This window comes from Saccostrea echinata, unplaced genomic scaffold (genome assembly GCF_033153115.1).
Source record: "Saccostrea echinata isolate AGI-Se365-2 ecotype Australia unplaced genomic scaffold, CSIRO_AGI_Sech_v1 ptg000063l, whole genome shotgun sequence".
Classification (NCBI taxonomy): Eukaryota; Metazoa; Mollusca; class Bivalvia; order Ostreida; family Ostreidae; genus Saccostrea; species Saccostrea echinata.
In genome coordinates this window covers 271,418-415,596 of record NW_026889812.1, presented here as the reverse complement: position 1 = coordinate 415,596, position 144,179 = coordinate 271,418, and the positions used below count along the sequence as shown (strand labels likewise).

Here is a 144,179-nt window from a genome sequence, read left to right as displayed (position 1 = left end):
AATAACTCTTTAACGATCAATATTTTGTAATGCATTACTGAAGCAAAAATGTTTATCTCAACAATTTACAACTATATATTATGATATTCATATCATATGTTACATAATTAGTGGCCAGAAGGGGCCAGAATGCTAAATCTTTGACGCTTTATATCTCAAAAGTAGGAAATATTTTGATAAGCAATATTGAACAAAAGATGTCCAAATTAATGTTCTAAACAGGATGCAACCTTTCATTTTTTGCTTAACGTCCCCATTAAGGAGTTGAAGGGCCGGCCCTTAAATACTTCTTTTGCGAATATCTCAGAAACGAAAAAGAATTTCTGAATAGTTGTTGAACAAAAAGTGTAAAAAATCATGAGAGCTTTAAGGTAATATCAAAGAAAAGGGTCTGACCCCTTAAATAAGGGACCGAGAGGGGTCAAAAGTACACAATCAATAACTCTTTAATGATCAATATTTTGTAATATATTGCTTAAGCGAAAAAGTTCTTCTTCACACACTTTATCTTAATAACATGATATTGATATCATCTGTTGCGCAACAAGGGGTCTTTAGGGGGCCAGATTGCATAATCTTTGGTGCAATATGTCTCGAAAAGGAAACATATTTTGATAAACAGTATTGAACAAAAGACGTTCAAAATAATATTGTGAACAATATGCAATCTTTGAATTTTTGCTAGACGTCCCCATTTAGGACTTGAAAGGCCGGCCCTTAATATTTCTTTTGCATACATCCCGAAAACAAAAAAGAATTTCTGACTAGTTGTTGAACAAAAAGTGTTCAAAATCATGAGAGCTTTAAGATGATATCAAGAAAAAGGGGCTGACCTCTCACATTAGGGGTCAAGAAGGGCCGAAAATCTTTAATCTATAACCATTTAATGACCAATATTTTGTTAAACATTATTAAAGCAAAATTGTTCGTCTTAACAATTTATTTATATCATTATATTTAAACGAAAATCTCAGTCAAACTCTTATCTCATCTTATCAGAAATTGGACGGAAGACCCACTCGTTGCTCGCAACGAGATCTCATCTAGTTAGGGTCTTCCGTCTCCAACGGAAGACCCTTCTATTATTCTATTGTTTCTTTTTCACTTTTATTATTATTATTAGGGTCTTCCGTCTTCAGCGGAAGACCCTTCTATTATTCTTCGGTTTCTTTTTTACCTTTAACGCATTCCAAAATCAAAACAGAAAATCTTTTTTTCTGTTTTAGGCATTTTGCCCTCAGGTGTTGACAAAATCTAACAAAAAACACAGTTTTATAAGATATTTATTCATAAGATTGTGAAAAATCAGCATTTTTCTAATGGATACACGATCTAGTGTCACAAATAAACTGAAATTTAAATATTTGGAGGACCTATTGACAATTTAGCATGACTTTACGGGGTAAATTTCCCCCGAAAGAAAATCACTGATTCACATCTTAAAGATAGCAAAAACATACAGGGTAAATTTCCTCTCAAGAATGACATTGAAACAGTACTTAAAGTAATTCAAAACAAAAGCAACAATCTTTTATATAGCAAGACTTTACGGGGTAAATTTCCCCCGAAAGAAAATCACTGATTCACATCTTAAAGATAGCAAAAACATACAGGGTAAATTTCCTCTCAAAAATGACATTGAAACAGTACTTAAAGTAATTCAAAACAAAAGCAACAATCTTTTAGATAGCAAGACTTTACGGGGTAAATTTCCCCCCAAAGAATATCACTGAATATCACTGATGCAGTTTTCACTACTCTTATAAAAAGCTAACATTACACTTTGAAAATGGCAGAACTCTACAGGGTAAATTTCCTCTCAAAAATATGACATTGATTCAGTTTATGTACAGTGTTTGAAAGCAAAAGCAACCATCTTGATGATAGCAAGACTTTACGGGGTAAATTTCCCCCCAAAGAAAATCGCTAATACAGTATTAATGATTCGCAAACATCGTGAAGATGGCAACAATCAATAGAGTAATTTTTCTCTCAAAAATGATATTGATACAGCTTATACACGGTATTTCAAAGCAAAAACAACCATATTTTAGATAGCAAAACTTTACGGGGTAAATTTCCCCCGAAAGAATATCACTGATACAGAAGTTAGGCTTCACAATATCTTGGCGGTAGCAAAAATCTACAGGGTAAATTTCCTCTTAAAATAATTATTGATACAGTTTATTTTATACGTAGAAAAAGCGAACATTACACTTTGAAAAATCGCAGAACTCTACAGGGTAAATTTCCTCTCAGAGATGATATTGATACAGTTTATATACAGTATTAAAAGCAAAAACATCCATCGTTTAGATAGCAAGACTTTACGGGGTAAATTTCCCCCCAAAGAAAATAACTGATATAGTTTTTATGATTCACAACATCTTAAAGATAGCAAAAATCTTCAGGGTAAACTGCCTCCCAAAAATAACATCGATACATCTTCCATATATTAATTCAAAGCAAAAGCACCAATGTTTTAGATAGTAAGACTTTACAGGGTAAATTTCCCCCCAAAGAAGGTATCACTGATACAGTATTCACTACTCTTGTAAAAAGTGAACATTACACTTTGAAAATCGCAGAACTCTACAGGGTAAATTTCCTCTCAACAATGACATTGATTCAGTTTATATACAGTGTTGAAAGCAAAGGCAACCATCTTGATGATAGCAAGACTTTACGAGGTAAATTTCCACCCAAAGAAAATCACTGAAACAGTATTTTTGATTCGCAAACATTTTCAAGATGGCAACAATCTATAAGGTAATTTTCCTCTTAAAAATGACATTGATAAGTTTATATACAGTATTTCAAAGCAAAAACACTCCTCTTTAAGATAGCAAGACTTTACGGGGTAAATTCCTCCCAAAGAAAATCACTGATACAGAATTTATGCTTTGCAATATATTGGAGGTAGTAAAAATTTACGGGTAAATTTCCTCTAAGAATATTACTGATACAGTTTAGATGTACATCATACTTAGAAAAAACAAACATTAAACTTTGAAAATAGCAAGTATGTACGGGTTAAATCCTTCCCTCCCAAAGAGTATCAATAATACAGTTTATATTATTCAAAGCATGACCAAACACTGCGACTCGATGATAGCAAGACTTTACGGGATAACCCCCCCCCCCCCCAAAGAATGTCAATTATGCAGTTTATATAATTCACAGAATAAATCAAATATTACTTTTTGAAAAAAGCAGAACTTTTCAAGGTAAATTTCCTCTCATAAAATAAACTAATTCTGTATATATTGTTTACAGAAAAGTATACATCTTGATGACAAAAAATTTCATATTAAAGAATATCAAAAATATATTATTTTTATATCACAAACGATACTTTTATCTTAATATCATGCAAGCTGGAAAAGCTAAATATTAAAGTTAACATAATATTAAACCTTCTAAACATAGAAAAACATACAAAAACATAAAAAAAAACCTCTGACATCTTTCTTTCTCTGTTAAAGGTATAAGATTTCTTTGTGTCCCGTTACACTTTCTTTATTTAAACATCGTCCTCCTTTAGTATCTTTGACCGAAGTTCCAATACTATGCTTTTCTCTTGGCTGATACACTAGACAGATTGTAGAGTGTTTCCAAAGGAAATCTGGCAACCATATTCTGAACCAATCCATAGTCGACCTATGGATGAAAATTTTAAGTCTCATAAACTTCAATTTTCCAAAGCCTTAGGCATTTATATATGATTTCATGACAGATATGACTGGTTTAATATTGCGCACTAGAGTAGATCAGCAGGTGCCTGCTCCCGAATTTTTGTAAAACTGTCTTTCTGTTTATATTGCATGGAAATTGCATTCTTCTAAAGATCCCTCCCCCCAAAACACACTCATATACACACATACATTTATACATGTTTCTGAGAATAATGCTCATTCGTGTTATGGATCTACATAAGATAATCAAAAAAGTTACTTACTATAGTATTGTATTTGTATTGTACATGTATTACTGATGCCCTCTAGGTCCATCATGGACATTTTTTAAGGGGAAGTGAGAGAGGTAACTAATAGCATATGCAGATAGTTTTACTGCAACCTAAATGTTGGTTAAAGTTTAACATTTCAGCTTCAGTTATCAAACCTAAAAAATATATATATCGTTACATATATAAAATTGTATATTTACCTTGTTTGTTCAAGATTTGGACTTGAATTTGTAGTTCAGTTCCAGCACTAAGCAGTCTCTTTTGTATCGAATCGTCCATAAAAGTACACTTTTGAAACATTCTTAAAGTACTTGCGTCCACAAAACTGAGAGGTCATCTAGCTTGGTTTCCTTTCCCTAATTTGCTTAGTGTTCTGTGTGACCTTTGGAGTGGATGAGCCAGGGAACAAGGCAATGAACGCCGGCCATATCAATACGGCCAATAATATTTAAATTCCCAACTCACTATTCATCATGTAGTGTATATTACAGGGAAACGGACACATTGCTTTCAAGGAAAATGAGTGAATTTATCAATGGGTGGTTGCGAGAAAAAAAATTGAGGTGATCAGTTTCTCATCACTTTACTGTTTACTCTTCCGCTGCGTGAATTCCAGATGTTAATCAACCCTTTTATTGGATAGCATTGCGGTCATGTCATAAATCTGACCCAAGCTAAAATAATTTCTACATTTTCTCAGCATCCATGTCTTGATCTATAAAAAGCACAGGTTGACCTTCTTAAAACTTGGTGACATTTTACATTTTGCTTTCTATATTCTGGTGTCTACCTTTCCTAGCTGTATTCTTTGCGGAGTATCGGATGTTAAGTGCAAAAATTAATGAAAGAAAGATAGACAAAAAATTTAAACATAAGATTTTTTCATGTACATGTACCATAATTACAGTAACGAAATCTATTTACTTTTGTTGTTTATATTTTTATCTTTTACGTCTTTTTTCCGAAATTATAACACGTTATATTTTGTATACACGTACATGTGTATATGTACAGATTAAGAGAAATGTACATGTATAAAAAAATAAAACTACTGGTATACATGGTAGAGGCCGTGAACCATTATTTTAAACAGGCTCATATCGGCAATCGTATATTTGATAAGTAGAAAGAAGAAAAAAGGAATTCCTCGAGTGTTTTTCGAATATTAATCTCAGCTAACTTCTTATGATACCATTTTTGTGATTAATTTTAATAATTGAATATTTACACTGCACATATAGGCAGAATTATTTATGAAAATTTTCAAAGAACAGAATTGTTACTTAGCAAACATTTTCGACAATCGATTATGCCGGAAATGTCCGAGATGATTGCGATTGTCATAGTCAAGGTCATTCTATTTTAATTCAAAAACGTATCCTTTACAATTACTTTCTCTATTCCACGTTACACAATTAAAACAATTCCGCGCAGCCAAGTAGATGACTATCAGATTTTCAACCCATTAGTTCACGATTAGTAGCAATGTGTGCTCAGCATTTAGCTTAAGGTACTCAAAGGCAATGATATCTCATTGCCCATCCTGCAGAAGTCACCATGCAATTCAGTCAATTAATTAGAAGAAAACAATTCTTTTACACTCTATTGCTTAACATGGTATTAAAAGATATAAAGAAATACACAAAGAATGCATAGTTTTTTTTAATGTCAAAAATGATGTACTCATAAATTTATTTTTTTTTAAGTTCGGAATAAAGTTCTATTAATATTGCTTTTTTAATAGCTTTTTTTTTTTTTTATCAATTTTTCTTTTTATAACTTAAAGGAGTAGCCGTATAGATAGATGAACTTTCTTAGGAAAGAATAACTGTTCATGATTTTTGTTACATCTTGAAAAAAAAAATTCAACAGTGCAATAAAATACTGCCACATTAATGAATTATGCATATGCGATTGCAGTAGAGTACATGTAAAACAAGTAACTTAGTATAATGGAATGAAATTCAATGACCTTAAAAAATCAACAAATTCAAAGAGGGCAGCTTGTACATTGCAAGAAATCCCGTCCGATTTAGCTGTGAGCTGAACTCAATACAAGTGCTATTAACGCTAATCACTGATATTCCCCTAAGAGTGTTTCGAGACAATTGATGGCAGAATCTTGGAGAGGTGGATCTAAGGGGAAATATACTTTTACAATTCTTTTCTTCGGATGTCATTGATAAATTTAGCATTGATTTCCTTTGATATGATTAATTATTTTGCTACCACGCATTCTTCTACATTTTAACATGTGGAATTTATTTCAATTTTATTTAGAATTAATTAAATTTTTCTTGGAATTTAGCGGGTTTTTTTTTAATTATAGCCTTTAGATATTTCTGAATCTAAGGAGAATCTATAGTGTGCAAGTCCCTCTAGGACACAGCGAGTTACATGTACCCCATACGATGCATATTTCACTTACCCCTTGAGAAGAAGGTAAACATGAACTATTTACACCATTCCTACTAAGCATTCAAAGGCAACATTTCTCAGTATTTTAAATTTCAATATTAATTCTTTTCCCAACACACTCTCCTTTCAATGCCCTAAAATCAGCCCAATCCACCCCGTATACATCATTAGACATATTTAAGGGAGAAAACTGTGTTTTTAATTGGTACTACTTGCGTGGTCAATGAAATGGGGTAAAATTAGTAACCTATGACATACTTATACCTTCTACCATCAAATTAAGGGTTACAGATTCGAACATTTATTTTAATTTCCTTTTTGTTTTACTTTGTTTATTGTTAACTCGGTTATTTCCTATAATTATATGTTTCATTTTAAATTCATTATTATTATTGAGCGCGTAGGATATTGAAATCATGCCCTCCCCCCCCCCCCCCCAAATAGGGCCTCAAATTGTTCTCTGAAAATGTTTTAAAGCTTTAATTTTTAAAATCTGTAAAAGTTTTGGATCCTTCCCTCAACACTGCTGACATCATTTGTCTCGCAACACTCTCATAGGTAATATAAAGATTAGCGTTAATTCCACTTTGATTAAATTCAGTCTAAAACTACAAAGGAGAAAATCCACAGAATTTCTTCCAAAATCTCTTAGATTTGATAGATAACAGATTTAGTTGCTGAGAAAATTTAGAAATAATAGCCTAAGGTCAGATTTATGACACGGCCGCAATGCTATCCAATACAAGCCCGGGTTGAATAAACAGGACTTCACGCAGCGGGAAAGTAAACGGTAAAATGATGAGGGACAGATCACCTCAATTCAATATGTTCAATAATTTTCTTTAAAGCAATAAGTTTATTTTAATTTTTGTGTTAAAACAGTTGATTACGTATTTAAGGAGTGTTTCAAAAGTGTATTTTTATGACGAGTCGATACAAAAGTGACTGTTTTGTGCTTAATGGAACAATTACAAATTCAAGACCAAATCTTAAACAATACTAAAGTTCTTGAAGCTTTCTTTGTGTATTTCTTTATATCTTGTAATACCATGCTAAGCAATAGAGTGTAAAAGAATTATTTTCTTCTAATTAATTGACTGAATTGCATGGCGACTTCTGCAGGATTGGCAATGCGATATCATTGCCTTTGAGTACCTAAAGCATACATGCTGAGCACACATTGCTACTAATCGTGAACTAATGGGTTCAAATTCTGATAGCCATCTATACTTGGCTGCGCGGGGTTGTTTTGTGTAACGTGGAATAGGGAAAATCATTGTAAATAATACGTTTTTGAACTAAAATAAAATGACCTTGACTATGACAATCGCAATCCTCTCGGACATTTCCGGCATAATCGATTGTCGAAAATGTCTACTAAGTAACAATTCTGTTCTTTGAAAACTTTCATAAATAATTCTGCCTATATGTGCAGTGTTTAAATATTCAATTATTAAAATTAATCACAAAAAATGGTATCATAAGAAGTTAGCTGAGATTAATACTCGAAGAACACTCGGGGAATTCCTTTTTTCTTCTTTCTACTTATCAAATATACGATTGCCGATATGAGCCTGCTTAAAATAATGGTACACGGCATCTACCATGTATACCTGTAGTTTTTTTTATTCATGTACATTTCTCTTAATCTGTACATATACACATGTATATGTATACAAAATATAACGTGTTATAAATTCGGGAAAAAGACATGTAAAGAGAAAAATATAAACAACAGTAATAGATTTCGTCACTGTAATTATGGTACATGAAAAATCTTATGTTTAAATTTTTGTCTATCATTCTTTCATTAATTTTTGCACTTGACATCCGATACTCCGCAAAGAATACAGCTAGGAAAGGTAGACACCAGTATATGGAAAGCAATACGAAGGTGGAATTTTTTTCTTTAATTTTTAAATTGATGTACAATATATTCGAGTTCTAAAGTCAATAATACGTTCTATCAATATTGCTTTTCATTAGCTATATTTTTTTTTTCTCTTTTTCAACCTAAAGTTGTGTCAGAGTAGAAAGATCAACTGAAAAAGAATAACTGTTCATATTTTTTTTCACATCTTACATATTTAGTAAAGTAATAATAACTGCCACATGAATAGATGATGCGTAAGCAACTGCAGTAGAGTATATATGTAAAATGTCACCAAGTTTGAAGAAGGTCAACCTGTGTTTTTTATAGATCAAGACATGGATGCTGAGAAAATGTAGAAATTATTTTAGCTCAGGTCAGATTTATGACATGACCGCAATGCTATCCAATAAAAGGGTTGATTAACATCTGGAATTCACGCAGCGGAAGAGTAAGCAGTAAAGTGATGAGGAACTGATCACCTCAATTTTTTTTCTCGTAACCACCCATTGATAAATTCACTCATTTTCCTTGAACGCAATGTGTCCGTTTCCCTACATACACTATATGATGAATAGTGAGTTGGGAATTTAAATATTATTGGCCGTATTGATATGGCCGGCATTCTTTTGCCTTGTTCCCTGGCTCATCCACGCCAAAGGTCACACAGAACACTAAGCAAATTAGGGAAAGGATACCAAGCTAGATGACCTCTCAGTTTTGTGGACGCAAGTACTTTAAGAATGTTTCAAAAGTGTACTTTTATGGACGATTCGATACAAAAGAGACTGCTTTGTACTGGAACTGAACTACAAATTCAAGTCCAAATCTTGAAAAAACAAGGTAAATATACAATTTTATATATGTCACGATATATGTATTTTTAGGCAGTATCTGCATTTAAATTTGTTCCTGATCTACAATTCCATTGCGCAGCATAAGGATTTCAGAACTTGGTTGCTTTCTTTATTCCGTGAAATAATTGAAGCTGAAATGTTAAACTTTAACCAACATTTAGGTTGCAGTAAAAACTATCTGCATATGCTCTCAGTTACCTCTCTCACTTCCCCTTAAAAAATGTCCATGATGGACCTAGAGGGCATCAGTAATACATGTACAATACAAATATAATACTATAGTAAGCGCATTTAACTTTTTTTGATTATCTTATGTAGACCCATATCACGAATGAGCATTATTCTCAGAAACATGTATAAATGTATGTGTGTATATGAGTGTGCTTTGGGGGGAGGGATCTTTAGAAGAATGCAATTTCCATGCAATATAAACAGAAAGACAGTTTTACAAAAATTCGGGAGCAGGCACCTGCTGATCTACTCTAGTGCGCAATATTAAACCAGTCATATCTGTCATGAAATCATATATAAATGCCTAAGGCTTTGGAAAATTGAAGTTTATGAGACTTAAAGTTTTCATCCATAGGTCGACTATGGATTGGTTCAGAATATGGTTGCCAGATTTCCTTTGGAAAATGCACTCTACAATCTGTCTAGTGTATCAGCCAAGAGAAAAGCATAGTATTGGAACTTCGGTCAAAGATATTAAAGGAGGACGATGTTTAAATAAAGAAAGTGTAACGGGACACAAAGAAATCTTATACCTTTAACGGAGAAAGAAAGATGTCAGAGGTTTTTTTTTATGTTTTTGTATGTTTTTCTATGTTCAGAAGGTTTAATATTATGTTAACTTTAATATTCAGCTTTACCAGCTTGCATGATATTAAGATAAAAGTATCGTTTGTAATATAAAAATAATATATTATTGATATTCTTTGATATAAAATTTATCCCGAGTCTTTTTGTCATCAAGATGTAATGTATGCTTTTTCTGTAAACAATATATACAGAATTAGTTTATTTTATGAGAGGAAATTTACCTTGAAAAGTTCTGCTTTTTTCAAAAAGTAATATTTGTTTTATTCTGTGAATTATATAAAATGCAGCAGTGATATTCTTTGGGGGGGGGGGGGGGGGGGTTTATCCCATAAAGTCTTGCTATCATCGAGTTGCAGTGTTTGTTCATGCTTTGAATAACATAAACTGTATTATTGATAGTCTTTGGGAGGGAGGTATTTACCCCGTACATACTTGCTATTCTCAAAGTTTAATGTTTCTTTTTTTTAAGTATGATGTAAACTGTATTAGTAATATTTTTTAGAGGAAACTTTCTCCGTAAATTTTTATTACCTCCAAGATATTGCAAAGCATAAATTCTGTATCAGTGATATTCTTGCGGGGGGGCGGGGGGGATTTACCCCGTAAAGTCTTGCCATCTTAAAGATGGGTGTTTTTGCTTTGAAATACTGTATATAAACTGTATCAATGTAATTTTTAATAGGAAAATTACCTTATAGATTGTAACCATCTTATAGATGTTTGCGAATCAAAGATAATGTTTCAATGATTTTCTTTGGGGGGGGGGGGATTTACCCCGTAAAGTCTTGCTATCATCAAGATGGTTGCCTTTGCTTTCAACACTGTATATAAACTGAATCAATGTCATTTTTGAGAGGAAATTTACCCTGTAGAGTACTGCGATTTTCAAAGTGTACTATTCGCTTTTTATAAGAATAATGAATACTGTATCAGTGATACCTTCTTTGGGGGGAAATTTACCCCGTAAAGTCTTACTATCTAAAACATTGGTGCTTTTGCTTTGAATTAATATATGGAAACTGTATCGATGTTATTTTTGAGAAGCAGTTTACCCTGAAGATTTTTGCTATCTTTAAGATGTTGTGAATCATAAAAACTATATCAGTTATTTTCTTTGGGGGGAAATTTACCCCGTAAAGTCTTGCTATCTAAACGATGGATGTTTTTGCTTTTAATACTGTATATAAACTGTATCAATATCATCTCTGAGAGGAAATTTACCCTGTAGAGTTCTGCGATTTTTCAAAGTGTAATGTTCGCTTTTTCTACGTATAAGATAAACTGTATCAATAATTATTTTAAGAGGAAATTTACCCTGTAGATTTTTGCTACCGCCAAGATATTGTGAAGCCTAACTTCTGTATCAGTGATATTCTTTCGGGGGAAATTTACCCCGTAAAGTTTTGCTATCTAAAATATGGTTGTTTTTGCTTTGAAATACCGTGTATAAACTGCATCAATGTCATTTTTGAGAGAAAAATTACCCCGTAGATTGTTGCCTTCTTCACGATGTTTGCGAATCATAAATACTGTATTAGTGACTTTATTTGGGGGGAAATTTACCCCGTAAAGTCTTGCTATCATCAAGATGGTTGCATTTGCTTTCAAACACTGTATATAAACTAAATCAATGTGTTTTTTTTAGAGGAAATTTACCCTGTAGAGTTCTGCAATTTTTAAAGTGTAATGTTCGCTTTTATAAGAGTAGTGAATACTGTATCAGCTAGAGATATTCTTTGGGGGGAAATTTACCCCGTAAAATCTTGCTTTCTACATGATTGGTGTTTTGCTTAGAAATACTGCACTAGTGTATAAAATGTATCCATATGAATTTTGAGAGAAAAATTACTATGTAGATTGTTGCCATCTTCACGATGTTTGCGAATCATAAATACTGTATTAGTGCTTTTCTTTGGGGGGAAATTTACCCCGTTAATCTTGCTATCATCAAGATGGTTGCTTTTGCTTTCAAACACTGTACATAAACTGAATCAATGTCATTTTTGAGAGGAAATTTACCCTGTAGAGTTCTGCGATTTTCAAAGTGTAATGTTCGCTTTTTATAAGAGTAGGGAATACTGTAGCAATGATATTCTTTGGGGGGAAATTTAACCCGTAAAGTCTTGCTATCTAAAAGATGGTTGCTTTTGTTTTGAATTACTGTAGGTACACTGTTTCAATGTCATTTTTGAGAGGAAATTTTCCCTGTAGTTTTTTGCTATCTTTAAGATGTGAATCAATGATTTTCGTTCGGGGGAAATTTACCCCGTAAAGTCTTGCTAAATTGTCAATAGTTCCTCCAAATATTTACATTTTAGTTTATTTGTGACACTAGATCGTGTTTCTATTAGAAAAACGCTGATATTTCACAATCTTATGAATAAATATCTTATAAAACTGTGTTCTTTTGTTAGATTTTGTCAATACCTGAGGGCAAAATGCCTAAAACAGAAAAAAAAGATTTTCTTTTTTGATTCTGGAATGCGTTCTTTATTATTATTTTTATTCTTTTTTCTTCTTACAAAATTTGTGCAGACGATTTCTCGGAGATGGCTGGTTCGATTTTATTCAAATTTTCGTGGTAGATGCGTTGATATCTGAAGTTAATTCCGGCAATTCCGTTAAGTGATATTTACTTCCGGTCGGAAGTTATCGCCCTTTTATCAAAATTTAGAGGACCTCCTTGTCTGCCATGGAACTCAAAAACGACTTAAGCTAGAGCGCTGAAATTTTCAGTGATGATAGAGGACATGTTGCCATTTTGCACCTGGGTTTAGATATTTTCCGGAAGTGCCTAGTATGGAAGCTCGGTGGGGGTCGAAATTTAGGACACGAATCATGAGTGAATTTTTGAGACTTTTTGTATCATATCTTTTAAAGTATAATTATTTTGTTAAAACATATTGAACAATATTTTTGCAGAATGACAAGATCTTTGACATGATATCAAGAAAAAAGGGCTGACTCATCATATGAGGGGCCGAGAGGGGCCAAAAGTCTTTAATCAATAACTCTAAAACAAGCAATATTTTTGTATACATTATTAAAGCAAAAATGTTTATAGTCACAATCTGCAACCTTATATTTTAAAATTTTCATCAAATATTACGTAATTAAGGGCCATAAGGGGCCAGAATGCTTAATCTTTGACGATTTATATCTCCAAAAGGGGAAACATTTTGAAAAGCATTATTGAACAAAAGTTGTTCAGAATGATGTTCTCAGCAATGTGCATCCTTTTGATTTTTCCTAAACAGCCCCTATAAGGACTTAAAGGGGCGGCCCCTAAATATTTCAAGTCTACATATTTCGAAAACGAAACGAAACTTCTGAATAGTTGTTGAACAAAAAGTCTTCAGATTTACAAGACCTTTCATGTGATATCAAGAAAAAGGGGCTGGCCCCTCAAATTAGGGGCTCAGAGGGGCCAAAAGTCTTTCACCTATAACTCTTTAACGTTAAATATTTTGATATTAATTATTGAAGCAAAAATGTTTATCTTAACAATCTGCAACTATATATCTTAAACCTTTCATCAAATATTACGTAATAAGGGGCCAGAAGGGGCCAGAATGTTAAATCTTTGACGCATTATATCTCGAAAAGGGGAAACATTTTGAAAAGCAATATTGAACAAAAGTTGTTTAGAATGATGTTTTAAATAATGTGCATCCTTTGAATTTTTTCCTAAACAGCCCCTATAAGGACTTAAAGGGACGGCCCCTAAATATTTCAAGTCTACATATCTCGAAAACGAAACAAAACTTCTAAATAGTTGTTGAACAAAAAGTCTTCAGAATTACAAGACCTTTCATGTGATATCAAGAAAAAGGGGCTGACCCCTCAAATTAGGGGCTCAGAGGGGCCAAAAGTCTTTCACCTATAACTCTTTAACGCTAAATATTTTGATATTAATTATTGAAGCAAAAATGTTCATCTTCACAATCTGCAACCATATATTTTGAAATTTTCTTCAAATATTACGTAATTAGGGGCCATAATGGGGCAGAATGCTAAATCTTTGACGCTTTATATCTCAAAAGTGGGAAATATTTTGATAAGCAATATTGAATAAAAGATGTTCAAAATAATGTTCTAAACAATATGCAACCTTTCAATATTTGCTAAACGTCCCCATTAAGGAGTTGAAGGGCCGGCCCCTAAATATTTCTTTTGCATATATCTCAGAAACGAAAAAGAATTTCTGAATAGTTGTTGAACAAAATGTGTTCAAAATCATAAGAGCTTTAAGGTGAAATCAAGAAAAAGGGGCTGGCCCCTCAAAATCGGGGCCAAAAGGGGCAAAAAGTCTTTCATCAATAACTCTTTAACGATCAATATTTTGTTATACATTACTGAAGCAGAAATGTTTATCTGAACAATCTACAACTATATACAGTGGCGCCTCGTTTATCCGGACGCCTCTGTCCCCAACGAAATCGTCCGGATAAATGAATCGTCCGGATAATTGAATCACATCTCAAAAAGCACTCTCTAAGCATGTACATTGTATACATGCACATTCTTGTTTCAAATGTGACAGCAAAGAAAAAAACTTTTAAATTATATTTTGGTTTATTGTTTTAAAAGCAGTAACTGATTAAAGAAAAAAATATATTAAGATGTAATTTACACAATAAAAAAAATGGATGGGCAATTTTATGCAGACCTCCTATTTTAATTCTTTGGCCTGTGACTTCATGGGCTGAGCAAATTTTGATCTACAGTTGTTTTATTTAGCCATATATTATAATTATTGAAGCTCATATGATATGACAGAACTGTTCAGCATCATCATTAAAAATGTTCAAATATAAACTAACCCCGTATATTCATTACACAGAGTTACTATAAAATTAACTGCAAGCTTACTCAAACAAAGTATTAAAAACATTCGTAAACACAAGTCATCTTCATGATTATCAATATTTTTTTCTACAGACGCTAAGTTTGAATTTCGATCATTAAAAATACCTTGATAAACGTAATTAACTTCTGTACGTAACGCCAGTTTTATATATCTTTTCTAAAGCAATGGACGTTTGTAAACGGTAGTACATTAAATAGAGATATTTCTTCAGTTATGTACCTTTCTAAACTGTTTTGTGGGGAAAAAAGCGTTTCAAATACATTTACGTTTTTAGAAATGGAAAACAGTATTTAAAACTAACGCAATCAACATGATAAAGAGCATTAAGAAATCGCTCGTTATTTATTGTTCATTTTATTTACAACTCTCCAAAATTCTCATGAATTTACTGATGTACATACGGTTAGCAATATGATTTTGAACAGATTATTATTTAATTAATGCACAGTGTAAGCTAAATATTAAAGATAAACGTGTGATTGAATTAGGGTAAACACACGCTAATTATAGACGCTATTGTTTGTAGGTCACATGTAACCGTCTTCAAACTGACTGCATGGCCAATGTTTTTACAACAATTAACACGAATGCAAGCGAAGTGTGAAAAAGTCGTTTCTTGAAAAATTACCGTCCGGATAAACGAGTCATTTTTCAATGAACTATTACGTTTTGTAGTAGAAATTGACCGTCCGGATACGGAACGCGAATTTCCGGATTAATGAGACAAAATAACGTGGAAAAAATCGGTTCCCAAAAAATATCGTCCGGATGGTGAAGCGTCCGGATAAATGGCGTCCGGATAAACGCGGCGCCACTGTATTATAATAAAAATCTCATATGTTACATAATTAGGGGCCATAAGGGGCCAGAATGCTAAATCTTTCACGCTTTATATCTCGAAAGTTGGAAATATTTTGATAAGCAATATTGAACAAAAGATGTTTAAAATAATGTTCTAAACAATATGCAACCTTTCAATATTTGCTAAACATCCCCATTAAGGAGTTGAGGGGCCGGCCCCTAAATATTTCTTTTGTATATATCTCAGTAATGAAAAAGAATTTCTGAATAGTTGTTGAACAAAATGTGTTCAAAATCATAAGAGCTTTAAGGTGAAATCAAGAAAAAGGGGCTGGCCCCTCAAAATCGGGGCCGAGAGGGGCCGAAAGTCTTTCATCAATAACTCTTTAACGATCAATATTTTGTAAAATATTACTGCAGCAAAAATGTTTATCTGAGCAAACTACAACTATACATTATGTTATTCAAATCACATGTTACATAATTAGGGGTGATGAGGGGCAGAAATACTAAATCTTTGACGCTTTATATCTAGAAAGTGGGAAATATTTTGCTAAGCAATATTGAATAAAAGATGTTCACAATAATGTTCTGAACAATATGTAACCTTTCAATTTTTGCTAAACGTCTCCATTAAGGAGTTGAAGGGCCGGCCCATAAATATTTCTTTTGCACATATATCGGAAACGAAAAAGAATTTTTGAATAATTCTAGAGCAAAAAGTGTTTAAAATCATGAGATCTTTAAGGTGATATCAAGGAAAAGGGTCTGACCCATTAAATAAGGGGCTGAGAGGGGCCGAAAGTATACACTCAATAACTCTTTAATGATCAATATTTTGTAATATATTACTGAAGCGAAATAGTTCATCTTCACACACTTTATCTAAATAACATGATGTTGATATCATATATTACGCAGTTAGGGGTCTTTAGGAGGCCAGATTGCATAATCTTTTGCGCAATGTATCTCGAAAAGGAAGAATATTTTGATAAACAGTATTGAACAAAAGACGATCAAAATAATATTCTGAACAATATGCACTCTTTGAATTTTTGCTAGACGTCTCCATTTAGGACTTGAAGGGCCGGCCTTTAATATTTCTTTTGCATATATCCCGAAAACAAAAAAGAATTTATGACTAGTTGTTGAACAAAAAGTGTTCAAAATCATGAGAGCTTTAAAATGATATCAAGAAAAAGGGGCTGACCTCTCACATTAGGGGACAAGAAGGACCGAAAGTCTTTAATCTATATTCCTTAATGATAAATATTTTGTAAAACATTATTAAAGCAAAATTGTTCGTCTTAACAATTTATTTATATCATTATATTTGAACGAAAATCTCAGTCAAATTCCTATCTCATCTTATCAAAAATCGGACGGAAGACCCACTCGTTGCTCGCAACGAGATCTCATCTAGTTGTTATTCTTTTTTCTTCTTACAAAATTTGTGCAGAAGATTTCTCGGAGATGGCTCGTTCGATTTTATTCAAATTTTCATGGTAGATACGTTGACATCTGAAGTTAATTCCGGCAACTTCGTTAAGGGATATTTACTTCCGGTCGGAAGTTATCGCCCTTTTATCAAAATTTAGAGGACCTCCTTGTCTGCGATGGAACTCAAAAACGGCTTGAGCTAGAGCGCTGAAATTTTTAGTGATGATAGAGAACATAATGCCATTTTGCACCTGGGTTTAGATATTTTCCGGAAGTGCCTAGTATGGAAGCTCGGTAGGGGTCGAAATTTAGGACACGAATCCTGAGTGAATTTTTGAGACATTTTGTATCATATCTTTTAAAGTATAATTTTTTTTGTAATAACATATTGAACAATAATTGAGCAGAATGACAAGATCTTTAGTATGATATCAAGAAAAAAGGGCTGACTTATCATATTAGGGGCCGAAAGGGGCCAAAAGTATTAAATCAATAACTCTTTAACGATCAATATTTTGGTATACATTACTGAAGCAAAAATGTTTATCTTAACAATTTACAACTATATATTATAATATTTATGTCATATGTTACATAATAAGGGGCCATAAGGGGCCAGAATGCCAAATCTTTGGCACTCTATATCTCGAAAGTGGGAAATATTTTGAAAAGCAATATTGAATAAAAGATGTTCAAAATAATGTTCTAAACAATATTTAACCTTTCGATTTTTGCTAAACATCTCCATTAAGGAGTTGAAGGGCTGGCCCCTAAATATATCTTTTGCATATATCTCAGAATCGAAAAAGAATTTCTGAATAGTTGTTGAACAAAAAGTGTTCAAAATCATAAGACCTTTAAAGGGGTATGAAGAAAAAGGGGTTGGCCTCTAAAAATAGAGGCTGAGAGGGGCCAACAGTCTTTAATCAATAACTCTCTAACGATCAATATTTTGCAATTCATTACTGGAGCAAAAATGTGTATCTTAACAATTTCCAATTATATATTATGATATTCACATCACATGTTACATAATTAGGGGCCATAAGGGGCCAGAACGCCAAATCTTTGCCACTCTATATCTCGAAAGAGGGAAATGATTCGATAAGCAATATTGAATAAAAGATGTTCAAAATAATGATCTGATCAATATGTAACCTTTCGATTTTTGCTAAACGTCCCCATTAAGGAGTTGAAGGGCTGGCCCCTAAATATATATTTTGCATATAGCTCGGAAACGAAAAAGAATTTCTGAATAGTTGTTGAACAAAAAGTGTTCAAAATCGTAAGAGCTTTAAAGTGGTATGAAGAAAAAAGGGCTGGCCCCTCAAAGTAGGGGCAGAGAGGGGCCAAAAGTACTTAATCATTAACTCTTTAACGATTAATATTTTGGAATTCATTACTGAAGGAAAAATGTTTATCTAAACAATTTACAACTATATATTATAATATATATGTCATGTGTTACATAATTAGGGGCCATAAGGGGCCAGAATGCCAAATCTTTGGCACTATATATCTCGAAAGTGGGAAACATTTTGAAAAGCAATATTGAATAAAAGATGTTCAAAGTAAAGTTCTAAACAATATTTAACCTTTCGATTTTTGCTAAACGTCCCCATTAAGGAGTTGAAGGGCTGGCCCCTAAATATATCTTTTGCATATATCTCAGAAACGAAAAAGAATTTCTGAACAGTTGTTGAACAAAAAGTGTTCAAAATCATAAGAGCTTTAAGGTGGTATGAAGAAAAAAGGGGCTGGCCCCTCAAAATAGGGGCAGAGAGGGGCCGAAAGTCTTTAATCATTAACTCTTTAATGATCAATATTTTGTAATTCATTACTGAAGCAAAAATGTTTATCTCAACAATTTCCAACTATATATTATGATATTCACATCACAAGTTACATAATTAGGGGCCATAAGGGGCCAGAACGCCAAATCCTTGGCACTCTATATCTCGAAAGTGGGAAATGTTTTGATAAGCAATATTGAATAAAAGATGTTCAAAATAATGATCTAATCAATATGTAACCTTTCGATTTTTGCTAAATGTCCCCATTAAGGAGTTGAAGGGCTGGCCCCTAAATATATGTTTTGCATATATCTCGGAAACGAAAAAGAATTTCTGAACAGTTGTTGAACAAAAAGTGTTCAAAATCGTAAGAGCTTTAAAGTGGCATGAAGAAAAAGGGGCTGGCCCCTCAAAATAGAGGCTGAGATGGGCCAAAAGTCTTTAATCAATAACTTTTTAATGATCAATATTTTGTAATATATTACTGAAGCGAAATAGTTTATCTTCACATTTTTTAACTATATAACATGGTGTTTACATCATATCTTATGCAATAAGGGGTCATAAGGGGTCAGATTGTATAATCTTTGTCGCAATAAATCTTGAAAAAGAAGAATATTTTGATAACCAATATTTTATTCAAAGACGTTCAAAATAATATTGTTAATAATATGCAATCATTCAATTTTTGCTAGACGTCCCCATTTAGGGCCGGCCCTTAATATTTCTTTTGCATATATCTCGGAAACGAAAAAGAATTTCTGAATAGTTGTTGAACAAAAAGTGTTCAAAATCATGAGAGCTTTAAGATGACATCAAGAAGAAGGAGCTGACCACTCATATAAGGGGCCAAACCGGGCCGGAAGTGTTTAATCTATATCTTTTTAATTTTCTATATTTTGTTACACATTACTGAAGGAAAATTGTTTGTCTTAACAATTTATTCATATAACTATTTTTTAACGAAAATCTCAGTCAAATTCTTATCTCATCTTATCGAAAATCGGACGGAAGACCCACTCGTTGCTCGCAACGAGATCTCATCTAGTTATTAGGGTCTTCCGTCTTCAGCGGAAGACCCTTCTATTATTCTTAGGTTTCTTTTTTACCTTTATTATTATTATTATTAAGGTCTTCCGTCTTCAGCGGAAGACCTTTTTGTTATTCTTAGGTTTCTTTTTCACTTTTATTAAGGTCTTCCGTCTTCACGGAAGACCTTATAGTGATTCTACTGTTTCTTATTATTATTCTTATTTTTTAGACAGATTTTGTGCACGCAATATTTCGAGAACTATTCAGTGGTTTTTCTTCAATCTTTCAGGGATAATGCTCTTTAAAATGCCATTGTTACATTTGAAATAATTTCGGAGAAATTCGCTTCCGGTTCCAAGTTATGGACATTTTTCTGATTTTGAAATGACATTTTATCCGCGCGAGATCTAAAGAACGGCTAAAGATATGAACTGGAGACTTGTTGGAGAGCATAGAACATGACTTCTAGATATGCGGGTTTGCCTTTTCGTGCGTCGTGAGTACTTCCGGTCGCTACCGGAAGCGAATTTAAAAAGTCAATTTTTTCAACTTTTACGTTTTTCAATATTTTTCTTTGATTTTAATAGGGTTAATAGAGACTCTATTGTAATGCTTAACATATAATTTGTTTTTAAAATTGTCTACCAGAATACATTTAGAAAATAGATTTTTTAGACAAATCTTGTGCACGCAATATCTCGAGAACTATTCAGTGATTTTCCATCAATCTTTTAGGGATAATGCGCTATAAAATGCCATTGTTACGTTTGAAAGAATTTTGGAAAAATTCGTTTCCGGTTCCAAGTTATGGACATTTTCTGATTTTGAAATGAAATTTTATCCGCACGAGATCTAAAGAACGGCCAAAGATATGAATTGGAGAATTGTTGGAGAGCATTGAACATGACTTCTAAATATGCGGGTTTGCCTTTTCGTGCGTCGTGAGTACTTCCGGTCGCTACCGGAAGCGAATTAAAAAAGTCAATTTTTTCAACTTGTACGTTTTTCAATATTTTTCTTTGATTTTAGTAGGGTTATATTCCTTTTTAGATGTAAGTTACCGAACATAATAGGTATCAGATTCCTGGAGCGTCATATGGTGTTTTGTTGCAAAACATTCAGGACTTTTCATTAATGTGTTACTAATTGGAATAGTCCACTTTGGGGGTTAAGAGGAATATAAAATGTGTAAGAAAACTTAGCGCTGCCTTTATGTTACTTGCCCGTATACGATATGTTATATGTACAGTGTGATAAATAAACATTCTTGGGCTCGAAAATCAGGCTATATCAACATATTTTTTTTTTAAATTTCCTTGAAGTTATCACGTACATTTATTCAATTGAAGACACATTTCAAAGAAAAGGTGCGAAGATTTACTCGTAACGTTTGGCGCGAAATAATGTATCTTGACCCGCCTTTCACAAGTGGTCTGATGCAGTAGTGTAGAAGTACAGAAAAAGATTACACGGACATGTCTGTATTTGGAATTGCATAGAATAGAAAGCTGAATGCATAAACAATAAAGGAAGTAAACACAATAGTTTTTTTTAGTTTTTATCAGTAAGAGATTGTTTTCTCTGCTATCAGTTATTGTTAAAACTCAAGTAACAAATCCGATGTAAATCTACTAGCACTTGCACAAAATTTAGCTGGCTAGTTTTCATCCTATAATTCCGCACTATAAGAAAAAAAATAATAATCTGCCTGACACTCGTTACTTCAGGGAATGAGTGCAAGGTAAACATCGATGATGGCTGGTACATTGCGCTAGTGTAGTGGTTTCAATATTAAAGAACAAGGTTCACTTAGGGCCTTTTTTGGCCCTCTGAATTTCAGAAAAACTGAAACTGCTTGGTTTTAGTTGACGATGCATTAAATATCATTTAGACCTTTGATGACTGCGTATCTATCAAAAATGACGTAATTTTCTGGCTAGCCTATGCATTAAGACGTCATGAATTGCGTCATTTTCCTCGTATCCTGAAAATTTCTACAAAACAGCCAATTTTTAAAGCTATTTTTCGATATTTAATATAGGACGTAGCCTCTGATCTTAAATATGCAACTATTAAATGATAGAAGTATTTCTGAGGATTACAAAACCTGTTTTATTTTTTTAGATCAGAGGATGCGCTCATATTATTTCTCTTCTTTTTTTTAAACTAAAACTTGCATCACTTTATTGCATCTCTTTCGCTGTTTTAAAATATGTTAGATTCCACCGGAATTAATCGTCAACTTCCGGTCTATTGCTCGGCAACAGTAAACGACTGAAGTCTAAAACTTTCAGGACTGATAGTCAGTCATCAGTTTATTTGAATCGTGTCAAAATCTTGTATCGCCGTTACTTCCGATCGTGAAAGAAAGTGATGCAAAAAAGTGAATAGTTAATGGTTAGCACGTTGGATTTTCAGGCTGACGACCAGGGTTAAATCTCCAGAGTGTCTGAATTTCTCTTATCACTTTTCAGCTTGAGTTTTTTTTTCAGAATCGGACGGAAGACCTCTCATTGCTCGCAATGAGTTTCTAGTTATTAAGGTCTTCCGTCTCCAGCGGAAGACCTTATTGTTTTCGTTCGGTTTCTTTTTCCTTATTATTATTAAGGTCTTCCGTCTCCAACGGAAGACCTTATTGTTTTCGTTCGGTTTCTTTTTCCCTTTTGTTATTAAGGTCTTCCGTTTCCAACGGAAGACCTTATTGTTTTCGTTCGGTTTCTTTTTCCCTATTATTAAGGTCTTCCGTCTCCAACGGAAGACCTTATTGTTTTCGTTCGGTTTCTTTTTCCCTATTATTATTATTATTATTATTCTTACCGATTTTGTGCACGCAAGTTCTCGGTAACGTATCGGCCGATTTTCATGAAACTTTCAGATCTGAACCTTATTGGAAATTTTTTTCGTTGATGACGTCACTTTCCATCTCGAGATATTAAGGATTTTCTGATTTTCAGAGGGTCGGCTTGTCCTGGAAACTCCTCCGAAACGACTTCAGATATTGAGTCAAGATTTTCAGTGAAGGTAGGGGAAGGTTTGTAGATTTGCAGGCAGGTGTCCAAATCTCTCTAGCGCAAAAGGCTCCGAAGCTCGGTAGGGCTCAAAAAATGTCTCAGAAACATCTCACAAAATTTTACACCTTTTCTTTCATATCTTCATACATGTTAAGAATTTGTTAAAACATATAGAAGAAAAGATGTGCAGAATGATACGGCCTTTCATTTGATATCAAGAAAAAAGGGGCTGACCCCTCAAATTAGGGTCTCAGAGGCGCCAAAAGTCTTTCATCTTTAACTCCTTAACGATCAATAATTTGTAATACACTATTGAAGCAAAGATGCTTATCTAAACGATTTACATCAATATATGATAAGATTCTGATCATATGTTACATAATAAGGGGTCACAAGGGGCCAGAATGCTAAATCTTTGACGCTTTTTATCTCGAAAAGGGGGAATATTTTGAAAAGCAATACTGAACAAAATATGGTCAGAATAATGTTCTAAACAATATGCACCCTTTCAATTTTTGTCAAACGGCCCCATTAAGGACTTGGAGGGCTGGCCCCTAAATATTTCCATTCAGCATATCTCCACAACGAAAAGAAATGTCTGAATAGTTGTTGAACAAAAAGTCTTCAAAATCACAAGACCTTTCATTTGATAACAAGAATAAGGGGCTGGGCCCTCAAATTAGGGGCTCAGAGGGGCCAAAAGTCTTCAACCTATAACTTTAACGATCAATAATTTGTAATACATTACTGAAGCAAAGATGCTTATCTTAACGATTTACAACAATATATGATAATATTCTGATCACATGTTACGTAATAAGGGGTCACAAGGGGCCAGAATACTAAATCTTTGATGTTTTATATCTCGAAAAGGGGGAATATTTTGAAAAGCAATACTGAACAAAAGATGGTCAGAATAATGTTCGAAACAATATGCACCCTTTCAATTTTTGTCAACCGGCCCCATTAAGGACTTGGAGGGGTGGCCCCTAAATATTTCCATTCAGCATATCTCCACAACCAAAGGAAATCTCTGAATAGTTGTTGAACAAAAAGTCTTCAAAATCACAAGATCTTTCATTTGATATCAAGAAAAAGGGGCTGACCCCTCAAATTAGGGGCCCAGAGGGGCCAAAAGTCTTCAACCTATAAGTCTTTAACGATCAATATTTGTAATACATTACTGAAGCAAAGATGCTTATCTTAACGATTTCCAACAATATATGATAAGATTCTGATCATATGTTACGTAATAAGGGGTCACAAGGGGCCAGAATACTAAATCTTTGATGTTTTATATCTCGAAAAGGGGGAATATTTTGAAAAGCAATACTGAACAAAATATGGTCAGAATAATGTTCTAAACAATATGCACCCTTTCAATTTCTGTCAACCGGCCCCATTAAGGACTTGGAGGGGTGGCCCCTAAATATTTCCATTCAGCATATTTCCAAACGAAAAGAAATCTCTGAATAGTTGTTGAACAAAACGTTTTCAAAATCACAAGACCTTTCAATTGATATCAAGAAAAAGGGGCTGCCCCTCAAACTAGGGATTCAGAGGGGCCAAAAGCAATTCACCGATAGCTCTTTGATAATGTATATAAATGAAAGGATTGAAATCTAATTAGGGAAGTCTATACATATTATTATCTTTTAACAAAGATCCTAGTCAAAATCATATCTCATCTTATCGAAAAATCGGACGGAAGACCTACTCGTTGCTCGCAACGAGATCTCATCTGGTTATTAAGGTCTTCCGTCTCCAACGGAAGACCTTATTGTTTTCGTTTGGTTTCTTTTTCCCTATTATTATTATTATTATTAAGGTCTTCCGACTTCCTTCGGAAAAACTTATTGTTTTCCGTCTGTTTTCTATTATTATTATTATTATTATTCTTTTTTTCATAGTTATGGCGATATCTCAGCTGTGAGTGAGCAGATTTCAGAGATTTTTTCGCGGAAGATGCATCATGTAAATATCTCCAGACGTGTTTTTCATTTTTTCAAAAATCACTTCCGTTCGCGATTTTTGGGGAAATTTGTATTTTTTAAATGGCATTTTGTCCAGAATTTTTCTCGACAACGGCTAAAGATATGAAATTGAAACTCAATGAATAAATAGAACATCAAATTCCAATATGGGGAACGACCTTTATTTTTCGTCGTCGGCACTTCCGGTCGCAAACGGAAGTGAATTCAAAAAATCCAATTTTTCAACTTTTTTGTTTTTCAATATTTTTCTTTAGGATTTACAGGGTTTATAGAGTGTTTTACAAGAATTCTAAATATGTATTCAATATTTTGATGCGTGCATTTATTGCAAAGATATGACTGATCCAAACTTTGTCCCACTGTCTGGGGTTCGAATCCTGCTGGAGGTAGTTAATTTTTTTTCTTTGTTTTTCTCTTTTTTTTTCAGTTGCTAATGACTTCTCTCTCTTTAAAAACATGTATGGTAGTTTTTGCTGATTTTTAAAAGCTTTTTTGTCAGAGATTCTGTAGAAAACCTTTCGACATATACTGAATATCTTTGCATCTATGATATGTCCTTCTAAAACTATTTAAAGATTTCATTCTTGTCCCCAAAGCTTGACCCATTCAAAAGTTGTCACCCCTTTTGCAATAAAACCTTGTTATCGCTACTCCTCCGAAACCGTAAAACGTAGAGATTCCAAGCCTTCAGCAGTGTCTTCGACTCATTTAACACTCTCTTCATTCTATCATTGCAAAAGCATTCTTTGGTCCCTTGTATGAGTTACTGCCCCTGAAAGTTTATGCTGCTTACATTTAATGAACCCTTTTTAAAACGGTGTATCCTACAGACATGGGACCAACTGCATCGGCATGTTTGACTTTGACCTTGAAATATAGGTCAAGGTCAAAGGCATTTAAAAACATAAGAAATTCCTTATATATGTGTGAAATATAGCAATTCACCAAATGACCTTGAACTTTGACCTTGACCTTTGGCCTTGACATTGGGTCAAATGAAAAGTAAGGACATGCATCCAGCTCCAGTATCAGGTAAAATCATAGAAAGTAAAGATTTCCTTTTTTTTTTTTTTTTTTTTTTTTGAAATGGCCTTGACCTTTGACCTTGACCTTTGATCTTGACCCAAAGGTCACAATCAGGCTTAAAGATGTGAAAGTAGTTACAATTCTTAGTTTAAAAGAGGCATAAAATAAATAATTCATTCCCCCCCCCTTCTTAAAAAAAAATCACATCAACAACAACGTAGAATTTTCTGTAAAATTCAAACCAGACCTCGGATCGACAACATATTTGGTACATTTGTAGTATAGACCTCAGAGAAACTTTCTTGAGAGTTTTACAATGAGTCTTATAAGTTTATAGAAGTCATGAAGTTTCACGGCAAAAACTACAAGTTCTGTTGTGTTTGAAATTAAAGTGCAGGTTAACGAAGAAATGATCTAAACCTTTTATCGGCTATTTCTTCAGATGTCGTTAGTAGCATTCGATTTTCCTGATATGATACGACATTTTAATACCAAGCATTCTCTCTTTCTTTTACATTTGGAATTTATTTGATTTTTATTTAGAATTAATCAGTTTCCAGAAATAGCGATTTTCGGTATATTAAAAACAATTCTCGCTTTCATTGTCGTGTTTCCCTTCTAAAAATGCATGTTTGGAGTTTAATTTGTGCTACACATATTTAATTTAACCCAAAGAAATGCTTATTTAAATGTTTCATATTTATTTCAGGATATTCAGTCAGAAATGTTAAAATCCGAACCCGATCTTTTAAGCTTACAACAAAGCTATTTTCAAAAAATTCAGCATACTCACAATATCGATGAATCGGGCTACAGTCCATTAATACATTTTCATTAGGGAACAGTGTTAACGTTTTCTCACGCACACCCGTCCCTTGTTATTTTATATACTGCTTGCAAGTTCAGGAACTATTTCCTTTTACGGAACTTCTTTCTTCCCCTACCGATTCTAAGAATACGCTTGCATTTATTCTATAGTCCTAAACAATTTAACTTCTTAATGTTATCTGAATGCGTAGCCTAATGGTTAGCGCACCTGCCTTTCAAACCAAGGGTTTTGAGTTCGAGTCTTGCTGGAGGATCAATTTTTTTTTTTTTTTTTTTTTTTAACAACCTTTTACAAAAACACCCAAAAAGATAAAAACTTGTTATCTGTCCAGGAGCAACGAGTTCCTTTTTGTTTTATTAAGGTCTTTCGTCTTCAGCGGAAGACCTTCTTGTTATTCTTAGGTTTCTTTTTCACTTTTATTATTAGGGTCTTCCGACCTTCCTTCGGAAGACCCTTCTTTTATTCTACTGTTTCTTATTATTATTTTTTTTTCCCCGCCGATTTTCAGCAGGCGATTTCTCGGAGACCTTTTGTCCGATTGCTATGAAACTTTCAGGGTAGATACAATGTATTATTGCCTAAAACATGATATTTGCATGAAAATTGGAGAACTTGTAACTAATACATTGCAGATGAGCAGAACATTAAAATTGTAGGAATTGTCGGAAGCTATGTGACGGCAAGTTTTAAGAATTATTTTTCCATGAAATTTTGCTGCTTTTTGTTTAATAACTTTTAAACTGATAAAAATTTGGTAAGACATATAGAATAAAAGTTCTGTGTAATTACGAGAGCTTTCAGATAACATCAAGAAAAAGGGGCTGGCCCCTACATTCAGGGGACAGCAGGTCATAAAAGTATTTTTTGGATAGCTAAAAATATTAAAATATTATGAAAAAGTTTGAATGACATAATTTCTGACATATTAAATCTTGTCATCTGGTATAAAGAGAAACAAGCTCCGTGCTATATTTTATTTTATTTTATATAATAATTATTCGAGAAGCGTACAGGAACAAGTTGTCTACAAACCAGCCACGCCTTTTAGGGCATCGTAACACATGCTTGTACGGTTTTAGATAGTTGTTGTGTTTTAAAATAAATTGTTTTGATTCGATTTCTCTGTTTTCTTTTATCTAAATTATTTATAAATGCAAGTTATTTACACATGTTACACAAGTAAAGGTAAATCAACATTTACTAATGCATCCGTATAGAAAAAGTCTTAATCGGGGCCTCTTGTTTGTAACCTGGATGTAAACAATCACGAGCGGCATTGTGGGAAGAAGACACTAAAGACCCGATATATGAAAAACGTGATTTGATCTGATGCTTTGTTGGCAAATATTTCAAAAAAAGTGTAGTTTAGTATAGCATAATGCTTCATAATTTATAATTTTTGAAAATAAATCACGTATAACACTCAATCTGATTATTTTATTTTTTGAAAAATCATCAGGTCGAATATCAGGTCTTTAGTATATCAAGTCTTTAGTACGTCCCCGGAAGTAGCCATGAAAGTCGGAATTACAGACAGATATGTGAAGTTGACAATTGTACATTTTCTTAACGTACGAGCCGTATGTAGACATGCACATTTAATCCACATCTATGAAGCACATAAAATCCTTGGTTGCGTACAGGGAGCATTAGTTTTAAAGGGATATATATATATTCTTGCGCAAATTGTTTACGAGGAAATTCTGACGATCCCATTAACAGCGATGAACAGTCTTGTGTCGGAGTTTTCTGTGATAAATGTAGCGAGTGATGAAAGAGTTCACGGTGACATTTTAATATATGATTGGCGTGGACCTTGGAAATGAAGGTTAGAAGTTTTCTTATCTAAAATTTAACAGCTGCTTACAGCACTGATGCTTACATGTATATGCCAGCAAATGTAATATGTTGACGGTGCAACCGTTAGGGCGAGCGCAGATACATTTCAGTTTTAATTTAGATCGGGCTCGTCAAACAGCACGTGACATTTGCTACGTCTAGACTCTGACGTCATATGACGTCGTATGTATGTTGCATTACCAAAACGAAGTCTGAACAGTGCTAATTTTAATCAAGAACGTTTGATCTACTATTTGTCTGCTTTATATCCATTATGTCAAGGTGATTTTAATTTTTGTCGAGTTTTTGTTGCTACCGCGAGAACGTTGTTTGCGGCGATATGCAATTCGCTAAGCATTATGGAACCACAGGTAACTGCGGAAAAAAATTCATTTGGATCAATGTGTAAAGTCCGAATTTTCTCATCGCCCAGGCGTTGCTTTAAGAGCTCGCAGTGACGAGCGGCGCTTTGCGCCGCTCGCTGCGCTCGCTATAAATGTACGCACAAACACTGATGTATGTTATCTGTTTCATGGTTCAGTCTCTGCCTGTTAGCCCTGACATGACATTGTCAAATCCCCATTGCTTTACCTTTTATTTGAATGAACGAGAGCATGTAATTTCACCAATACTTATTTTTTTGATTGAAACAAAAAAATGCAAAAATTCAACAATACACTATCTAACATACTACATGTATAAACATGATAATTATTGTTATATATTCTTCAACAAGTATGAATAGCTGTTATAACTAGGGCCTTAATTAATATTATAATTTGTTATACCTTTAAAAATTTGTTCCTATATAAATCTATACCAGTGTACACTTAAAATGTCTAACATTTCCAATGTTTTATGAGCAGTCATAAAAAAATCTATGTTGAACCGCAAAGTGAGATATTGAACCTGTCGATGAGGTAATTGGACCGCTTACATATTACAGTTTGCGCGGGATTAGCTAAATCTCATTTGCATTCGTTGGTGTTCGACAGTTATGGAATTGACAGAGTTTTACCTCAGTGCTGGTAAAGTAAATTTACATCACGGAAGCCAGTACAAAATACATGTATGTCAAACAAAAAAAGAAAATAAAAGATATAACAAAACATTTATTGACCGTGTTCTCGGGGTAAAATGCAATTTGCTGACCCCATGAACCAAACTGTTTCCCTTCAGCCTAATGGCCTCAGGCAAACAGTTTGGTTCTTGGGTCCGACAAAACACATGTTGCCCTCGAACCCAGTTAGTAAATGTGTATTATTGGAAAATCTCAAAAAAGTCACTCAGTTAAATTGCAAAAGAAATTTGGAAATATATTTATACAAAAAGTTTGAATTATTTCTGTGATAAGACTGCTGGATTGGTTTGTGTTTTGTTTATTGCCCCTTGAAATGTTTTTTAGTCATATTATTATGCTACCACTTGCTGGTGGAGGCCTGCAAATATAGACCTGTACTTGACACTTATGGCCTTTGGGAAGTGAGGGATCTTTTTCGTGCCAGCACCTTCTGTGACACAGAACCTCGGTTTATACGGTTTCATCCGAGGAACCTATCTCCACATCCAGTTGTTGGATTCTAACCTGCGACGTAAGGATCAGTTTCTTACTGACACTTTGATTGATTGTATGTTGTTTTACATCTTACTTGAGAATTTGAGACATTACCACATACTGGTGAAGGGCTTCAAACATAGACCTTAATACTTGGCACTAAGGCCCATTCAGCAGTGAGGGTTCTTTATTGTCCCAATATCAACTGTGAGGTTTTTACGGTCTCATCTGAAAAACCTTTGACCTTCATTTTAATGCTGGGCGCTTGGTGAAGGAACCTTCACAACCTATATGTTTATGTTTTAGGTTTGACACAGCAATTGAGAATCAAGCCCAGGCCTCCTGATTACAAAATGAATGCCCTACAACTAGGCTACCATTACAGATAATGAACTAGATTAATTACATTTATAACATTGTTTAGTAAAAAATTAGTTCTTGAAATTAGAAAATAGAATTTTTTCATGATTGGGGTATGTAAACTTAGAGTGGTATTTGGGTTATACAGTAAAACACGCTTACTGCGAACAGACTTAAATAAGGAATTGAAGCGTATAGTGAAGTGATTTTCATTCCCTGAGGTTTTAAAACATACTGAAAACTAAACTGAAAAATGAATACATTTATAATGAATCAAAATTATTTGTCCCTGGCACTTATAAGCATGTTTTACTGTAAAGACAAAATAATGGGGATTTGTTTTCACAGTGACTGTATATTGTGATTAATTTAATTAGTTGATTGCAATTTTTCAGCTTTAAACTAATCTCATTCAAGCAGGAGTTTATGGAGACAGTCGAGCATCTGCTTGAATGAGACTAGTTTTACACATGCTATCTACATGATGTAAGTGGTAATTTTTTTTAAAAAAATGTGTATACTGGTACATGTATATTATTTAAAAAGTACATATTATACAAAAAATACCGACTAACCAGTTATGAAAATCATAACCCGTCATCCCATACTTAACCGGTTACTATATTTCTGACTGATTAGATGGTTACCCAGTTGACCATTGCCATCCCTAATAAATTTTTTACATGTACAAGTTATGTGCATTTCCTTTGTGAAATCATGAAAAAAAAAACTCCTAATTAATCCCTATATTTATTATATTTTTTTATTACATCCTCAAAATTGACTGCATGTAAACATCTATTTAATAGAGTACTTTTTACAAATAATACATGGAAAATGTGACAGTATCTTTGAACTCCGTTTGATGGTTTCATTAGGGATGTCAATGAATATTCAAGTACTCGACTATCATTCAATCATATTGACTATCGACTAAAATTTGTTAAGTCGGTTGTTCGTTTAAAATTTGCTACTCTTAAATTCAATGTAAAAAAAAATTGGATCTGCTCAGTTCATTTATTAACGCATCAGTGTTCAAATTCAGGGAAAGGCTTAACCAGTCTTTGTTAATTGTTCAAAGGAACTTTGTTGTTCGACAAACATGCATTGGTATACTTCAAAAGATGTCGGATCCAAATTGTAAAGTTTCAACCTGCAATTTCATAAGATCTCATATAATGCGCAACTACCAATTAATGAAGAATAATAAAACTTTATAAATACATGTAAATTGGGGAATGGTTATGAGCATAATTCAAAGGTGTTTCTTTCTGATATTAATATCAATCATTTTTAAATTGTGTTGATTGATTGTAAAAATCTCATAATTAAAATTTTGTTTTAATAAGAGTTACACTTTAATTGTTTAACAATCACGGGTCACTGACAAGACGCATTCAAATGGCTTCAGGTAAGAAATCAATAACGGGTACATGTACTAGCAGCAGGAAAAGAAAGGATAAATGCGAGCATTTGATGTTCTGTATATAGATAAAATGTGCAGTCAGTGATTTTTTTAGGGCCGATTTGGGGCCGAAATTCGGCCCCAGTCCCAATTGAAAATATGCCTGTATTTTTCCAAAATGTAATGGAAGTTTTCCCAAAGAAAAACTTACAAAATATGTGATCAAATTCAGTTTGCTTATTGCATGTTTTTCAGTGAAGTTCAAGCAGTTTTGTTGTTCAGCCATGTTGGGTGGCAGGGGATAGTTTCGTACTAAAGACCCAGTCAAATTTCTTAAAAAACTGAGATATCCCCTGTTTGATGTGATATTTTATGTAGAAAATTATGATTAGAATAATTATGGGACACATTTGCAGTGTAGCAGAGTGCTTGCTGAAAAAAGTGATGTGCAACATGTAGGTGTCACTATGACGCTTATCATATACAGAGTTGTAAATGCGAAACTAAGACACGTGGTCAGTTGAGGAGGAAATTCAGCTGAAAAGCAGTAGGCCTTAGAAGAAGGTGTGTATTTCAGAGGGAAGGTGAATGGTCCCATATCAATTGGTGAATTTTCATTAGGACATGCATTGATTTACAGACTACTGGGTGTTTTATCCTGCTCGCTCGGGCCTGGGGGTGGGTTGTATGGGTGCGACTGAGGCCCAAATCTTGGAAAAACAAGCCAAACTTTGGGGAGTCCCCAGGTGCATTTTTGGTACATGTGCACTCTAATGGGCAGATTACATGTAATTTGTTGACATAATTTGTGAGCCATGGTAATTAATTAGCCCCTGGAAAACTGTCCCCATGTACATGTTTTTATGGATTGCATGTATATGTGTACCCCCTCGGCACATGTTTGGCATTAAAAAAAAACTATCCTCTTCCACCTTGGATTTCTTCATAATTAGATAATTCATACCACTATTGTTCTTGATGCAAGTAATTAGATAATTTATACCAAGAATAGTCTTGATTAGTTGTAACAATTGTTTGTTAAAGTAGTACAAAGACAAAAACAAAGCTTTTTGACAATGCTTTTTAAGTGATTGGGCTTTCTGGGAGATTCCCAATTTAGCCTAATTGATGCTGAAATTCCCAATTCTGAGGGCCCCAGCCCCCAGTTCCAAAGTACTGAAAAAACACTGGCAGTAAATACATGTATTATATTTGAAATCAAATACATTTGATACATATATTTATTACTACGTAAATGTTAATGATTCAATAATTTGTTGTATAATGGTTATAACGTAGTTTAAATATTGTACAGGCTAGCAGTCTCTTAAAGACAAAAAGGAAAATGACATGAAAAATTAATCCAAATTTCAACGAGTACTCGACTTTCATTTGACTAAAGCCTCTGACTGTTCGACTTAGCTGTCCGAGTAAAATTAACATCGCTATTTATCATTTATAAGTTGTACAGTTTTTTTTTTAATTTTAAATGAGAAATTTCAATTTCTTTTGGATAGGTGTGACTGTCATCTGATAACTGAAATTTGATACCAAGCATGACCATATTTGCCAGAAGAGCATCTGTTTGGAGATGACAAAGAATAAGCAGCATAGTGAAATTTGAACAGTCACACAAGGATAAAAGTCCTTCCATCTAGGATTATGGACACATCAGGCCTTAATACATTAAGAACTTGTAATATATGTATTTTTACAAAATAATTTAGAGAGAACTACTATTTTGGCATATACAACAACAAGTATTAACATATGTGCATATTTCAAATGACTTCAGTGTTAAGGGCATATACATGAACGAGGATTGTTATAAAAGTTTGTGGACACATTGATTTACGGAAAATTTTCTGTGCACTTTGAAAAATGACATATATCTGATTAAATTCTTATATTTTGTTTATCTGTTTATTAGTATGTGAAAAATCAGGTCCATTTACTAAAATTTTGAAAATATACGACTTTTACTGTGCAGTCAAAGAATTCACGGAGCAAGCATTTAATGTTTTTTGATGTTAGGTGATGTGACAACCTGATTCCAAACCTGCTGAGCTTTTCACAGCTATAAATACCTTTCAGTTCTATCATTTACATGTCTTTTCCCTACTTTAAAATTGAATAACTCTAGCAAGTCATGTTACTTTTTTCTATTGTTGGGTATCAAATATTACTGAGATCTTAAAATCTATGTCTACACAGTAAAGCAACAGGTATGGAAACAATGCAAAATCCATAGGTGCAACAACCATGCGACAAGTGGTGTACTGGGATATCGCATGGACTGGGTCATCATAAATGTTAATCCTTCCATTAACAAAGTAAAGAAATATTTTTTTTAATAGCTCGGTGCTCTCCAAGCCTTTCAATGACATTGCAATTCTCAACTTTGTGTTTTTGCATTGATCATCTATAATTAGCGATGAAACAGTCATAACCCCTCTAATTTAATTCAAAATTTTGCAACATCCCTTCTCTTGAATATTGTAGCGACATGTAAAATATCATTAATTTTTTTGCACTACAACAGTGCAATTTTTTATCTCAAGAAATTGGTCTGACTTCAATATAACTTTGATTACAAATAGACAACTCTAAGATACATAATTCTTTTTATCTTTTTAGCTCTTGTGAGCCAAAGGCTCAAAGAGCTAATGCTATGGCTATTTGTGCAATGTACGTAAACTTTTTAGCTCACCTGAGCTGAAAGCTTAAGTGAGCTTTTCTGATCACCAGTTGTCCGCCGTCTGTCTGTCTGTCTGTCCGTCTGTCTGTCCGTCCGTCTGTAAACTTTTCATATTTTCATCTTCTTCTCAAGAACCACTGAGCCAAATTTAACCAAAGTTGGTACACAGCATCTTTGGGTGAAGGGGAGTTAAAATTGTTAAAATGAAGGACCAACCCCCTTTACAAGGGGAGATAATCAAGAGAAGACAAAAATAGGGTTGAGTCATTAAAAAATCTTCTTCTCAAGAACCACAGGGCCAGAAAAGCTGAAACTTATATGGAAGCATCCTGGGGTAGTGCAGATTCTAAATTGTTCAAATTATGGCCCCCGTGGATAGGGCGGGGCCACAACAGGGAATAAAAGTTTTACATTGAAATATATAGGCAAAATCTTTAAAAATCTTCTTCTCAAGAACCACTGAGCCAGAAAAGCTGAAATTTATGTGGAAGCATTCTGGGGTAGTGTAGATTCTAAATTGTTCAAATCATGACCCCCGGGGGTAGGGCGGGGCCACAATAGGGAATCAAATTTTTACATTGAAGTATGTAGGCAAAATCTTTAAAAATCTTCTTCTCAAGAACCACTGGGCCAGAAAAGCTGAAACTTATGTGGAAGCATCCTGGGGTAGTGTAGATTCTAACTTGTTCAAAGCATGGCCCCAGGGGTAGGGCGGGGCCACAATAGGGAATCAAAGTTTAAAATATTTAGGCAAAATCTTCAAAAATCTTCTTCTCAAGAACCACTGGGCAGATTATCACCAAACTTTCACAAAAGGATAAGGATATATTGTAGATTAAAATTTGCACGTGGAATCGCCCTGGCACAAAGGGCTTGGTCTCAAGGTCACTTCAAAGTTGACCAAAAATTACATTTATTAAAATGTTGATATTTTGCTTACTATAAGGACTAGGATCATCAAATCTTGTCAGTTGATGCATCTAAGGACCTCATATCATGTTGACTCAAAAGTAGTTCATGGTTACTTACTTTTTATGCCCCGCCATGAATATGGTTGGGGCATATAGTGTTTGTCATGTCCGTCTTCCGTCCTTCCGTCCTTCTGTTTTTCCGTCCTTCCGTTTGTCCTTCCGTCACACTTTGCGTTTAGCTCTGTTCAAAGCTCAGTTTCAAAGAAACTATCCAAGATATTTTTATCAAACTTCATATGCTGATAGATATTGATGAGAGCTATGCAACTGCATCAACATTTTTTGAACTTGACCTTTCCTTTGACCTTGACCTCACTTTTCTTAAATTAGTGTTTAGCTCTGTTTTAAAGATACCATTCAAGATAGTGTAATCAAACTTCATATGTTGATACATACTGATGTAAGTTATTCAACTGCATCAACATTTTTTGACCTTGACCTTTCTTTTGACCTTGACTTCACTTTTCTTAAATTAGTGTTAAGCTCAGTTTTAATGAAACCATTCAAGATATTTTTAACAAACTTCATATGCTGATACATACTGATTAGAGCTATTCAACTGCATCAACATTTTTTACCTTGACCTTTCCTTTGACCTTGACCTCACTTTTCTTAAATAAGTTTTTAGCTCAGTTTTAAAGATACCATTCAAGATAGTGTTATCAAACTTCATATGCTGATACATACTGATAAGAGCTATTCAACTGCATCAACATTTTTTGACCTTGACCTTTCCTTTGACCTTTGACCTCACTTTTCTTAAATTAGTGTCAAACTTTATATGCTGATACATACTGATGAGAGCTATTCAACTGCATCAATATTTTTTGACTTTGACCTTTCCTTTGACCTTGACCTCACTTTTCTTTAATTACTGTTTAGCTTAGTTTTAAAACCATTCATAATATTTTTATCAAACTTCATATGCTAATACATACCGATGTAACCTTTCAACTGCATAAACAATTTTTTTTTTACCATGACCTTTCATTTGACCTTGACCTCACTTTTCTTAAATTTGTGTCAAACTTCATATGCTGATACATACTTATGTAAGCTATTCAACAGCATCAATATTTTTTCCCCTTGACCTTTCCTTTGACCTTGACCTCACTTTTCTCAATTTGTGTTAAAAATGTTGCATTACTAATATACCCTCGGCGGGGCATTCATGTCCTATGGACATATTTCTAGTTTAAAATTTTGCTGCCATTCTTATTCAAAATGATTTAGAGGCATATTTTGAACAGTTTCAGGCCTATTATCATCAAACTTTTTCAGTTGATAAATGACAGAATGAGACCACTATTCTTTAAATTTGCTTGTGGTGTCTTAGGCTCATAATTCACATTATATCTACTGCAATCAACTTCAATGGATTCAAATATTTTTAATGAATTCTTATTAAAAAAAATACTTGAATGTACGTGTAATATACATGTACATGTAAAAGATTATTTTAACATGTTACAAAAATTTAAATATATGTGTCTTTTTCCCCCCTTGTAAAACATTTAAATAAATAATTTAATGAACCCAAGAAGTACAGTAAAACCATTTTTTCTTAATTTCAACTGGACCAAGATTAAACATCAAGATTTCCAATGACTCCAGATAACCATGCAGGGTAAAAAACTTAAAGAATAAGGGGTTGGGAGTATCAACTTACTTCAACATATAAATGGTACATATATTTAGATATTGGTTTTTGAGATAATGAAGTTTAACTTTTAAGTTAAAGGCTAAAAAAGAGGTTATGTTAAAATTTTCCACAAGTGACACAGTGTCTTACTAAAATCATCCCTGTGCATTTCTTGTAAGAGTATTTTTCTACTTACTGATTGTCAAACAATGGATATCCTCAATCCCTAACACATTTGGATTACTTACTATGTAGTTATGCTGTGTAAATGTTTTGTCAAGCAATTATTATGACAGTGATGTAGCAAAACACTGATGATTCTGTAGTATGGCACGTGCTACTAACATGATTGCATCAAAGATGTTAGATGAATAGAAAAGTCTAGAAATTAAAAATCAAAAGTCAAAGTTCAAGAAATGAGGGTCTGGGAGTATTAGTGTTTTGGATACAATTTCAAGAGTACTGTTGGAGAGAGTACAGTTGAATTATATATCCTCATGCTCACTCCAGATTCAGAGTTCCGGAGATGAGGTCTCTTGATATTTGGGTCAAAGAAGAAAGAGAATGTTAGCAAAGTTAACAATCTAAACAGAAACATGTAACCTTTAGGTGGAAATTAAACAAATATTTATCCATTTATTACGACGTCAACTTACAAGCTAATCGCTAAGAAGGGAGGCCCACTCGTTGCTTTGCAACGAGCCTTGCTCTAGTTATTATTGGTTTTTTTTTCTTACCGATTTTGTGCATGCGATTTCTCGAAAACGGCTCAATGGATTTCCATGAAACTTTCAGGACATATGTAACATCAGTTGAAACTTATGCGTTTTTTTCTGTTTTGATGACGTCACTTCCGGTCCGGAGATATTGCCGATTTAATGGTTTTCGAAGGGTCGGGTTGTCCGCAGATTTTCTCATATACGGCTTTGGTTAGAAACACGAAACTTTCAGGTATGGTAGACCTATCTCTGTAGATATGCGGAAGGCGTTTCATTTTTATCGGAAGAGCCGCGCGTTGGCGCTCGCTATGGCCCGAAAAAAGTCCGATCGGGAATTTTAATTTTTCTAACACTTTTTCTATAGTATCTTTTTACCTGTAAATATTTTGTTAAAACATATAGAACAAAAGTTGTGTAGAATGTTACGATCCTTCAAATGATACCAACAATAAGGGCCTGGCCCCTAAAATTGGGGAGCTAGAGGGGTTTTCCTGATATCTTAAAAAGTATTGAGAATTTGTATAGCTTCATAGAAGCAAAGATGTTCAAAATGATAAGTAGCAGCTAAGGAGACCATTAAAAGTCGTCAAAATGACGTCACTTCCGGTCACACCGAGAGTAATGGTAAATGGCTCATTTTTGCACATATGACCGTAGAAGTCTCTCGATCTCAATCTCATCTCCTTCAAATTTAGACGGAAGACTTATTTGTTGCTTTGCAACAAACTCGTCTAGTTATTATTATTATTTTTTTCCTTTTTTAGGAATACGTAATGCAAGCATTCGTAGATCGTCCCAGAATATAACTCTGCTACATGTTTATACATGTGCAATCGGCAGACGGGGGCTGATCAAAATTATTTGTCAGAATTATAGCGTAAGTGCAATAGTATACACGTATACATGTAATTTTGATGTTGGTCTCTTACAATTTCACAAGTCACCAAATAATACATTTTTATTCATTAATTTTTAAAAATGTCATTCATTAAAATTAATTTAATTTTATGGAATAGAAAATAAGAAATGGGACCTACTAAATGTAAATAATGGATGATTAAGTTGATCGATTTTGATATTTTAAGGTCACAGATCTGAATGGAATACACGTTTAAATTGATTTGTATTGATCAGAAATCGAAGATCAACCCATGATTTGGCTTTCTTGTGTAGGCACTGGGGCAGAACGGGGTACAACATGTATATTCCATGTAAGTTGTAGTGGTCAGCGTAACAATGGGCACTAATTACCTATTGTTCTGCGTCTGCGGCCACCGGTGTTAATAATAAACAAATGAACCTGCACTGTACATGTACTTGCTACTTGGAGCAGGAATAATCTTTATGGACGCACAAAAAAAATTAATTTTTGTTATCGATTTTGTTGACAAATTAAATTGATAGAAAAATGTTTAGCACAATAGGACACAGTACAAAATAAAAAAAGGAAAAGAAATGAAGTTATAGACATTGAACAAACTTATTAATTAAATAAAGTAACATGTTAAAATAAAATAAATTTATTTTAATTCACGTAGATCTTTGCTCAGTATTTAATTTCATTTGCTAGTTTTACGTACATTTCTTGAGATAAAGTTTAAAGAATATCCGGGGGGAGCGTGCTACATGTAAATTCATTTGAATCTCTGTTAACAGTGTTTAAGGGCCTGTAAAACGGAGACGAGGATTTCGACTTTATCTAATAAATAATTATGCAAAATTTGTACGAGATTTTTTTTTATATATAAGATGGTTTAGTGATTTGGCAATTTGTGTAATGATATTAGCATCAACTGTTTACAATTCAGAAACGCAGAAACTCCGCATTGCTGAATCCGAGGAAAAAAAAATCTGTTTTGTAATTTTGAATGTCAGTAACATGCTGATCGCACTCATAAATAAATGGTATAGCTGAATTTTGTATTGTTCCTTGATTCTCTAAAATAATTTATTCACGTATATTATAGATATTAAGTAATTATTACATGTATAACTTATGGAACTTAAAACTAAAGAATCAACCTTGCGCCTATTAGCTTAGTTAACAGTCTTTCACCCCCCTTTTTTTCTGCTACAGTCTGAATAACTACGACATTGTGATTGAATTATGTCGCGTGTACTTTGAGTACACTGGTCTCGCACAACGAGAGATGGAATGGACAACAAATGTTATACTCTCTGTACAAGGTTATTTCTAATTTTACTAATTTTATTAAATGCATGTCGTAAGAAATACAAAATGTACTAATATTTGACCCGATTCTGAAAACGAAAGTAGAAACTTCTACACATGGTGGACATGTATATTTTACACGGTGTTTTAGAACAACCGAGTAATTTCAAGTTTTGTTTTATTTTGTTTTTTAACTGATTGACCGCGTATAAGCGGGTTATTAATTTTTTTTAGATTGATCTAGCTGTTACCAGTACATCGTACTAACGAAGAAAGAAAGATGCGTATTTCATTGAATGAAAATCACACTGCATAAGATTTCTAGTTCCTGATGGCTTAAAAAATAAAATGAAAATAAAAAAACCCGGAAGATAGATACATGTAGCTTGATACCACAAAATGATATTTAAAAAATTGCGAGGAGGACATAAATTATAGAACTAGAGGGCACTAGCTAAAAGAGATAACTCAACAAATTTAAGATCATGATTAAATCTTTTTATTTGAACCTGTCACATTCTTCATTAAAGGGCATATAGTATATGTTATATGAATAGATTTCTGTGAGAAATATTTAATACTGCCTTGTTTAAAGGAGGATGGTTTGTAAAGGGGGGGGGGGGGTGGGGGTTCTCAACTAACAGAGCAGGCGGAACTCATGTTACTTGTCAAATATTCAAGTTCACTACATGAAAATATAAATTTCATTGCAGCCATTGACTGTATTAAAGATGCTTCCTAAAATTTTTAACGACAGTACAAATATACAGGGAAAAAAAAATATGAGATGGGATATTTTTTAAAAACCTTTCTGATTAAAAAAAAAATTGTTTTAAAAAGTACCTGCATAGGTAGATTAACCACTGCATGTACACCCCCTTTCAGATATTGACAACAAAGGAGAAATATTAAGGAAAACATAAACATTTTTGATCTAATTTTAACATTAAGATGTAAAAAAAAATTAATAAGAAGAAAATAAAAATAATTGAATGAATAATGAAATGTGAAAACAAATAATTCATGTGAATTTTTCATTTAGAATTTAACTAGTAAGTAGATTGTAATGAATTTTGTTGATAAAATACTTTCTTTAAAATAATTGATCATCACTCAAGCTTTTTTAGCACCTTCTCAGCCAAAGAACAATGACCACAGTAATTATCAGTAAATCTCAGCATCGACAGCACATCAACAGTATTTATCAGACTCAACAGTAAAGACGACAGTAATTATCAGTATTTATCAGAAACAACTAAAATTATCATTAACAACAGTAAGAATAACAGTAAATATCAGTATTTATCAGCAAGAACAGCACAGTATCAGTAATTATCAAACATTATCAGTAAAATTTGGGATTCTCAGCACTTTTTTCGTCCAGTAGTGCATACACAAGACTTGAACAAAATAATATTTTCATGAGACAAAGAAGGTATAAAGGAACAACTTTTTATCGACAGCCATATCGAAATATTTTCTCGTTTTTGAGTTATAAAGCAAAAACTTTCAAGGGCCCTGGATCCCTAATTTTAGGGGCCAGCTCCTTTTTAGTGGTGTCAAATAAAAGGTAATTAAATTGTACACAACTTTTATTCTACATGTTTTAATAAAATATTTCTTATTTAAAAAAATACAAAGGAAAACATGTGTCAAAGTTTGCTCTTTCATGCGTCCTAATTTTTTACCCCTATCTAGCGACAGTTTGAACGCAGAAATCAAAAAACAAAAAGCAATGTTCACAACTTCATTGCTTCTGTTTCTTATATTCAGTAGTATTTATGTGCCAACTTTTGTAGTCTCGGAATATTTGTCTGGAAATTAAAGACCCTAAATTTTCACTTAAAGGGAGATATCTCGAAAGCGAAAGTGGGGTTTGGAAAAATATTATTATTCTGAAAGAGTTATGTAACGTCTATAAACTCTGAAATTTTGGTAAAAATCCGTTGAGAAATAAGCAAGATATGAGGCATCAAAGTTAACAAGTAGGAAAAAGAAGTTAAAAATTTGGGCTGTAGCGGACGTTGATGTTTGGTATTTCGGGTACAAATGAACATATAAGTACAAATCTACATACATTGCTCTATCATCACTGAAATTCTCACGTTCCTGTGTTAAGTGCTTTTCTTGAAAATACCCGGACAAACTAACCCTCGAAAATCAGCAAATCTCGAAAATCTCCGGACTGGAAGTGACGTCATCAAAATCAAAAAATATATATCTAGATTTTTTAATTCTCTATCAGACCTAAAAGTTTCATGAAAATCGGGCGAGCCGTTTTCGAGAACTCGCGTGCACAAAATCGGTAGGAAAAAAAAACAATAATAACTAGATGGTTCTCGTTGCGAGCAACGAGTGGGTCTTCCGTCTGATTTTGGATAAGATTCGTCAAGATCTTGACTGAGATATTCGTCTATAAAAAAAAATAAAGGATGCATATTGTTAAAAACATTATTCTGATCATCTTTTGTTCAATATTGCTTATCAAAATATTTCCCCTTTTCGAGAAATAAAGTGTCAAAGATTTAGCATCCTGGCCCATTAAGGTCCCTTATTACGCAACATATGATCAAAACTTTACAATATAAAGCTGCAAAATATTAATATGAACATTTTTGCTTCAGTAATTTATAGCAAAATATTGATCATTAAAAAGTTATAGATAAAAGACATTTGGAACTTCTGAGCCCCTAATTTGAGGGGTCAGCCCCTTTTTCTTCATATCAAATAAAAGGCCTTGTGATTTTGAAGACTTTTTGTTCAACAACTATTCAGAAATTTCCTTTCGTTTAAGAGATATATAGAATAACAATATTTAGGGGCCAGCCCTCCAAGTCCTTAATGGGGATGTCTTGCAAAAATTAAAAGGGTGTATATTGTTTAGAACATTATTCTGAACATCTTTTGTTCAATATTGCTTATCAAAATATTTCTCCTTTTTGAGATACAAAGTGTCAAAGATTTAGCATTCTGGCCCCTTATTACCTAACATATGATCAAAATTTTATAATATATAGCTACAGAATGTTAAGATAAACATTTTTGCTTCAGTAATTTATAACAATATATTGATCATTAAAAAGTTATAGATGAAAGACTTTTGGCCCTTCCGAGCCCCTAATTTAAGGGGTCAGCCCCTTTTTCTTGATATCAAATGAAAGGTCTTGTGATTTTGAGGACTTTTTGTTCAACAACTATTCAGAAATTTCCTTTCGTTTAAGAGATATATAGAATAACACTATTTAGGGGCCAGTCCTCCAAGTCCTTAATTGGGATGTCTTGCAAAAATTAAAAGGGTGTATATTGTTTAGAACATTATTCTGAACATCTTTTGTTCAATATTGCTTATGAAAATATTTCTCCTTTTCGAGATACAAAGTGTCAAAGATTTAGCATTCTGGCCCCTTATGGCCCCTTATTACTTAACATATGATCAAAATTTCATAATATATAGTTGCAGAATGTTAAGATGAACAATTTTGCTTCAGTAATTTATAACAATATATTGATCATTAAAGAGTTATAGATAAAAGACTTTTGGCCCTTCTGAGCCCCTAATTTGAGGGGTCAGCCCCTTTTTCTTCATATCAAATAAAAGGCCTTGTGATTTTGAAGACTTTTTGTTCAACAACTATTCAGAAATTTCCATTCGTTTAAGAGATATATAGAATAACAATATTTAGGGGCCAGCCCTCCAAGTCCTTAATGGGGATGTCTTGCAAAAATTAAAAGGGTGTATATTGTTTAAAACATTATTCTGAACATCTTTTGTTCAATATTGCTTATCAAAATATTTCTCCTTTTTGAGATACAAAGTGTCAAAGATTTAGCATTCTGGCCCCTTATGGCCCCTTATTACGTAACATATGATCAAAATTTTATAATATATAGCTACAGAATGTTAAGATAAACATTTTTGCTTCAGTAATTTATAACAATATATTGATCATTAAAAAGTTATAGATTAAAGACTTTTGGCCCTTCTGAGCCCCTAATTTGAGGGGTCAGCCCCTTTTTCTTGATATCAAATGAAAGGTCTTGTGATTTTAAAGACTTTTTCTTCAATATGTTTTCACAAAATACTTCTATTTGAAATGTTATTATCAGAAATGTCTCTAAAATTCACTCAGAAATCACGTCCTAAATTTTGACCCCTACCGAGCTTCCATACTTTGCACTTCCGGAAAATATGAAAACCAAGGTGCACATCTAGAACATGTCCTCTATCACCACTGAAAGTTTCAACACTCTAGCATTTGTCGTTCCTGAGTTTTTGTGCAGACACAAAGTCTATCTAAAAATCGATCAAAGAGCGATAACTTCTGACCGGAAGTGATTTTTCAAAAACTGACAAGGCGTTATAAACTTCAGATACCAGCGCATTAACCCTGAAAATTTGAAGCAAATCGATCGAGCGATATCCGAGAAATCTTCTGCACAAAATCGGTAAGGAAAAAAAAAAGAATAATAACTAGATGGTTCTCGTTGCGAGCAACGAGTGGGTCTTCCGTCTTATTTTGGATAGGATAAGTCAATGTCTTGACTGAGATATTCGTCTGTAAAAAGTGAAAGGATGCATATTGTTTAAAACATTATTCTGAGCTTCTTTTGTTCATTATTGCTTATCAAAATATTTCCCCTTTTTTCAAGGTGTCAAAGATTTAGCATTCTGGCCCCTTATGGCCCCTTATTACTTAGCATATGATCAAAGTATTATAATATATAGTTGCAGAATGTTAAGATGAACATTTTTGCTTCAATAACTTATAACAAAATATTCATCATTAAAGAGTTACAGATGAAAGACTTTTGGCCCTTCTGAGCCCCTAATTTGAGGGGTCAGCCCCTTTTTTCTTGATATCAAATGAAAGGTCTTGTGATTTTGAAGACTTTTTGTTCAACAACTATTCAGAAATTTCCTTTCGTTTAAGAGATATATAGAATAACAATATTTAGGGGCCAGCCCTCCAACTCCTTAATGGGGATGTCTTGCAAAAATTATAAGGGTGTATATTGTTTACAATATAATTCTGAACATCTTTTGTTCAATATTGCTTATCAAAATATTTCCCCTTTTCGAGATATAATGTGTCAAAGATTTAGCATTCTGGCCCCTTATGGCCCCTTATTACTTAGCATATGATCAAAGTATTATAATATATAGTTGCAGAATGTTAAGATGAACATTTTTGCTTCAATAACTTATAACAAAATATTCATCATTAAAGAGTTACAGATGAAAGACTTTTGCCCTTCTGAGCCCCTAATTTGAGGGGTCAGCCCCTTTTTTCTTGATATCAAACGAAAGGTCTTGTGATTTTGAAGACTTTTTGTTCAACAACTATTCAGAAATTTCCTTTCGTTTAAGAGATATATAGAATAACAATATTTAGGGGCCAGCCCTCCAACTCCTTAATGGGGATGTCTTGCAAAAATTATAAAAGTGTATATTGTTTAGAACATAATTCTGAACATCTTTTGTTCAATATTGCTTATCAAAATATTTCCCCTTTTCGAGATATAATGTGTCAAAGATTTAGCATTCTGGCCCCTTATGGCCCCTTATTACGTAACATATGATCAAAATCTTATAATATATTGTTGCAGAATGTTAAGATGAACATTTTTGCTTCAGTAATTCAAAACAAAATATTGATCATTAAAGAGTTATAGATGAAAGACTTTTGGCCCTTCTGAGCCCCTAATTTGAGGGGTCAGCCCCTTTTTCTTGATATCAAATGAAAGGTCTTGTGATTTTGAAGACTTTTTGTTCAACAACCATTCAGAAATTTCCTTTCGTTTTAGAGATATATAGAATAACAATATTTAAGGGCCAGCCCTCCAAATCCTTAATGGGGATGTCTTGCAAAAATTATAAGGGTGTATATTGTTACAAACATTACTCTGAACATCTTTTGTTCAGTATTGCTTATCAAAATATTTCCCCTTTTCGAGATATAATGTGTCAAAGATTTAGCATTCTGGCCCCTTATGGCCCCTTATTACGTAACATATGATCAAAATTTTATAATATATAGTTGCAGAATGTTAAGATAAACATTTTTGCTTCAGTAATTTATAACAAAATATTGATCATTAAAGAGTTATAGATGAAAGACTTTTGGCCCTTTTGAGCCCCTAATTTGAGGGATCAGCCCCTTTTTCTTGATATCAAATGAAAGGTCTTGTGATTTTGAAGACTTTTTGTTTAACAACTATTCAGAAATTTCCTTTCGTTTTAGAGATATATAGAATAACAATATTTAGGGGCCAGCCCTCCAAGTCCTTAATGGGGATGTCTTGCAAAAATTAAAAGGGTGTATATTGTTTAGAACATTATTCTAAACATCTTTTGTTCAATATTGCTTATCAAAATATTTCCCCTTTTCGAGATATAATGTGTCAAAGATTTAGCATTCTGGCCCCTTATGGCCCCTTATTACGTAACATATGATCAAAATTTTATAATATATAGTTGCAGAATGTTAAGATGAACATTTTTGCTTCAATAATTTATAACAAAATATTTATCATTAAAGAGTTATAGATGAAAGACTTTTGGCCCTTCTGAGTCCCTAATTTGAGGGGTCAGCCCCTTTTTCTTGATATCAAATGAAAGGTCATGTGATTTTAAAGACTTTTTGTTCAATGTGTTATAACAAAATACTTCTATTTAAAATGTTATTATAAGAAATGTCTCTAAAATTCACTCATAAATCACGTCCTAAATTTCGACCCCTACCGAGCTTCCATACTTCGCGCTTCCGGAAAATTTGAAAACCAAGGTGCACATCTAGAATATGTCCTCTATCACCACTGAAAGTTTCAACACTCTAGCATTTGTCGTTCCTGAGTTTTTGTGCAGACACAAAGTCTATGTAAAAATCGATCAAAGGGCGATAACTTCTGACCGGAAGTGATTTTTCAAAAAACGAAGTGGCGTTATAAACTTCAGATAGCAACGCATTAACCCTGAAAATTTGAAGCAAATCGATCAAGAGATCTCCGAGAAATCTTCTGCACAAAATCGGTAAGGAAAAAAAAAAAGAATAATAATAATAACTAGATGGTTCTCGTTGCGAGCAACGAGTGGGTCTTCCGTCTGATTTTGGATGAGATAAGTCAAGATCTTGACTGAGATATTCGTCTATAAAAAGTGAAAGGATGCATATTGTTTATAACATTATTCTGAGCATCTTTTGTTCAATATTACTGATCAAAATATTTCCCCTTGTTCGAGGTGTCAAAGATTTGGCATTCTGGCCCTTTATGGCCCATTATTTTGAACACACGATCAAAGTTTTATAATATATAGTTAACGAATGTTAAGATGAACATTTTTCCTTCAGGAATTTATAACAAAATATTGATTATTTAAAAGTTATAAATGAAAGACTTTTGGCCCTTCTGGGCCTTAATTTGAGGGATCAACCCCTTTTTCTTGATATCAAATGAAAGTTCTTGTGATTTTCAGAAATTTCCTTTCGTTTAAGAGATATATAGAATAACAATATTTAGGGGCCAGCCCTCCGAGTCCTTAATGGGGATGTCTTGCAAAAATTAAAAGGGTGTATATTGTTTAGAACATTATTCTGAACATCTTTTGTTCAATATTGCTTATCAAAATATTTCCCCTTTTCGAGATATAAAGTGTCAAAGATTTAGCATTCTGGTCCCTTATGGCCCTTTATTACGTAACATACAATCAAAATTTTATAATATATAGTTGCAGAGTGTTAAGATGAACATTTCTGCTTCAGTAATTTATAACAAAATATTGATCATTAAAGAGTTATAGATGAAAGACTTTTGGCCCTTCTGAGCCCCTAATTTGAGGGGTCAGCCCCTTTTTCTTGATATCAAATGAAAGGTCTTGTGATTTTGAAGTTTTTTTGTTCAACAACTATTCAGAATATTCCTTTCGTTTAAGAGATATATAGAATAACAATATTTAGGGGCCAGCCCTCCAAGTCCTTAATGGGGATGTTTTGCAAAAATTAAAAGGATGTATATTGTTTAGAACATTATTCTGAACATCTTTTGTTCAATATTGCTTATCAAAATATTTCCCCTTTTCGAGATATAAAGTGTCAAAGATTTAGCATTCTGGTCCCTTATGGCCCTTTATTACGTAACATACAATCAAAATTTTATAATATATAGTTGCAGAATGTTAAGATGAACATTTTTGCTTCAGTAATATATAACAAAATATTGATCATTAAAAAGTTATAGATGAAAGACTTTTGGCCCTTCTGAGCCCCTAATTTGAGGGGTCAGCCCCTTTTTCTTGATATCAAATGAAAGGTCTTGTGATTTTGAAGTTTTTTTGTTCAACAATTATTCAGAATATTCCTTTCGTTTAAGAGATATATAGAATAACAATATTTAGGGGCCAGCCCTCCAAGTCCTTAATGGGGATGTTTTGCAAAAATTAAAAGGGTGTATATTGTTTAGAATATTATTCTGAACATCTTTTGTTTAATATTGTTTATCAAAACATTTTCCATTTTCGAAATTTAAAGTGTCAAAAATTTAGCATTCTGGCCCTTATGGCCCCTTATTACGTAACATACGATCACAATTTTATAATATATAGTTGCAGAATGTTAAGATGAACATTTCTGCTTCAGTAATTTATAACAAAATATTGATCATTAAAGAGTTATAGATGAAAGACTTTTGGCCCTTCTGAGCCCCTAATTTGAGGGGTTAGCCCCTTTTTCTTGATATCAAATGAAAGGTCTTGTGATTTTGAAGACTTTTTGTTCAACAACTATTCAGAAATTTCCTTTAGTTTAAGAGATATATAGAATAACAATATTTAGGGGCCAGCCCTCCAAGTCCTTAATGGGGATGTCTTGCAAAAAATAAAAGGGTGTATATTGTTTAGAACATTATTCTGAACATCTTTTGTTCAATATTGCTTATCAAAATATTTCCCCTTTTTGAGATATAATGTGTCAAAGATTTAGCATTCTGGCCCCTTCTGGCCCCTTATTACGTAACATATGATCAAAATTTTATAATATATAGTTGCAGAGTGTTAAGATGAACATTTCTGCTTCAGTAATTTATAACAAAATATTGATCGTTAAAGAGTTATAGATGAAAGACTTTTGGCCCTTCTGAGCCCCTAATTTGAGGAGTCGGCCCCTTTTTCTTGATATCAAATAAAAGGTCTTGTGATTTTAAAGACTTTTTGTTCAATATGTTTTAACAAAATACTTTTATTTAAAATGTTATTATAAGAAATGTCTCTAAAATTCACTCATAAATCATGTCCTAAATTTTGACCCCTACCGAGCTTCCATACTTCGCACTTCCGGAAAATTTGAAAACCAAGGTGCACAACTAGAACATGTCCTCTATCACCACTGAAAGTTTCAGCACTCTAGCTTTTGTCGTTCTTGAGTTTTTGTGCAGACACAAGGTCTATCAAAAAATCGATCAAAGGGCGATAACTTCCGACCGGAAGTGATTTCTCAAAAACTGAAGCGGCGTTATAAACTTCAGATAGCAACGCATTAACCCTGAAAATTTGAAGCAAATCGATCGAGCGATCTCCGAGAAATCTTCTGCACAAAATCGGTAAGGAAAAAAAAAAGAATAATAATAATAATAATAATAAGAAAAGTGAAAAATCAACAATAGAATAATAGAAGGGTCTTCCGCAGAAGACGGAAGACCCTAACTAGATGAGATCTCGTTGCGAGCAACGAGTAGGTCTTCCGTCCGATTTTTCGATAAGATGAGATATGATTTTGACTATGATCTTTGTTAAAAGATAATAATATATATAGACTTCCCTAATTAGATTTCAATCCTTTGATTTATATAGTTACATTATCAAAGAACTATCGATGAATTGCTTTTGGCCCCTCTGAACCCCTAGTTTGAGGGGTCAGCCCCTTTTTCTTGATATCAAATAAAAGATCTTGTGATTTTGAAGACTTTTTGTTCAACAACGATTCAGAGATTTCTTTTTGTTATGGAGATATGCTGAATGGAAATATTTAGGGGCCACCCCTCCAGGTCCTTAATGGGGCCGTTTGACAAAAATTGAAAGGGTGCATATTGTTTAGAACATTATTCTGACCATCTTTTGTTCAGTATTGCTTATCAAAATATCCCCCCTTTTCGAGATATAAAACATCACAAATTTAGTATTCTGGCCCTTTGTAACCCCTTATTACGTAAAATATGATCAGAATCTTATCATATATTGTTGTAAATCGTTAAGATAAGCATCTTTGCTTCAGTAATGTATTACAAATTATTGATCGTTAAAGAGTTATAGGTGAGAGACTTTCGGCCCTTCTGAGCCCCTAATTTGAGGGGTCAGCCCCTTTTTCTTGATATCAAATGAAAGGTCTTGTGATTTTGAAGACTTTTTGTTCAACAACTATTCAGAGATTTCCTTTGGTTGTGGAGATATGCTGAATGGAAATATTTAGGGGCCAGCCCTCCAAGTCCTTAATGGGGCTGTTTGACAAAAATTGAAAGGGTGCATATTGTTTAGAACATTATTCTGACCATCTTTTGTTCAGTATTGCTTATCAAAATATTCCCCCTTTTCGAGATATAAAGCGTCAAAGATTTAGCATTCTGGCCCCTTGTGACCCCTTATTACGTAACATATGATCAGAATCTTATCATATGTTGTTGTAAATTGTTAAGATAAGCATCTCTGCTTCAGTAATGTATCACAAATTATTGATCGTTAAAGAGTTATAGGTGAAAGACTTTTGGCCCCTCTGAGCCCCTAATTTGAGGGGTCAGCCCCTTTTTCTTGATATCAAATAAAAGATCGTATCATTCTGCACAACTTTTCTTCTATATGTTTTAACAAATTCTAAACATGTATGAGGATATGAAAGAAAAGGTGTAAAATTTTGTGAGATGTTTCTGAGATATTTTTTGAGCCCTACCGAGCTTCGACGCCTTTTGCGTTAGAGAGATTTGGATACCTGCCTGCAAATCTACAAACCTTCCCCTACCTTCACTGAAAATCTTGACTCAATATCTTAAGTCGTTTCGGAGGAGTTTCCAGGACAAGCCGACCCTCTGAAAATCAGAAAATCCCAAATATCTCGAGATGGAAAGTGACGTCATCAACGAAAAAAATTTCCAATAAGGTTCAGATCAATACCTATCAGATCTGAAAGTTTCATGAAAATCGGCCAAGACGTTATCGAGAACTCGCGTGCACAAAATCGGTAAGAATAATAATGATAATAACTAGATGAGATCTCGTTGCGAGCAACGAGTAGGTCTTCCGTCCGATTTTTCGATGAGATGAGATGTGATTTTGATTAAGTTTTTGTTAAAAGATAATGATATAAAGATTTCCCTCCTTAGATTTCATTCTTTTTATTTATATAACATAAACTTGAACATCTTTCGTTCAATATTGCTTTTCAAATTGTTTCCCCATTTCGAGATATGAAGAGTAAGAGATTTAATATTCTGGCCACTTATGGCCCCTAATTACGCAATAGAGAATCAAAATTTTACAACATATTGTTGCATATTGTTACGTTAAGCATTTTAGCTTCAGTAATTTATAACAAATTCTTGATCATTGAAGAATTACATTTTGTCGTTTGGCACATCTAAGCCCCTAATTTGAAGGATCAGCTCCTTTTTCTTGATATCAAATGAAAAGACTTGTGATTTTAAACATTTTTTGTTCAACAACTATCCAAAAGTTTCTTCTCGTTTTCGAGATATGTCAAATAGAAATATTTAGGGGCCAGCCCCTCAAGTCCTTAATGGGGCAGTTTTGCAAAAATTGAAAGGTTGCATATAGTTTAAACCAATATTCTGACCATCTTTTGTTCAGTATTGCTTATCAAAATATTCTCTCTTTTCGAGATAGAAAGCGTCAAAGATTTAGCATTCTGGCCCCTTCTGGCCCCTTATTACGTAATATATGATACAAATTTTAAAACATATAGTTGCAAATCGTTAAGATGAACACTTTTGCTCCAGTGATTTATAACAAAATTTTGATCGATCAAAAGTTATATATGAAAGACTTTTGGCCCCTCTGAGCCCCTAATTTGAGGGGTCAGCCCCTTTTTCTTGATATCAAATGAAAGGTCTTGTCATTTTGTGCATCTTTTGTTATATATGTTTTTACAAAATATTTACAGGTAAAAAGATATAAAAGAAAACTTGTCAAATTTTGCGAGATGCTTGTGAGCCTATTTTTCGAGCCCAGGCGCGCTTCAGCGCCTTTTGAGCTGGAAACATATAGATGCAAAATGGCACATCTACAATCTTTCCTCTATCTTCACTGAAAATCTTATCCCTTTATCTCTATTCCTTTAGGAGAACATCCCAGGACAAGCCGACCCTCTGAAAATCAGAAAATCGTCAATATCTCACGACCGGAAGTGACGTCATCAAAAAACAAAAAAAGCTATCAAGATCAGTTGATTATCTTTCACATCTGAAAGTTTGATGTAAATCGGCCCAGCCGTTTCTGAGAAATCGCGTGCACAAAATCGGTTGAAAGAAAAATAATAATAACTAGACGAGCTTGTTGCAAAGCAACAAATAAGTCTTCCGTCTAAATTTTAAGGAGATGAGATCGAGTTCGGGAGACATCTACGGTCATATGAGCAAGAATGAGCCATTTACCATTACTTCCGGTGTGACCGGAAGTGACGTCATTTTGACGACTTTTGATGATCTCCTTAGCTGCTACTTGTCGTTTTGAACAACTTTGCTTCTATGATGCTATACAAATTCTCAATACTTTTTGAGATATCAGGAAAACACTTTTGGCACCTCTAGCTCCCTGATTTTAGGGGCCAGCCCCTTATTGTTGATATCTTTTGAAAGATCGTATCATTCTACACAACTTTTGCTCTATATGTTTTAACAAAATATTTACAGGTAAAAAGATATTGTAGAAAAAGTGTTAGAAATTTTAAAAATCCCGATAGGACTTTTTTCGGGCCATAGCGAACGACGAAGTACGGCACTTCCGGGGAAAAAGAAATGCGTATGTCACATCTACACATAATGCTCTATCATCGCTGAAAAATTTCATGCTTCTACCATGAAGCCCTTTTGGGGAAACTGCCGGACAAAGTGACCCTCCGAAAATCACTAAATCGCGGAAAGCTCGGAACCGGAAGTGACGTCATCAAAACAAAAAAATATACATCTAGATTTTTTAATGTTCTATCAGACCTGTAAGTTTCATGAAAATCGAGCGAGGCGTTTCCGAGAACTCGGTAAGAAAAAAAACAACAATAATAATAACAAACTAGATGAGATCTCGTTGCGAGCAACGAGTAGGTCTTCCGTCCGATTTTTCGATAAGATGAGTTATGATTTTAACTATGATCTTTGTTAAAAGATAATAATATATAGACTTTCCTAATTAGATTTCATTCTTTTGATTTATATAACATTATCAAAGAGCTATAGATGATATGCTTTTGACCCCTTTTGAGCCCCTAGTTTGAGGGGTCAGCCCCTTTATCTTGATATCAATTGAAAGGTCTTGTGATTTTGAAAACGTTTTGTTCAAGAAATATTCAGAAATTTCCTTTCGTTGTGGAGATATGCTGAATGGAAATATTTAGGGGCCACCCATCCAAGTCCTTAATGGGGCCGTTTGACAAAAACTGAAAGGGTGCATATTGTTTAGAACATTATTCTGACCATCTTTTGTTCAGCATTGCATATCGAAATATTCTCTCTTTTCGAGATATAAAGCGTCAAAGATTTAGCATTCTGGCCCCTTGTGACCCCTTATTACGTAACGTATGATCAGAATCTTATCATATATTGTTGTAAATCGTTAAGATAAACATCTTTGCTTCAGTAATGTGTTACAGATTATTGATCGTTAAAGAGCTATAGATGAAAGAGTATTGGCCCCTCTGAGCCCCTAATTTGAATGGTCAGCCCCCTCTTCTTGATATCAAATAAAAGGTCTTGTGATTTTGAAGACTTTTTGTTCAACAACTATTCAGAGATTTCTTTTCGTTGTGGAGATATGCTGAATGGAAATATTTAGGGGCCACCACTCCAAGTCCTTAATGGGGCCGTTTGACAAAAATTGAAAGGGTGCATATTGTTTAGAGCATTATTCTGACCATCTTTTGTTCAGTATTGCTTATCAAAATATTCGCCCTTTTCGAGATAAAAAGCGTCAAAGATTTAGCATTCTGGCCCCTTGTGACCCCTTATTACGTAACGTATGATCAGAATCTTATCATATATTGTTGTAAATTGTTAAGATAAACATTTTTGCTTCAGTAATGTATAACAAAATATTGATCGTTAAAGAGTTATAGATGAAAGACTTAGGCCCCTCTGAGCCCCTAACTTGAGAAGTCAGCCCCTTTTTCTTGATATCATATGAAAGCACTTATCATTTTGCACAACTTTTGTTATATATGTTTTAACAAAATATTTACAGGTATAAAGATATGATAGAAAACTTGTCAAAATTTGCGAGATGCTTGTGAGCCTATTTTTCGAGCCCAGGCGAGCTTTGGCGCCTTTTGCGCTGGAAAGATATGGACGCAAAAAAGCACATCTACAATCCCTCCTCTACCTTCACTGAGAATCTCAACTCAATATCTTTATTCGTTTTGGAGTGATTACCAGGACAAGCCGACCCTCTGAAAATCAGATAATTGTCTATATCTCACGACCGGAAGTGACGTCATCAATATAAAAAATTTCCAATAAGGTTCAGATCAATATCTATCAGATCTGAAAGTTTCATGAAAATCGACCGAGTCCTTTCCGAGAACTCGCGTGCACAAAATCGGTAAGAAAAAAAAAGAATAATAATAATAATAATAGGGAAAAAGAAACCGAACGAAAACAATAAGGTCTTCCGTTGGAGACGGAAGACCTTAATAATAGGGAAAAAGAAACCGAACGAAATCAATAAGGTCTTCCGTTGGAGACGGAAGACCTTAATAATAAGAAAAGTGAAAAATCAACAATAGAATAATAGAAGGGTCTTCCGCAGAAGACGGAAGACCCTAATAATAATAAGAAAAGTGAAAAATCAACAATAGAATAATAGAAGGGTCTTCCGCAGAAGACGGAAGACCCTAAAAATAGTGGAAAAGAAACCTAAGAATAACAGTAAGGTCTTCCGCTGAAGTCGGAAGACCTTAAAAAGAAAAGTGAAAAATCAACAAAAAATAATAGAAGAATCTTCCGCAGAAGACGGAAGACCCTAATAATAAGAAAAGTGAAAAATCAACAATAGAATAATAGAAGGGTCTTCCGCAGAAGACGGAAGACCCTTACTAGAGCAAAGCTCGTTGCAAAGCAACGAGTAGGTCTTCCGTCCGATTTACGATGTTGACTGTGATAGATTTTCTCAAAAAAGAAAGAAGGAAGAACAAGTAAAATTGAATAAAATAGGCGATTGAATTATTCAAAATATGTTTAGAAACATATGAAAGAGTGATATCTTTTAATTTTAATCCATTTCCAGTTCTTTTAAATTCACTTCCGGTATGACAAGAAGTGCTCAAAACGACTTCAAACTCCACAGTGAGTGTGTATAAATCTTTCCAGAAAGTTTTGATGAAAAATATTCATTTTTTGGACAACTTCCGGTTTAAAACTACAACTTCCGGTGGAAATGAAATGACTTGAAACACTATATATGTCAATGTATAAACATTTAAAAACTAAGAAAAATCAAAAATTGCATATTTTTAAGCTACTTCCGGTGGAAAACGGAAGTGACGCCGGAAAAAACGAAACACAGGAGACAAATGTACAGATCATGATCTATTATCCCAGAAAGTTTCATGACTCCATCTTCAACCATTTTTGAGAAGAGGCACAGACAAAATATCAATTTAAAAAGAGAAAATCAAGTATAACTCGCGACCGGAAGTGACATCATCTAAATTAAAAAAGTGCCTTAAGTTCATGTAATTTGCCATCATTGCTGAAAGTTTCAAGAAAATCCATCGATGCATTTACGAGAAATCGTGTGCACAAATTCGGTAAGAATAATAATAATAAAACTAAACGAGCTTGTTGCAAAGCAACAAATAAGTCTTCCGTCTAAATTTCAAGGAGATGGGATCGAGATCGAGAGACATCTACGGTCATATGAGCAAGAATGAGCCATTTACCATTAGCTGCTTCTTGTCATTTTGAACAACTTTGCTCCTATGATGCTTTACAAATTCTCAATACTTTTTGAGATATCTGGAAAACACTTTTGGCCCCTCTAGCTCCCTAATTTTATTGACCAGCCCCTTATTGTTGATATCCTTTGAAAGATCGTAACATTCTACACAACTTTTGTTCTATATGTTTTAACAAAATATTTACAGGTAAAAAGATATTGTAGAAAAGGTGTAAGAAATTTTGAAGCTTTCAATAATACTATTCTCGAGCAATAGCGAGCGTCGGCGCTTCGTACTTCCGGTGGTTATGATATACACAATTCAATTCTCCATAGTTCACTGAAAATCTCATACGTCTATGTTTAGTTGTTTTTGAGAACATTGCCGGACAAGGTGACCCTCTAAAAATCGCAAAATCGCAGATATCTCCGAACTGGAAGTGACGTCATTAAAATAAAAAATATATGTCTAGATTTTTTTATGTTCTATCAGACCTGAAAGTTTCATGAAAATCCATCGAGCCGTGTCCGAGAACTCGCGTGCACAAAATCGGTAAGAAAAAAATAATAATAATAAAAATAGTGGAAAATAAAAGAATAACAAGAAGGTCTTCCTCTGAAGACGGAAGACCTTAAAAAGTTGAAAAGAAACAACAGAATAATAAGAAGGTCTTTCGTTGAGACGAAAGACCTTAATAAGAAACAGTAGAATAACAGAAGGGTCTTCCGAAGCGGAAGCTCGGAAGACCCTAAAAAGAAGAAACAGTAGAATCACTATAAGGTCTTCCGTCTGAAACGGAAGACCTTAAAAACAGTAGAATCACTATAAGGTCTTCCGTCTGAAACGGAAGACCTAAACTAGAAACTCATTGCGAGCAATGAGAGGTCTTCCGTCCGATTCTGAAAATAAAAACGAAAATTCAAATTGAAAAAGTGATAAAAGAAATTCAGACACTCTGGAATTTTAACCCTGGTCGTCAGCGTGAAAATCCAACGTGCTATCTCCTTAAACCGGAACTTGACATTTTCAAGGTTACTCTAGACATTGCACTCTGAATAACATATTTAAAATTCATTTCAAATACTTTATCTATAAAGAATATTGATGGGAAAGTAAAATACTCAAATTATTTAGTTTTTCTCTTTTAACCGGAAGTTGTCGTTTTTGTTTCCGGTTGGACCAACATCTTTCGAATCTGCGAAAAAGATGCAATAAAGTGATGCAATTTTTGATTAAAAAAAGAAAAGTTGAAATTTTTGATTTCTTTTACCACTTCCTGTGACGACTGGAAGTGATGGCTGACGCTCTGAACCCAAATGGTTTTGCCTACATCTCAAGGACTGCTGCTCATATAAGTTTGGTGTCTTAATCTCTTACCGTTTTCGAGCTCTTGCTCAGAAAACTTCTCATATAGAATTTTTCAAGAACTCTTGAGTAGTTTTAATTGTAATAAAAACGCTATATTCTGGATTGTTTAACCTACCAAGTCAACCTTCTTTTTCTTAGATTTTGTCAAATCAGTGTTTTTTTTAATTCTCAATGCATTTCCTATGTAAAATGTTGATAAAAGGGACCTACATATTTTTTCACCAAAATATTTCTCCAAAACTCACTTATTTCATATGGTTTTTGTTTTATATATATTATTGTATTTTCATTTCCTATGACTTCTAGATATTTTAGCTGAAAATGTAAATATAGAAACAAGACAAGGACATACCGGCACCGATCGCTATTTTTGAGTTACTTCCCTTAACATCTATAATTACATATTATTCATAAGGGTCAAGAGAGTCAAACTGGTTGATTGATTCTATCATGTAATTGACTGAATTGATTGAAACACATTGTCATAAAAAATATTGGCATGGATTAATTTTAATTTTTATTCGTAGTTACTAAATGCTGCTTCCTTCATACAATCTAGAAACTGATCTCAGTCGGTCTACCTTTCAGCATATGTCACATCTTTGCCTTTCCCAGCATACTGAGCATAACTATGGTAAATGATGACCTGTTGGCTCTTTGTCTCCTGAATACAATGTACAACAAAGCCATTACTACTTTTCTTCTTGCTGTATAGATGATTCTACCCATTGAAGGAAGTACACGTGCTTTTTGTTTACCTCTGTAAACATATGCTTTATTGGTTTTCATCGCTTAGAGAATTCTACACGGGAGATCACTCTCAATCACTATTTAATATGTGAAAAAACCCATGTATTCAACCTCTTTTTTTCCTCAGGAAAACTTTGACTTACCAATGTCCTTAAAATATAACATGGGTCCTTCAAAAATGCAAGGATTTTTAAGGATTTATTCAAAACAAATGAAAATAGCGCAGGAATCACACAGAAAAAACATCATTTATAAAGATGAAAACGTAAATTAAAGGTAAAAATGAGAAAGAAAATTCAGACATAATTGGGATTAAACCCGAAATAATAGAACACCGCTGACTTTGGAGGTTAGTGTGCGAGGTACCAGCCACCCGAGGAGCTCCAAGTGCCGACCTGCTCGTCGGAGTTTACGGAGACAGTCGCCATTTTGGACCCGCTTCAAATTTTAAAATGCAAATATCTAGAGTTTGGATTTATCAATTTTTTTAAAAAAATTATATATTTAGCCTTTTTGGAAATGCCTCTGTTAACCCTACTAATATCAAAGAAAAATATTGAAAAACAAAAAAGTTAGAAAATTCACCTTTTTAAATTCGCATCCTTTAACGACCGCAAGTGCCGACGACGAACGAAAGGTATGTCCAGGCTAGGATTTATCACGATCTATAATCCCTGAGAGTTTCACATTGATATCTTTTACTGTTCTTGAGATTATCTGCAGACAAAATGTCTTTTTAAATTCAGAAAATGGTCGGTAACTTGGCACCGGAAGTGATTTTCCAAAAATCTCTCGGATAAAATAACTTCAGATTACAACACATTGTTTCTGCAAATTTCATTAAATTTCATCATGTGGTCTTTTAGAAATCGCGTGCACAAAATTAGATGGGCGGAAAAATAAGAAGAAGAAGAAGAAGAAACATTAGAACACTATAAGGTCTTCCGTGAGGACGAAAGACCTTAACTAGATACGTGCTTGTTGCTAAGGCAACAAGTGGTCTTCCGACCGACTTTTTGCTGAAAAAAATATGTTGCAATACCTCATTAGAAACATACCTAAATGTCACTTTTCTTTGTATTCAAGCACTACAGGTTTTCAAAAATAGATCATAATTATTACGTTTCTAAAAAATATATTCTTTTGAAAATAAACCTTTAAATCATCAATGAAAAGTACGAAACAGAAGTGTCATTTTCAGATGAAAAAGGGAGAGGAAACAAAAAAAATATTACCTCCAATTTGAATCGGTCATATCTTGTCATCAGAGAATATGATTCCTTACTTATAAGGTAACAGTATTTACTTCATGTATTCCCGGTTACTGTAGCTGTATTCTTACATGAAATGTAACAAAACGCTATGTTGAACAAAAATCACAAAATTCGAAAGGAAGAAATACTAGACATCATTTTGAAGATAAATTGTTATATTTAAGCTGAAAAAAGTTAATTTAAAAAATACGGACATTCTGGAGATTAAAATTGGGTCGCCCGCGTGAAAATCCAACAAGCTTACCATTGCGCTGGCGAGGACCAACGCTTCGAAGTGAAAAATGACAAATACCTAAAGTATGGGTGAATCAATTTTAACACAAATTATATATTTAGTCTTTTTATGAGACTCTTTATAAACCTTGTAAATTTCGAAGGAAGTCGAAAGACCTTAATAATAATAAGAAACAATAGAATCACTATAAGGTCTTCCGTGGAGACGAAAGACCTTAATAATAAGAAACAGTAGAATCACTATAAGGTCTTCCGTGAAGACGAAAGACCTTAATAATAAGAAACAGTAGAACCACTATAAGGTCTTCCGTGAAGACGAAAGACCTTAATGAAATTTCCACGAGAAGACCGCCTCACTAGTTATGCGGAAAATAAGTTCTTGCGAATAAAGAATGATTTACAGTATCAGTTTTTTATTTGAACAGTTATCATATATTTAAATAGATTTTTTATTTTTTTTTATTTTTTTTTTTCAAACTGCTACTCCTCCTACAGTTTTGTTCCAGTTTTAGCTATGCTTGGTACTCAATTAGACTACACTCAAAAAATTATATAATTAAGGTCTTTCGACCTTATAGTGATTCCACTTTGGTTTTTTTTTTTTTCCTTCTTATTTTTTTTCCTTTCTTGTCGGCACGATTTCTCAGAGATGGTTGGACGGATTTTCTTGAAATTTTCAGGGATGATAGAGAATGAAAATATCCTTAGACGTTCTTTTCATTTTTTTTTCAACATTCACTTCTGGTCGTCAGATATGTCCGATTTCCGTTTTTTCCAAAAATACTTTGTCCGAGTCATATCTCAGAAACGGTAAGAGATTTAGACACCAAACTTATATGAGTTATAGATCTTGAGGAGTAGGCAAATCCATATGGGTTAAGAGCGTCAACCGTCACTTCTGGTCGTCACAGGAAGTGAACATAGAAATCAAAATTTTCAACTTTTCTTTTTTGAATTTTTTTTTGCATCACACTGTTGCATCTTATTTGTAGTTTCGAAATATGTTGATCCCACCGTAAACAAAAAGGACAACTTCCGGCTATAAGCGAAAAACTGCACAATTTGACTATTTTACTTTCCCATAAATATTTGTTATAGATAACGTATTTGAACTGATTTTTAAATGTTATCAAGACTGCAAATGTCTAGAGTAACGTCAAATATCTTTGTAAAATTCAATTCCGGTCGCGCGTTTAAATGTCCGGAAAATGAGAACTTGTCCGAGTGAGATCTCAAAAACGGTAAGAGATTTAAACACCAAACTTATAGGAGTATTAGACCTTGAGGAGTAGACAAAACCATTTGGGTTAAAAGCGTCAGCCGTCACTTCCGGTCGTCACAGGAAGTGATCAAAGAAATAAAAAAAATAGCTTTTCTCTTTTGGAATAAGACTTGCATCATATAATTGTATCTTTTTCACCGTTACGATATGTGTTGGTCCTACCCGAAACAAAAAAACGACAACTTCCGGTAATAAGAGAAAAACTACATAATAGGGTTTTTTAAATTTTCCATATATATCGCTTAAAGATAAAGTTCTTTAAATGAATTTTATATATGTTATTGAGACTGCAGATTTCTAGAGTGACCTGAAATATCTTAGTAAAATTCATTTCCGGTCGCGTGTTTTCTTGTCCTCCAAATGAAAAGTTATTTCAGCGAGATCTCGGAAATGGCATGCGATTAAGACACCAAACTTATAGGAGTAATAAACCTTGGAGAGTAGGCAAGCCACATAGGGTTAAAGGAGTCAGCCGTCACTACCGGTCGTCACAGGAAGTGATCAAAGAAATCGAAAATTCTAACTTATCTTTTTAAAATTAAAACTTGCATCACTTTATTGCAACTCTTTTGCTGTTTTGAAATATGTTAGATTCCACCGTAAACAAAAAACTTTAAACTTCCGGTTTTAAGAGATAAACTACGTTATTTCGTGGTTTAAGTTTCTCATAAATATCACTTATAGGTAAGTATTTGAAATGTTTTTACATATACTGTAGATACTGCAAAAGTCAAGAGAAATTCAGAGATTTTTATTCAGTTCCCTTCCAGTCGTGTGTTTTCCTGTCCTCAAAATTAGAATTTGTTCTCACAGTTGTTCGGCAACAGTAAAAGACTGAAGTCTAAAACTTTCAGGACTTATAGTCACTCATCAGTTCATTTGCATCGTGTAAAAATTGTGTGTCGTCATTACTTCCATTCGTGACAGGAAACGAAGCAAAAAAGTAATTTTTTAAGTTATTTTGTTTCTACATAAGTTTAAGGCTAATACCGACGTTGGAAAAGACATGTTCACGAAAACTGGAAGTAGTATAACGGAAGACCTTCTCATTACTAGTAATGAGGTTCTAGTTTTTTTTATTGTTTTATTTAATTATGTTGTAAGGTTTTGCCATGGTTTAATGCTAAAAAATATATTCTTTGAATTCTTTTTTAATTGCTACTCTTCCTACAGTTTTGGCTTGATTCGACTTTTAACAAAAATGTATCTATCTTAAGTACACAGCAGTAGAACTTGGAGACTTCTCATGAATTATAATTGATGATTGGAAAAGCTCTACCAACAAAGGATTGAAATATTGATTGTAACAGAATGAAGTCAACATTTTTCTTATTCCCAGTATTTAGAGCCATGGCATACTGTCTCATTATAAACTATCCTTGTACAAACCAATCTTTCTTTTGTTTTCATGCATTTATTTTCATCTGATTCAGTAAGATGTTTTACATTCACTATTCAAAAATGAAAAATTATGAAGTAAAGAGAGTATTTTTTGATAATATAAACAGAATAACATTATATTTTAAAACGTATTTACCCACAATTCATACACTGTTGTTTGCAAAACCTTTTACATGTTTACATATTATTATTTTCATCTTGTATCTCAGTCACAGAAACTTTTGACTACATTGAAGTATTTACATATATTTGATTTTCTTCACTTTTCCACTGTGATACTCAGCCACAAAGAGGTTGTCTCTGGTGTCCACACATAAAGCATATGGATAGGATAGATCGCAGTCACCAATTTTACGGAGGAACTTTCCGTCCTGATCTATGATGTGGATACAGTGGCTGTTGTGGTCTGCTGTAAGGATCTGACTTAGGCTGTCTGTTGTGATGTTGCATGGATAGAATTGTCCATCTTTAGTAGAGGGATCACCAGTGTATAAAAATCGGAGTTTTCCTTCCCGATTAACCACCACTACAGCTCTGGCTGCCCAGTCAGCCACACAGATATCCAGGTTTCTGTTTTCAGTGATGCATTTATGGTAATTAGATGAATAGAGAGGTTTGCCTTCACAATCAAACTGAATGGTTTGTTTCTCTGTAGAGCCAGAGTATCGGACAACCTTTGATTGTTTATCATCACTGTCCATGGTAACCAAGAGGTCACCAGGACAGGTACTACAGACAGAGGAAGGTTTCCAGCCCTGTAGTCTGACCATCTCTTGTATCTGTTCATTCTTCACTATATTTACAGTTCTTGTACCTTTATCAGTATAAACTAGATCCCCATTCCTTGTCACTGCTATGTCAGATGGTACATTCCCTGACTTTGTTTTGATTGACATCAGTACTTTACCCTGGAGGTTAAAGAGTTTCATGATTTTGTCATTTCCACGTGTCCAGATTTCTTCATCACTGAGACAGGTGACACTGTATAAAGAATTATACCCAGTGTTTATGGTGGCGATGGGCTTTGGTTTATCAAGCAGTGGTTTCACTGGAGAACAGGATACAGCTTCTGGTGTCTTTATTGCGTAGCTGTGTTCTTCTCTTGTAATGGAGTTTCTTTTGTCAGAGTTTAAATCTAGTGTAATTTCTTCATATGCAGGATGGATTTGTTTCTGTTGTTCTTCCAAGTCTTTTTCTAACCCCTTTGTTTTAGAACTTGGTTCATCAAGCAGTGGTTTCACTGGAGAACAGGATACAGTTTCTGGTGTCTTTATTGCGTAGCTGTGTTCTTCTCTTGTAATGGAGTTTCTTTTGTCAGAGTTTAAATCTAGTGTAATTTCTTCATATGCAGGATGGATTTGTTTCTGTTGTTCTTCCAAGTCTTTTTCTAATCCCTTTGTTTTAGAACTTGGTTCATCAAGCAGTGGTTTCACAGGAGAACAGGATACAGCTTCTGGTGTCTTTATTGCGTAGCTGTGTTCTTCTCTTGTAATGGAGTTTCTTTTGTCAGAGTTTAAATCTAGTGTAATTTCTTCATATGCAGGATGGATTTGTTTCTGTTGTTCTTCCAAGTCTTTTTCTAATCCCTTTGTTTTGGAACTTGATTCATCAAGCAGTGGTTGCTCTGGATGACATGATACAGCTTCTGGTGTCTTTATTTTGTAGCTGTGTTCTTCTGTTGTAATGGAGACTAATTTGTCAGAGTTTAAATCTAGTGTAATTTCTTCATATGCAAGATGGATTTGTTTCTGTTGTTCTTCCAAGTCTTTTTCTAATCTCTTTGTTTTAGAACTTGGTTCATCAAGCAGTGGTTGCTCTGGATGACATGATACAGCTTCTGGTGTCTTTATTGCGTAGCCATGTTCTTCTGTTGTAATGGATATTGCTGACAGAGATCCAAACATTTGATGGAGTTGTTCTCTGTTTATCTGATGAGGAGAGAAATTTGGTAATGAAACATTGACTTTAGGAGGTAAACTTTTGAATTCCGCGTTCCTGGATTTGTATGCAGAGATTAGGGAGTAATCACTTGAGTCCACTATTTTCTTCAAATCAAGAATACTCTGTTTTACATCAGAAGTAATCTTTTTAATTTCTTTTTCATTTTTATTTAAAACAGGCTGGTGTTTATTTTTTATCTCATCAATTTCATCACTCTGATTTTTGACAATGACGTTAATTTCTTCGTGCAATTTTTCTCCTTGTTTTCTGACAGCTATTGTCAGTTTCTCAAAATGTTTATCAAAGTTTTCTTTTTCAGAGTTTAAATCCAATGTTATTTTTTCATATGCAGGATATATTTGTTTCTCTAGTTCTTCCAAGTCTTTTTCTAAATCTTTTTTCCTAAAACTAGAAATTTTCACAACATCTGTAAGTTTATGCCCATGATGTTTATCAGAGGAGACGCAGGTAGAACAGACAGGAATGTCACATTTCTCACAGTATAGTTCACAGTGTTTCTGGGTGTGATTTTGACATTTTGGGTAGTTAGGAGTAGAAGTTCTGTGTTTGTATGGTACTACATTGTGTCTTTGGGATGAATCAGAGAGATGCTCCCCTACACAGGCCTTACACAGGTTAATCTGACAAAGTTCACAGTGACTCTGTAATGCAGCACTTTCACACAGGTCACAAAGGAGGAGAACTTGAGCTCTGTCTAGGGGTTTCATAATAGTCTTCTTCTCACACGATTAAGTCTAGTTGATACTATGAAAAAATAAAAATTGTTAAGTATATATCCTTTGTTGAGGTTTGTTTATTCGTTATGTCTTGTGCAAACTAAAATAAAAATATTAATAAGTAGGTAAAATAGAAATATTTTGTAGCATGGAAATATATATAACCGTGGGAATAAGTGCTTGACATGTCAAAAATGTTATCAATGATGAAAATCATTGAAAGAAAGTACATGATATTGTGAAGAAAATTACACAAGGAGAATAGTTCGTAATTTCTGAAATAGCTGGCCAGTTTTAAATAAAGGTAAATTCTATCTTGGGTTTGTGTTTACAGACTAAAACTGTTGTAGTCATCTTGGAAATTATAATTCTCTCAAAGAATATGTTTAGTAAGATCAGAGTTTTAAATTTGGAAATTTACAAGATGATTATACCTGTGATTCATCTATATTTAACCATGATAAGGGTGAAGTACTTACCAGGTATCATCTTGTACCTGGTCGCTACAAAACTATATAACAAATTTACCCCACAAATGACATAATTATATTTCAGGTGTCTATGGTTTGTAATTTTTTTTCTCCCTGCTATGTTTCATAACTCATACACAGTGCTTATTATGACGTCATGTTGTGTTATATGTAGTATTGTTTTGTTTGTGTTTTGTGCAGTAATAACTTACAGACAATTTTTAAAGTATTTTAGTATGGGGAGAAAAGGGTTTTCTAATTTGTGCTCATTACTGGCGTTGCTTAACTTTGTATTTATCAACAGACACCCACCAAGCATCTTGTCTAATAACATGTAAAAAAAAAAAACTAAGGAACTTGAGTTGTTCTAAGTGTAACAAAAGATTAGATAACTGAATTGACAGCAAGCGTTTATTGATTTTTTAGTGACCATATATAAGTATTACATCACTTCACGTGACAAACTTCAACAAGTCTTAAGCCAGAATTTCATCAAAAAATCATCGGAGGTGGGGTAATTAATACAAATGTGATATCAAAACCCCATGCTGAAATCAACACTGTCTGTTATATACATGTGCAGTATAATAATGCATAATTATATTGCTCCTTATTTTAGAAGGATTTCCACCTTTATAAAAAATGTATTTAATTCAGGTAGAAAAAAATGAGTTGCTTAAAAAGTGTGATATATCAAAATTAGAAAATATATATATCTTGCCTGTAAAATCACTATCGTCTCCTGAATGCTGTCTGACAATCTACTTCTTGGCGTTGGCCTGTTGCCAGGTCATATGATTTTAATCCAGGTCATATGATTTGAATACCTGTCAATATGTAGGCCTTTCAGATAATTTTTTTTTCAATTTACTCTTTTGTTATTTAAAAAAAAAAGACATATAAATTTATACGTCCATGGAAGTCTCAAAATAGAGGATATTATAGATGTATTGATCTAATTATTAAAAAATCATGAATTAATTTTTTGCAATGTGTTTAAAAGATAACTCAAGTATAATATATGTATATATATATATATATATATATATATATATATATATATATATATATATATATATATATATATATATATATATATATATATATATATATATATATATATATCTTTTTATCTTGAATTTTATCATCATATCCAGAAATCTGATTAAAAATTGCAATTGCTTAAATAAATACATGTTGATGTTTTCAGCTCTATTGGCCAAGGACCAGAGTAATAGAATATAGTATAATAAAAAACAAACCATAAATTATCTTAATCAAAAGAGTTGCTGGTTGTCTAAAATAAATTTGAGTGATTTTCTTGCTTCACTAACACTTAGGATTGTTATACGTCTGTCTTAAGACGGGACATATTTTGTCCGTCCGTCCGTCTGTTAGCTTTTCTCGTGTCCGGCTCATAACTTTAATGTTGTTAGGACTAGAGTTTTCAAACTTTGTCAGCTGATACTTCTTGGGTAGAAGGTGTGTCGCATATTAAAAACAGGTCGCCTTGGCCTTTATATAAGATGTTATGGCCAAATATGGAAAAAAAACCTGTCTGACTCATAACTAGAAAACTATTACACCTAAAATCATTTTGGAATCAACTTGGCCAATCAATGCGTCTTTGGTAGAAGGTGTGTTGCACCCTGCTCGAAGGTCACTGCGACCTTTAATTGAAGTGAAATATGAAAAAAAAAACTATGTCTTTTAATTTTTAAATTACACAATCCCAAAAAATGTAAGGGTATTACAGTATCCTTGTTTATAAAATGTTAAATCAAGAAAATGCTTATTTTTTCATTATATACTTTCTATAATCTATAACAAATGTAATGTTATAAGAGAAATTTCACCTCTCCCATGGGTGTAATTATCAAGAACTGGTCAAGGAGAAAATTGATAACAGAAATTTGCATGTCAAATTAGAGATAAATTAGTGAGTTTAGTGTGAGGAGCTAACTGCTAAAGCATCTCTGATCAAGCAGATTTTATCTCTACCTCTTGGGAATTGGGCAAACGAATCAGCCTCTTTATTGCATGTGTTAGATTAAAAAATTCTTGTTGGCTAGCCTAACTTTCAAAATAAATTTTGGCGTAAAGTAACTAAAACTTATTTAAATATTTTATAATATAATTAAAAATAATTATATCCCAATGGGGGAAGCTGTATAGGGGAATCTGCATATCCATCTGTCCATATGAATTGCAGCTTAAAACCAGTCATTAAATCTGAAAAAAATGAAATTCTTAAGTATTTATGTTTTATGATAGATAGTCCCTACAAATCTAAGAGTCACGCAGTAACCTTATTAAAATGTTGCATCAAGATCATACAATTTTTGTTCATTTTATAAATCTTTGTAACAAATTAAAAAAAATTGTTTTCAACAGAATGACATAAATATGCATTTAATATTGTAACACAAACTACAAAGCAGATAGCGCAGATCCATTCATCCCTTGGGAGTAATGAGTGGACATGCGTCCAGTTCAATGTAGGAAGGCTAACTGTCTTAGTCATTTTCTGATCAAGCAGCTCTTATCTGTATCCTTTTGTAATTAGGCAAAAGAATTAATCAAAGATTAATTAATGAGTTCAATGTAGGAAAGCTAGCTGTCGCAATCATTTCTGTTAGAGCGTCTCTGATCAAGCAGCTTTTATCTGTATCCTTTTGGAATTAGGCAAAATAATTTGCTGGTCTCTCTCTTAATTGTAATTTATAGCAAATTATTTCACTTGATGGCCATTTGCAAAATTAATTTTGTATAGATTAAGTTGTTAAGACTAATTTGATATTTTATTAAATGATGTTTTTATTCAATTTATTTTTGGTGAAAATATCAACAAACTAATTCAGAGCATCATGTCTCATAAATATGTAAGATGGTTGCATTCCACCAAGTTTTACAATCAAATAAAAAACAATATAATGATTAATATTATGATGTTTTATTAGGCTGTACTAGCTTAGCTAAATTGCAATTAAATTTCAAATAAATTTTGAACACCTCTAGATCTATAAAAATACCTTGAGTAACTTAATACCTTTTCTGAAAAACCCAGCGGGGGGTTATAGTCCCATTAGAACAGTTTTAGTTTGATAACTTTTCCTGCTCTGATAACGCGTAAAGTTTTGAGTGTATGATAATGATGATTAAGTAATAAATTTTGTAATTCTATTCTAAAATATTTCGCAAAAAAGGAATCTTTTTCCCCCCATTTTAATATGTCCGAGTCGTATGATTTATTTGACGAAACTTCGGGGCGAGTCAAGTCAAGTCTTTCTATTGACGTTAAATAAGCGCACCACTGCATGGAACCACTGGCTTGGTGATGTGGAAGTCCTCCAGTTTTGTGTGAGGTTTGGCCCTCCATTCACAATTTACCAATTTCCTCAAATGAAAAGTTTCTTGCTTCTTAATTTTTTTTTTTTATTTATTCTAACTGTTACTGTTTGATGGAAAGCATGAACAGACAATGACAGAAGGAACCGATACAATCTAATTCAGAGAATTTGTGTCTCCCGCTTAGGGAAAAAAGAAGAGGATACACAAATCAGGAGGGGGGTCACACTCCTCCTGGATTTGTAGAATTATTAATTGAAGCAAATGAAAAATGCCAATATGGATAAAAAGATTTGATTGCTTATTCTTTAAAATGTGTATAGAAGATTCTTTTTAATGTAAAGAATATCTATCACACTGTAATAATGACATTATGAGTTTGTACACGCCAGACGTCATAACTTTTTCATTTAACATGTCGAAGAGTATCATTTGGTAAATCAATAAAAAAAAAAAAAACAACAACAACAACAAACAAAAAAAGGCATAAAAAATAGGATCGTCCAGGACTTGAACCCGGGCCTATGGCTTGCTAAGCAAGCATCATACCCCTTGACCACGGAGGCACTTGCTTTTTCTGCAATTTAAATGCAAACATTAGGTCACATATAATGTTTATATTCACGTTCGATACTGTCAAAATTTTACACAATACATGATGTCTAATTGAGCCTTTACTAAACAGTTCTAATAGATGTAATTAGAATATAAAGTCCGCCGAAAACCTGTACTATACATAATAACTCTCCACATGCCCCTGTGCTAAAAATAGTGCCAAGCGACTTTTAATACAATAAATTAAAAAAAAAACGGGGCGGGACACTTTGAGAGGGTTGAGAGAGGCCCTTGGGAGTTATGGTATAAAATTTCATTGCAAAAGCTCAAAAGCTTCTTGAGATATAGCCCGGAAACGAAAGTGTTACACACAGGCGAAATTTATGAATTTACGACTTTGAAATTCGACCTTTTGACCTCAAAATCAATAGGGGTCTTTCTTGGGCCACAGGAAGTTGTTATGTAAAATTGTATTGCCATTTCATTGCGAAAGCTCAAAGGGTTCTCGAGACATCGCGCGGAAACGAAAGTGTTAAAGACAGACAGAAATACAGACGGTCTTTCAGTGAAAGCGGGAGACAAAATTTCAACAGAAGTTCATATACTCGTACAGCTGCAGAGAAAAGGAGTTTTAATCATAGAATAATTCCTCGTTTTTATTTATTCTAATTTCTTGCTCGATTCAAATTCAATTTCGTAAAAACGCAACCTGTTTTTCCGCCTTATACAGTAAATGACAAGGAATACACATACACAAAATAGAAAAAAAAAAGAAACGACGAAAATCATGCTGAAAGAGAAAGTAAAATGTTCATGTAGATCAATTTAAACTTAGATTATTTCATTATCAAGTCAGCGTTCTAAACATTCATACAAAAAAAAAAAGAAAAAGGGTCGCACTTATGTCTGTGAATTGACAATTTGATTTTCAAAAATGTATAGAAAAACAAGGTATTCAGGAAAATTTGATTGCAAGTACATGTATACTGGATGCCGATGTGATAATTTTCAAAATAGGGCTTAACGAAATAACTGCAAATGGATACAAAATAATAGACGTCTTAGGACTGGTCAATGTTGGCGTTTTCACTAGATTGAACTGGTATATTGAAAGTTTTAATCTGTCAACAGTTTAAAAATCATATTGATATGTTTATAATTATACTTGTTTGTTTGTTTATCATACGGATAAAACAAAAAAAACCCATCTTAATCAATCTACGTTAGTTTTTTAATACACCTTTCCCCCTTCTCTCAATGTCCAAGTGCACGTTTGAAATCATTGTAGCTTTGATGCTTTCATTAGTCCTTCACTTAGAATCTCTCTAATCATTAGCAATATTATAGATAACATGGAAAAGTATACAAACCGATGATTGTTTACGAGGGTCGACATAAGGTTTCGTTATTTTTCTTTTTTTTTTTTTTTTTTTTTTTTTTTTTTGTCAATATAATCACACTCTTTTTTTTTTATAAGCAAATACTTTTGCACCAAAAAATGGTGATAATGATTCGAATTAATACTTAAATGTACAAGAGTTGAAAATGAAAACACAAAACACACCATGTGCAAATATAGAGGAGGGGAGGGTTCAGGGAGTTTGACCCTCTTTTTGTCCCCCGCTTTCACCGAATTGTTGTTTCCCGCTTTCACTGAAAGTGGGGGATATTAATTTGGGTCTGTCCGTGCGTCTGTCTGTATTTCTGTCTGTCTGTAACACTTTCGTTTCCGCGCGATATCTCAAGAACCCATTGAGCTTTGGCAATGAAATGTTGCATGGCAACTTCCTATGGACTAAAGAAGAACCCTATTTATTTCAAGGTCAAAGGTCAAGGTCAAGGTCATAAATTCACAAATTCTGTCTGTTTTAACACTTATGTTTCCACGCGATATCTCGAGAACCCTTTGTGCTTTCGCAATGAAATTTTACCTAACAACTCCCTGTGGCCTACGGAAGACCCCTATTGATGTTGAGGTCAAAAGGTCAAAGTTCAAGGTCGTAAATTCATACATTCCGTCTGTGTGTAACACTTTCGTTTCCGGGCGATATCTCGAGAAGCTTTTGAGCTTTTGCAATGAAATTTTATACCATAACTCCCTAGGGCCTCTCACGCCCCCCCCCCCTTTTTTTATTATTTATTGTATTAAAAGTCGCTTGGCACTATTTTTAGCACAGGGGCATGTGGAGAGTTATTACGTATAATACAGGTTGTTAGCGGACTTTGTATTCTTATAACATCTTTTAGAACTGTTTAGTTAAGGTTTAATTAGACACCATGTATTGTGTAAAATTTTCACAATATCGAACGTGAATATAACATTATATGTGACCTAATGTTTGCATTTCATTTGCTGTATAATCAAGTGCCTCCGTGGTCTTGGGGTATGACTCTCGCTTAGCATGTGGTAGGTGCCTGGTTCAAATCCCGGTCCATCCTTTTTTTTTTTTTTTTTTTTTTTTTTTTGATTTACTAAATGATAGTATTCAGCATGTGAAACTGAAATGTTATGACGTCTGGTGTGTACAAACTCATAACATCATTATTACAGTGTGATAAATGTTCTATACAAAAAGAATCTTCTATACACATATTAAAGGATAAGCAATCAAATCGTTTTATCCATATTGGCATTTTTTATTTGCTTCAATATACATATGTATACATTAAATAATTCTATAAATCCGGAGGTTGGTGTTTGACTCCCCCAACTGCGCATGCTCTTCTTTTTTCTCTAGGTGGGGGTCGCAATGAAATTTTGCATAGCAACTCCCTATGGCCTAAAGAAGAACCCTATTGATTTTAAGGTCAAAGGTAAAGGTCATAAATTCATAAAATTTATTTTAACACTTTCGTTTCATCGCGATATCTCGAGAATCCTCTGAGCTTTTGCAATGAAATTTTATATAACAACTTTCTGTGGCCTAAGAAAGACCCCTATTGATTTTGAGGTCAAAAATTCAAAATTCAAGGTTGTAAATTCATATATTCCGTCTGTGTGTAACTCTTTCGTTTCCGGGCGATATCTCAAGAAGCTTTTGAGTTTTTGCAATGAAATTTTATACCATAACTCCCTAGGCCACTCTCAATATGTTCCGTCCCTTTTTTTTTATTATTATTTATTGTATTAAAAGTCGCTTGACACTATCTTTAGCACATGGGCATGTCGAGAGTTATTACGTATAATACAGGTTGTCGACGGACTTTATATCCTTATTACATCTATTAGAACTTGTGTAAAATTTTGACAATATCGAACGTGAACATTAACATTATATGTGACCTAATGTAAGCATTTAATTTGCTGTATAATCAAGTGCCTCCGTGGTCTAAGGGGTATGACTCTCGCTTAGCATGTGGTAGGTGCCGGGTTCAAATCCTGTACGATCCTTTTTTATTTATTTATTAATTTTTTTTTCTGATTTACTTAATGATAGAATTCAACATGTGAAATGAAAAAGTTATGACGTCTGGCTTGTACACACTCCTAAAATCATTACTACAGTGTTTGCTTCAATATACATGTATACCTTTAATAATTCTACAAATCCGGGGGGGGGGGGGGGGTCCGACTCCCCTCCCTCCGAACTGCGCATGTTATTCTTTTTTCCCTATAAGCGTGGGACACAAATTCTCTGAATTAGCTTGTTTTTGAAAAAAAAAATCCCCCTTTTCATTTCCTACATTTTGTAGTTTTCTTTTCCGACATTAATAAAATAGCATTTTTCAGACAATAGAACTGGGGTTGAAGACTTTCCCTATTAAAAATCAAAATCTTTAAACAGTAAGTCATTAATATCCAAATAAGGTCATGTTTTGTTTTGCTTTTAAGGTCGTATTATGCTGTGGCGGGGCACTTTATTAAATAAGAGAATCACTGTTTGTACTTGTAGATGCAGCACAATAAGAATATCACTCTCTGTACTTGTATATGCAACACATTGTCCAGGATGAGGTCTGTATGAAGATCACGGCGCTGTTGCAGGAGGAACGCAATAACAATGCCACAGGGGGACGGATATCCACTGTCCAACAGCGGTCAGACAAGGAGAGCGCCTACCAGAAAAAAGCTGAACAATGTCTCATCGAGGAAAACTGATTCAAAGTTGTCATTGTAAGTAAGAGGGAAGGATTGATTGATTGATTGTTTGTTGTTTAACGTCCCTCTCGAGAATTTTTCACTCATATGGAGACGCCACCTTTACCGGTGGAGAGCTACAAATTTTGCCCTATGCTCGGCACTTTCGGACAGTGAGCAGTGAGGGATCTTTTTCGTGCCAGCACCTACTGCGACACGGGACCTCGGTTTATACGGTCTCATCCGAAGGACCGGTCTCCACGTCCCACAGTGGGATTCGAATCTGCGACGTAAGGATCAACTCCTTACTTCGCGACTCTAGAGCAGACGCTCTAACCACTGCGCCACGCGGGCGACTAAGAGGGAAGGAGAAAACGAACATTTCAACATAGGTCTAAATACTGTTGGTTTTGAAATTCTGCAAGAGCATGGAATGGACTTGTATTTCAGGGATGTCTACTTGTTTGATTTAGGATTGCAACGTTTAAGCAAAAGGTTTCTACTAATAAGAAAGACAAATAACCTATACTTATAATCTGTATATTTATAGTATTTTAAAATCTTTATTATTTTCAACAGTTCAAGAAAGAGTGTAAGTTGACCTTGGAACTCCTGGACACTGACCACGAGCAGTCTGATGATCCAATAGAAGTGGAGCATTTGTCTGAATATGTAAAGAAATATGTTTCCAAGGACGACACTGTTTCAGAGGACCTGAAAGAACACCTTACAAGCAAACCTATCTTTCTACCCAGGTAATTTGTCTTCTTATCTCAAGCTTAGGTTACTGAGTAAGAAATTTTTTAAAATTGTGTCTGCAACATTGAAACTGTGGATTCAGACAAGGTTGTTGGTGATGATGACTTCAAAGTTGGATTCAGATGTGAATATAATGTTCATAATGACTGGAAGGTGTAATGTGATCTAGTTTGTCTTGTCCAGGCAATTTGTCTTGTTGCCAAGTTAGTATATATATGTATCACTGATATTTTCATTCATTGAAGAGGCAAGTGGGGGTTAAGGTTGATGAAACCTGCTCAGTTATTTCCATGTCAAAATTATCAGCTCTGCCAAATGGCACATTTGTTGGAGTCTAGCTTTTATGTAACCTGAGAACTGTGTATTGGACACATAGGATCTTTAATATCTTAAATTTTGTGCTATAGGAATGTGAGACAGTGGAGACTTTACCAGAAGAATCAGAAATCTCGGTCAGACACGGAGATGGAGGAAATCACGGGGTCCCCAAAGCAATCCACGGAGGACATGGATATTCTGGACAACACAGAATGTAAATTTAATGTCAACTTATTCAAAATAGTGTAACGTTTTCGGGTATAGCTGTTGTTTTTGAATATTCTTTTACCCGCTTGATGGGCTACGTTACAAATATTGTTTGTGGGTCTCTTATTTCTGAAATTTACCCAATAAAGAAAGATTGCAAGTTTTCTATAAATTTATTAGAATTAAATTAAAATAATTAAACAATCATAAATTTATTATAATATGGGCAAATATAAACCCAATAATACTTAAGAACTTTGTTATGGGTATTTTACCCAATGAAACTTTTACCCAATGAAACTATACTCTGGGAAATTGATGGGGACCCAAAAGTACTGGGTATGAAATGGCATCAGACTTACCCAACCTTAAATGGGTAGCACAAAATGTAATAATGGGATGATTACCATTCTGATGGGCTCTTGTGGCTCCATACTAGGTGAGCAACTAAACACTACTGCCGTTTGGCCGTTTGTTCGTCTGTTTTATACCTTTCAGTTGGTAGGTGCGAATTATACCACGCGCAAAACGTACGGTACCGCACGGATTGGCGCCATGTTTGAGTTGCAGTACACAAAGTTTATGCTCGAACAAAAAGTAGTGATTAGGAGTAATTATAAGGTTGTGCATACATCATATGTTGAAATAAAGTCAAAGAATGATGCCTTGGTAACATTAAGGTGAGTCTGTTTCAGGATCTTCTCCGTTTATAGTACGGATGATTGTACACGGGTTCGTTTCATCGAGGAAATTCGGGATTGTATTATAAACGTATAGTAAATGATAAATATAAGTTAACATATAGACACTACAATATCATGGTATCATTCCCATGACATCTAAGACATATGAATAAAATAATTCATTTATATATTATTAAAGAACAGAAATAAGAGGCCACATGTGTAACACAGCCCTCCTTCTTTTGTAACATTCGTCCCGAATGTTGTGCAGGTAAGAACTCGCATAAAGTAATATGACTTGTTTCTATGGGATAATCTCCATTTAAAGAAAACACAGTCTTTTTTTTTTTTGAGTTCAACTACAACATTTTATGGGATAGCATACAATTAAAAACATTTTACAACAATAGAATAACTTTTAAACAATAACATTCAAGCAATAATAGTTATACATACAAAGAAAACATGGTAATATAGCATCTATAGATTCTAATATAAAAGCTTATACATTAAATCACATCATTCACTGAGTTTTTAGAATGTCCACATATTTGTAGGTCAATCACTGAAGTGGGGCAAACTTCAACAGTGGTTCCAAGTATTTTGCAAGGTTGTCTAGTTCATAGAAGGTACACTCTTGGTAAAGTTCCTTTATGGACTGTAAACTAGTGGGAAGGACAATGTCAGACACACGACATCCATTCCTAAGGAAATCCAGGATAATGAGAAAGTGTTTAGGATTCCGGTCAATGAAGAATGGTCCTGAAATCTTTGATGAGAGGGCGGCCAGTAGCGAAGAAGGATCCTCTTGTAGAGTAGATTTTGTGGTGGTGAATATAGTGCCTCCGACATTCAAAGTGATAATTTCATTCTGTCTAGCAATTATATCCTTGATTTTGAGTTCCTGTTTACTGGTAGGTTGGTATGGCACAGCCGTGGTTTCCGGAATTGTGTACTCCTGTGGTGGGTCGATAACGCCATCAGTGAGGATTGAAATTTGGTCTTGTTTTTTTGAAACAATAGTGTCTTTGTCATATGCTGAGTTATGGTTGGAGCTTGTGGACGAGGAGTCTGAATCTGAAGACAGTGAAAGGTCTTTGTCAAGGCTGGTTGAATATGGACTGACTTTAGTGGAAGTTGCTGAAGTTGTGATTAATGAAGTTGAAACTTTAGTTAGAGTTGAGCTGGTGAACGATGTGGAAGTGGAGGAACTTGAAGTAGTACTGGTTGGTTCTGTAACTGGGGGGCATGCATCACCAGCAGTGGAACAGAGGGAAATATCCATGAGGGACGGTAATTTAGGTAACGGTCTGTTGGGGGGTTGGCCATAATGCTTCCTCTTCTTGGGAACTAAAGGCTCTGTGAATTTCGCCTTTCTTTTAGAGGGGGCCAGGTTTGTGTTCCCAAGGTTGGATCTGGCAGGCCTCTGTACAGGTTGGCAGAACTTGGACCTGTTCCTTTGAAATGTTTGAAATTCCAGCGCCTCATCACCTGTGAACGTTCCAGTGGCTCTCTTTGTGATTTGGAAGGTATACCCAGAACAACCATGCTTCTGATCCGTTCTGGAAAAGATGAAGCCGCAAGAGGAACATTTGTGTCCAAATCCTGAATGAGTGGCGGTAATGTGTCTCTCACAGTGATTTGGTAGTGCAAATTCCTTATCGCAAATGGTGCATGCATATCTCTGGATCTGTAATTTAAAAGAAGGACTCAAACTAAGTAGATGTAAAAATGAATTGAGGAGGGGGTCAAAGATAATATGGGATCCAATCATCACTTAGGCAGTAAAAGGTGGGTTATCTCCCTTATATGGTTTTAATAAGTTGTGATGGACAATTTTGGGCTTATGTTTTAGAGTCTTTCTGATCTTATAAATAACATCATTCACTCTTTCCATGATAAGGTAAGGCCCTGTCCATGGTCTACATAACTTTTTACCATGTCTTTCATATTTTGGGGAGTAAAACCAAATGGCATCACCTTCTTGGTATAAGTGTTGGTGAACCTTTTTACTATATTCCCTAATCATATGTTTTGTTGATAATTGGATTTGGTTGCGGGCATGGTCATGAATAACTTCTAGTTTGTTTGCCAATTGATTTGCAAATTCAGATCCATATTTATGCTTATGTATTTCAGGGTCTGGAATGCCAAGCACTAGATCAACAGGTAGATGGATTGGTCTACCAAAGATCATTTCGTTTGGGCTAACTCCTGTAGATTCATGGATGGATGACCTGTATGCCATCATAAGTAAGGGTATGTATTCATCCCAATCTTGTTGGGTATTGTTAACAAAAGCAGAGAGCATATTCTCTATAGTGCGATTTGCTCTCTCAATCATGCCATCTGACTGTGGCCTATATGGGGTAGTACGGGTTTTTACTATACCGAGTATATCACAGATTTCTTGGAATAACCCTGACTCAAAGGATCTACCTTGGTCAGAATGAATTTCCATGGGTACACCAAATACTGAGATAACTCTTTCGATAAGTATTTTAGCTATAGTGTGGGCTTTTTGATTTTTGATGGGGAAAGCATCCACCCATTTAGTAAAATAGTCGCCCACTACAAGAAGGTAGGAATTCTTTTTCTTAGTAAGAGGAAGTGGACCCATAATATCTATGGCCAATCTTTCCATGGGTGCTCCCACTACATATTTTTGTAGGGGTGCTTTGGGTAATTTATAGGGGGGCTTTCTTGATTCACAAATATCACATTTTCTACAGAGGGTTTTAATATCTTCAGACATATGATGCCAGAAATATCGGTCTCTGATTTTAGACAGAGTTTTACGGACACCCAGATGGCCACCAGTAACACTATCATGTAACTGTTGGAAGACTAAGTTTTTCAGGGATTGGGGTAGGATTATTTGATATTTTGGTTGGACATCTTCCCAGATATGATAGAGTATACCATGTAAGAATTTTAGGGAATCATATCTAACCCAATAATATTTATGGGTTTCACTAAGATTTGATATTTCTTCCCACTTGGGTCTTTCATTGGATTTTACCCATTCTATAATGGTTTTGAGGATGGGGTCTTGACTTTGTGACTCTTTTATATTAATGATTTCTTGGGGATTGGGATTATGTTCAAGATGGATACTTTGGGTGGCATTTTGGGATCTGGTTGTCACAGTAGAACAAGAAAGAGAGTTGAATTCGGGCTCATATTTTTCTTCTGCTTTGTTACAGTGTTTGCAGTTATCAAGACAAGGTCTTCGGGAGAGGGCATCAGCATTGCTGTGAGATCTACCAGCTCTATGTTCTATTTTGAATTCATACTGGGACAGAAATTCAAACCAGCGGGCAATTTGGCCTTCAGGGTTTTTAAAGTTTAGGAGCCAGGTAAGTGAACCGTGGTCAGTCCTAACTTTGAAAGGTCTGCCATACAAATAATGGTGAAAATTTTTAATGGATTTTACTATAGCTAAAAGTTCTCTGCGAGTGACACAGTATCTTCTTTCAGTAGCACTGAATGCCTTACTGTAATAGCAGATAACTTTTTCTATACCATTTTGTTCTTGAGAAAGTACTGCGCCTAATCCACTATTGGAAGCGTCAGTATCAAGGATAAATAATCCTTCATTGTTAGGGTAGGACAGGATTGGGGAACTTGTTAGGGCTCTTTTGAGCTTGTCAAAAGCTTCCTGACAGTTTTCGTCCCAACGGAACTCTTGTTTTGATTCTGTAAGTTTATGGAGGGGCCTGGCAATATCTGCAAACTTGTAAACAAATTTCCTATAATAGGAACATAACCCAAGAAAACTTCTAATATCTTTAACTGATGATGGGGTTGGCCAATTTTGAACAGATCCAATTTTGGATGGGTCTGTGGAAATTCCTTCTTTATTCACAATGTGTCCCAGAAATGAAACTTGTTCCTGTAGTAGGCAGCACTTTTTGGGGTTCATTTTAAGATTTGCTGACCTTAACCTACCGAAAACTTGTTTCAAATTTGTGATATGTTCATCAAAGGTTTTAGAGAGTATGATAATATCATCTAAATAAACCATACATATTTTCCAGGACAAGTTGGAGAGGACTTTTTCCATCAGTCTTTCAAAAGTGGCGCCTGCATTACACAGACCAAAGGGCATATTTAGAAATTGCCAGTGACCCCCACCAGGTATGGAAAATGCTGTTTTGGGTTTGTCTTCAGGAGACATCTTAACTTGCCAATACCCGCTCTTCAGGTCAATGGTGGAAAACCATTTGGATCCTGCTAGGGCATCTAGGGTATTATCTATTCTGGGGATTGGGTAACTATCTTTGATTGTTACATCATTTAATTTTCTGTAATCTATACAGAATCTTATGGACCCGTCCTTTTTCTTAACTAGGACAATTGGGGAACTCCAAGGGCTATCAGAGGTTTCTATTACTCTCTTATTTAACATATCTTCAATTTCTTTTTCTACTTCACCCATTTTTGCTAAGGGTATTCTTCTTGGGGGTTGTTTAATGGGAGGAACATTTCCAGTATTAATTTTATGTTCAACCAGATCAGTTAGACCCATGTCAGAGGAGGAAAAAGAAAAACTATTTTGGTATTCAACAAGGAGATTTTCCAATTTTTGTTTTTGTTCATAAGTAATTTCTTTGGGGAGTTTCTCAACAATACATTGCAAGTGATCTGGAAATTGGGGGTTGAGCTCTGGGTTAAGAGTATTAAGGGTATGGGTGTTATCTGGGTCTTCCCATTTATCTAGTACTTTGTCAACACAGTTGACTGTGGCAATTTGGGTATTTTTGTAAAGTTTGATACTTTCATCTTTTAAATTCATGTAACGAACTGTGACCTCTCTGTCTACAGTTACAAGGGCTTGGGGAATCAACAATTCATATTTTTCAACAAAATTCTGGATGGGTTCTATTACTCCAACCTCATCCATCAATAAAGGGTTATCTACCTTTGCGGGAGCAACATATTCACAATGGGGAGGAATTTCAATATCCTCAGCAAGACTTATCTTGCTATAAGAAACATCTTCTATACAAGATTTACTAAAGCAGGGAATGTCTATACCCTGTACCTTTAGTTTCATCTTTTTCACATAAAGGTCACATGAATTTTGGGTCATAAAATCTAATCCCAATATGCATGGGTTTTGTATATCAGCCACAAGTACTTTATGGGTAACTTGAAAATTTCCAAGGGAAATTTTGATTGGGCATTCTCCCTTAACTGGGATTGCATTACCACTTGCGGATGTAAGTTTGATAGAAACTGGGGTAATTTGGAGCTTTTCAATAGAATCTAAATTTTCAAAGAATTGGGTACTGACAATAGTCACACTAGCTCCCGTATCTACTAGTATACTTGTTTGTATATTTCCAATTTTCCCAATAATATAAATTCCATCATTTCCCCCTTTTATATCTCCCACTAAAATTTCTTTGGGGGTAGGTGTATTACAAGAGATTTCTTTCTCAGGTTTTACTTCATTAAAATTCTCATTTTCAACATTGGATTTGGACTTTAGTGGGAGAGGTTGAGCCATATTTAATGGCGAGTGTTGGGGCCTGCCCCTTGAACCTGTCGACTTCCGACCCCCGAATTCGACGCTGGGTAGTTTCCCTGTCTTTGAGGTCGGAAAGGACTTTGTTTGGGGTTCTTGGGGTAATGGTTCCCACTGTTAGAATTTCTGTGGTTGGGTGAATCCTGGGGTCTGGGTCCATAATTTGTTGGTCTCTTGTTTGGATAGTTGGGTCTAGCTGGCTTATGGTAAGAGCCATTGTTTGATTGATGCACGTAGGGAGTTTGTGCGAAATTATGGGTAGGCATTGGACCATTTCTTATAAGGGCTTTGATTTCTCTGGTAAGGGATTGTAAGTCATCCCGTAAGTTTTGATTATCTTGCTTTAATGAAGAAATGGGGTCAGTTTCATTAATAGTATTGACAGTTTTATTTCTTTGGGCATCTGCCAATCTATAGGTTTCTAATCTAATGGCCAGTATCTCTGCTTCATTTAAATCTTTGGGTTTGGCTTCCCTTAACCTCAATCGCATTTCTGGGTCCGGTAGGGCATCAATAAATTGATCAAGTGCCAGAATGCTTATGATGGTTGGGTCAGCTGTTGGGTAGGCCTGGCGGGTTAGTTTCTTAATAGATTGGGCCAGTTCGGGTAAGGACTCATTTGGACCCCTAGTTTTGGTTTTGAGTTGTGCACGGAACATTTCCGATCTCTCAATAGAACCATACCTTCTGTTTAGGATTTTTACAAGGGAGTTAAAATCTCGCCTCTGATTTTCATTTAATTCACTCAGTAGGGCCCGGGCTCCACCCGTAAGGCTACTGGCAAGGTACAGAGATTTTGTTTTATAATCCCACCCATGTAAGTCAACTAAAATTTCAAATTGGGCGAGGTACTCGTCAAAGTCCTCGGAGCCATCAAATGTTTGGGGTTTTATTGTTACATGGGTTTTGGGTATAAATGGGGATGGCATTCTGTTTTCATTCCTGTTTATTTCAGGTAAGTGGGAATAATGGGTACCCGACATTGTGCTTGGGTTATATTCCCTTTGTCCATTCACTGAGTCTGAATGAATGCGGGGATGGAAATCATCATAAGAATTGACTGGGTGAATGGGTCTGGGTATAAAATTTGGAAAGTGATGATTGTCTCCCCTATCTTGTGTAGGACTCTTAATTTCTTTTTCCAAATTATCAACATGCTGTCTCAATTTTTGGTACTCATTTGTCATTCCCAACAATTGTTGGTTTACATTTTGCATAATAGACATGATATCATCTAATTGATTTTCATTCACAGGTTGGGCAATATCTGATGCCTTTGATGAGGATTGAGGATTGGGAATGGGTGTAGCAACCCTATCATCCTCCAAGTTGTTGGGTGAAGATGATCGAGATTTAAAAGTTACTTCAAAACTTTCTTCAGTTTCCATAGTGATTATTGGGTACAAAAATATATTGGGTCAATAAAAATGTATAAAAATATAAAAATCCTTTTGTTTTTATAATGGAAAAAATTTGGTAAACAGAAATAAGAAAATGGAAATCCCACTTCTGACACCAGTTGTAACGTTTTCGGGTATAGCTGTTGTTTTTGAATATTCTTTTACCCGCTTGATGGGCTACGTTACAAATATTGTTTGTGGGTCTCTTATTTCTGAAATTTACCCAATAAAGAAAGATTGCAAGTTTTCTATAAATTTATTAGAATTAAATTAAAATAATTAAACAATCATAAATTTATTATAATATGGGCAAATATAAACCCAATAATACTTAAGAACTTTGTTATGGGTATTTTACCCAATGAAACTTTTACCCAATGAAACTATACTCTGGGAAATTGATGGGGACCCAAAAGTACTGGGTATGAAATGGCATCAGACTTACCCAACCTTAAATGGGTAGCACAAAATGTAATAATGGGATGATTACCATTCTGATGGGCTCTTGTGGCTCCATACTAGGTGAGCAGCTAAACACTACTGCCGTTTGGCCGTTTGTTCGTCTGTTTTATACCTTTCAGTTGGTAGGTGCGAATTATACCACGCGCAAAACGTACGGTACCGCACGGATTGGCGCCATGTTTGAGTTGCAGTACACAAAGTTTATGCTCGAACAAAAAGTAGTGATTAGGAGTAATTATAAGGTTGTGCATACATCATATGTTGAAATAAAGTCAAAGAATGATGCCTTGGTAACATTAAGGTGAGTCTGTTTCAGGATCTTCTCCGTTTATAGTACGGATGATTGTACACGGGTTCGTTTCATCGAGGAAATTCGGGATTGTATTATAAACGTATAGTAAATGATAAATATAAGTTAACATATAGACACTACAATATCATGGTATCATTCCCATGACATCTAAGACATATGAATAAAATAATTCATTTATATATTATTAAAGAACAGAAATAAGAGGCCACATGTGTAACAATAGTGTACGTCGTCAACAGTGAGTACTATATGTACAAACGTACAGCACTCACCAAGGTAAGGGAGGTAAGTGTACAAAAGTAAAGAATAGTTTTAAATTCTGTATTGCTTGTCACCCTTAGAGTTAGTGAGCTACTGTAAAGCAGATATGTTTGTTGGGGATTTTCGTTTCGTTTATTTTTCGTTTATTTCGTAGTTAACAATTATCAACGGAATTAAATCCCACAGGAAATGTTTATATGGCTTTATGTTGAATAGGGTTACTTTCGAAACAACGAAATTTAATGCCAACGAAACCTTTTTAGATGACAAATTAACAAAATTTTATCCCCACAAAAATTAGTGCTTCTACAGTATTCTGATCTGTCTGCATTTTTCACCACTAAAATCTTAGTTGCAATTGACCTCTAATGATAGTTGACATCATTTTGTAATAACCATGATGTACAAAATATTTTGATAACTTTATTTCACACATTTTCAATCACTATATGTTTTTCAAAGATTTTATATTTGGTCATTACAGTCACACAACGGAGTGTCCCTAAAGCTCCATAACAAATTCACCACATGGATAAATCGCTGGCGGGAGGAAAATCTGACGGAGAATCAAAAGACGGCGTGCGAGGATTGGCTGATGGGACGCACCGAAGATCTGGTGGCATGTACCACCACGAAGGAATCTTGCAGTGCTGAGGATGCCACACCATACTTCACCTTTAACAAATACAAGGTGGAGTATGAATACGAGACCAAAAATGAGGCAGGGGAACCAGTTGAGCCAGTCAAAGAGGCCACTAGTTAAGGAGGTTACCAATGAATCTATTGATAACAACTTAACTTTCAGAAAGTACTTGCTTAATATTATCTAAAGATAATTATAAGAAGAAACTAGACTAATGCATTTAAAGAAAGTAGATTGGATGCATTTAAACAAATCTCTTTCTACACACGTTGTATGATGTATTTAAAGGGGTAATGCATTCAACTAATTGTCATTATTTATATAGGTTGACACTTTCAAACAATAATGAATTTCATTTCTTAAAGATTGCATGTCATTTGGTCATGGGAATTTTTAGAATTCATTTACACCTGCCTGTTTATTTTATGCCAACATGCAGGTAATTGCCCTGGTAAAAAAAATCTGATTGATTACGTGTAAATGTACCTGAAACAATGCAAGACATTTAATATATGATCTTACAAATGAAGTTGTAAATAAGATTTTCAGTGTATATATTTCTGTGTTAAATGAAAGAATCCTGCAGGTATATGTATTTTTTTTTAAATTCAGGAATGTAAATTGATTACCTAGAGAAATACCCAATACTTTAATAAAGTTTGTTTGTAATTGTGATCATAAGAGTACTGAGTTATACTTCAAGTTTGTTGTATATGTTTATTACGATACATCTATGAGGCCATCATGTATCATACGCTCCATGTTTTGGAGTTTAAGTTAAAAATATCTAAATCTCCTAAAGTGCATGCAGTCTGATTATACTGTCATCATCTGTTACAGTGACACAGTGTTACAAATTTGATTACATTTAATAATGTAACATTTTATATTTCGAAGTCAGCATTTCCTCTGACTTTGCATATTGCATAGACACATTGTATATTTATTCATGTTACATGTGTGTGATCATATTTTGATAAGATTTTCTATATGCAAAATCAAAGTTTTATTTCTGCCCACATATTTAAGAGATATGTATGAAGCATTAAATCGGAGTTCTATTCACGACTGCAAAAAATGTATAATTCATCTTTTAAAATTCAAAACAGGTAAAATTTGTCTCCATAAAGGTGTGCTTATATGATACGCAAATTTTTATTTTCACTGTTAACTATTTTTAATCTTTTTTTCACATGGTTTCTGTAAAGTTAAATCTTCAATTTGTGAATATAGACATCATGACAGTTACGTTATTACATGTAAAGCTTGGGACTTTAATTATATGACTGGGATATGCAAATACCTCTTATTATTGTAAAAGTATTGCTTATAAATAGTCATAAACCTCAGAATTACAATGTAGAATGTAAGAAATGCAACTTGTTAGACTGTAGCATTACATTTTTGTAACATATTGCAATGTAATATGTGTGTCATTGAATTAATTTTCCATACTAGTCAAAACAGATTGTAAAAGTTAATGTTATTATATGCACGTATTACATTTTATTATAAATTACATTGTAATACTTTTGTACATGAATTTCTCTTTTGGTCAAACTGATGCTGCCTTCTCATCTATTTTAACAAGATCATCTACTTTCACTTTGTGTATGTTTAATGTAGAAAAAAGTGTTTTAAAAGTAATAAGTCCAAAATTGTTGTCTTCTTATGTACTTTTACTTTCAGCCATTGTTTGAAAATAGCTGTTATTTCATATATGTTCCCCAAATAAAGATTGAGAACATATTTTTGTTAATTTTCTTTAGGGTTAACAGGCATGTTACATAAATCTGCAGAACAAAGGTCATTTTACGCACACATGATGATTGGTATGACTGAAACAGCATTTACTTTCATTTTTTGGATGATATGCTTTGAACATAAATATATTGACTTAATTATTGGTGTAACTTAGGTGATGTGAGTGAATTAGGAAAAAACAGCACTAGGATGCACGTGCGCTTCACTCTGATTGACTGACAGAAAAATCTCTATAACTTCCTTGTTTTTTATTTATACTAAATGCAACGAAATTTAAAGTATGGTATATATTATGAAATTTTACAAATGTTATGTCGGAGAATTCTTGAAATTTTGCGCATGTTCATGTGCTGCAATTTGATTGATTGAAACTTATAATGTCTTTGACTTTTTAAATTTAAAAAAAGGGACAAAATTTAGAACGTAGATCTATAAGTGTAGTGTGTCCTTATCAAACCTGAATACAAAGACATGCAGGCATGTGTGCTGAATTTTGATATCTCGCTTGTTTTCAATGAAAGCCTTTCATATCTTCAAAGTGTAGCTAAATATTATGGGATACTAAAAGAATATATATGTAAAAAAAACTATAAAACATGTGCAAGCACATGCACTGAAGTTTATTTGGCTAATGCCTGTACGGCTATATTTGATTAATTATCCACTAAAAAAAAGTCTAGAAAATAAAGTGTGCATCTATAATACAAAATATTTCCTAATTTAATGAAGCTTGGTTATATGGCACCATAATGGAGTGGGGGAGCCGTTTGGAAAACATCTTGTCTAAAGAGGGACGTTCATACATACCTGGTCTATATACTGCCAGACCATACCAGATTAAGAATGGAATCTTTGCGGTAGTAGACTTGTAACATAGACAATGTAAACCGATACGTCTCCGAGATGTTATGTGACATTAAAATCGTCTCCCTTGGTTGTTAGCCAATACCAGAGGCAAAATGCTCTCAGGTGGTCAAGCTGTTCCAGAACCAGGAAGAACTATTGGCCAAGTTCGGACAATTCCTACCAGATGCCAATGGTTCATTTTTGGGGGATATATAAGTACTGGGGAAATATGATATCTTAATAATGACTATGTGTACCGTCACACGCCTTCGTATTTGATTTCCTGCTGTGGTCTTGCTTTGCCAGTACAGAAGATTGTAGATCTGTATGTTCGACAAATGCACTGAGTCTACCTAATATAGTAGATAATAAATCGTTTGAAGTATAGGTATTATGGCTGTAGAAACCCGGGGCACGTTGGGGGCGACGCCAATAATTTTGCCGATATATAGAATACTGTAGAATACTTCGCTACTATATGCTTTTGCCCCCTCAATAATAAAGTCTTATGACCTTTTTTTCTCTTTGTATTGAGACCCCCCAACTGAAATTGCTTCCTACGGGCCTGGGTATTTAAATTATGTATTCAAGGCATAATCTGAGATAGAGAGCTTCAGAATGGTAGGACATTAAGATCTATGTCTGTCATTTAATATGTGAACCTTGCGTCGGACTTCAAGAGCAGAAGATTATAATTATCAGATATAATGACAGCTAACTGATTGAGTACTGCCAAAGATGTTTTGTTAAGGACTGAAACCAAAGTCCATCAGATTAGTAAATTACTGCACTCAATCTGTTGATTGAGAAACATGATGCCACAGTGTTATATAATTTTCTCGAAAGCTTCCACTATAGTGTCATCTTTCGAAGCTCCCTCAATATGCCTAACCAGTTAACCCTCCACAACAGCTGGATCCAATGGGGGTCAAGAGGACTGAACATCCAGCCCACGAATGAAGAGGGAGAGTGAAAATGATTTAATTTTCATTACCAGGGCAATTGTTATAATAAAATCATTTATTTACAACCTAGTTTTACTTTCATACAGAATCCAACGCGGTCAATAATTCAACTTTCCTTGACATGTGAACTTGTAAATGCGCAAAGTACGTGCTGTATAGTATCGTATGACTTAAAAAAAGAAACAAATGTGAAATCAAATCAAATAATAAATTTTCTTGTGCTAATGTTTTATATTATATTTATTCAATTCTAATTATTTGACAAGGTCTATATATATTCATTTACTCATGTACAACACTAACCACCCCCACCCAATCTCTTTGTACTTTTTCTTCTCTCTCCCTCCAACCCTTGTATGTGGTTTTCTTTATGTAATGAAAATCTTGAAATATTCGCTGAATTTTTAAAAACACTCGCAGATGGTTTAATAAAACTCTAACGAGAAATATAGTATATACATATGAAGTCTAAACATTTACTTGTATTAAATTTCTTTTTTTTAAAGTTTAATAAGTTGAAGTATTCATATAAGATGTCTAGAGAATAAGGATACCCCCGATTCCCTTATGAACCTAACTTTTTTGTGAATTTGCAGGATGACATCTATTCCCTGTTCTTTGTCAACAATAACTGGTATCTGTTTTTCAGCCTCCATCAAATTCTGTGTGTGAACGCCTGTATAAGATATACATATATTCTGTAAAAATCACAGGTGAGGAGGTGCAGTGTAGAAAAGACAGAAAGGTATCTACTGCAGTGGCCCTCAGACTCAAAGCTCCAAGTAAGAAACCTAGAGGACACTAGTATAGTACACTTACAGTTCAAATCTTAACAACATGGGATGTTTGTCGGGTTCAAGGTATTAAGCGTGAAATTCAAATTCAGTATATTGTTATAGGATTCACTTTGCATAGCCATATCAATGTTCCAGATATACAGTGAAACTTGCCTATTCCAGAGACCACTAATTCCATAAAAATTGGCTGGATTAGACAACATTCTGGATAAGACAATATTTTAATCAATTGAATTAACTAAAAGGGACCTAAAATTCATATCGTAATAAAAAAAATTGTGGAAAACACAACATACGGATTAGACAATTTTTACTGTAACTCTTACCAGTTATTGCAAAAGAATATCATGTTTTATAAAGCATTCAGTCCTTCTCTGATTGCATTGAATATAATAACGTTTTGGTTGGCAAGATAACTGTTTTGATTTTTTGGTTACAGGTGAGATTGAGCCAGAAGAATACTATCCATACTTCCTGGAGATGGTGAAGAGTTTGCTGGACGGGAACTTAAAATCCAAACAGTACGAGGACAAGCTGAGAGAGACGTATGGTATTCATGCCTACATCGCATTCACATTAGAGAAGTTTGTATAGAACCTTGTCAGACAGGTAAGAAGGAAATGATGACTTTGATTTGGAAACCTGTGTCGTTACACTTGTAAAATATGTTTTTTTCTTGTAAGTCATTTCCATGAAAAACTAGGCCCAATAAATTTTTCTCTTACAAGAATGAAGTTTGAACATTTACATGTAGTCATTTAACATCAAAATGCTACTCCTCCTACACTTTTAATCTAATTAAAGTAAAACATGGAAAAGTTGACTACATTCATTCCATTTATCAGTTTTTGATTTCGACAAACAGTATTACAAGGTTTCTACAAATAGAAATTTCTATGAAATTCTTTAAAAACACTTTCTCTCTTACAGTTTATGTACAATTTTAATAAAATTGGAAAAAAAGTAGACTATATTAAGAAAAATAATTATGTAAATTGGTTTTGATTGAAACAATGGGTGTTGTCTGGATACTAAAAATAATACTTGTAACTTAGTTGATCTGATTATGTTTTATAACAAATGTAGACTACTACATTACGTCTTTCTTAATTATAAGAAAGCAACTATCAACAAAGGCTTGAAATATTGACAGTAACTGAATTTACATAGCTCTAATTTCCATTGTTTATGTCCATGGCATGCTTCCTCATCATAATGAAATATGTGGAGATAACGAACAGTATTCGAGCTAAAAGGTCTATGAAACATTACAAAATGGGAGCAGAGCAAACACGGACCTCCAAACATTAGAGGTGGGATCAGGTGCCATGGAGTGAGCATCCTTACCGACCGGTCACACCCGCCATGTGCTCCATGTCATGATCGGGAAATAACGGGAAAATCCGTCGACAATTCAGTGTGTAAATAATGGCCTAACAATTAGTATGAAAAACGTCAGTCAGCATTTGACTTCATGATATAGATTGTGTTTGCTGACAAGGTCATTGTATCGACCATAGAACTTTCGAAATAATGACTTTAAACAAGACTGTTGATATTCTTGTTTCATCAACTTGTTTGTCTATAACTTACCTTTAGAAATTGTTCATACGTAGAGCTATTCTATGTAATTTATTCTTGTAAACCAATATTTGTTTTGAGTTTATGCATTTATTTTCTTCTGATTCAGTAAGATGTTTTACATTCACTGCACAATGATGTTTAATCAGAAATCAATATTTATAATGTAAGAAGAGTATTTCTTGAAATATAAACAGAATAACATTATGTTTTGAAATGCATTTTCCCACTGTTCATACACTGTTGTTTGCGCATGTGAGTTAAGGCTAGGTATAGGCGTTTCTATGCAAATGAGCTAATAAAAACGCATAAGAGGTATATTTATTATTCAGAGAAAGATTTAATTTATTTTCTTATGCATATTTAGTACCCACGATATGTCATAGCCAGTAATCATTATGACGTCATATTATGACATCATTGTTCTTACCTACTGGAGGAAATAAAACACACAACAAAACAGCTTCGGCGCAAGGGATTACCCTATTTAATTTTACATAAAAATTGTATAATGCTGAGAAGAATATTCTGTAGAGTAATAAAACTGCTGCACAAATCCTACTTATTCTCTCATTTGATCAGAATTTGAGGAAACGTATACAGGACTGTGCATTTTTACCCTGATTCAACTTTAAACTTTACAAATAGAAATTATACAAGTGAGCTGTTGATATTTGTGCAGCAATACCAGCAATCTTTGAAATATTTTACTTCTAAATATACCTTGTTTCATTTGAATAAAATAGAGCATGCCCTTGCACCGAAGCATTTTTGTTAATGTCCATCATAATCTTGTGTAGTAAAGAACAATGACGTCATAATATGACGTCATAATGTGTACTGGCTATCTCATGTCGTGGGTACCAAGTAAGTATTAGACAATAAGTTTTAACTTTTTCTGTATAACAGATATAGTCTTTAGGCATTTTGAATCAGTTTATTTGCATAGAAATGCCTATGTCTAGCCTTAACTCACCTGCGTGCACATATGCTTACATGTTTACGTAATCAATGTAATGGTGTTTTTTTCATCTTGTATATCAGTCAAATAGACTCTCAATTACAATGAAGTATTTATACGTATTTGATTTTCTTCACTTAACCACTGTAACACTCGGCCACAAAGAGGTTGTTTCTGGTGTCTACACATAAACTCCATGGTCTGTATTCATCACAGTTATAAATGTAACGGAGGAACTGTCCATCCTGATCTAGGATGTGGATACAGTGGTTGTCACAGTCTGCTATCAGGATCTGACTTTGGCTGTCTGTTGTGATGCCGTATGGATAGAATGATCCCTTGGTAGTAGAGGGATGACCAGTGTGTCTAAATCGGAGTGTTTCTGCCTGATTAACCACCACTACTGCACTCGCTACATTGTCAGCTACACAGATATCCAGGTTGTTCTCACTGATATATTTACAGTAACCTGATAAATACAAAGGTTTACTATTACCATTAAACTGAATTGATTGTTTTTCTGTGGAGCCAGAGTAACGGACAACTTTTGATTGTTTTTCATCATCACTGAGCATGGTTACCAGAAGGTCACCAGAGGAAGTACTACAGACATGCAAAGGTACCCACCCCTGTAGTCTGATCACTTCCTGTATCTGTTTATTCTTCACTATGTTTACAGTTCTTGTATCAGGGTCAGTATAAACTAGATCTCCAATCCATGGCACTGCTATGTCACATGGATTTCTCCCTGACTTGGTTTGGATTGACTGCAGTAGCTTTTCCTAAAGGTTGTAGAGTTTCATGATCTTGTCAGTTCCACAAGTCCAGATTGCTTCCTCACTGAGACAGTTAACACATCATAACCAGTGTATATGGTGGTGATAAGCACTGGTTCATCAAGCAGTGGTTTGACTGGAGGACAGGATGCAGCTTCTGGTGCCTTTATCGTGTAGCCATGTTTTTCTGTTGTGATGGATATTGCTGACAGAGAACCAAACATTTGATGGAGTTGATCTGTGTTGATCTGATGAGGAGGGAAACTTGGAAATAAAACATTGACTTTAGGAGGTAAACTTCTGAATTCAGCATTTCTGGATTTGTAAGCAGTGATTAGGGAGACATCTTTGGAGTCCAGTATTTTCTTCAGATCAAAAATACTCTGTTTAACATCAGAAGTAATCGGTTAAATTTCTTTTTCCTGTTTATTTAGAGCAGTCAGGTGTTTATTTTTCATCTGATCAATTTCAGATTTCTGTTTGTTAACAATGATGTTAATTTCTCTGTGCCAGTCAGTGTTTAAATCTAACGTAATTTTTTTGTATGCAGGATAGATTCTTTTCATATGTTCTTCCAAGTCTTTTTCTAAATCCATTGTTTTAGAACTTAGTTTTGTCTGAACATCTGTAAATTTATGCCCATGATGTTTTTCAGAAGAGATACAGGTAGAACAAACAGGAATGTCACATTTCTCACAGTTAAGTTCACACTGGTTCTGGGTATGGATTGGACATTTCGGATAGTTATAAGGAGCAGATGTTCTGTGTTTGTACGGTACAACCCTGTGTCTTTGGGATGAATCAGAGAGATGCTCCCCTACACAGGCCTTACACAGGTTAATGTGACAAAGTTCACAGTGACTCTGTAATGCAACTCTTTGACACAGGTCACAAAGGAGGAGTACTTGAGCTCTGTCCAGGGGATCCATGATAGTCTTTTTCTCATGTAATCAAGTCTGGATGATGCTGTAAATAATAGAAAATTTTCAAGTATAAATTCTATGTTGAAGATTTCATTTTTTATGCTTCGTGCAAACTAAAATGATAATATTAATTAATAGGTAAATAATATGAAAATATGAGTAATCATGGTAATAAACGCTTGATGTGTTTTTATTTCATCAGGGATGAAAATCATTGAAAGAAAGCATTTGATAATGTAAAACAAAATTAAACAAGGAGAATAGTTAAAATTTTTGAGAGCTGGCCTGTAAATAAAGGTCAATTCTATCTTGGGTTTGTGTTTACAGACAAAAACTTATCATCATCATGGAAATGATAATGCTCTCAAAGAATACGTTTAGTAAGATCAGAGTTTCAAATTTGTAATTTTACAAGATGGTTATACCTGTGATTGAACTAAATTTCACTATTGCAAGGGAGAAGTATTATTTGCCTAGCAGGTAGGAAATTTACTAACCAGTTAACATCCTGTACCATCCTGTACAAAACTATGCAACGAATCTACCCCATTGATGACATGAATATATATTCAGGTGTCTATTGTTTGTCAAGTGTTTCTCCCTGCTATATATCATTTATGTTTTAGCACTCCCACAAAGTGCTTAATATGACGTCACATTGCGCTACTTAATTTTGTTTTGTGTGTGTTTTGTGCAGTAATAAATTACAATTTTGAAGAAATTTAGTATGGGAAGAAAAAAGGTTTCATAATTAGTGCTTGCTACTGACGGTTAAGTTTTAAATTGTCAACAGACACTCAGCAGGCCTCTTGTCTATTGACGATTAAAAAGATTATTATAAAAACTGGAGTTGTTCTTAGTGTTACAAAAGAAAAGATTACTCCGTATTAACGGTGTACTGATTTTCAAGTGTCCATGTGTAAGTATTACACTCCTTTCACATGACAGACTTCAACCAATCTAAGCCGGGATTACGTCGAAAAATCCCCAGACGTGGGAGTAATAGATACAAATGTGATCTCAAAAGTCCATGCTTAGACCATCACCGTCTTGTCATGTACCCGTACAATATAATTATGTATTATTATATTGCTCCTAATTTTTGAAGGATTTTCACTTTTAACAAAAACGTTTTTTATTCAGACACAGGATAAATTGCACAAAAAATGTGATATGAAAATTGAAATAATGTCTAACCTGTAAACTCTATATGGCTCCCTACGTACTGTCGGACATTCTTCTTCTTGGTGATGACCTGTTGCTAAGTCATGTGATTTGAATACTTGTCGATATATTGACCTTTTAAATGATTTGTCAATTTGCTGCTCTGGTAAAAACAAAGACAGATAGATTTAAAGGTACATGAAATTCTAAAATTAGAGTTATCTAGATATATTGATTATATACTTCAAAAAGAAAATCATAAATTGATTTTTGCAATGTGTGTTAAATAAAGGTAACTCAAGAGTTAAAAAATATCAACAAATTACATGTACTGATTTGAGTTATCTTCTATACAAAAGCCATATAGATTGATATCTTTTTAATCTTGAATTCAGTCAAACTCAGAAATCTTATTAAACTTTTGGATTGCTGTATTTAGCTCTACTGGTCAGAGACCAGAAGAGCTAAAAACAGCAATCCAAAAATTTGCATTGGTAAGATGTCCATTGTAATTCTAAAGTAAACTTTATTAAGATACATAATTCTTTATACCAGTGTTGCCATGGTTACTACTTAAAATAGAAATGTCTATGAATTTTTCAAAACACTACTCCCCTTACATTTTTCATCCAGTTTCAATAAAACTTGATACACAAGCAGACTATACTAAGATACATAATTCTTTGTATAGATATTTGATTTTGAGAAATGTTGTTTCCATGGTTACTTAAAATAGAATTTTCTTTGAAACTCAGTCAAATTGCTATTCCTCCTACAGCTTTGGTCCAATTTCAACAAGACTTGTTACCCAAGTAGACTATACTATATCAAGATACATAATTCTTTTTTCGATTTTTGTTTACAACAAATAGTATTGCCATGGTTACTAGAAATTTCTGTGAAATTCTTTTAAAATACTACTATGCAGTTTTGGTCTGAAAAGAGTTTTCACACAAGTAAATTATACTAAGATACATCTTTCTTTATTCATGTGAAATCATTAAATTTCTTGGGGTTTTTATTTTTCATTGTTTTCATGGTATGAAGAGACACACAAATTTATGTCATCCACAAAATGTAAAATTTAATATATACTACAATAAAACACCTCTTGAAACATAAATTAAAATCCCCTTTAATCAAGATTTTCCCTAAAAACCATAAAAATTTTACCCCACAAAAGTATGTGATTTTACAGTGCAAGTACTCACCAGTAGAGCGACAGTCACATCAGAGACTTCTGGTTCATATTAAAAAAAAAAAAAAAGAAAGTGTGTAAAATTCACTTGCTTTACTAACAAAGAATTGTTAAATAACAGTATGCTGTCTGTGTTTGTAGATGCAGCACATTAATATTGTTCCAAGAATAGGTCTTCGGGAAGATTACTGCGCTGTTCCAGGAAGAACGCAAGAACAAAGCCACAGGGGGACGTGTAGCCACTGTCCATCAGCAGTCAGCCAAGGAGAGCGCTTACCAGAAAAAAAAGCCCAACAGTGTCTGAGCGAAGAAAACTGCTTCAAAGTTGTGATTGTAACTAGTAGAGAAAAGAGGGGGTAGACAGAAAAGGAGGAAAATACAGTAATTTGTATGAAATCTTTTAAGAATCTATTCCTAAAAGTTGGGTGAATTTACTTGTAAAATTTGAAAAAAGAATTTAGTTCCAATTTCAATCTTAGTCTTATTATTTTTAATTATTTGAAGTGAAGGGCTTCAAATTTTGACCTTTACTCGGCACTCAGGGCCATTGAGCAGTGAGGGATCTTTATTGTGCCAACGCCTGCCGTGGCACGGGACCTCGGTTTTTAAGGTATCATCCGAAGGACCCGCAACTTTCAGTTCAAACTGCCGACCGCATGGCGAAGGAACAGTTGCTACCCATTTTTTTTTTATCGACACCTGCTTGTTTATCACGGAGAGAGCTACCTTGAACGGTCATATAATGATAAACTCCTTGAGATACTTAAATGTTCAGTTTCATGTACAATGTACTTTACAAATATGAATGCTTTGAATATATTTAAGCTGTTGGAAATGTAAGTTCCCTATTTGCTACTTTGTCAACCATAAGCAATTCAAGAAATGTAATTAGAGTGAGGTATTAATTTTTCTTCAACAGTTCAAGAAAGAGTGCAAGTTGACCTTTGAACTCCTGGACACTAACTATGAAAAGTCTGATGATCCAATACAAGTGGAGCAAAGGCCTGAGTATGTAGAGAAGTACGTCTACAAGGACGACTCAGTATCATAGGACCTGAGGGAACACCTGTCTTCTTACGCAGGTAACTTCTTCACACCCAATTAGTTCTTCTTGCTCAGGTAATCTATCTTCTTAATCAAAAGTCATATTTGAAAGGTCACCTAACAATGAAATTTTGAAATAGTAGCTGCAAAATACACAGTATAACGTTTCAATCCTGGATTAGAATGGATTCAAACTTAACTATGTTGTTTGTGAAGTCTAACATTTGTATTCCTATGCATTGTTGTTGATTAATTGAAATTGTATCTTTGTCTTAAAGACTAGTTTATCTTATCTAGACACTATTTTGTTACCCATATGTGTATTTTTACAAAAGTCAGGAACAGTTTTAAAATTCTGTCATAATATTCACAGGTAAGTGAGATTCAGTCAATATATCAGGCTAAGGTGAGTGAGAGTCAGTCAATATATCAGGCCCGGGTGAAAGAATCAGTCGATATATCAAGCACAGGTGAGAGAGAGTCAGTCAATATATAAGGCTTGGGTGAGTGAGAATCAGTCAATATATCAGGCACAGGTGAGTGAGAGTCGGTCAGTATACCAGGCTACTGGGCCATTAAACTGTATTCTGTATTTTTACATCACAGTTAAGTGAGATTCAGTCATTATATCAGGCTCAGGTGAGAGAGAGTCAGTCAATATATCAGGCAGATGTGAGTGAGAGTCAGTCAATATATCAGGCTCGGGTGAGAAAAAGTCAGTCCATATATCTGGCACAGGTGAGTGAGATTCGGTCAATATATCAGGCTGCGGGGTTAGAAAACTGTATTCTGTATTTTTGTGTCACAGGGTTCACAGTTAAGTGAGAGTCAGCCAATATATCAGGCACAGGTGAGTGAGAGTTAGTCAATATATCAGGCTTGGCTGAGTGAAAGTCAGTCAGTATATCAGGCTAAGGGAAAGAGAGGCAGTCAATATACCAGACACAGGTGAGTGAGAGTCAGTCTATATATCAGGCTCGGGTGAGAGAGAGTAAGTCAATATATCAGGCACAGAGTCAGTCAATATATCAGGCACAGGTGAGTGAGAGTAAGTACATATATCAGGCACAGGTGAGAGAGAGAGAGTCAGTCAATATATCAGGCTCAGGTGAATGATGCAAAATATTTTGATAACTTTATTTAATTTTCACGCCTTTTCAATTCATTAATTTTTTCAAAGATTTTATATTTGACCATTACAGTCACACAAATGAGTGTCCCTGAAGCTCCATGACAAATTCACCACATGGATAAATCGCTGGCGGGAGGAAAATCTGACGGAGAATCAAAAGACGGCGTGCGAGGATTGGCTAATGGGACGCACCGAGGATCTGGTGGCATGCACCACCACGAAAGAATCTTGCGGTGCTGAGGATGCCACACCATACTTCACTTTCAACAAATACAAGGTGGAGTATGAATACGAGACCAAAAGTGAGGCAGGGGAACCAGTTGAGCCAGTCAAAGAGGCCACTAGTTAAGGAGGTTACCAATGAGTCTAATGATAACAACTTAAGTTTCAGAAAGTACTTGCTTAATATTATCTTAAGTTAACTATAAGAAGAAACTACACTGATGCATTTAAAAACAGTAGAATGAATGCATTTAAACAACTCTCTTTTTACAAACATTGTATGATGTATTTTAAGGGGTATTCAACATTCAACTAATTGTCATTATTTATACAGGTTAATACTTTCAAACAATGATGAATTTCATTTCTTCAAGTTGCATGTCATTTAATCATAGGAATTTTTAGAATTTATTTACACCTGCTTATTTATTTCATGCCAACATGCAGGTAATTGCCCTGGTAAAAAAATCTGATTGATTACATGTAAATGTACCTGAAACAAGAGATTTAATATATGATCTTAAAAATGAAGTTGTAAATAAGATTTTCAGTGTATATATTTATGTGTAAAATGAAAGAATCATGTAGGTATATGTATTTTTTTAAATTCAGGAATGTAAATTGATTACTTAGAGAAATACCTAATCCCTTAGTAAAGTTTGTTTGTAATTGTGATCATAAGAGGGCTGAGTTATACTTCACGTTTGTTGTATATATTTATTACGTTACATCTACGAGGCCATCATCTATCATATACTCCATGTTTTGGGGTTTAAGTTAAAAATATCTAAATCTCTTAAAGTGCATGCAGTCTGTGTATTGTTACATCATCTGTTGCAGTGACACAGTGTTACAAATTTCATTACATTTCAGTGATTTTACTACACTCAAATTAGGTCCGAATATCGACCCTTTCCCCTATCAAAATTTACAGATTTTGTCCCAATTTCAGTTGCATTTTTCTCAAAATAAAACCGATGTTGTTTTTGTTATATTGAATTTTTTACGTACGACTTATCTAAAATGGAACGCTATTGTTCTCGGTCATTCAGACTCTTAAAATAATAGTGAGGAAGAGCAGATTATTTTGTGCGTTAACGAGACATAGAAAAACACATGGATCACTTGTGTGTAAATACATAGTAAGAAAGTGTAAGATGCATGTGAACCGGCTATCCATTATGACAAAAAAAAATAAATAAATAAATAAATAAAAATTAAAAAATTAAAAAAAAATTTTAAAAAAAAATTGAACTGTTGGACGGTCACAATGACAACTTACAAAGATTAAAAAAAGTTAAAAATGTAGAACTGTGGCTATAACTTTTTTTAGTTTTGAAAAAAGGGACGAACGTTTGAAAGTAAATCTATAGGTGTAGTACATCCTTACATTATGCTACATGTATTATCAAACCTGAATGCAAAGACATGCATGTATGTGTGCTAAATTCTGATTGGCTAATACTTACTTGGTATATCTTGCTTATTTTTTGATATTTTTAACATGTAGGTAAATATTGTGAGATACTAAAAGAAAACATATGTGGAAAATCTAGAAAATATGTGCAAGCACACGCAGTGATATTTGATTGGTTAATACCTGTGCGGCTATATCAGAGTAGTTTTCCGATAAAATAGTCTGGAAAATAGAGTGTGAATCTATAATACAAAAGTATTGCTGAATTTAATGAAGCTTGTTGGGAATGTGACGCCGAAAGGGAGTGGGGAGCAATGTTCGGGAACATCCTTTCCCGTTACAATTAGCACTTGTTTTGCTTGGTCTATACAGGGACGTTTGTAGCTGTTATTCTGTATGTCTACATACTGCAAGACCATACCAAACTAAGAATGAAAACTTTTGTGGCAGTAGACTTGTAATACAGGCATTGTAAAACTGATACGTCACTGAGATGTTTTGTGTTGTTAAAATTGTCTCCCTTGGTTGTGAGCCCCTGACAGAAGCTGTTCCAGAACCAGGAGGATCTTCTGACCGAGTTTGGTCAATTCCTGCAGGACGTCATCTTATGGAGGATATGTAAGTACTGGTTAAATATGATATCTTAAAGGGGAAATCAAGTTGATGGGGGGGGGGGGGTCATTTTGTGATGGAAAGGTTATTATTGGAGAGATATGATATATTGGAAGAGGGTAGCTTGAGGTTTGGATGCGTATGTAAGTAAAGGGAAGTTTTTAGGTGGAAAATGTTTGTAGAGTGGTACATCTGTACCTTTCAGCTTGTTTTAGTCTTTGTATTATTGTAGAATACTAATGATCAATCTTTCTACTGTAATTCCAGACACAAAGATTCATCTGACTGTACCCAATTTTAGCTTTGACACGTCTTTATTCTGGAACTATGATGATTAAAATACTTCTGAAAAATTTTTGTTTTGTATAATATTCTTCAGAATGTTTTCTGTCTAATACCACCACCATTTGCTTTGGTTTACAGCTGAACATGTTGCAAACTGACAGCTCATCCCTTCTGGTCAGAAATGACCACTTCTCCACTGTGAAGAAACCATCCCTCGGCAACAAAAAGTCAGATGGGGAAGAGTGGAAATCAACACAGAAGACCCTCCGTTGGGCCACAACCTCAACAGAAGGCTTTTAGTGTTAAATAGTGTAATGGATGAGGTCTGAAATCACCTCTGAAGAAAATCTGTTATATACTGTAGTGGAATATATGGAGATAACGAACAGTATTCAAGCTCAAAAGTCCATTAAACAATACAAAATAGGGGCAGAGCAAACACGGACCTTCAAACATCAGAGGTTGGATCAGGTGCCATGGAGGAGTGAGCATCCCCTGCCGAGCGGTTACACCCGCCATGTGCTCCTTGTCATGATCGGGAAATAACGGAAAAATCAGTCGACAATTCAGTGTGTAAATAATGGCCTAACAATTAGTATGAAAAACGTCAGTCAGCATTTGACTCAATGATAAATTGTATTTGCTGACAAGGTCATTGTATCGACCATAGAACTTACGAAATGATGACTTTAAACGAGACAGCTGATATTCTTGTTTCGTCAACTTGTTTGTCAATAATTTACCTCATTTTAGAAAATGTACATACGTAGAGCATGCTCTTGCGTATCGAATCAACTGAGAGATATATATACCCCGTATGCAGGTGATGAAGGTATATTGCTGCATAAGTAAGGGAAGTTGACGATTGAAAAGTTAAAATCATCACGTTTATCATAAAGCTTGGTTGTTAGATTACCAATAACGTTTTTTTCAAGTTCAAGTAAAATATCCAAATATGAAACAGATGTGTCAGACTTTGTGGTATCTTTTATCTCAAGCTCACCGGGATATATCGTATCGACATAAGAATGGAAATAGCCATTGTTAATTCACAGTACGTCGTCGATATGTCTAAATGTCGAGCTGAAGGCCACAGCAAGTGTTTTCTTCTGATCACGTATAAGATTTTGGACAAATTCTGCTTAATATGAATACGAAAAAGGTCTGATAATAACGGAGCGCAATTGGTACCCAAGGGAATTCCAATAGATTTTTGGAAGACCTGGTCTCCAAAAACCACATGGATATTGTCAATCAGAAACTCAAGCATATTTTTAATGTCGACTTTAGAGTACTTGTGTGTACAATCAGAATGTTTTTAACAAAATAATTTTGCAAATGACCAATGACAAGATAGGTAAATTTACAAGTTCCACTTTTATTGAATAAGCAGCTGTCAATGATATCAAAAAAGTCTGGACTTTAATTTATCGTCGGGAATGGTTGTGTATCAAGTTGAAAAGTCGTAGGTTTTTAAGCTGTTGATTTTGGTTAAATCTTGTGATTTCAAATTTTCCAAAAGTTCCTTGGAATTTTTAAGTATCCACATCTGATTTACACCACTTCTCGAATATATTGTTGCACAGTACTCTTGAAGTTTCTCCTTCACTAAATAAATGAATAATTTTTGCGGCACTTTATTTTCCCAAGATGATTAGTATATATCTATTAGAAGCTTTCCCACAAATGAAAAAAATGTCAATGCACGAACTATTGGATCATGTATAGTTATTTAATTAAAGCATCCACTACTGTCCACACCCTGCCAATTTTATATTATTTTGAAGGACTTCGGCAGAAAGACAATCTTAAACTGTGCATTGCATGTAAAATACCACTATTTTTAAAAACTAATTTACATTGTAATTTTCGATGAGGAAGTCCCTTAAGCACACTGAGGTTTATGAGAATTTTCAATGATGTCTAGATCTCTTTAACCAGGAAGTGATTTTACGAATGGAACTGGTTCAGCTTGTCCAGACCTTCCTACAGAGAGTTCCTGGTTCCAATTTTATATTGTTTTGTCAACATTCATTCTTGTATACAGTATATTTATAAATGAAATCAAGACTATCCTATAAACAATTCTCAATTCAGTTTATTTTCCATGTTTTTACCAAAATTAAAACTAAAAATCTTTCCATTTGTTTTTTCTTCAACCGAACTTTTAAAGCTAAAATTCATTTTTCCAAGTTCAGGAAAACGATTTGTTAAAGGAAAGTTAATAATAATTTCAACTGGGGGGGGGGGGGGGGGGGCATTTTGATGCCTCATTTTGATGCCTTATATTTGTCCAGCAGGAGATCCCCTGAGTTTTACTGGTGGTTCAAGGATTCCCTAGTAATACAAGGAGTTGGGTGGCACCACAGAGACAGTTCCTTAAGGTGTCCTTGAGAAGGAGAGCTAGGGTCAGTGGGGAGCTCGCAATGGAAATAGGTCAGTGTTTATGACATTTTATCCTTGATTTCAAATGAGCTGTTACATATTTCTGTAATTATCACCCTGTAGGTCAGTGTTTCTGTTGATAGTTTCCTCAGAATTAAAACAGCTACTGTTGATGCTTATAGATATAAAAAACAAAATTGTTCAACATATTACAGATAAATTTCCTAATGTATATTATACCCAATGGATATGAATATTATGAATTTAACCTAACGTTGGCTTTCATATTTTTAAGAAAAAAGATAAAGAGGGAAACCAATTTATGACAACTTTAATAAAGTAAATCATGCTTATAACAAAGTGCCAGGGAAGGACGATTTTCTTCGTTATAAACGTACATGTAATTCGTTATATCCATTTAGTTTACAATTTATTTTTAAAGTCACTGAAAATGAAATCATTCATCAGTCATATATCAGTCTATTCAGTATAAGCGTCTTTGCTCTGAGCGAGTTTTACTGTACAGGGTTATGCCCCCGTTCTTTTATGATGGGGAAATAACAACTCCACAATATTATTATTTGTTAGCAAGCCCCTTTGGTTGTGCACAGATAAATTAGGTTTTGATGACAAACATTCAGTAGAGTATTCAAAATTCATAATAAATGTACTACTGCTTAAAAGAGATATGGTAGATTTTTATAGTAACTTTCTGGGGATAAACATTCCATGCAATTTGACTCAATTTTATCTAGTAAATTGTTGTGATCTTTTCAATCTGTTAACAGGAATATAATTTTTTTTTTTAATTTTGTTTTACCATCCAAATTTCTTGAAATACTGCAAACTTTTGAAAATTATATGTAACTATTATCTGTAATATATCTGTTTTAGTAACTTGCCCCATATGAATGACACCCGTGTCTCTTTCCCCTCATGGTCGGGTGATTCTACATTTGTCTCATATCGCAAAACACAGTACAAGGTTGCTTAAGTATGCTGTAGGGATGAGAGGCTTGATGTAGGATTTGAACCTTTTTAATGTTAACCTAATCCATTTCTTCGGGTGAGTCAGTATAGTGATGTCCCATTCACAATAAGGGCTGGCACAAAATGATCTCTCACTGCTTCATGGCAAAAAGTGCTGAGTACAGGTTTTAATCATGTGACATATGAGAGATCTCGAAGAGATGATGTATCGTTAGACGCATTGTGACTTTCACGAAAGGATGCGAAGGGCTGAAAATTTGCACCCTTCCAACGGCAATTGGTGGCATCCTAATATTAGTGAAATATTCTCTAATAGAAGTAAAAAAAATGGCTGTAGTGCTGGCTTTTTTTACTCAAAACTTTCAGAATTGCTTTTTAAAAACTCACCATTAAAAGTGAAATGAAATGTATGATTATTTTAAGTGAATATTGACTCTGAAATAATGTCTCTTTCAGCTTGATGTTGTCATGGAGACAAACTTGTCCACTATTCGTTGCCTGGAAAGTACATGTATGATATTTTCCATTTCTTATCTATATAAAAGAAAAAAATCCTTTAGTATTAGAAACAATCATTAACATTTCAAAACTTGATGAACATATTCATGTACTTTATTATTCTTAACTTTTATTTGTGTGAAAGAATTTTTTGTGAGTTTCGCGACCTTCTCTTATTCAAGAATATTTCTAGGCGCAAGGTAATTTTTCCATTGTGTATTTATGTAAAACAATTCCTCAGTTGCCGAAAGTAATTGTGGCAAATACATTTCAAATTGAAAAAAATGCAAATAAAAGACACGATTATAATAGTTGGTTTACAGTATTTAAAAGTGAACATTTTCAGAGGAATTTCAGAGACAAAATCTTTCTTTAATGGATGGGGGATCACATTTGTGCATTTCTGTTAGCTACAATAATGTAGCCCTCTTGATTTTTTTTTTTTTTGGGGGGGGGGGGGGGGGCGGAGAAAATATCAGTCTGAGATTAAAAATCGGAGAGGGCTAGTTTAGAACGGATATTTCATTTGAACATTTTAAACTTGAATTATACTCATATTATAACCATTTTAGTTATTTATAGGGAACTTATTAGTGATAGTGAAATAAGATAAAAGTTTATTTAACAAGGATGGACATTATAATAGCGTACCACATGCAGTTACTTTATAATTGGAAAAGAGACTTTAACACCATGAACTATAATTATCTTTTTAGAACAAATTGGTGTTAGTACAATGAACTATAATTTTATCAATTCTTTTGTAATGGAATTGATCGGAATAGACCAATCAAGCCCATCGATACTTAGTAATAAAATTTGAATGGAAATGCAAAGTTACTATTAAGATTCTTGACTAAGAGCAAAAATATTGGGAACTTTGAAGTAGATAAGAAAATAGCCTAGGGCTAGAACTCCTGTGGTGCAGAGATGGGGACTGAGCTCATGAATAATACTAATGAAGGTACTAGTATACCTTGATCGGAGGGTGGTGCCATGTTGGGGTTCATTGGTAAACGGACAGACCTACAAATCGAGCGTAGGTGGCAAGGCAATGGTAAGACAGCCAATAAAGATTACTTTTATATCCGGGATCATGAATACCCTCTGCGCATAAAATACTCTGTTTGCCGGAAAACGGCGTTATCTTTTGTTCTTTTCATTCTTTTGTTCTTTTTGTTCTTTTATTCTTTTTACTATTCTTTGGGAATCATTTTTGGACTCTTATTTTTCAGACTTTTCTTACCTTTGGGTTCTAGTTCTCAGCTCCTCTTGAATATTTTTTGACTAAACTTAAAAACTTTTGTTATAACAAGTGCGTTGGTCTATTCTGATGATATTCCAGGAATTGTAGTCAAAAAACTGTCTGTCCATTTGTCATTCTTCCGTCCACAAAATTTCTCTTTTTTTCTAATGACTTTTTTTTTGGTTGTCTGAAAAGGTTTAAATTTTATATGTTGGTTCAATGGGCAGTAAGACATATTCTGATACTGATTAAGTTTGGTTCTCTATGTCATCCGGTTTGGAGCTGGGGTGGTGGGGTAGATTCCTTAACTTTATACAAGAATGAATGGGAAAAGAGAGATAACTGCTGAGAATGTTCCTATTGTATGCCAGTATTTTTGATATGCCAAAAACCCTTAATTATAGGTTATTTAAATTAGAACATTGTTTTGAAAAATATTTGATTAAACTTCCAAAGGATTTGAGAAAAGCTTTATGTAAATTATATAGATGTATGAATCACAGATTTCCAATTGAGAAAGGTCGCTTTTGGTGTGTTGACAGAGATGATCGAATTTGTGATCTTTGTTCCTCTAACAATTTAGGAGACGAATGCCAATATCCTTTAGAATGTGCTTTTTTTCAAAAGAGAACGAAAAAAACTTGTTCCAAATATTTTTTTTTATTCTAACCCTAATGTTATCAAATTTCATGACCTGTTAAATTGTAAGGCCGCTAAAGTCATTTTTGGACTTTCCAAATTTTGCAAAATTTTATTGTCAGTAATAAATTAATATTAACAAAACTACTTGTGTAAAATATGTTGTAATACATATAGATTTATTTAATACTAGCAGAGGCCTTCTATACTTTGATGTTTTGATCTGTACATATACATAGTAGTTAACATTAGTGCCACTCATTCATGCATTCATGCTTGTATATTATTTTGTTGTATCATTTGTATTCATATACCCCAGTTGGGTTCTTTATCTTAATTAAAAACTTGAAACTTGTACACTGTGAAAGCTGCAATGAGTTCTTTGGGATTAATTAACTTGAATCCTGAAGAAAGCCCATAGCTCTTCCTCTGGCACATTGAGATTAACTAACACCTTTGTCTGCAATTGATGTTTGTTTTAATTAAGGTCAAGCCTGGGTGTTGTTTGCATTCACTGAAGGTTAGCATTTCAGAAAATGCATGCTTCATTCTTATTTAAGAATACATTCAATTGAGTTATACCAAGATATGGTGCAGGTTGTTTGATATATAGGGTATATATTGAAATTTTCTATATTTTATACAGTTGCTGCTTCGTTATCTTTTTCATATATTTTTAAATTTTGTATTCAAGTAAATTTTCTTTCCGTAAGCTTCGCCCTCACATTTCAACCCTTCTGCAGGGCCCTTGCTAAACTGGCCAGTTTTCTAGTTGCATTGAATATATTAACTTTAATGGTTGTCAAGACAATTGTTTTGAATGTTGCCATGGATACAGATGAGATTGAGCCCGAGGAACACAATCCTTACTTTATGGAGATGGTGAAAAGTTTGTTGGATCGGAATCTTGAATCCACACAATATGAGGATCAGCTAAGAGAGATGTATGGTATCCATGCCTACATCGCCTTCACCATGGAGAAGTTGGTACAGAACCGTGTCTGACAGGTGAGGAAATAATGGTTATAATTTGGGGACTTTAGCCAGTATTCTTGTATAGTTTACCTTTTTTGTTGTTAGTCATTACCATGAATAACAAGGTCCAACAATTTTTTCTCCTACAAGAATTAAAGATTGAGCACTTAATTTCTAGCACTACTGGTCAGTGACCAGAAGAGCTTATGCATTGGCAAGGTTTCCCTTGTCCATCTGTCTGTGAGCAATTTCTTTTTCAAAACGCTATCATATCCGTCCTACAGTTACAGTCCAATTTCAATAAGACTTGGTACACAAATAGACTGCATTATGATACGTAATTGATTATTCCATCAGTTTTTGATTTTGACAAATGTTATTGCCATGATTACTAACAATGGAAATTTCATTTAAAATCCTTTCAAAATGCTACTCTTCTTACAGTTTTGACCTAATTTCAGTCAGACTTGTTACACAAATGGACTACATTAAGAATCATAATTCTGTATATCTTTTTTATTTTCAATAAATAGTGATATGGAAACTTAAAATATCAACGAAGATTTGAAATATTGACTGTAAGAGAATCTATATTGTTCTAATTTCCATTGTTTAGGGCCATGACATACTTTTTAATCATAAACTACCTTTGTGAAATTAATTTTTGTATTGTTTTTATGCATTTATTCACATCTGATTCAGAATGATGTTTTACATTCACTACATAATGATGCTTATTCAGAAATATATGATTATAATGTGAGAAGAGTACTTTTGTAATATAAAGAATAACATCACGTTTAAAAATTTAACCCACTGTTCATTATAGGATTAAACGTTCTTTTTTCAGAATTTATCGATGTGTAAACTCATGCCTTTGTGCTCACAAACTGAATAAAAGTGCGAAGCACTTTTATGTAAAGTTTGTGAGTACAAAGGCATGAGTTTACACATCGATAAATTCTGAAAAAAGAACGTTTAATTCTTATAATTCCAATTACGAAGTTTAAAAATTATTTCTCTTTGAAGCCTCCATACAATCTGTTATTTCTGTACAGCGTAGGAATACTTGATGTCGCGATGTGGAAATGAATCACAATCGAGATGAACGTCGATAAAGTTCAACTTTAATTGTCAAAACATTTAATAAAATAAGCTTATAAAAACTCTTCGAATATTGCTTAAGTCAACAAATATCGTAAATACAAGTAGACTTCAAAAGAATTCGTCGTTGACCATGTTGACATAACGACAGACGCTCTAAAACGAAAGTAGCAGACCGACGACAACCTTGATTTGCTCTGGTTTGTTCAAAGACGGGACAGAATATAGGATGTAGAAAAATGAATTTGATGCTAAGGCAAGAGTCTAAGGTACGTTTCTCTTTCTATCACAGTGCTACCGAGAACTGAGCTGATTTGTTTTTGTAGGCCTGTTAGGAACGTCGAGAATAGATAGTTTTCAGTAGGCCCAAATTAGCAAGAGTTATTTCCCGTTGGCCGCCATATTGGAGGTCAACAGTTTTACGATATGACGTCACATTGACAAGTGCATTGCAATCAGTGAATTGTTTATATATATATAACTGACAACATCGACAACCTAAATCAGAACAATTCAAAAGATTTTTGGAAGGTCCTAAATAAAAATAAAATTAAGCAAAACTCAAATTCTTCCACTCCAGGACTTCAAGCATTTATGAATCACTATCAAAACTTACTGTGCTCTAAGGGCGATAACTCCTGTGAACATGTAGTTGAATCTGAAATACAGAAACTTACTCCCCTTGACTATCCTTTCACATACAGTGAAGTCAAGCTTGGCATTAAAAATCTAAAAACTGGTAAATCACCTGGACAAGACCTAATACTCAATGAATTTATTAAAAGTGGTTCAAGTACACTTCTAAATATATTAACAAAACTTTTTAATAAAATTATTTTTTCTGGGGAAATACCCGAAGCCTGGAATTTGGTACAAATAACTTCTATTTATAAATCTGGTGACCCATGTAACCCATCAAACTATAGAGGATTAAGTGTTACAAGCTGTATGGGTAAACTTTTTAATGGACTTTTACAATGCCGCCTAAATTCGTACTTGGAAACAAATGACCTTCTGAGTAATTATCAATTTGGATTCAGAAGAAACCACCGTACCACAGATAACATATTTATCTTAAAAACTCTTATAAATAAGTACTTAAAATATAAGAAACAAAACATTTATGCATGTTTAGTGGATTTTACCAAAGCCTTTGATACAGTTGATCGAACTTTAATGTTACACAAACTATACCAAAAGGGCATAGGTGGGAAATTTTACAATGTTATAAATAATATGTACTCAAACACTAAATATTGCTGTAAAGATGAATCTTGCTATAGTGAACATTTTAAAGCTACACGCGGGGTTAAACAAGGAGATAATCTTTCCCCAACACTTTTTAATATATTTATTGATGACTTCTACTCGCAGTTAGTTAATTATAACACAAACCCTCCTGAATTACAGAATATTGATGTCGGACATTTATTCTTTGCAGATGACTTAATTCTCCTCTCTACTACTAAAGAAGGTCTCCAAAACTCAATAGACTGTCTCTCAGAATATTGCATAAAATCAAAATTGACTTTAACCTTGATAAAACTAAAGCAATGATTTTCTCAAATAAGAAACCTGACACAGCTCAACATTGTTTTTATTATAATCATTCAATAGTTCATCTTGAACATGAATATAAATATCTGGGAATTATTTTTACTTATAATGGTAAACTTAAGTATGCAGCTGAACACCTAGCTGACCGTGCAAGAAAAGCTTTTTATGCAATGAAACACTCTTTACCATTTCATAACAGCTTATCTGTAAAAACTCTTTTAAAACTATATTCTTCACTTATTGAACCTATCATTTTGTATGGTTCTGAGATATGGATTTCAGACTTTAATATTAATATAAACAATTGTGATCAACTACCTTTTGAAAAGATACAGCATTTAATATTTAAAGACATCTTGGGTGTACAGAGAAAAGCTTCAAATTTAGCCATTAAATATGAGCTAGGAACACTTCCTATTTGTTGCAAAGCTTTCATCTCTATGTTTAAATATTATAAGAGACTAAAAAACCATAATAATAAAAATGGAATTAGAAATCAAATTCTTATTGCTGCTTTCTTAGAAGATGACATTCTGTATAATAATGATGTAAAGGATAATTGGCAGAGTCAGATTGATAAATCAAAAAAGAAACTTAAACTTCCATCATTAGATATCACTGATAGCACATTTAGCAGCTACTTGAAGAATTTCTACATAAAAAATGTTAATTTGCAACTTCAGAACATTGAATTCACCAAATGTGGTAAATTATTATTTTACAGTCAAATTAGAAAGAACTATGAATTACAAGACTACTTGAAATTTCCAATTAATAAATCTGTACGTTCTAAATTAACAAAACTGAGAATTTCTGCACACCCTTTAGAAATTGAAATTGGCAGATATTCAAAGCCTTGTATCCCAAAAGAATCTCGTTTTTGTCACTATTGTAAAAATGTTGTAGAAAATGAAATACATTTCATATATGACTGTCCTATATATAAAGATTTGCGAAAAAAGTATTACCCTTTGAACATCTATAATTTAAATGATAACCTGTTGAAGGAAAATCATTGTAAAGTATTTTGTAATCCTGACAATGCAGTTCATTCTAGAAGGCTATGCGAATTTTTACATGAATGTTTTGAATTGCGTTCTAAAAATAGAGCACAATAATATATATTTAATGCATTAATTAGTTTATCTCTGTCCATATTATACTGTTTATACTATTTGCATAATGATTATGTATAACTTCAAGTTGTAAAAGTAGTTGACTTCACTGATTTGTACACGTATGTATGTACTTTAGTATATGTTTTAGTAATCTGAAAACACACTGTATTTTTCATTTTGTTTGTAACATGGTTGTATGCCAACATGCTTGGTGAATCAATAAATTGAATTGAAATTGAAAATATATTGCTGTGTGGGATTTAACCAACGACAATAATGCATGCACTAGTTAGTATTGATGTAGTTTAAAGCTATTCAACAAATATCGTAAATACAAGTAGACTTCAAAAGAATTCGTCGTTGACCATGTTGACATAACGACAGACGCTCTAAAACGAAAGTAGCAGACCGACGACAACCTTGATTTGCTCTGGTTTGTTCAAAGACGGGACAGAATATAGGATGTAGAAAAATGAATTTGATGCTAAGGCAAGAGTCTAAGGTACGTTTCTCTTTCTATCACAGTGCTACCGAGAACTGAGCTGATTTGTTTTTGTAGGCCTGTTAGGAACGTCGAGAATAGATAGTTTTCAGTAGGCCCAAATTAGCAAGAGTTATTTCCCGTTGGCCGCCATATTGGAGGTCAACATGATCATATTCCTTCATTATTCAACCAACTTTAACTTTTCATACTCGCCATTGTAGGGTAAGAAGCATTGTTTTTCTGAAAAATATACATTTGTTAAAGCCTACTTTATTTCATAATTTTTACTCTATAAAGATTTTTCCCCAAATATTTCTGCTACACCCTCTTAGATTTGGTAAGACAAAGAGGAAAAATTATCAGGTTGACCACCAAGATGGCGGCCAAGGGAAATAACTCGGAAAAAAATTATTCATATGAAAACTATCTATATGACTTCAGAGATTTAAAATTCACACTCGTGATCTGATAGTGACATAACGTTAGACATAATATTCCCGTCTGTGAGTCCTGTATGTCGTCAGTTTTGTTTTTATTTAATTTCAAGTTTCTGTTTAGCTAAAACACAGAATAGAAGTAACGTTAACGATTTGTTTCATTTTTTTTTTTTTTTTTTTTTTTTTTTACAATAAAAGCTAGGTCAAGAAAGTAGTTCTGATTGAGAATTTATCGATGTGTAAACTTTTTCTTGAATTTATTCTCGTCCAATCAAAACACAGGAAATCAATAAAAAAAATTAAGATTGGAATTATACATTGTTGTTTGCATAAATTTTTACATGTTCTCATAGTGTCATGTTGGTTTTTTTTTATCTTGTATCTCAGTCACAGAAACTTTCAATGACAATGACGTGTTTACATGTATTTGATTTTCTTCACTTTACCACTGTCATACTCAGCCACAAAGAGGATGTCTCTGGTGTCCACACATAAACCCCATGGACGGTGTAGATCACAGTTATCAATATAACGGAGGAACTGTCCATCCCGATCTAGGATGTGGATACAGTGGTTGTCACGGTCTGCTGTCAGGATCTGACCCTGGCTGTCTGTTGCGATGCCGTAAGGATAAAATGATCCCTTGGTAGTAGAGGGACGACCAGTGTATCTAAATCTGAGCTTTCCTGCCTGATTAACCACCACTACTTCATTTGCTTCATTGTCAGCCACACAGATATCCAGGTTCCTGTTCTCACTGATGTATTTAAAAGAACCAGATGAATACAGAGGTTTACCTTCATTATCAAACTGAATGGTTTGTTTTTCTGTGGAGCCAGAGTAACGGACAACCTTTGATTGTTTATAATCACCACTGTCCATGGTAACAAGGAAGTCACAAGAGAGAGTACTACAGATATTGATAGGTTTCCACTCCTGTAGTATGATCACTTCTTGTATCTGGTTATTCTTCACTATGTTAACAGTTCCTGTACCTTCATCAGAATAAACTAGATCTCCACTCCTTGTCAATGCCATGTCAGATGGTTCACTCCTTGACTTGGTTTGGATTGACTTCAGTAGTTTGCTCTGGAGGTTGTAGAGTTTCATGATTTTGCCACCTCCACATGTCCAGATTTCTTCATCACTGAGACAGGTAACACTGCATAGATTATACCACGTGTCTATGGTGGTGATGAGCTCTGGTTCATCAAGCAGTGGTTTGACTGGAGGACAGGATACAGCTTCTGGTGTCTTTATTGTGTAGGAATGTTCTTCTATTGTAATGGTTATTGTTGACAGAGAACCAATCATTTGATGAAGCTGTTCTGTGTTGATCTGATGAGCAGAGAAGCTTGGTAATGAAACATTGACTTTAGGAGGTAAACTTCTGAATTCAACATTCCTGGATTTGTACACAGAGGTTAGGGAGACATCTTTCGAGTCCAGTATTTTCTTCAGATCAAGAATACTCTGTTTTACATCAGAAGTAATCTGTTTTATTTCTTTTTCCTGTTTATTTAGAGCAGTCAAGTGTTTAGTTTTCATCTCATCAATTTCAGATATTTCTGTTTGTTGACAATGATGTTAATTTCTCTGTGCCAGTCTTCTCCTTGTTTGGTGACAGCTGTTTTCAATTTCTCATAATGTTTTTCAGAGTTTACTTTCTCAGAGTTTAAATCTAATGTAATTTCTTCGTATGCAGGATAGATTAGTTTCTCTAGTTCTTCCAAGTCTTTTTTTAAATCCCTTTTTTTAGAAGTGAGTTTTTTCAGAATATCTGTAAATTTATGTCCATGGTGTTTATCAGAGGAGATGCAGGTAGAACAGACAGGAATGTCACATCCCTCACAGTGAAGTTCACAGTGTTTCTCTGTGTGGTTTGGACATTCTGGGTAGTTAGAAGTAGATGTTCTGTGTTTGTATGGTACAACATTGTGTCTTGTAGATGAATCAGAGAGATGCTCCCCTACACAGGCCTTACATAGGTTAATCTGACAAAGTTCACAATGACTCTGTAATGCAGCTGTTTGAAACAGGTCACAGAGGAGGATGTCTTGGGCACTGTAACGGGGGTCCATTATAGTCTTCTCACATGACCAAGTCAAGATTATACTGTAAAAATAAAATAAAAATGTAATGTTTAAGTTCTTTGTTGAGAATTTTATTTGTTATGCTCAAACTAAAATGACAATATCAATAGGTAAAATTGAAACATTTTGGAGTAAGAAAATTGACATGTAAAAATACTTATCAAGGATGAAAATCATTCAAAGGGAGTAGTTAACAATGAAAAGAAAATTATCTCCTAGGTTTGTGTTTACAGACCAAAATTGTTTTCGTCATCATAAAAATTATAATGCTCACAAAGAATATGTTTCATAAGACCAGAGTTTCAAATTAGTAAATTTACAAGATGATTATACTGTATCTGTGATTTCAACTAAATTTTACCACATAAGGGTGAAGTATTATATGCTTTCCAGGTATGAGACTTACTAACCAGGTATCAACTCGTACCCGGTCACTACAAAATTATGTGATAATTTTTCCCACCAACGACATATATATATGTTATATATTCAGGTGTTTATGACTCCCCACTATAAGTTTCATTACTCCCTTTCAGTGCATATTGTGACGTCATGTGCTACGTAAGTGTGTGTGTGTGTGTGTGTGTGTGTGTGTGTGTGTGTGTGTGTTTAGTGCATTAATAACTTTCAGCTTTGAAGAAATGTAGTATGGGGAAAAAAGGTTTCATAATTTGTGTCTATTAATAACGTTGATTAACTTCTAAATTGTCACGACACTCATAAAACCTTTTTTTTCTATTGACAATTCAGAAGACTGGAGTTGTTTTAAGTGTTACAAAAGGAAACATAACAATTTGTATTGAACGTGTATTGATTTTCTAGTGACCATACATGCATAAGTATTGAACATCTTTCTCGTGACAGACTTCAACCAATCGTTAGCCAGGATTTCAAAGAAATGAGAAATGGGTTAATTGATAAAAATGTGGTCTCAAAACCAGATGCTTAGACTTTCACTGTCTGTCATGTGCACGTACAGTAAACTTATGCATAATTATATTGCTCCTTATTTATTTAATTTAAGGATTTCCACTTTTAAAAAAATGGTTTTTTTTAATTTCAGGTAGAAGATAAGTTGCACAAAGAAGGGTCATTTTAAACTTGATATAATGTCTTACCTGTAAAATCAAAATGGCTCTCAAAGTACTGCCTGACAATCTATTTCCTGGTGATGTCCTGTTGCTAGGTCATGTGATTTAAATACCTGTCAATATATAGACCTTTTAAATATTTTTTTTTCAATTCGCTTCTTTGGTATAAAAAAAATGACATAAATTTAAAGGTACACAGAATTTTCAAAATAGATTATATTATAGATGTATTGATCAATTATAAAAAAAAAATAATAAATTGATTTTTGAAATGTGTTCAAAAGAAAGGTAACTCAAGTGAAATATATATATATATATCTTTTTATCTTAAATTATAATATATCATATTCAGCATGTTCTGAAATCTGATTAAAAAAAATTGCTAAATTAGATAAAAGTTGCTGTTTTTAGCTCGACTTGTCAAAGACCTGAATAATATAATATAATCAAATCAAATCATAAATTATCTTGCTGGTTGTCAAAATAAATTGTGAATAAATATACTTGCTTCACTAACATACATTAGAAGTGTTAAATAAAAGTATAACTGTCTGTATTTGTAGATGCAGCACATTGTCCAGGATGAGGTTTGCTTGAATATCACTGCACTGTTGCAGGAGGAACGTACTAAGAATAATGCAACAAGGGAACGAGTGGTCAAGGAGAGCGCTTACCAGAAGAAGGTCGAACAGTGTCTCAGCGAGGAAAACTGCTTCAAAGTGGTCATTGAAAGGGGAAAGGGGGGGGGGGTAACAGGGTCTCAGCGTGGAAACCAGCTTGTTCTTGTAAGTAAAAAAAGAGGTGGGAAACATTTTAAATACTGTAGACGTATGCATATGAGGGTTGTTAGAAAAGTTCGCGGACACATTGATTTACGGAAAATATATTGTGTACTTTGAAGAATGACGCATGTCTAATTAAATTCTTATATTCTGTTCATTAGTATGTAAAAAGTCAGGTCTATTTACTAAAATTTTGAAAATATACTACAATTTTTACTGTGCGATCACTTGTTAGGTGACGTGACAACCTTATTCAAAACTTGTTAAGCTTTTCCACAGTTCTAAATTTTTTCGTTTCTATAGACTTTTCATGTCTTTTTCTTACTTAAAAATTGAATAACTATATCAAGACATGTCAATTGTTTTTTAAATGTCTTTTGTAGGATATTAGTGAGATATTAAAAACAATGTCTACGCAGTTCAGCGATCAGGTATGAGAAACGATGCTAAACCCATTCAACGTCCATGCGATAAACAGGAAATTGGGGTACCGCAGGAGTTGTTAATCAAAAATGTCAATCCTTTCATCCTTATAAAGTTGCTACCGCTTCAACACTTTGGCACTAGATGTGTAGACCATTCCCACCAGCATCTAAAATCATTTTAGTCTCTTTCGGGTATTTTCCTGTCTGCACACATAATTTCTTAATAGCGTTCAAAGAGGTTATTTTTTGGCTTTGTTTTTATGCATGCATTTATCATCTATAAGTAGCGATAACACAATCATAATGCCTCCAATTTAATAAAAAATTTAGCCAAATGAGGTTTGTGAATATTTTAGCGACAAGGGAAATATCATAAATATTTATCGCTAAAACAGTGTTTTTTTTTAATTTCAAAAATATATCTCTGTAATGTAAAGGTGCGGAAAAGTAACATGCTCTGTGAAGCATGTTTTGTCTAAATAATTTAGCTGTATATTTTTTAATGATCATCGGAACACACCAAATCTTTGCATATTAATTGGAAAATACGTATAGTTTTTATCTGCAGAGTTTCACTGATTTCATGTAAATAGCACGCTTACAATAAAACTTGTCCGCGAACTTTTCTAACAACCCTCGTACTTTTTTCCGCTCGGGTTTAATTTACGCTATGTACACGGTCAAAGATTTTCCACAGAAAGTACTCACTGCATACTTAAGTTAAATTTAAGACGTGCAATTATGACAATCCCAGAAATCCGTGTAATTTTCTACCTTGAATATAAATTGTGGTTCTGCAGAAATACGACTGCCTGGGGAAAAGTATGTTTGCAGTACGGTTTGAGCTAAAAAGTTATAATGTTTGCAGTACGGTTTGAGCTATGTTCGTTTTGAATTTTTGCAAATGCCTTGGATGAACATGAGGTTTGGTTAGATGTATGTCTGAGATTCTTACTTGTTTCATCATGGATTACTATGGGAGAGAATGACTTGTGAAACATTAAGAATGTGAATTATGTGATATTTTTGTGCCATTTGAAGAGTTAGTTAACAAGCTGCTATTTTGTAACCATAAGCAATTTGATTAAAATGAAAATTTGATATTTTCAACAGTTCAAGAAAGAATGTAAGTTGACCTTTGAACTCCTGGACACTGAGCAGTCTGATGATCCAATAGAAGTAAAGCGTTGGTCTGATTATGTAGAAAAGTACGTCTCCAAGGACGACACAGTGCCAGAAGACCTGAAGGAACATCTTAACCGCAAACCTGTCTTCTTACTCAGGTAAAGTAAAACACTCTTATGACGGAAAACCTGTCTTTTGACCCAAGTACTAGTAATTTGTTCACACCCAGGTAGTTCTTTTTACTCAGATAATTTGTCTTAACTCGAGGTCATACTGAAAAGGTCACCTAACAATGAGATTTTGAAATAGTAAATGCAAAATACACAGTATAACTTTTGAACCCAGGATTAGAATTAATTCAAACTCGAGTATGTTGTTTATGAGGACTTAAATTTGTATTTAGGTACGTTGTTGGTGATGAATTAAAAGTGTGACATGACCTTTACTTAAGGTCAAAGATCAAAGGGATGTAGGCAGGATTAAAATTGTGAAGGATTGACTAGTCATGTTATCTCGATACTGTTTTGTTACTCTGTAGATCCATGCACATATGTGTGTCGCATGATTTTCATTAAATTAAGAAAGATGGGAGGAGGGTATTAAAATTGAAAGGTAATTGATTTGAAATAAAAATTGCAGTCTGATTGATTATATATAAATTAAGGTATCACAAGAGATTTAATATATGATCTGAAACATGAAGTTGTAAATAAGATTTTCAATGTAATCATACTTTTGTGTTAAAGGGAACAATTCTGTAGGTATATGTATTTTTTTTTAATTCAGGAATGTAAATTTGATAACTTAAAGAAATACCTAATGCAAAAGTAAAGTTTGTTTGTAATTGTAATCGTAAGAGGACTGAGTTATATTTCACGTTTGTTGTATACTTTCATTATCTTATGCTATGACTCCATCATTCATCATATACTCCATGTTATTGGGTCTTAGTAAGATCTGTCTTAATCTCATAAAATATTATTACAGCTGTTGCAGTGACACAGTGTTACAAATTCGATATCAATGTAACATTTTTTTTTTATTTCGAAGTCAGCATTTCCTCTGACTTTGCATATTTTGTAGACACATTGTATTTTTATTCATGTTATCTGTGAGTGATCATATTTTAATAAGATTTGCTATGTACAGATTCAAGATTTTGTTTCCCTTCATATATTGACCAGGTATGTAAAAAGCATTTAAAAATCAGAGCCCTTAATTATGTTCCCCAAACGAAGTTTGGGAACATATTGTTTTTACTCTGTTTCTTATTATTATTATTATTATTATTATTATTATTATTCTTTTTTTCTACTTTCCTCTCCGGTACTTTTTTGTCCGGGAGTGTTCTCATAGAACCACTCATCCGATTGACATGAAACCTTTTTAGGGTTAATAGGCATGTTGTGTAGGTGTTCGGAACGAAGGTCATTTTGCGCGCACATGCATGCACGTGCGCGCGCGTGCAATGAGTGAAATGACTGATATACTTGAAGAAGCCGTAACTTTTATATTTCTTGATGAATTGCTTTGAAACTCAAAATATAAAGATATATTAGTAGTCTAGACAAGATAACATGGTCAAATTAGCGTGAACTCACGCGCATGTACGTGCGCTCTTCTCTGATTGGCTGATACAAAAATCTCAATAATTTCCTTGTTTTTTGACAAAATACTTTGAAAATTAGAATATAAGTATATATTATAAGGTGCTACAACATGTTATATAGGAAATTTCTTGAAAACACGCGCATGCAGGAGTGCTGCAATCTGATTGGTTGAAACTTTAAATGTCTATAACTCCCTTGGTTTTCAACAAAACAGGATTAAATTTATGACATGGATAGGCACATAGAGCTCCTACATTATGATACTATCAAAATTGAATGCAAGGCCATGCATGCGCGTATGCTGAATTTTGATTGGCTAATACTTAAAGGGTACATCTCTCTTATTTTTCAATGAAATTCTTTAATATTTAAAACAAATGTATGTATTGTGAAACACTATAAGATAATTAATGTGAAAAATGAAGAAAACATGTGCAAGCACACGCGCTGAAATTTGATAGGCTAATACCCATATGGCTATATCGGAGTTGTTTTCCAATGAAATACCCTTAAAAATAAAGTGTCCATCTATATTACAAAAGTATTGTCTAATTTATTGAAGCTTGTAGGGAATGGGGCATCATAAGGGATTGGGGAGCCGTTTGGGGAACATCTGTAACGGTTCCCGTTACAATTAGCACTAGTTATAATTGACGACTGCAAAAAATGTATAACTCATCATTTAAAAGTCAGAACAGGTATTACATTTTTATCACATATTGTATTGTAATGCTTGTGTCAATTAATTTTCCTTACTGGTTAAACATATTGTAAAAGATAATGTTATTATATATAACATTTTTTTTTTACAAATTGCATTGTAATACTTTTGTACATGAATTCCTCTTTTGGTCACACTTATGATGCCTTCTTGTCTACCTTAACATGGTCATCTTCTTTCACTTTGTTGGTCATCTACTTTCACTTAATTTGAGTATGTTTAGTGTATTAAAAAAAACGCGTATTAAAAGTAATTAAGTCCAAAGATGTCTTGTTTTTCATGATCATTCTGCAAAGAAAGTTTGAATGAACCCAGAGCTTAATTGCCATGTTAACCTGTTTGTATGTTCACTGCCTGACCATTGCGTCTGTAATGGAGAGAAATTTATGATCATATGCTAGTACATGTGTTTCACATTAATTTTTCCGAGAGGTTACAGAATCAAGAATGAAAAACAGTTTCTGGGACAGTACACCTGTAGTGCAGGCATTGTAAAAACTATAATACCTTACACGAAGATCTCAAGATGATTCTGCAACGTTAAAACCAAAACAATATTTTAATTAGAAAATTGTTTTAGGTGAGAGTATCTGGTAATGGCAGTTATAGGACAGCTAGAATATTATTTTGTTGTGAATAATATGGGCCTAGTGGTACATAACGATATCATACGACTGTATTCATGAATTAAACCAAAACAGATAAACTACTTTGTAAGGCATGGATTTTTATTGCAGTACTTGGAGAACTGAACACAATTGGTTAGTAATGGTACATTAATAAAGATTTTTCTTGCATTAATGATCCACAATAGTAACAATCTCTGGTAATTATGTGAAATGCATCATCAATAAAACGTGTTAATTGATGAGTAAAGAGTATTTTTCCTTAATTTCCCAGATACAGTTTAGTTGCATTCCACTGAATGAAGACTGGTATCGGCACACCTCGGGATTCATCCCCACCTTTTCACCCCAGTCACATGATCTTTTTGTTTGAGTTAAAGCAGTCCTTCACAACCGGATCACACGGAGTATGTTCGATTTTCTCTAATAAGTTAAAATAAAATCTTATCCATTGTAAAACAAAGGAAAAAAGAAGATGTTCTTGTATTACACATTCCCACAAAACAATTTCGAAACATTTCCCTCATACACCTATAATTTCCTACGTAAATACATATTTTAAATAAATATTACTCTGTAATCACTACTTATCTAAAACCTACAAATTATTTGCATGCAAACCCCATCAACCTTAACAAAACAAGTTATTGTATAGAAAACAATCCAATGGTTCCAAATCCACCATAGGATACTATGACGTCATAAGAATCAGGTCTGCGCGCGATGATGTCAGGGTTACAGAGTCCGTCTTCAGACGATAACATTGGTGCCTTCAACGCGCCGTCTTTTGTCAGTAAACGAATTTTTTCACTGAACTGGTCGCACACTAAGATATTGGTGCCAATGGAGACTATGCCACGTGACCCGCCGGGAATGGAAGTATCCCACAATGCCTCTCCTTGAAAGTTAACACAGACGACCCTGCTCGGTGCTGATTCTGAGATAAAAACCCGACCTAATGATTTGTCAAGCTCAATGAAAGATGACAGTTTTAATGGAAGTTCTGACACAACAGGTGGATAGATTACGAATTGTTCACTTCCGTTTTCATCGATAATTCGAATCGTGCTATCTTCTGGTTCTGAAATATCACATGTCACGGCAAACCAGCTTTGATCAGATGCAATGCCGTGCGCCATTCCATTCACAGTAAAATATTTTGCAGTTCTATTCATTCCAAATTTTCCAACGTTGTAAAAATGAATTTCATTAAGGCACGTGACTGCAATCTCATCATGTGATGTAACAGTCATTCCATAACAGTCAAACGGGACCTCAATGCTTGACACCATCTTGAAATTTTTGTCGAATCGTTTGATACACTCATTGTTTAGATCTAAACAAATGATATCACCACTTTCGACGTAGGCCAATCCACCTATCCACGGAGTTGTGACGTCAGAGTCTACAGAACACATGAAAAATCGACCAACCCCATCGAATACACTTGTATCGAGTTGTTCTGATGAAATATCTTCACCATTTTGATTTCCGTTTTCGTTAATTGTGACTAGTGTATGACCGATAGAATATGAATCATTTTCAAGAGACTCTGTGTTGACATGTTCCACATAATTGTCTTTTCCGTTTTCTGTTTCTCTTATTGGATCATTCTCGGAGATCTCATGAGAACTTGAGGAATTCCGGGTGCCAACATTTGGTTTCGGTTGACTTAACGTTCCGGTATTCACACCTTGCTCTGTTTTCCTGCCATTTGTCCTGCCAACATTGGGTTCAGGTTGACTTAAGGTTCCGGTATTCACACCAGCCTCTGTTTTCTCTTCTTTGTCGTTTGTCCTGCCAACATTGGATTCCGGTTGATTTAACGTTCCCGTATTCTCACCAGCCTTTGGTTTGTCTTCTTTGCTGGTTGTCCTGCCAACATTGGGTTCCGGTTGACTTAACGTTCCGGTGTTCACACCGGCCTCTGATTTCTCTCCCTCGCTGTTCTTGCTGCCATTAACTGTTTCCTGCGTCAAAGACTTGTTTAAATTTTTACGATTTGTGGCACCATTTTCGCTTTGACTGTCCTTCTTTTCGGAAGAACCTTGTCCCGCGCTACCACTTTTAATTTTTGCCGTCACTGACAGAGAAATCGGTTTCACACTCTCTTTCTGCGGTCTGGTGGGAACGGTTTTGGGACGTAATCTCTTCTGTTGATTTGTGTTTGATATACTTTTTGTTGGCAGGTCGAATTCTGTCTTAGTAGTGAGGCTTTGAGATTTGACCTTCTGGGCAGATCTGAACCTAGATGACATTATTGTGCCCCGGTCCAAAGGCATAAAACATACTGCAATATAAAAGTACGCGCTTTAAGAATTACAGCAACGTTTACGAACACGTGCATCTACAATAACCCTTTTGTAAACACATTTAAAATTCGAGTATCAGAAAGAACTATATACGTATATACACATTTGATTCATATGCTAGGATAACAAAATTTATCACAAACATACAGCAACAAATTATAAAGGTCACACAGTGGTCATATGTACAGATCGGATGATTTTTTTTAATAAATCCTATTTTGTAATTCAAGATATACGAGTATACAGTGTATACTTCTAAGTTGAATCCCGATAGTGTATAGCTGACTATATGTAAAAAAAAAAAAAAAGTAGCAAACATATTTGAAAATATTAAACATACTAGTCCCTTGTAGATTGAATCTACATCATAAACACGTACGCTACTTCTCACTGCATAATTTTTAAAGGAATCCATTCTTAATATCGCAAGTGCATGTGACCTTATTCTTATAAATTAATATAAGCTACATTTTCATTGGAAAAGTTCTTGATCTTTCAGGGACAAATTCAAGATTTCCAATGATGTCGAGGGGGGGGGGGGGGGGGGGCTTTAAAAAAATTCATTAAATGACCACAGAAAACTAACAGTTGCTTACAGCTGCACTTGTAATAAATATGAGTCAAACAGCTTAAGTGTTATCATGAATTTCTTAATTCTATGGAGACACACTCCATGCCCCCACACCACTGTCTTATAAAAGATTTTTTTTAGACAGAAGGTAGATCCGTCTTCGTATTTGAATTCCTGCAATGTCCTTGCATATCAGTATTATACCAGAAATGTGGATCTTGGCGACAAATGCACCGAGTCTACCTTGCATAGTAGATAATAAATTGTTTGATGTATAGGTATTTAAATTATTTATTTAAGGCATATTCTGAGATAAAGAGCTTCAGAATGCTAGGACATTAAGATCAATGGCTGTCATTTAATATGTGAACCTTGCGTCGGACTTCAAGACCAGAAGATTATAATTATCAGATATAATGACAGCTAACTGATTGAGTACTGCCAAAGATGTTTTGTTAAGGATTGAAAACATATCCTATCTGTTTTGTGAATTACTGCACGCGACCTGTTGATTTAAAAACATGTTGCTACAATGTTTTTAAAAAAGTTCTTATCTGCCTAGCTTAATATTCCGCTAAATTGTCATCTACCGAGCCTACGTATATCCCGAACCACTCACCCACGCCTTTGGCGGATCCAGAGGGGGCAGGGGGTCCGCACACCCACCCCGCTCTCCACTTTTCAGCTTTATTTTATCATAGTATAATTTATATCTTAGCGAAACAAAAAAAAAAACACCCCCCCCCCAAAAAAAAACAACTAATGAAGAGCTATAAATATATGGGGAAAATGGATTGGTCAGGAGAAAAGACTCTCTCTCTCTCTCTCTCTCTCTCTGCGAAATGCATATTTTTCCTATTTTTAATTTTAATTTTATTTAATTTTTATTGAATTATTTCTATTAAGCTTGTGAAAAAAATGAGCTGGAAGTTTGTTTTATTTTAAGTCGATTTAGACCCCTCTATTTGTTACACATACCAAGGTAAATTCTCCTCAAGTTTCATAATTTTTGTAATCATGAAGTGAAAAAGCCCCTCCCCCCCTCCCCCCCCCAAAAAAAAAAAAAAAAAAAAAAAAAAACAAGTTATAATACTAAAAGAGAGGAAGGGAAAAAAATAATTGCTGTGTGGAATTACCTGGTATGTTAAACATTTAATTCAAAGCTTCATAAGTGCTCCCCTATTCAATGGCAAATATATTTTAATGTAATTTTTTTTTACACATTTAATCTTGTTTAAACTTATTAATTCAATATCAATGTCGCTGTAAACCCCCCTTTGTTATATTCCTACATAACGCTAGGTACACAGGTAAATTTAAAATTGATTTAAACAGACTTTTCAACTTTTCAATATATCGATTGTCAAAAAAACCAAAGGGCTCTGTATAAAATTTAATATTAGGCATTATTAATTGAAATCACGCCCCCTTGAATGGACTGCATGCTTTGATTTCCAATGATTATAAATTCTTTTGTTAATAAAGAAAAGTAATCGCGCCTTACCTTTCTGTATCTTGGACCTTTGCCACGATATTTACGCGTTCAATGTCTCGGGTTGTTTACATTGTATCCATGCACAAACAATACATTATAAAGACCAGAATATTGACGGGTCAATTCCGGAGAAAGTACAGGTGCTCGTTAGTACATTGGAGAATTTGCTAAACTTTTCATGAATGAATTACCAAGTGCTACAACCTATACACCCCTCTAAAATAAAAACAAAAAATAATAATAATAATAATAAAAAATAAAAAAAAAAATAAACTAACCAAAACAAAACAAAAGAACGATAACAAAACAAAAAGTTAAATTTAAAAAAAAAAAAAGACTTGTACACACTTGTTCAAGGTATGAGCTTATATACACAATTTTCAATCTGATGTTGAAAATAATTACAGTATCAGTACATGATACATCTGCACTTGTCATGTAATCATTTTCAAGTTCAGTTAAAGAAAAATACGAAAATGTTTTAAAATATTATTTAAATTATTAAATTATTTATTTCAACTCAGTTTCAAGAAAAAAAAAGTGTAAACAAATAGAAACCCTTGAATCACGATAAGTGAAAACGAATATGGAGAGTTTTATAGACGTCAATATAAGCAACAAGGTATAAATAATTATATGTAAGTGATTTCTTTCTTGAATGCCCTATATTATCCCTGCTTCTTTTTTGTAAGTTTTTGTTCAGACTGTATTTAAAATGTTAAAAATAAGAGGTGCATGTTCAGTTTAGTCCCGCCTATGTATAAAGAGCACCCGAGAAGGTGGTGTAATAAAAAGAGGATAAAAAAATATAATTTAATAGAGTAAATTGATGAAAAAGAGTTTAAAACTTATTCTACTGTTGTACCACAACTTCACGTTGCATGCAAATTACATGTATATATACACCGTATACGTTAAAATATCAAAATTTAAAATAAATCAGTAGAAATCCGGATTAGATATAAATTCACATGCACTATAGTATGTAGATATTACATGTACTTATTTTCATGACACAGATTATGAAGAAATAGGCCGAAAGATCAGATATGTATTCGTTTAATTGAGAGAAAAATTTATTTATAGAGATATTTTATTGAATTTTTTTAAGATAAAAATTCATTAAAATGCATGCCAATTTTTAACTTTTATAAAATTATTGAAACAAAAAATATTGTTCCATTTTTTTCCCAGGGCAACCCTCGAAGTTATAACACAACCCCCCCCCCCCCCCCTTAGTAAGGCCTGCATAGCAATCCAAGTTTCTCATTGCAGGCCTAATGTATTGGATATTGTGAAGACAAAAAAATCAAAGAATCATCTTTTTCTTCAATTTATGGCTCTTTGGGCTTTATCCACTAAGTAAACAAAATTTTGTCCAGATCGTAGATTTTTAATGGATGTAAATTTTGTCACATTGTATTTCCGTATAACCTGGTCATAAAAGAAAACATCACATAAAATGCTAGTTTTAAAAGTCAAAAATTTGCGGTGCACCGACCACTGATATTTAACACCCTTTAAATGCCATTTCCACGTACACATGACATTACAACCTTATAATATTTTGTCGAAATGACAAAAATTTCATTTCCTAACAATGTGCAAAAAATGAATTTTTTTTTCAGTAGTTAATGAAATATCTTAAAAAATTTCGCATATTTCTGGGACAACCTGCGTACTTTGACTCTAAATTATATGAGAAATTTCAGGTCACACATCAATACAATGCGTGTGAATCAGAAAATTTTATTTAAAATCGGATTTTCAAACAAATAACATAAGCTCTGTAGAGCTTTTGACCGACGTGCTGTCCAAATTGTTCTTGAAAAACACTATATAAAGATCATGTGTCGCATAAACGACATACCGACAGATAAACAAAGACAGTGTTAACTTTAGGATATACATCTGGTGCATACCCTTATTAAAAAATAAAACCGACACTGAATAACATTTTCTTAATATTTATTCATATCTAATTGATAAGGAGACAACTAGATCTAAATGGTTGATAACAATGATTACGTCACAAACATCTACCTAGCACTGGCTTAAGACCTCGGCCTTCAGCCTCGGTCAATAAATGGCACTTACAGCATGCATTATCTAACATTAAAGCAAACATCTGACACAAACACTCCACTAGGACGCCCCTAGAAAGACTTAAAATAGATGCGGTCACATGACCCCATCTAAAAATAGATACACAGTGAAAAGCAAAATACAAATATCTCTATAAATTCCAACGTTAAATGCGTAATATTTTCTAAATATAACATAGCACCAAAGTATGTACAAGAAAAAAGCATGATAGTTTCAGATCAAAAACCGTGATAGAGGCAGTTTTCAGCACATTAATGATGAATGACCACCATGTTGTAACTATGAACACATTCTCTCATTTGTGACATACAGGATGCAGTACAAGTATATTGCCTTTGGTTCAATTAAAATATACATGTTCTTAAATTAACAATGGTAAATCCTTTCTGTATCCAATAAAGAAAACACATTGAGGATAAGTTGAACACACTGTACAACCCCTTGTGAAGCAAAATAAAATCATGAATTTAAATGACATAACATCATCTACTGAAAATTTTTCATGAAGTCAATAGAAAAACAGTTCTTAAGGTTCTTAGACCTCTGCTAAGAGAGATAACTCTAACTAGCTGTGATAAATGATTATTCTTCTTTAAAATTGTCAAAAGAAATCGCTGTTTCTATCAAATTTGTCTTAAAAGGTGTTCATTTCTATTATAAATTAGACTTATTTTAAAAAAATTTTAATGTTAATTAATTAAAGCAAACTTTACACGAGTGAAAAAAAGGGATGATGAACTTTAAATACTTTTATAGTACATGTATCAGTTACTTTTGGTCTGTACTCGGGACACTTATGCTCACTGCCATTTTTTTTTTTACCTCAATTATTAAACATAATTGTTATTAGTTTCATGAACATTACAATGATAATGTACATGGAAACAAAAAATAATAGGAGTGAGATCTACAATGTTCTATGATAAGGTACCCAATGTTCTGTGACAAAGTACACAATGTTCTGTGACAAAGTACCCAATGTGACAAAGTACCCAATGTTCTGTGACAAAGCACCCCATGTTCTATGACAAAGTACCTGCTTTTCAATGGAACTTCTGGAAAATCAACAATGAATTTACGTCTTCCACACTCAATATAAAAGACACATGTACTTTTATTATAATGTTTCCTTTAAAAAAAAGGGGGGGGGGCAAAAATTGCCAATGCTTCATAATTACTTTAAGAAATGCTGAAATAATATTGCTGCAAATATATAATAATACTAAGTGTGAACTGATTAAAAAATCATATTTAACTACCTGAAAACAATCTTGAGAACATACACTATTATCCAGTTATAGGGTAGATATTGTCAAACATCATAAATAAACATCATTTATACACTGAATAAATATAAAAATACGGATAAACAATGAAATGTTTTTTTTTTTAAAATGGAATTTCCACTTTCTAGGGACGTCCCAGTGCATTTCTAAATAATGGAAAAAAATAACATAGAAGATTAAACTGACAGATCTGCAAATAGTAGCCAATCAATGACTTTACTATAAATAGCAACCAATAAAAATTCTTTAACATCCAATACGTCATAATCTTTCTCTATGACGTAATACAATTTGATACGCCATAAATAACACTGTAGGTATCCAATGGGAAGTCTGTGAATATAGAGGCGATGTTAATAGGGGACAGCACGTCAAAATAAACATTGTACACATGCAAATTTCTACCGATATGTGAACAAAATATTGTCAACAATTTGGCACCATTAATAAAAATGACAACTCTTTTTTTTTTTTGCTGAAGCGGTAGATACATATAGCTGAGGGTATGATAAATGGGTTTTTATATTTATATAGCTAGGTCTTGTCTATTACTACATGAAAAAAATATACATAAATATGATCATTACTGTGAGTTCAGCAGAATATTAGCGGTATTCTGGTTCTAATCAGAATGCCTTCATTTTCTTTTATCAGTCAGGTTTTGTTTATGGATTCAAAGTGGACATTCAATGAAATATGAGACCCTCAAGAACATGAAAAGAAAATGATTTTAGCATTAGTTTTTTCCCTTCAAAAGTGCATTTTAGTTAATTATTGGAATAAAAAAAATAATTATCATTACCAGTGTATTTCACGAAGAAATATGGTTTCAAACTTTTGTGATATTGACCAGATCTTTTTTTAAGGAAACACCCTTTGTTTGGTAATTAAGAGGGGCAAAATAAAGCTATGATCATGAAAATTAGAGGACTTCTATAAAAAATGAAACTCCTCTTCAGATTTTTCATACAGTTCATGCTTTTCAATTTAGAACATAACATGTATAAAGTGAACTGTAAAAAAAAAAAAGTATCAACAATTCTGAATACATATAAATGACTAATAAAATTGTAACTTTTCAACCTCGTGAATTAAACATTGTTTATGAAATTCTTTTAAAATAAAAGATCAATAAAAAATAATCAGAAAGTCTTTACAAATAACTTTTTTAAGTAAACCTTGTGAATTCATCAAATTCTTTTTAAAAAAAAGATAAATAAAACAAAGATTTTTTCGAATAAAAAATAAATAAATCAGTTTGATAAATGTTTACAAAATTGATTGGCAATCTATCTTTCTGTTTTCAGTGTAAAGAAAAAAACACCCAGATCTTTGTTATATAATCATTATTGAATATCAAAAATGAATATAAAAAATGAGCCCTATTGAAAACTGTTTGACATTAAAAAGTGTAAAAATAGCATTTACAAAAAAACAACCATAATTAACAAAGGCTTTTTTCTCCCAAAAAAAAAATAACTATGCAAAAATCATTAATTCTGTTAATTTCATCCACTAGATTTGATTATGTTCAATATTAGAATGCTCTTAAAGTTGTTTTTCTTTTGCCAAATTTAATAAATCTGATATTTTTAATAAAAAAAAAAAATTCTTATGAAAAACACATTTAGATAAGAATCTTCAAAGATCATTTAAATTTTATCTTTAAACATACCATAATAATGAATAAACCTCTAATTTTCCAAGATACATCAAATTAAAAAAAAAGAAACATCTTTTGATAATCATAAAATGCTAACTTCTTAGTAAATTAACAGAAAAATGGCTCCTTAGAAATCCTTAAGGCATAATGCTTTTTCATTAAGCTTTTTCTTGATTTCTGACAATTTTCACAAGATAATGATGATGATATCTATTAGAAACATTTTGGCCCCTACAATTGAAATATTCTGTAAAATCTACAACCACAAAAATATTACTTCTAAAGCTTTTGCTACCTCTAGGAATTTTTTTCCTAAAAGGCTTGCGTGGACGAGTTACTTCCCTTTGTTTTCAAAATGGGTTAACATATGATTGGTCAGTTGTCTACGTTCATAGTATGCTTTTTCACAGAACTGACACTTGTGTGGTTTGTTTTTGTTGTGTGTGCGCAGGTGCTTGTGTAGTGTTCCGTACTGCGTGAATGCTTTTCCGCACGTGCTGCACGAGTAAGGTTTTTCCCCCGTATGAATGCGTACATGACAGGTGAGATGCTGTTTCTCCACGAACGCCTTCGGACAGTACTCACACTTATAAGGTTTATTGCCACTGTGAATCATCTCATGTCGTCTTAGACAAAACGAAGCACTGAAACTCTTTCCGCACGTTTTGCACGTGTGAAATTTGTCACTTTTAGTCGGTGAAGTTGCCTCTGTGGCTTGACTCAGCATTGCGTCATTTCCATTTTTTAGCGCATGAGTCTTCATATGGCTATCTAGCGTTTCCTGATCTGTGAATTTGGCATCGCACATGTCACAATTTAGACCTATGTCTTTGGTATGACTTTCAGATGTCGTCAGATTAAGGCCAACATCACTGGATGATGTGTATGTACAAGAAACTGGGGGACGCGTGAATGCGGTGTTGTAGTCTGTGAGTCCTACCATTCGTGCTCGCTGTAACTGAGCCATGTACTCGAGTAAACTCTGGTGCATCTCTGGCGCCCTCTGTATCTGGGCCATGTGTTCCATCAGACTCTGGTGAACTTCAGACGTGTTTGCCAATAAATTCAGTGACATAAGACTAGTGGTAGGATACCCGTACAGAAAGTCATACGCAGGTCTCTCAGACTTAGACCCGCCTCCCGTTCCTTCTGTTTTCTCATTACCCTCAGAAGTGTCCGTATCTTCCACCTGTCCACCAACATTTTCTGTCCCCGGACTGGCCTCCTCTTTTGAATTTTCTCTGTCCTCATCCCCTGTGACTGATGCTGTTTCTTGACTATCCTCCAGCGTAGCAACATTAGGTCTCATTTTGTTCGTTATATCTAGACTTCTGCTCTCGTCCGATACGTACGGAGACTTCATGACAGGACCATCAGTCTGGTTCTCTCGTCCGATAATTGCACTTTCGATTTCCGAGGGCACAGCTTCGCCATTGACTAGTTCTTGTGACTGCTTTGGGAATTCGTCCTCCTCGCTGATTTCTCTCTTTATCGTAAATTCTGATAATTCCTCTTCACCTTTACTGCCCAGATTCATAGCCTGACTCAACTGCTGCTTCCGATGTACCTAAATAAAAATAGATTGATAAATGACTCGTAATTGTTTTAACTCTTCAACATTCTCTCCCTAAAAGCTTGTTAGACACAGTTATATTTTGTAGATCATCAAAGTTTCCTCTTGCCATGTTTATAAAATACTGAAATAATCATGCTTTCAACCCATCAATATAACCATTTCTACAGAACTCTACCCCTACAATGGGTCATTAATAAAAGATGTTATGCTACTATTTGAACACGTAGAAAGAGTGGAAATCAAAAAATAGTTTTAAATTATGATAACACCTTGTGATGTTGTTGGGAAAAGCCAGAAATGATGAAAATTTTAAGTCTTAAGACAGAAGTATAAGAAAATAGACAGGTGATCAAAGTGATTCCAGCACTGGTTTACCCCTTAACATAATCTTAATTACAGGTAAATACAGTCCAGCCTCATTAATCTGGACACTTGTGTTCCCAAGTAAATCTGCTGGAATTATGATGCATCTCGATTAATGAAACATTCCTCTTAAAATTTGCAGATATAAATGTAAATTCTGTTTCCCCAGATTTTGTCCAGAAGGTGAACCATCCAGATTATTGGTAACTAGATTAAGGAGGCTTAATTGTTTAAGGTATAAAAACTGCAGTACATTGTACATTATATTCTCTAAAATACAGACAAAATTGTACTTCTCTTATGAAATAAGGTGTCTGTCGTCTCCCAAAAACATATTTTTATATTGAGAGAAGGCTGAATGTAAAGGATGGATTTACTGTATAAGGAAGCAAAATAAAACTGGACTGGAATACATAGAGGTTTCAAAACTTGAGCGAGTAAGTTACTGGTTTTTCTCCAACTCTCGTACCTTAACATTTTTAATTGTCAATGGACACGAGGCTTACTGAGTGTCTGTTGACAATTAAAAGGTTAAGGATCGAGAGTTGGAGAAAAACCGGTAATCAACACGCACATTTTATGGAATTCTCTCCCTTTCCTTTACCAAAATTCTTCAAAACTATTACTGCACAGAATGAAACACTCATAAAACAATATTATGAAGCACAATCTGATGTCATAATAGGTGTTCACCAACATCTTAGAGAACCAATAAAGAATTTCTTTTTGGGAGTGATGAAACATATAGCCGTGATTGGATAAAATGTAACTCTATCTTTATGTACCAGTACATAGAAATAACAAAAATAAAGTTGGTCAAAAATAGTTTTGAGCTAGTTTCATTTACCAGATAGCATAATTTCAATTAAAAATTGTCTTTCAGTTAATTTTTGTGTAACTTCAATCTACAACGAATTGTACAGGATAAAATTTTTACACACAGTTATTACCTACATGTGGTTATAAAATTGTGGAGTAAATATCTGTATTACCTGCATGTGGTTGTGTAGAGTCCCGTACTGAGTGAAGCGTTTCCCACACACAGAACACTGGTGAGGACGTTCTCCTGTGTGTATCCTGGAAAAAAATAAATCATGCAGTCATTCTCCTTAATGGTAAGAAAAAATTGAACCATTAAGTCATTGTGCCAGACCATATAATTTCATTCTACCAAGCTCTGATAGAAAAATAAAAATCTTTCGGTTTGAAAAGAAGCAAACTGATAAAATTATGGGTTCATATTTTTCTTTAAATAAAATATTCATCATGTAAATCTGAGAAACTATGACTTGTGAAAGAATTGATTTGGATATGTAGATTCATAACTACATGTACCTCGTTGTGTTCTATAATTTGCAAAAATTGTAGTTCGTCCATCTAATTTCACGGCCTGGCTCAACAATAAAGACAACAAAAATTGGTGCTCAATGAAAAATGATCTGAACACTGTAATTTTTTTTTATAATTGTTCTGTTTTAGCCACCTGTTTGATTAAAATGCTCTCACCTGAAGTGAACCAAAAGTTGCTGTTTCTCCACAAATGACTTTCCACACACCTGACATCGATTTGGCTTCAATCCAGTATGTACCAACATGTGGCGACGTAAGCAGGACTGCATGGTGTACTTCCTGTTACACACGTCACATTGATACGGCTTAGCGCCATCTACCTTACTGGTGAAGTTTCTCATCAACATGTCGTTGATCTCATTCATGGTACGAGAATCTCGGTCAACCTCTGCATCTTTTCCACTTCCGGAGTCGGATGGAACATCCGTGGAAACCTCTTGGTTGTTTTCTATGGCTTTTGGAGAAGAATTTTCCGTGTCGCTCACTTCTGCAGCGACTTCCTCTTGCTGAGGCATGATGGGTATATCTTCATGTTGGTAGGTGACATCACTTCCTGGAGGTGTGTCTGACTTGATGTCATCTGCTGTGTACATATACCGGGCCTCCTCTACAGGCTTCTCCGGCTCCGGCTCTGATATTGCTGTAGTGTTTTCTGGATGATCGCTTGGTAAGTAGGTCATCATTGCCACCTTATCTTCATCAAAGGACAGATACATTCCAGAGTCCATTTGAGAATGTTCCGGTTCTTTCCTTACCTCAACTTCCTGTTTCCTTGGTATGTCCTCATAAATGTGCTTTGGGGTTGATGTCTCCAATGGTTTAAACGTAGTATGCGTCTTCTCATGGCGCTTCAGCACTTCTCGCCGTGAAAATGTTTTAGGACATATGGAGCATGCATAAGGCTTTTCCCCTGTATGTGTCCGCATGTGCACCACGAGGCGAGGCTTATCAATGAAGCGCTTGCCGCAAACACCACAGACCTCATCTCTTTCTCCTGTGTGAATCTTCATGTGTCGACGCAGAGAGAACGGCGTGGTAAACTTACTATGACAAATCTGACACCAAACAAAATTCTTCTCACTGTGCTGAGACATATGTTTGGTCAGTTCTGCAGAGGTTTGGAACTTCTGAGCACAGACTTTACAGGAGACCTCAAGGGTCATGTTGACTGCAGTGGACGTAGAGCTCTGACTTTGATCATTTTCTACAACGGGTGTGTTTAATAGTGCTGGTGATCCTAAAGATTGCTGGACTGCTGCCTCATAACTAGGGGGAGGTGGTGGGTGAATACCGAGGGGTGAGGGATACGCCGAGGTGGAGGGGTCAGCTAGAGTCTGGGTGGCAGGAATACCTGGACCCACAGCAGAATTGACGGTGGTCACAACTGGACTTTGATTTCTTCTGCGTAGTAGTGACTCGGTGAGACTAGAAAATGACTCGAGACGTTCAGACTTGGAGGAAGTGACAGAGTTGTCACTGAAAGTTTCTTGAAGTTGATCTGTTGAGGTATCAGCTCGAGTTTTTTCTACCTGTGGATTTGGTAAAACTGACATGTCGTAATTTTGATCCGTTTCTGGTTTCTTGTAATCTAGACCAGCATAACCAGGGTATCCAGCCATAAGAGCAAACTCAGAGCCCCAGTTAGGAAATCTCGCAAGAGTCTGTGCAAACAGTTGATTCTGTAGATAACCCTGCAAAAACTGCTGTTGGTCCCCAAACACATGCTGATACAAGAGATTATTGATCGCCTCAGTGTCGGACACATGGGGAGGGTTGGGGTACCCAGAACTTTCTCCCAGTTCCTGCTGATCATGTGACATATGCTCTGTGCTCGGAACACTCAGAATCGTAGTCTTTTCAGGAGCCCGAGGAACCTCAGAAACATCTCTGTTTTCTTTCACCATGGGAACTCTCTCTAATCTGTTCTCAGATGAAACCTGGTCACTCTCTGAACCCACTGTTGCAGGTGCAGAGTTTTGAACATGTTTCTGATTGGCTGGGCTCTGCTGTAGGTGTTTTTGATTGGCTGAGCCCTGTTGTAAGTGTTTCTGACTGGCAGGATCCTCTGCTTGGGCAGATTCTGCAGGGACAGGGGTTGCAGGAGTCTGGTTGTTGGCATTTTCCCCTTTGTTGTGTATTTGGCGGTGCCGGTACAGCGTGCCATACTGAGCAAATTGCTTCCCACATGTATTACATTTATAAGGGCGTTCCCCGGTGTGCGTCCTCATGTGGACGACCAAACTCCGCTTACCTAGCAATGAAAAAAAAAAAATCATAATATGTATTTTTATGTATATAGAAGACTACCTAACTCTGCTTACCTACATGCAGTAATGTAAAAAAGTATATATAAATGCTTGCTAAGTGCTTGATAAATCGCTGAATACTTTCAAGTCTTTAGAATATGAAATGAAATGAATTTGCTATATTGATGCTTCATTCTGAAGTTATAAGATAACATTTCAATAGACAAAATAGACATCTATGTATTAAAATATAAGAAAAGGATCTCTCTTGCGATACAACCTGATTCTATGTTTGCATAATGTTTACACTTGTATTTTCATTAAGAACTTATCACTTGGCAACATAACACAGAATGAACAATGTATCAAAATTAAAAGTGTCCTCTATCAGGAATATACAGTACAGTCTCTTTATTCCGGCCACCAATAATCTGCACACTTCACCTAGATGAAAAATTGGTGAGGAACAAAGTATATTTATACATACCAAGTATTTATATTTTTCTGAAGACAATGTGCTATCCCCATGTTTTTTTTTCAATTATTGGTACTTACCCACAAACTCCTTTCCACAAACTTGACATGTGTCAGCCTGTTTGTCATAGTGGCTCTGCATATGGCGATACAATGTGTAGGATGAGGTCAGCTTCTTTTTACAGATCGGACATGTCAACATATCCCCCTCACTAGGACCTACATTCCCAGAATCTGTGACATTATTAAGGGCAGCTGCACTCTGCAGATTTTCAGTGGTTTGGTGTGAGCCAGATTCGGTAGCATGTGGTTCAGAATGAGCATGCGGTTCTGAATTAACCAGAACTTGGTGAGGAGGTGTAATTGGTATTGTGTTTTCTATGGAAGCAGCAGGTTTGGGATGCATTAGCCCTGGCTGTGAACTTTCTGCAGATGTATGGATTTCATAGGAAGAGGCAGATGCTGGGTTTGTCACCATGGTGACTGGTTTTTCTGGTGGGTTGGTGTTGTGGGCGTGGTGGTTCTGTGAAAGGTCAGTGGCGGTGACATTGACAGTCTCCTGGTAGGTTGCCTCTGGCAACGGTTGCCTAGACAACATGGCTATGGTGTTCCTCAATCCCAAGATGCAATGGTACAGCTCTTTTTTGCTGTGAGTCTCTATGTGGTTATTGAGGGATGTGAGCGTGATGAAAAAATTCCCACACACCTGGCACTGGTTTGTATCCATGGTAACAAGTGTGAATAAGTAAACAATTAAAAGGTTCCTAAGTAACTTATTAACATCACAAAGAAGGTTTATTGTCTCGTGTTTTCAACTTTACACTTTGTCTTCTAACATGTTTACAGGTTAAAGCTATGCTGCACTGGTAATATTGGTGGGTCTCCATTACATGCTGTGGATAAACACAGCCTGGTTGATTTTATTCTACAACTAAGCAGGTTACATTGGTCCATGGGTTTGATCCTTACAGCAGTTGAATTAGTACTCCTCCTACAATATAAAGGTGTTAATTATTAATTAATATTCAAAATCATACGAAAGTTAACAAATTTTTAGAAGAGCAAGCAAAACTGTTCTTGTAGAATTCAATAAAAATCTTATAGAATTCAATATTGGCAAAAAAAAATTATTAATACTAAAATGATATTTGTAGTATTGATCACATGTTAATATTTCACTTTACTCACTCTACTCATACTGAATCTCAGCTAAATAAAAGACTGAAATTTTAATAAATAAGAACTTGTTTTTTTTTGTCCATTCTCTAATTTTCCAGGTCTCAACAATAACTAAAATAACATACAAGGGTTGTTCGGAAAGTTCGTGGACTGATGCGATAAAATTAATACTATGTTAATGTAGTTTATGCTTACAAAATTTTTAAGGAACATAAAACAACAAAAGATAAAGAAATGTTGAAAATTTTAGCTTGATACCTGGAATATTTACCAAATTATCATAAAATAAAAAGACATTATATGATCAACCGGCGCTGTCGCCATTTAGTTTCATGACGTCATTGATTCTCAATGTCAGCATTCTCTACCTCAAGCACTTATCTTGATAAGATTCCTTGGAGTGAGGTAAAGATTTAGACCCATCTGGTTTATATGATTTTACAATGTCATGAAAAGCTGCAAATTTTACGGTACAATTATGTCATACAGCATAAGTGAATTAACAGCATTTTTGGATAACAAATGGTCATATCAAAAAAAGAGTTTCTCTTAGTTACACCTAGGTAGAAAAAACGTAATCTTCGAGGTTGCGCCGCCTGTACATACCATTGCTTTCAAAAACATCAACAAATTATTAAAAAATATATGTAATGACGTATAGTTTATTCTATGAATAAAAAGAGATGATGCTAATTAAACGTTAAAAAATTCATTGATGTATCTTAAGCGGTTTTAATTTTATGGTGCTAGTCTATGAACTTTTCGAACAACCCTCATACTTGTCCATCGGACAAGTTGCCAACAAATGCTACTTGTCCAAATTCACTGTTTATACTTGTCCAACTCTGAACAGATGCAAAAAAAAATTGAAAAAAGAATGAAGTAGTTATAATTAATATTGACTTAAGATATCATTTTATTAAAGCTCTGGACATAAATTTTCAGTATATGGTTGGCAGTCAATGTATTCATATAGAGAATGCTTCACCTATAGGCATATACAGACTTGTCGAAATTTTGAAATCACTGTCAGACATTTGGTGTGACAAAGTCAAATGTTCTGTCGGAGGGGACAAAGATTTGTCAGATCAAATACATGTACCTTATTATGATGCTGAAAAAGGAAAATAAATAACTGCTCCTAAATGCACTTTATTATTTTCAACCGCGTTCAATCTCACATGTTTCTTTCTTTTAGAGAGTCTTTAATAAGAGACATAAATGACATGTTTCGACATGTTAATTTCATCGACTATCGCCAGCATGCGGCCATCTCTTCTGTTTTGTGACCTTCACCTGTGCACTACGATCCCAATCTTTTTAAAATATGGATCATGCTCGATTTTTTTCAAATGGTCGTTTGGATCGAAATTTTCTTGAAGGTAATAGGTCCAGACAATTTTTTACCAGCCTTGCTGACAGGACCAAGGATTTCGACAAGTCGGATATATATGCAGTCTTAATAAAAACTCAATAGCCCGTGCCTAGTAAACATTGCCAAAAAAGTAGTCTGACTGACTGACTAGTGAAAAATTGCGCTAGTAAAGCATTTTGAAATAATATTATATGGAAATAAAGAAAACATGCTAGCATTATCATTTCTTTGCTTATCTCTTATATGTTTTATGTTAAAAAGACCGACTGCAATTAGAAATATTTGAAAATGGTCATTTAGTACACTTACTGGGAATAGGGTGAGTTAAGCATGCATCGGACACATTCCTTGCTTCGGACAACTTTAAGCAATAAACTCTCATTGAACCGAGTCTCCCGGTGTTTTTACTTGTTTCTGTCTTAAAGGTGAAGATTTAAACTTTTTAATGATGCCAATTTTTATTTTCATGATGTGATAAAAATACCACAAGAATGGCCTTGAAATTACGTCATATTTTGCATCATCAAAGGGGAGTAACCAGAATTTTACTATTTTGCAATTTTTAGAGTTGTCGTTCTTTTAAATAGACGTCAACGGAACGGGTCGGACCTAGGTAAAATTTATCAATGATTGATAATTTTACAGAAATTTTACAAAAATTTTACTTCAATGTTTGTATAATATTTTTTAGAGTTGTTTTTAACTAGTATGTTTATTTCACCGTACATCGGACACAAATTAACCATGCATCGGACACTTTCCGATGCATGGGTAATCACTTCCATTTTCATATAAAACCCAAATGACAGCTGTTTTATACGGAAAAAGAAAATAGAAACTCTAAATTTTCAGTGAAAATACAAATAATCGATATATGACGACTAGAAGTGGACTCAGTTTATTTCTTTAAACTAGATGATGATAACCCACGAGAAAAAGGTGCAAGTTGCCATATTACTAGTATTGTAAAGCCTTTCTAAGGCGATGTGATGCAGCTAAAATATCTTCACATTTGTGGATCAAAATAGTCATCAAATTTAATTAGAAGGTTAATTTTTAAATAAAAGATAAAAATGTTTCGATATCACTAATTTTAAAGCACCTAGATCAAGGTATGATATTTTTCTGGTTTAAATATCGTATGTCAGATGCATGGTGAATATTGTCTGATCCATGGTGAATTCTGACTATTTCGAAGAAGTCAGTTTTTATGACATTTTCTCAATAAATAGGGCACAGTTGTGTCAAAAATTTATATTTTAACCATGTTAAGTTCCACTTTGATAATATTCGGTCGGTAGCGACATCGCTAGAACTTGTTGAAGTGCAAGGCCTGAGGGTGTCCGATGCATGGTGAATTCACCCTAATCTATCTGTTCAGGTAAGTTTCAAGCTTTGTAATGTTTTTTTTAATCGAAAAGAAACATATTTTCCAGTTAAAATAGGGTATCTGCAGTTTAAGCCTGAAAGTTAGTGACAGTTTACTCAAATCTTTAATATCACTGAACATTATTAAATTAAGGATCAGGGTACACCTCATAAAGCTCTATTATTGCTTAATGGGCGCCTATACTAATTCACTTCGAGGAAATTCGGATATGCACCAAAATGAGCAAACCCTTTTCGTCAAATTTCCAAAAATCTTCCGTATAAGACAGTGTCAACTGTCTTTATAAAGTGCTCCGGTGATTATGTACTTGATAATCCCAATCAGTAATGGGAAAACAAACCTTTTCTATCATCAACATCTCTAGAAATCCCAGTTACAGCATCAGCCCATATGGCGCCAAATTTACCATTCTGGCGACTCCTTTCCAAATTTTTAGCCTGCCATTGTTGAGTTAATTTGTAAATGCATCCTTTTTATCAGCATTATGCAAGATTTGGGTCTTAATTTTATCATTTTTTCAGCATTTCAAACAAAGGAAAAACCATCCCGAACAGGAAATTATTCTTGATAACATACTTTACAGAATCGGATACGCAGATATCTTGTTTCCGAAAAAGTGATAAGAGGAGATAATTTATAAAAAAAAAAATGCATTCTGCCCAATTTTTCTCTACGGATTATATCTGAAAAAAAGACGTTATGGTATTTAGATTGACACTTTTAACCTAACAGCCATAGAAAATAAATTCATACACATATCATTGTATGAAATTAGTTCATAGGCGTCGGAAAGGGGGGGGGGTCTTTTTTGCGATTGTATGTTCCTTCGCCCTAAAACGGGTTCGCCCTTGACGCCGTTCGCCCTAATTCTCGTTCGCCCAGAGTCTATTCGCTCTGAAACTCGTTCGCTCAAAGTCCGTTCGTACTTTATATGTTAGTCGGTTAATTTTTCGTAATTTCCTTTAACATATTTAATTTTATTGATTTCATGATTTTTTTTTTCTGTTTTAATTCATTATACTTGAACTAAAGTCAGTACTAATGGAAAAGCAATATATTATTTTTTTTTACTAGTTCTATTTATAATAACCAAATTGCAAAGATAGACATAATATAGGCTTTGAAAATTGGGGGGCCCACAAACGTTTTTGTTTTTGTTTTTTTTTTTGTTGGTTTACCCCCCTCCCCCCCCCCCCCCCCCGACACACTCACACACTTCCAAAACCTATGTACATGATGTAGTTGATTTGATCCTTCCTTGTGCAATTTGAACGCGGGTAAGACCATTTGATCCATTTGGAGTAAGTACTATTCATAAATTATTCAATTCTTTTTTTTTTTTTTTAATTGCATTTGGCTCCATGTTTTAAATTAAAGTATTGCATGAGTTTAGAAGATCTCTAAATTGCATCCATAAGAGGTCTAACATAATTTCAAGGGAATGTATAAAGTATAGAATATATAACCCTCTCCTTCCCCATCCAAAAACCCTAGATATCTGCCTCCGACTTGAATGTTTAGTTCTTAGATAAAAATCAAAGGTAAACCTACACTTATCATTGCCAAAAAGGGAGCCTGGTTCCAATCCCAATTTGATTATAGGTATTTTTGGTTGTTATCTTTTTGTTTAATAATTTGTTTTTTGTTTGTTTGTTTATTTGTTTGTTTGTTTGTTTGTTTTTTTTTGTTTTTTGTTTTTTTTTTTGGGGGGGGGGGGCATTCACTTATTCAGGTTACAATACTTGTTTTGGTCACTGGTCAGACAGGGTTGCTTGCCTTTGGTCAGATAGCTTAGTTGGTAGAGTACCTGTCTAGAGGTCAGGGGCCCTGGCTAAAAATCCTGATCTGACGCAGCACATTTTCTTTTTTCTTGCTACATTTGGTGCCTTGCCATGAAAGTGACAGATGAAAGACCTGCCACGGAAAAGCCACTTTTAAACTTTTAATGGGAGAGGAATGTACAAAGCGGTCAGGCAATTGCTGGTGGCCAAATAGCTCAGTAAACATTAGTAGAGCATTTTTCTAGGGGGACCTGGCCCTTGGATCATGAACCATCTTAAGCTTAAGTTAAAAAATGTATAATGTTCTAAAATGATTTAGATTTCAAGCAGTCCAAAATTAAAATGCTTTTCAACTTTACAACAATAGGCTACTATTGTATGCAAATCAAGCGTTTTGGCTCACAATTAAGTAATAAACATTTTATAGATGATAGAAATTTTGACTTAAATCTGAGTCTGTTTCATGATCCTAGGGCCAGGCTTTGATCCAGCGATTTAATTGACTTTATGAGAAAAAAAGTTCAGATTTGAGGAAAATACAGCCCTTATTAAGTTTAACCCAAGAGCGTATTTTGTGGCCGTGGGCCTATCTGTTCTGTGACATTTTCTTCCTTCATTACATGTACTTGAACTCTAGACAGGTGCCCTATCAATTACTTGTAAGTTCCCTGGTCACTGACAATTGATATATACAATTCCATACATGTACATGAACTGTACCTGACATGGTCAGACCGGTGCGTGAACATACATGTATTAAATTTCATCAATTCTCTTCCAGAATGATCAAACCATGCAATTACATGTACAAAAGTTACGTGAACTTATAATATTCATCAATTGGATAAGGAAGGCTTAAACATATTATTTAAGTCATATTCACGATTTGAATAAAGGCATTGTCTCTGGCTTGCCGACATAATTCTAGCACTCTGCGAACTTATCTAGAGTATGAGGGGAAAAAACTTTGAAAATTTGTTATTGTTTATAAGAATTTATTATTGAAAAAAAGAGAAATAAATTCATAACTTTTTGTTCAAGTTGTGAAAAATACAAAGTATGTAAATTCATGCAACAAAAATTAATCTTTTAAGCGAAAACATTGCATTTTATGCCTTAATTTCTCCTCCATTTTGTTGAGTAAAGAAGCATAATTATCCTTTTCGCTTGAGGGGTATAGGGCCGCTACAACAACATAAACAGCTCTCCATCTGTGTCTTTCTTGGGCTGCTTGTTTAGCCCCTCCCAAGTACATCCTTAATGATCATAATTCCTCATCTACAGCGTTCTTCCAAGTTGTCATTGGACGACCTCGTCTTCGCTAACCCTGAGGGTTCCAATCCGTAGCATGCTTCGTGATGTTGTTGTGTCTTCTTAAAATATGCTCAATCCATTGCCATTTTTTTCTCATTGAATGGTATCTGTTTTGGATTGCTGGTTGATTTTTTTCCCGAGGTCCTCTAAGTTGGAGATTTTTCTCTGGCCAGCTTAATTCCATGATCTGTCGAAGACACTAGGCTTGTTCACAAACACCTGAAGCCTACGATGACCGACAGTTAAAGTTACACATGTTCATATTGTCACTGGCGACATTATGTGCCTTACCCTCACTGCACATATTGACGCCCAACAGATATTTTTCAACGAAAATTGACAAAACGCTGTACAACATGACACTATTCTTAATCAACAGTGACTGCTCTGTTTGTTTTCAGGTTTCTAATCCACAAAAGAGGACTGATTTCACATTCGTCTCAAACAGTCTTTATTTGGTCTTTATACTGATATTCTTGTCATACTGTGACAAATGCTTATTTTGATTTTATATCTTCGTTAGTTCTCCCTTTTAATTGACGATACTTCCTAGGTATGAAACTGTCTACATCCTCAATGAAAAAAAGTGAAGATAACAAGCAGTGATCGATCTCAAAAAAATCTACAAACAATAAAAATCTCTGAACAGGGCATAAAACACTGATCCCCGGAAATTCCAGAGATTGGACCAGGCGCATAGGAGGAGTAAGCATTCCATCTTGACCGATAACACCCGTCGTGAGCGCTATGTATTATCAGGTACATGAAACATTCCGTAGTCAAATTTAGTATAAAAACAAAGGCCTAACAACTGGTATAAAATACGTCAGCCAAAATACGACTAATTTTTGGTTATATATATTAACAATTTAAGATCAATATAATGGCCATAGAATTTACGATATGCTGACTTTAAACGAGGTTGTTGAAATCCCTCTAACATCAACTTATCTGTTAGTGGCCTGCCTCGGTTTAAAAATTGATCGAATTCAGAGCAAGCTTTTGAGTATCGAGTAAGTTGGGAGACGTAAACACTGTATGTAAATGATAAAGGAATGTTACTATACAAATAAGGGAAGTTGACAATGGAAAAGCTAAATTCATCTCGTTAGTCATACAATTTAAGTTGTTAGTCCTTTTCGTATGTAGTCAGTAAAACATCAAATATGAAATAGATGTGGCAGGCTTTGTGCTGTCTTTTATTTCAAGTTCTTTGGGATGTACATGTATTGAGTTGACATATGAATGGAAGTAACCATTGTTAATCGATAAAACGTCGTCGATATATCTAAATGTCAACTGGTGTGTCTTCAAATACAAATAGTGAATTTATGTGCGTGTTAATTCGTAGGGACTAAGTTTTAGTTTTTGGACGTTGATTTCCTGCCCCGTTGATTGTGCAACTGCATTAATTTTTCTTTTGCTGGATATATTAATTGTAAAGACCAGATCTTTTTGTTGTTGTTGTTGTTGGGGTCCACTGGATGCCACGGGAGGTGTCATTGATGTACGCATGATACAGTCAAATAAATATGCAGAAGAAGATAGATAACAAGAGACACCCTTGGCGAACTCCGTTATGTACAACAAATGGTGCTGACAGTACTGAATTACATGTATAATCGAATGACTTGTGCCGTAATACAGTTCCTGTATAAGTCTAACATTTCTGATGGAATGTCTTAGTGTCCTAATATTCTTCAAATGGTTGTACGGTCTTTTTTGTTGAAAGCTTACCTTAAATAAAAAAAAAATAGATATACTGTGTGTATTAAAAGTTTTTCTCTTAAATGTGAAAGTAAACTGTCTTTGCCTTTAGTTTGTAAAGACGTCTGATCAATTCAAAGCTCAAATTCTGGT

General features: G+C 34.1%; 3 protein-coding genes, 1 long non-coding RNA gene and 2 pseudogenes across 5 annotated transcripts; 2 read left to right on the top strand and 4 right to left on the bottom strand.

The window, feature by feature from the left end:
* Window positions 1-62,742: 62,742 nt before the first annotated feature.
* On the bottom strand, window positions 62,743-92,869 carry LOC133175602 (uncharacterized; annotated as a pseudogene).
* LOC133175606 (paired amphipathic helix protein Sin3a-like) lies at window positions 83,566-84,426 on the top strand. Its single transcript, XM_061310718.1, has 2 exons — window positions 83,566-83,626; window positions 84,087-84,426. Exons 1-2 carry the CDS (start codon window positions 83,591-83,593, stop codon window positions 84,363-84,365), a joined length of 315 nt encoding a protein of 104 aa, XP_061166702.1. The 5' UTR covers window positions 83,566-83,590; the 3' UTR covers window positions 84,366-84,426.
* LOC133175607 (uncharacterized) lies at window positions 88,423-115,184 on the top strand. Of its 2 annotated transcripts, none has more exons than XR_009719309.1 (3): window positions 88,423-88,602; window positions 89,057-89,226; window positions 115,113-115,184. It is a non-coding gene; the product is annotated as an uncharacterized LOC133175607 (long non-coding RNA). The 2 variants fall into 2 exon arrangements; XR_009719310.1 differs by lacking the exon at window positions 115,113-115,184 and adding an exon at window positions 95,362-95,373.
* On the bottom strand, window positions 111,730-113,489 carry LOC133175603 (tripartite motif-containing protein 2-like; annotated as a pseudogene).
* A 5,269-nt stretch (window positions 115,185-120,453) lies between the features above and the next one.
* Window positions 120,454-121,852, bottom strand: LOC133175586 (uncharacterized). The gene is made up of 2 exons (XM_061310704.1): window positions 121,838-121,852; window positions 120,454-121,787 (listed from the first exon to the last, which is right to left on the bottom strand). The coding sequence occupies exons 1-2, from the start codon at window positions 121,850-121,852 to the stop codon at window positions 120,483-120,485; spliced, it is 1,320 nt and encodes a 439-aa protein (XP_061166688.1). The 3' UTR covers window positions 120,454-120,482.
* Window positions 121,853-129,308: 7,456 nt separating this feature from the next.
* LOC133175599 (zinc finger protein 236-like) lies at window positions 129,309-136,228 on the bottom strand. The gene is made up of 4 exons (XM_061310712.1): window positions 135,362-136,228; window positions 132,717-134,811; window positions 132,203-132,287; window positions 129,309-130,838 (listed from the first exon to the last, which is right to left on the bottom strand). Exons 1-4 carry the CDS (start codon window positions 136,005-136,007, stop codon window positions 129,606-129,608), a joined length of 4,059 nt encoding a protein of 1,352 aa, XP_061166696.1. The 5' UTR covers window positions 136,008-136,228; the 3' UTR covers window positions 129,309-129,605.
* Window positions 136,229-144,179: the final 7,951 nt, after the last annotated feature.

What these genes read in the sequence shown, in the direction of transcription:
- LOC133175606 (XM_061310718.1), top strand. Translation starts at nt 83,591, where the DNA reads ATGTACAAACGTACAGCACTCACCAAGGTAAGGGAG. An exon ending in CACTCACCAAGGTAAGGGAG is followed by an intron (nt 83,627 to 84,086) that starts GTAAGTGTACAA and finishes TGGTCATTACAG; the next exon opens with TCACACAACGGAGTGTCCCT.
- LOC133175599 (XM_061310712.1), bottom strand. Translation starts at nt 136,007, where the DNA reads ATGGATACAAACCAGTGCCAGGTGTGTGGGAATTTTTTCATCACGCTC. An exon ending in TTGTGGAAAGGAGTTTGTGG is followed by an intron (nt 134,812 to 135,361) that starts GTAAGTACCAAT and finishes TTTCATTGCTAG; the next exon opens with GTAAGCGGAGTTTGGTCGTC. An exon ending in CAACTTTTGGTTCACTTCAG is followed by an intron (nt 132,288 to 132,716) that starts GTGAGAGCATTT and finishes ATTTTTTTCCAG; the next exon opens with GATACACACAGGAGAACGTC.